Source organism: Jatropha curcas, chromosome 7, assembly GCF_041381405.1.
Source record: "Jatropha curcas cultivar XTBG-Jc1 chromosome 7, XTBG_Jcur_1.0, whole genome shotgun sequence".
NCBI lineage: Eukaryota > Viridiplantae > Streptophyta > Magnoliopsida > Malpighiales > Euphorbiaceae > Jatropha > Jatropha curcas.
The window spans coordinates 362,607-482,790 of record NC_143157.1 but is presented as its reverse complement, the minus strand read 5'-3'; the positions used below and the strand labels follow the sequence as shown (position 1 = coordinate 482,790).

The following is a 120,184-nucleotide window of genomic DNA, read 5'->3' as shown; positions in this document are numbered from 1 at the left end:
TTTAGAGGGTTGAGAGATTAGAGTATATGATGGTGCTAGCTATCCTACGCTCTATGTTTAGTTTTGTACTTATGAACAACTACTGCAGTCTTTAGAGTGTCTCTTAAACCTTATATATGAAAACTCTATCTTATAAATAAAATTATAATTATTTATTTAAACCTTTTAAATAAATAAGTTATAACTAAAATATATAGGTGCCTATTTATTTATTTAAACAATTTAAATAAATAAATCATAATACATATGGTAATAGGATTTTCAATTTAATCAATTTAATTTATTTATTTAACTATTTAAATAAATAAATCATAATTAAAATATTAGGCTTATTTAATCTTGATCAATTTTAGACATAAATCAATTAAGTCAATACTTAATAATTTAGATAAAATTGTAATTAAATATAAATTACAATTTTGCCCTTAAGATCCCAAAGCTTATTTGTAATCAAGTAATACTTGATTCGATTTCTCGTTTTCACTTTTTCATATCCATTCTTATGTGTGTGACTTTCAACATTCCAAATATGTTGGCAACAAATATGAATTAAACCAATTAATTAATATTTGAAGGTAGTACATTGTCTAGCAACATGTCATAACTACCCAAACATTTGGAAAGTCAAAGTGGTTTGACTTAATCTTTTAGTGCATGATTTGTCAATATAATTAATATCATTCATTAATGTTTTGATTTAGTAATTAGACATGAAGTGTATCTGCTTTACTAAATCATGTTAGTTCTCTTGATCTTAGTCATTGATCATTTTAATGAAATTCTAAATCTAATTTGCTAATTTCATTCTACCTTATGCAAGGATTTCTTAATTAATAATAATAGAAAACAATTAGAACATTTTTCCTAATTTACATAAGGTGATCAATCATCTCTTAATTACACTAAGTACCTCCATACAGTTCATACTATGTCCAATAAATCATTACTTATTTTTCATGAATGAATTATGTGAACGAAGAATCAAAACATAGTCATCCCCAAACAAGATAGCCTAGTAATTTCAAGCTAAAGGATCACTTACACAACCATGACTTGAGAATTCCATAGACACAGATAACTCTCCATACGAAATTCTCATGCAAGTCAAATCAGTAGACTTATTTAAATAACAAGCACCTACATAATAATTCTAGATATCACATATATCTGAGCTTATGAGAATAGCTACTTTCTTAAGGAAAGAACATAATATATATCAGTCTCAACACCTTTATCATTGTCTAATAATGAGGAAAACATTGACCAGGAATATTTAGAAACATTGCTTTAATACAAAATAAAACTCATAATTATAACCACATTGTAATTTACTTTGCAAAGCAGTATTGTCTTATGGTCTTTATCTTTTACCAAGATTCAATCAATAGAATATAAAAGATAAATAAATGCCCTTTTTATTAATAATAAAATATTTGTTGCATGAAATATTATATCTAAAATATAATCAATCAAATTAGCTATAGAGCATAAAACTAACAACATGAAGATTCAAAGCTTGGAAGGTTGAGAAAGTAATAAAATAAAATTGAAGGTGCTACTAAATTTTTCACGAAAAATATGGAGGTAACTTTATGCATTTGGTCAAAAAATTAGAAGACTTTTTTTAACAAAAGATGTTCAAGATTGAAAACTTTGAAAACCACATTTTGAATGTAATTGGAAACCAAGTATTCAGTCATCTTAAAAATATTTTAAAATGTTTCCTTTTTAAACAAATCTATAAAATCATCTCACATTAAGGAAGCTCGTAATATTATTAGACCAATGTCTAATTTAAGTTGGGTTAATGTGACATACTAACTGCCTCTTCTTTTCTATAGCTCGTGTGTTTCGTATATTTTTAGATTCATATGAGTAATGATTGTTACCCAAATCTCAAAGGATGAGATACTCCACTTAGCTAGAAGCCCACACAACAACCCTTGGTTGTATTTCGTGTATTTTATTGCTACTTTAGTGCTAGTTTGTTTTAAGTGGATTTAGTTCTTTTATGTGATAAGTTGTTAATTTAGCATGATATCTTTTTGGTTGTTAATTGAAGATATTTTTACTTTGTTTTCATATTTTTCTTAGGTTGTGCTAATTGGATAAGGAGTTTTTGGGGTCAATTTTTGAAGTTTTGGAGAAATATGTTAAGTTGGAGTTGAATTCAAAAGACTGCTAAGACCTTCTGAAAATCGACAATTTAGCATTGGACTACTCTAGAAAATCTTTTAAAGCAACTATACTACTAATTAGGAAATTAGAAAGATACTCGGATTCAAATACTTTAATTTTGTAATTAATTTTAGATTTATTTTCTTAGTTTAGGGATTTTTCTGCTCTCTCATAAATAGAACTTTAAGTCCATTAAAGGGGATCATCATTTTTTTGGAAACAATAGTCGTTTTCTTAGGTTTAATATTTTTCTTAGATTTTGTTCAAGGTCATGCATAGCTAAGCCCTTTCTTTTTCAGTCAAAGGTTGAATTCAAAGTAGAAATTCCTCAAGGATTGTGAGATCTTAATGCAATATTTTCTTCTTTAATTTCGATCGGTCTTTGTGTGTTTTCTGCATATAATGAGAAATTTCATCTCTATTGTTGTCTTATTATTTGTTCAACAGTGCCTATTGTTCAATATAATTGGATAGCATATAGCTAATCAACAAAATTAAGTCCGTAATTGCTTTTTTTTTTTTTTTTTGAAAATATAATTCATTAATAATAATATTAAGAATTATAAACTCATATACACCAGACATAAAACTCTACTATTGATAGCTAACTGAGTTCACTGATCTTTTAACAAACCAAAAGAATTTATATTCTTTTAAACAATGAAACTAAAATTTAAAAATATAATATTAAATTTTTTTGCTTAAAGTTGATCTTGATAAAAGATATAAATCTTCACTATAGCAATTAGTCCATTAATTGATTTGGACAATAAAATAATAAATCTTCTGGATCTTCTATACCTAGATTATTTTTTCAAGAATTTGAAACATATGAGAGACACAGATGAGTTTACACCACCATAAATCAATAGCATCAATGTAGGAACAGGCCGCACTATCAAGCTTCATTGTTCGAAGATCCACACCTGCAAAATCGAGATCTAAAGTCTCTACCCAAATAAAATCAAATATCATATTATTTTAATTAGTAATAGATACTCATAAAGAAGGGACCACCCTCACAAAGAAGGGACAAAAAACTCTGAAAATGGAGACAAAATAACAATAATAAAACTAAAAAAAGGACAGATTTGTTGTAGGAAAAACATATCTAATTTTATTAGAATGAATAAAAGATGAAAAGTAAAAGGAGGTGAAGCGAAAAAAAAAGTAGAATAATATAATCGAACCACAAACAGGTTTTTGGATTGTATTATGAGAATTTACGAACTGATTTAAATAAATCTTGTTTATAGAATTTATTAACTAGGATATGGTCTTTATAATTCTTAAAAGCAATTGGCGAATTAAATCTTATCCTTGTTTAGGGTTGTCTATTAATTAGGTATTATTTATAGGCCTTGTCTCATTTAATCTAATAATAAGGAAAGATTGATCGGCAATGCTTGTTCAAAGATTATATCCTATTTGCTTTTTGAGTTATTGAATTATCTCAGAGTTAATGATCGATCAAAAGAATTTCATACTGAGAATTGCCTTTGATTGAATCATTTTCCTATTGATTTAAATCTGTTACTTATGTTGCTCTCTTTATTTATTTTAATTACTTCGTGGTTAATTTATTCTCTTTCAATAACAACCCCTTTTATTTTTATTGTTTGATTTTCTGGTCTTCAAATTAAATTAATCGAAATTAGTGTCTAGGGTTCGACCCTTCTCACCCTTTCTATAAATTATTTAGATTAAGAATAGCAGAAATTATTTTTGGTGGATTCGACAGCCGTCACTATGATCTTGAGAGGTCTGGTATCGAGGATCTTTTCTTACATCAATTACTCTTCTCACCTTTTGCATTTTATCTATGTTTCTTGACTTTTAGTACAATGTTTCTTAGATTGGGCATTAGTATGGTTATTTTTGTATATTGCTTTTAATTGTGATGTTTTTTATCAGGTTTTTTGACCTAGTATATCTAGGTAGGTTTGATCGTATGCGGGTTCTATTGGCCTTTAATTTTCGGAAATATTAAGTTTTTCCTAAACTGAATTAATAAAATAAAAATTATCATTTCTGATAAAAAAATTTATATGATTAAGTATTTTGAGAGTTATAGAATTGAGTAAAAATTTATATGATTAAGTATTTTGAGAGTTATAGAATTGAGTTAGGGGTTATGAAGATGTACATAATTTATAAATCATATTTGATATGTGAATTTTAGGGTGTGATTGGCAACAGCGTTTAGAATAACTTTAAGTGTTTTGAACTTATCAAAATACTATCTGCCTATATTATAGTATTCGGTAATACAGTAGCTTTTAGAAGATTAGGGAATATTTGTTTATTGAAATTTTTTTACAGCCCTCCCTTAATTAATTTAAAATCCTTCCATTATCACATTATTTGTTGGACTGAATTCAAAGAGGATATGGATGCATATATTAGATCTTTTCCCTTTAATATTATTGATAAGTTGTTCAAGTCAATTATTATGGACAGCTCCAACTCATCGGTCCAAAAATAATTATTTTATATTTAAATTATATATAGTGTTCTTAATTTGGTCTCAAGTTTAAACAACTATAACTTCACAATTTTTATATTTCTTTATATTATTATTTTTTTAATGCTTGGCTTATTTATAATTGATAGAAGAAAGAAACAAAATGTTTGCTTATATATTTTTGCATTTGAACTCAAGCAAATATTAAAAATTAAAAATATTGATCCCTAAAATATTAAAAATTTTCAATTTTATTTATAAAATAATGAACTTTTCAATTTATACTCCCTTAAATTTTGAAAATTTAGGTTTAGTAAAATGATTTTTCTATAATGAGTTTAATTCTATGGCTACAAGTGAATATTCCAATATCTTTTTTTGTCATTTTAAATTGAATTGTCAATTAAACAATTATTATTATCTAACATATTAGCTTTCAACCACTACTTAAATAGCGAACAGTTAACATCTAACAATCAACAGTTACTAAAACAGCTAGTATTGTCAAACAAACCTTTAGTTGGTAAAAGGCTCAATAAGCCTACTACTCAATAAGCCTACACTACTAATTAATTTATAGTTTTTATACTTTTCTTTTCCTGTTATTTATTTGTTTTCCCTTTCTATAAATAAAACTAAAGTAAAAATGCATATGATATATGTGTCTCAGTAATGGAGTATATAATAAAACCATCAATTCATTGAGTATACATGGATTTAAGGATGCATTGATTATTTCAAAATATGAAACAATATTGATTTGATGATAATTAATATAGTTTTTAAAACGATAATTTTTATATTTTTTAACAATCTAATAGGTTTTTGATTGATCTAATTTTATAAGTTAAAGTGTTCAATAAAATTAATTTGCAAGTTGAAGTGCTTAATTAGATATAATTCTATAAATTTAAGTATTTAATTGGTATAATTTTATAAATTGAAATATTTAATGGGTCAAAATAAAAATTAAGAATACCACAAGATTAAAATAATAAAATTCAGAATTGAATTTTATGTATTCAAGCTACTAATTATATAATTTAAGTTGAATTGTTATGAGATACTAACTACCTCTTCTCTTCTATAGTTGGTGGTGTTTCTTATACTTTTAGATTCATATGAGTAATGATTGCTATCCAACCGCAAGAGATGAGATGCTCCGCTCGACTAGAAACCCATGCCATTGGGTTTGGCTGTGTTTACTATACTTTACTGCTATTTTAGTGCTAGTTTGTTTTAAGTGGATTTAGTTAAGATATAACTACAGTTCGATTTTAAATCGGAATCGAATCGAAATCGAACCAGTCAAAACCGACAATAAACCATAGTTTTTATTTTATTATAGTTTTTTAAACTTCTAAGAATTTTTATTAAATTGGTTTAGTTTTTTTAATAGTAATATTTATTATTATTATTATTATTATTATTATTATTCAAGCTACAAATTTTTAAAGAATATTTTTAAAAGTTTAAAAATATATTATTTAATTTTAGTTCAAAATTGAAATAAAACCAAAACCGAGACTATTAAAAATGGTTTTGTTCCAATTTCACCTTTTTATAATCGAAATGGGAGATTTTGAAACTAAAATCAGTGATTTTGGAACCGTGGTGATGCCTAATATAATTCTTTCCATTGAGCTTCTATGGTCTTGTACGGTGAATCTTTTCTTACCTCAATAACCCTTCTCACCTTTTGCGATTTTATCTATGTTTTTTAGTACTGTGTTTCTAAGATTGGGCATTAATGTGGTTATTTTTGTATATTGCTTTTAATTAATTTTGACGTTTTGACCAAATTTTTTTTACTTAATATATCTAGGATAGGTTTGAGTGTATGGCCTATTCACCTAAATTTAATCTCTTTATATATTAAACTTTTCTGGATTGAATTAATGAAATAAATATTCTTATCGTTGATTATTTATATGAATAAGTATTTTGAGAGTTTCATAATTCAATTAGGGATTATAAAGATGTACATAATTTATAGGATAAAAGTCACTTTGATCCCTGAATTTGTATAGCAGGATAAAAAACGTCAGATTTGACCTTTAGAAAAATTTAGCACTTGAACTTATATAAAATGACCAAAAAGATCCGATTTTACTTTTTAGGTCAATTTAACCCTTGAAATTGTTTTGATTTTTATAAATTAATGATTGATTTAATGTCATATGATTGACTTTTTATCTCATTTTGTCTTACACTAAGAACATTTAGATCAAACTTTTTCAACACTTTTAAATATAACTTTAAAATCCATACAAAAATCATTTCTTGTAATATAATAAATTTAAAAACATGCATTATAACTTTAATTTATTCAATATGAAAAATGCATTGATTTCATAAGCGATAACCTAGTAATAGAGGTTAATTTTCAAAACCATCAATCAAGGTAAAGAGATATAATATACTTCATATATCATTTTTATATATTTTATAATTAATTAATTTTTTAATAAATTAGTTAGCTCGATCCCAATTACAGTTTTAATAAATGTCTATATAATGCTTTTTACATTGTAAGTACAATAAAGAATTAGATATTAAATTAACTCAAAATGTTAAATATGATTTTTTTTTTTAATCATATTGATTTTCACATTATAAGTTCAATAAAAAATTGGAGGTTAAATTGACTCAAAATGTCAAATATGACTTTTTTTTAATCATTTTAAATAAAATCATGAGTTAAATTGGCCTAAAAAGTGAAATCAGATTTTTTTTAATCATTTTATATAAGTTCAAGGACTAAATTGACCCAAAAGGTCAAATCTAGCCTTTTTTATGTTGCTAAATAAGTTTAAGGACCAAATTGGCCTTTATTCCTAATTTATAACCATATTTGATTTTTGAATTTGAGTTGTTAAGAGGTTAAATGAGTCATGAACTAAACATTATATGAATTAACTCTCTATTGAAGGAATATTCAAAGTTTTCATTTATGATTTATCAATTCATTTTTTATAAAAAAAAATGAATTTTTTTGAATAATTTGTTGAGATGATTTATTAGTTTCCACTCTCCACGAATGAAACAAATAGTACTTCTTCTGTTATATTTTAATAGCAACATTTCATTTTTTTTTTCACAAGAATTAAAAAAATGATTAGAACATATCGATTTTCTCAAAATATATAGTAGAATGTCTAAATTGTTTTTCTTAAAATTAAAAACTCTCCATTTAATTTAGCTACAAAACCAATGCTAATTTTAACTCATATTAAAGTACCACTATCAAATTAGTATTTCCTTTTCATTTTCTCATGCCTTAATATAATGAAAAACTTTTAATTATGTGTATAGTCAAACTTTTAATTCAAATACGATTGAAGTAATGATAAAAAGGTGAAAAATAAATGTCAAATAAAAATAAATTACATATCCAAATATGGATAAATTGAAAAAGAATTTATTAATATACTCTCAAAATCGTAAATAACTACTGAAAACGAAACAAATTAAAATGTCTTTTTGTTACTATTAAAATGAAACTGAAAAAGGAATAAATGGTAATGTCTTTCTCCTACTTACACATGCAACCTCTCTAGCTAGAGTTGTTAATCACATGTAGTTTTTATACTTTTGTTTTCTTGTTATTTATTTGTTTTCCCTTTTTTTCTCCATATAAAATTAAAGTAAAAATGCATATGATATATGTGTCTCAATTTCTTTCTTCTTTTGATAACTATTTTTAAATCACAAACTTAATATTCAACTTATCTTTATTACTATTTTTTTTATAAAAAATTATTTTTTTATTTAAAAAATACAATTTTTTCCTTATTAACAAGTCTCCACAAGCGACCATACTTAACCTATTATGGTAGTTTCCTTTATAAATTAACATGTTGAATTGAAATACTTTTAAATTTGAAAAACTTGTGATTGCAAATCATTCCCACCTAATAATTTCCCTATTCGCAATATTAATAAAAAATAATAAAAAAAAAATCTTATGCTTGTGATATCATAGAAACTTTATTAGAAAAAGTCTCATTTCGTCTCCTCAATTTGGTTCAAATAAACAATTTACCCAAAAAGAAAAAAGTCAGCTTTTTAGTCAAATTAGTCCAAAACTTGTCTAAATATAGAGAATTCACCATTCTTTGGATTGAAATTAGTAATGTTTGGTTATGACGCGGTCAACAATATTTAAAAGTGATAGAGATTTTCGCAAGTGTACGAAATCGCTGCAAGTAATATAGAATAAGTAAAGTATTGTGTCCACATGGATTGTATACCAAGTACCAAAATTATATTAACCTACTATTATTTAAACAGCAATAAGGGAAATTATTTTTAGAAACTAAATTCAAATAAAAGAGAATAAGATGAAATCAAGCAACAATATTTGATTAAACAAAATCAAGGATTTAAAACTACTAAGGATTTTGACTTCACTTAATTCTATCCAATTTATTTTATTAGTTTGATAATCAATTTTAATTGTTCAAGTAGGGGAAACAACCCTAAAATCACTAACAAGCTCTCCCGATGTATTGTTAGCTATTTTAATTCTGTTTAACTATTTATCATCCAATATCACAATCAAACATGAATTAAATCATTAGGTTTTGTAGTTTGTTTATGAATCCATAAATTAAGGTTGTTAATTCATGAAACCCCCCCCCCATGAGTCACACCATACAGCTTCCGCATCAAGTTGTTATTCTCATGTGATTCATTAACTTTTTCATATGAAAAATCCTTCTTACGATAGTGATTAATAAAATAAATCAATCCAAGGGATAACCTCTGCCTGGAAGCATTAAGTTTATCAATGAATCATAACTTAAACAAAGAAAAACAAATCTAATATTATAAATTGGAAAAGAAGTTAAGTTACATCAAATCCCTAGTATGAGAATTTAGTTAGACATAATGCTTAAATAAAACTTAATAATGCTTAATAAATATTTCATAATCAATAAGAATAGTGAAAGAAATAACAAGATTAAGAGTTTAGGAAATAAATACTAGCTGAAAATCAACTCTGAATGGCTTCCTTGAATCTTTACACAACTCTTGAATATTTGAACTCTTAAAGAAATAAAACTATATACAAAAATAAGAGAAACATAGGATCTGGTGTGAGATAAAATGCAATGGGATTGTATTTTTCTTTTCCTTATATAGACTTATTGAGAGAGAAATCCACATGGTTTAATGATCAAAGTCCACATTTATTAGGTGATAAAGCTCTCTTTTAGTCCTTAAATTTCTTCAATCATGACTTACCCATGTGCATAGATTAGATCTTGATTTGCATATGAAGAAAATTGTCCGATATTAGCTCTTGAAATTGGTGAAAATTGGTTGGCAATTTTGACTCTATTTAGCTCTTGGTCTTTTAGCACGGGCGTGCTATGAAGCACGGTCTGGGCGTGCCAAGTTTTGGCTTTGTGGAAGACTCAGCACGGGTCGTACTGTGTAGCACGCTTGAATAGGGTCTTGTGGCACGGGCATGCGCCATAGCACAGTCAGGGTGTGCTCGGCTCTGGAAGTCCAGGGTATTTGTAGCACGGGCGTGCTGATTGGCACGGGCTGGGCGTGCTAAAATATTTTGCTTCATTTTGTCCTTTTCTGTGCCAAAACCCTACAAATTTTCTTAAGATCAAGTGAGTTGTGTTTCAAGGAAACTTTTAAATAAAAACATAACAAAATTAAATAAAAATAATTTAAATAAATTAAAAATATTAAAAATCTTAATAAAAATTATATTGAAAATACTATAAAAATAACACTATCAAAAAGAATTAAGAAATATTTATCATGCGTTTAGTATATCTCGTTTGGTTTAAAATGGCCCGTCACTTTGCAGAAAGTATACCTCCAAGAAAATTATTTTTTAGAAATTATAATTTGAATGTGTTTGATATGCAAATCAACTTCTTGGGAAGTAAATTGCTCTCAAACAAAAAATTACAATAATATCTATAATCTCTTAGTTACACATGCAACCTCTCTAGCTAAAGTTGTTAATCACATGTGGTTTTTATACTTTTGTTTTCTTGTTATTTATTTGTTTTCCCTTTTTTTCTCCAAATAAAATTAAAGTAAAATGCATATGATATTTGTGTCTCAATTTCTTTCTTCTTTCGATAACTATTTTTAAATCACAAACTTAATATTCAACTTATCTTTATTACTATTTTTTCAAAAAAAATTATTTTTATATTTAAAAAAAAAAATTTTTTCCTTATTAACAAGTCTCCACAAGCCACCATACTTAACCTATTATGGTAGTTTCCTTTATAAATTAACATGTTGAATTGAAATACTTTTAAATTTGACCAACTTGTGATTGCAAATCATTCCCACCTAATAATTTCCCTATTTGCAATCTTAATAAAAAAAAGAAATCTTATGCTTGTGATATCATAGAAACTTTATTAGAAAAAGTCTCATTTATTCTCCTCAATTTGGTTCAAATAAATAATTTACCCAAAAAAAAAAAGTCCGGTTTTTAGTCAAATTAGTCCAAAACTTGTCTAAATATAGAGAATTCACCATTCTTTGGATTGAAATTAGTGATGTGTGGTTATGACACGGTCAACAATATTTAAAAGAATTAAGAAATATTTATCATGCGTTTAGTATATCTCGTTTGGTTTAAAATGGCCTTTCACTGCGCAGAAAGTATACTTCCAAGAAAATTATTTTTCAGAAATTATAATTTGAACGTGTTTGGTATGCAAATCAACTTCTTGGATAGTAAATTACTCTTAAACAACAAATTACAATAATATCTATAATATAAATTTGAGTATATTTAAATAATATGGTAAAATAGTAAATTCATTACACTTAACTGGAGAAGTGCAATTTTCCTAGTCATTCTGAGGAACTTACTTCTCTTATGTGAGAGAAGTTAGATGATCTAATTTCTAGAAAGTAAAATTGATAATGCAAACCAAATACAAGTACTTTGTCAATAAGATTTTATTTTATTTTTGGGTCTTTACCTCCAAATTTCAATTGCTCGCTTCACCAATTATCTTATGTGCTTTTGATTTTTTTTTTCTTTTGTATTATGCACGCACCCTTACAAATCCAAAGAATTGGTAAATTGTAGTGACAGAGCCAAAATTTGTTCATAGGGAACAAAAATATACATGTTATTTCATAATATGGTTGAATAATTGGAATATACAAAAATATATTGAAAATATGCAAAAATATATTAAAATAATAACTAAGAATTAATGATGGTTATTGAAAATGAAACAAAATTTAATAAGGGTATAGTAGACAATTTAAAGATTAACTATAATAAAAAAAAAAAAAGAAAAGAAAGTGAACTATATTTTGAGACAAACAAAAAAGAAAAAATGAACTATCTTTTTGAGACAGAAGAAGTAATACTTAAACACTATATAGCTGACAGATGTTTCTTTAGTGCTGCCATGTAGGGGTGGCCACGGTTCCGGAACCGCCGATTTTAGTTCCGGAACCGAACCGAAAATTAAAGGTTTCGGCTACGGTTTGGAACCGAACAGTTCCGGTTCCTCAATGGTTCCAAAATCGACGGTTCTGGCCGGTTTCAGACCGATTCTAGCCGGTTTTGGACGGTTTCGATCGGTTTCAGATGGAATTAGAACCATCAATTTTGACTGGAGCTGGAACCGCCGGTTCACGGTTCCAAAACTGGTGGAACCGGAACCGAACCGATTTGGACGGTTCCGGTTTCGGTTCCGGTTCCCACTGGTTCGGAACCGATGGTTCTGGTTCCGTAAACCGGAATTCGGCCACCCCTACTGCCATGTAAGATTCAAAGAAATAACATATACTCCTTCCGTCCCATTTTGTTTGTATGATTTGACAAAACATGCATATTAAGAATTTAGTCAACCAAAATATTTTATCATTTTTACCTTAAATATTAATAAAAGTCTTTCATTTAATAAATAAACATAAATATTATTTGGGAAAAAATGATTGTCTAAATGTATAAATTTAGAAACCTTATAAAAATTTTGGGATATGACAAAAAGGAATTACAAGCAAATAAAATGAGATGGAGAGAGTATATGTTTAACTTCATGGTGCCTTAATTGTTTGCCTTTATATTTATTTGAGGTAAATTGAATTTATGATTGTCTAAACTTGAACAACAAAAACGTGCTCTTTTTTTTTTTTTTCATTCAAACGTGTGTGGGTCCCAGACGTTTGAATATCTTCTTTCCCTTTTTTTTTCAAATTTGTGTGGGTCCCACATGTTGGAGGGACCCCACAACATAAAACAATGATTAATATGTTAATTATAATAACTATCTTTCTATAATATATTATATTTATACCATAAGTTCATAATGTAATAAGTCAAGTCAAGCTAATTCTCACTTTGAGAAAATTTTTTATTTTTTTTATTAATTCATAAAGTATTATTTTTTCTATTTTGTGAATACTCGTGAATTTTTAATAATATAAACTGTTCAAATGATAAAAAATAAATCAAAAATAATATATATATATATAATTAATAGAAAATTTTATATATATATTAAATTATATTTATTTCCAATGAATAAAAGTCAATGACACGTTGGATAGAGCTAGTTTATATAAATATATAAATCGCAATTCATAACTTTACATGTATATTTACAAATAGGAAGAAGAAGAGAAGTTAAGATAAAAGAAAGATGGAAGGAAAGTTTTCCTTTGTGTGGGCTATGATCCTTTGTGTTATTATGATAGCAAATGCACAATTAAACTACTACTCCAAAACCATTCCTGCTGAGTACAATCAGGAGAAAAAGACGGATCTCCATTTCTTTTTCCATGAAACACTTAATGGAAAAAACCCAACTGGAGCACTAATAGCCCAAGCTAACAAGAGCATGCCATTTACATTTGGGTCACTTTATGCCATTAATGATATTTTGAGGGTAGGTGTCGAACCAACCTCAGAAGTCATTGGAAGAGCTAAAGGTCTATATGTGGTATCTGGCGAAGGAGATGATTTTGTTTTGCTTCTATATATGGATTTTGGTTTCACAACAGGTAAGTTCAATAGAAGTAACTTCCTTTTGGAACTTCAATTCATGGGCACTACCCAGGAAGTAGGTGAATTTGAATCAAACGAGGCCTTAACTTTACAATTAAAGCTTTGAATGCCCCATTTCATTAGGATAATAAAATTTCCAATTAATAAATTGAGAATTTAAAAGTTTGTGAACTTTAATGTCGATATAAATTTATATTCAGGCACAAATTCACTCAAGACAAATTATAGTTCAAGGGTATTTGATGTCGATCCTTTCAAGGAAAAAAATCCAAAAAGATGATGATAATAATATTGAAGATGCTCTTTTCTGATATACTATCATTGTTACAGTTATAATGAATTTACTATGAACTAATAATACGGTATCTGATTTTCCCTCTCTTATTTCATCTTTTTTGTGGATAGTTTTATTGAATCTTCTCATCTTTTTTAATATTTGACATTATAATATGAGCATTGACAATTTTGAATGATACTTGATTATTTGTGCACATTCCTCACTTTCTTTATAATTGGCTCATATTTGGATATTGATTCCTCACTTTCTTTATAATTGGCTCATATTTGGATATTGATTTATTCACTGATTGTAGTTCTCAATATCATATATTTTCTTGAAATTGATTAAGAATCTTAATATTATAGATATTTTATTATTCTAAGAAGTTCATAATTTATACCTTTTATATGTTTTTTGGTTTGTCGTTTATAAGAGGTGACTAAGTAAAATACTTTATAAGAATTTTCTAAAAATATTTCAATATAAGACATTAAAGAAAAATACAAATTTGCATAAACCACACATGGCGAGGTACTTGACTAGCTAACCATACATAATACAGCCATAAACTATTTTTGAGGTGTTTCATTAATTTTAAAGATGATTATTAATGGTTAATCACCTTGGGACTTCTAGATTGATTTGGACGGATGATCTTGAGATTGGTGAAGGTCAAGCTAGAAATGAAATCAAGATCATGTGGTTGAGAATGGAAATACTGGGTATAAAGCATCACTAAATATTAAGAGAAAAATGATGTGACTCACGATGAGTCAATAGCAGGAAGAATTGTTGCTCGTAGAGCATTTGGAATCTTCCCTTTCTTAAACTTAAAGATGAGTATGGACCATTCAGGTTAGTATTTTGGTTTTACTTTCTAAGATATGTAATTTGATAGTCTTTTATTTTTTTTTTATTTTTTTTATTTTTTAGAAAAAGGCCAAATACATAAATTTACCCTTGAATTTTGTTACTTTAACATTATAGTACCCTCAACTTTTATTTTGATCCATCAAACACTTCAACTTATAAAATTACTCCTATTAAACATTTCAACTTACAAAATTAGATCAATTGAACACCCCATAAGAATTTGAAATTTATGAAAATTATTATTCTAAAATTCACGCTAACTACATGTCATGTCGATATATTGCATATAAAAGCAAAAAAAAAAACTTAAAAATTATCGATATTAATATTGAAATGTGTGAAATATTATCAAAATTTATAAGTTTAAGTTCACCATAGATCATTTGCAAAGTTTAGAGTGCCACAAAGTTAAAATTACAAAGTTAAAAGGTGAATTTATGTATTCAGCCAAAAAATATATATTTTCATAATATTTTAGTAAAATTTTAATTTCTGATGATGGAGACAAGGTATTATGTAATTTCGGGTTGTTGTAGATGCATGAATTCACCTTTGAATTTTACTTTAACCTTATAACACTTTCAATTTTAAGAAAGGCTTATGGCACTCCTAAAATTATGGATTTTAATAACATTCCTGCACCTTTCCATAGTAACAATAACAATTTTCATGGTTTTCGATTTTTATATGTAAAATATTGATTCGATGTGTGATAGCACAACGTTTGTAATTATAATTCACTTTTCAAGTATCTAACATGTATTTAATTGATTAATTTTACAAGTTGAAGTATTTAATATATATATAGTAAAGTGTTTGATGGGTCAAAATAAAAATTGAGGGTGTCAAAAAGTTAAAATAAATAAGTTTAGGGATGAATTTATATATTCAGATATTTATTTGTATAATGAGAAGTTCTTTTACTGAAATGATATTGTTACATACTATTCGTCGAAGTCAAGAATATTAGCTTAACAAAAGCAAACAAAATGCATTTGATGAAGAATAAAACTATTGCAATATGTTGATTCCACTGCAAGATTTTAGAATGTCACACTAGTAATCATAGTATCGGGTAATAGAAACATATCTTAGAGAGAGCTTTAAATATGATTGCTCGTGACCTAAAAGAAATTAGTGTTTCATCCAATCGTTAAATATGAGTGGGGATACGTACCATTGGTAGTACCAAAAACTATTGACTTGGCTTGTGTGTGTGTGTGTGTGTGTGTATGAAGCTTCTCTTTTTTTATGTTGATCGTTCAAGTAGTTGATGCTCTATAATCAGGAGCACATCTACAACTGGGGCAATGGGGCACTTGCCCTCACTGGTTTTTTACGGTTTCATTTATGATTTTTTATATTTTAGTGTATATAATTATGTTAATTTATATTTATTTCAATAAATATTTACCTTTTGTCCATACTAAATTATTATTTTCATGTATTGCCTCCACTGATTAGATTTTTTGGACTTGACCCTGTCTATAACATCACTAACTGTATTAACATGTAGTACAAAGACAGTTTAGATGATGCAAGGCAATTAAAGAGTCATTGTTTGACTTTAATAATGGTTGTTTGATTTCAAAATTTTTGGCTAGCCATCTTCTATTTTGAATTTTTCACGTATATGGAAAGAACTTACTATTACCTGTATTGTTTGTATCAATATGCTTAGGTTATATTTGGTGATTGCTCTACCCATTGAAAGGAGTTACTTAATGGAAAGGAAAAACTATGGAAGGTCCTTTGGTAATGGATGTAGGCAAACCATATCTTACTATATATGAATAAGAATGAACCTAAATCATCGGTTCAAAATCTTCAACTTGGAATGATAATTCACGGACCGATTAAGGTTAAAAAATAAACTTAAACCGGCTCGGTTCCGGCAGTTCTAGTCCATTAGAACCAAATTCTATTTTTATTTTTGAAAAGTTTACAATCACTTAGTTTATTTTATACACCTATAAGGTGTATAGATTTGTTATTAAATGATACACTTAGCTCATAAAGTTAAGTGGCAGAAAAAGGTGAAATATATAGTCTAAAATTATATTATTTGATAGAAATGAGTTTAACAACGTTTTCTTTCCTTCTAGATTTTTTTACTTAGTTCTAAATTACATTGTCTGAAATATTTTTCAAAATTTTCTTATAATTCATTTAATTAATAATATTTAGATAAAATAAAATCATAATTTATTTGATTATTTTGTATTTATTTGTGACATCCTGACCCAGTAAAGCGATCCTAAAAGGGCGGGTAGAGCAAAGCTCCTGGCTAGCTTCTAGGATGGCTGGCTAGCTATGGATAGTAGAATGCGGGACATAAGAATGAATCAGATCATATATCAAAAAGGGGAAAATAATTATCAGAGACACCTTTTGGTGGAATTACTTGGAGAGTTGAAAGAACTCCAGGTTAAGCTTGCTCACTTAACGGAAATCCTACGATGGGAAGTTACCTATTTCACCGGTGGGACAAAACCGTGCGAGTCTTGCCAATCCAGTATGGAATGGAATTGGCTTGATTCAAAGCGGGCAATTTCTCTAGTAGTTGGAGTCGAGCGTGACCGTTAGTATCAGAGCCAGATCCCCTCCAGTAGATGTATGGTTCGAGGACGAACCATGCGGAACCTGGTAGGCCTGTGACATCCTGACCCGGCGAAGCGATCTTAAGAGGGCGAGTAGAGCAAAGCTCATGGCTAGCTTCTAGGATGACAGGGTAGCTATGGATAGTGAAATGCGGGACACAGGAATGAATCGGGTCATATATCGAAATGGGGAAACTAATCATCAGAAGTGCCTTTTGGTGGAATGACTTGGATAGTTAGAAGAACTCCAGGGTTAAGTGTATTGGCTTAACAGAAATCCTAGGATGGGTAACCCCCTAGAAAATTTCTCATTTCACCTGCAGGACAAAACCGTGCAGGTCATGTCAATTTAGTATGGGATGAAATTGGCTTGATCTAAAGTAGACAATTCCTCTGGTGGTTAGAATCGGGCGTGAAATTATTTTTAAAATTAATTAATTTTATTTTTTATATGAGTATGAGCATTATAAATGTTATATAAAACAAAATTTACTAATATCTTATCAAATTCACTTTAATTTTTTTTGGAAAAATGGCGCAACCCTAGAGCCAAATTTATATTTTTTATTTTGAAGTTTAGGTAATTATCTTGTATTATTGTCACGACTCATTTCCGTGGGCCGGACCGGCACTAGGGCCCAGGTAAGCTTAAGGCCCCCGAGGCCCGTAGTAAGCCTAAACCACTCAACTCAAGCATAGCACATCATTCAAATTCATAATATGGCATACTGGTCCACTGCACCTAATAACATAACAACCATACATAAACGATAACACATACGGCAGGCCCAACTGAAAATACACGACCCTACAACTGCGGAGTTCAACGATAATTGAAACTAGAGTAGTGTATATAATTAATAATACAATTCTCAAATTATAATAACAAAAATTATAAGTTTACTTTTGTAGCTCCGCGAGGAAAATGACAGAGCTTCAGTTGGATCAGTGACTTCCTACTACCTGAGAAGTTTGGAGAGAAGGGGGGTGAGTTTTGCAACTCAGTGAATAATAATAAATAATACACACCACACACATTCACGCAAAATGCACCCTAATATTCTAAAATGAGCATACTACAATCATTCATATGGCACAACACTAGCACCCACAAGTAATGTCACCTTCAAATAATCAAGTAAGTGGAAATTAGTCAGTGGCACCACCTAAAACCCCAACGAGCCGTCCTCACACATGGCTCGCCCTCTCATACATGTGCACCAGGGAGCCGATCCCCCATACGGCCAACTGGTCTAATCCTCACTGACCAGTCCTCTCATTGTTTTTCCGTTCTCTCTTTTCTTTCCATATCAACAGGAGGCAACCCGGTAGTCTCCATCTAATCTAGATCATCAAGTGCTCACAACAGGAGGCCACCCTGCGAGCTACAATCAAATCTAGATTATCAGGTGCGCAACTACAAGAAGCCATCCTGTGAATTTCCATAAAATGTATATCATCAGGTGCACAAGGGGGCGCCGATCTCCCATTTTCCCGGCCGACGGTCAAGTATCATATCATAACCGGATCCGTATCACAGACCGTCCTCACAAACCCATGGTGGTCCACTTCATCCCAATTCCACACAAACAAAGCACAACATATTCACAGCACAAATAATCAAACAATTCTTTCAATGTATTACACCAAATCCATCAAAAATATGCAATTATACAATATAAAATAAATATGAGCTTAATATAAAAATATATATATATAAGGTTCGTAAAAAAAAAAATAAATAAACGCTATGCAAATGCATGTTGATCTGCATTATTTATTATTACTCACAGTGATGGAGAGCGAAGTTCTAGCTTTGATTCTGTCCTGGAGGAGCACTAGATGGACCCGGGTGATCTAAGAGGTAAGAATGACACAAAAGAAATAATTCTATCAGATAAAACACCTCATTACCTTTCTAAGAATTTTATTTTATATTCTAAATTTTCTACGTAGTTAAATCTCGATATTTAAATTCTTTTCTGCACTAACACTTTATCTTTCTATCTAACTCTATTTTATTTGTTTTCGTTTGAATTATATTTTATTTCTTATTTTTTTTTATTTTATTATTTTTTTTTTTATTAAAATTTATTTTATTTTCTATCGAAATTTCGGCAGCATCTCCCCTAAAAATTGGACTATCTACCTGTTAGAATATCAACAATATATCTAATATTTCCAAACCACACAGCCCATCCATCGGGCAATCAATCAATCAAATTCCCATCCTCCATCAATCTCAACATCACCACACAATCCAAATCATACATTACAATAACATTATACTTAAATTATCTTAATTAAATCAACACTAAAATTATAAAACCATTAACTACTCACATTTATCAAATTAAATTAATTACACTAATTCACTACAAAATAATAGGTTTAATTTAATTAACTAATCATCACTAACATTAACTTAACTAAACTTAAGTAAACTCATTAATTACAAATAATAAAATTAAATTCATTAACTAATATTACTACATTAATTAACTACAATTAATAAACTTAATTTAATTAACTATTACTATTAACCTTAACTAAATCAACTAACATTATTAAATTTAAACTAACTAAATTTAATTAACTCTCATCATTAATACTAAATTAATTAACTAAAGTGTATATAATTGGCTAATATTATTAAATTAATTATCTACTTAATTATACCTAAGAGCTGCTGGAATTATTTGACCGGAATGGAGGCTGGTGGCCGGAGGTGCAATGGGGCAGCGGCAAAGCTGCTGTGGCGCCGGCGGAGGCGACTGGTTGGCGTGCTGGAGCGGCAGCAGTGGCAGTGGCGATGGGTGATGAGCTGGGTGAGACGCGACGCTTGCTCGATCGAAGGCAGAGGGAGCTGGCACTGCACGATCTGGCAGCGAGTGGAGCTGCTGGCAGTGGCGCGCGGAGGAGCAGCGAGGCGACGGAGGTGGTGCGACTGGCGGCGTGGAGTGGCAGCAAGGGCTGGGTGGCGCGATCAGTTGCTGTCTTGCCAGAAATGAAGACGCAGGCGCAGTGAAAGAAAGAAGAAAGAAAAGAAAGAAGAAAGGAAAGGAAGAAAGGAGGAGGAGGAAGGCGGTGGCAGGGTGGCTGAGGGTGTTGCTGGCAGTGAGCTGGGTGAAAATGGTGAGGGTGAGCGCTGAATATAGAGAGGAGAAGAGCTTTCTAGATGGTTTGAGTCGAACCGGTTCGATTCGGTTCGGTTCGGCCCAAATCTTCGATTTCTAACCGGTTTTTGGCTTTTTCAATCGGTTTTCTCACAGTATTCGCACTAAAATATTAATATTGATTTCCAGGCTGTCGGTACATTAAATTTAATTGGAAAATTTTTTGAAAATATAAATTCAGGTCGTTTCAGGAGTATAGTGGTGCGACATGTCTTTCATTAACACCTGGTACTTTAAACTCTTCTACGAGTTTCAGATGTAGCTAGTTTCTAAAACAGACAAAGTTTGGGACAATATTGAAGAAAGTTTCTTTTGTCATCCTATTCGTCAAAGGATCAAATCTTTTGTCATCCTATTTGTAAAAGGATCAATTTTTATCCACAAAATTAATTTTTTCTACCAATGTAATTTCTAAACATAAGATATTAATTCTTTTATATGTGTATTTCTTATTCTTATAGGAAAATCATTATATATTCACATTATATTCTTTATTAATGAATTGTCAGTTTTCTTAAAAAAACATTTAATTTTTATTTTGACCTATTCAAAACTTCAACTTATAAAATTATTGTTATTAGAATTGTAGTAACCACACAATAAAATGATTATTGCTAATATGGAAAGAGGTGCAATGTTACTAAATTCATAACTTTATAATAGGTTCAATGTTAAATTTGTGGGGAATAAGATTTTCTCTTTTTTTTTTTTTTTTTTTTTTGGATAATCACAATGTGAATTATTATGCAGTCTCTATATTAAGTTCTCGTCAAGAATTGAATTTATGTTCTCACTTTTATAAGAATTGAGGTTGCTAACCACCTCAATCAATATTTGTTAGTTAGGTTGCTAATTTTTTAACTATAAGGTTGAAAAAAAAAGGATGAAGTGCGTACTAACCAAAAAATAATTTTAAATAAAAAATGCATATTTATATTTATTAGAGGTAAAATGCATATTTAAGCCATGAATTTATCGAGTTTTATCGATTGAACTCTTAATTTTTTATCGATATTGAGCTTTTCAAATTTTAATTCAATAAAGATTAATTAAGACCTAATTAACTAAGAGAAAATGATATATCCAAGTCATTAAAAACAATAAATAGATTCAATAATAACGTGACATGTGAAAAATTATTGTTAAAAATAATGTTTTAATTGAAAAAAAATGAAGAACTCAATGTCAATTGTTTTGGGAGCTAACTTTCAACAAAAATTAGAGTAATATCAGTATATATCATTGTGCTAAAAATTGGAATGGACCAGCCGGTTAAACCGGTTTAACCGAAAATCGGACTATGATCTAATCTGAATTGGATAATAAAATTGATAGCTTCAAACACCGGTATAAACCGATGAAAACTGAATAAAAATCGGATAAAAACTGGTGAATTTAACTGATAATTGTTATAATTAGATTCAAATTCTAGAATTTTCTCAGAATTTGGGCCTCTTAAAAATTGTGCTACTGATTTTTTAGTTTTTTGGCTTTTTATTTCTAAGCATAAAGTCTTAATTTGTTAATCAAAAAAACTAAATTGCCCAACTTTAATGCCAAATGTAAAAAATAATAGTATATTTTATGAAAATAAATAATTTTTTATTTAGTATTAAATTTATTCATGTTTTATTCTTATTGTTTAAAATTATTTACTGATCTTTTTTATTCTTTTTTGTAAAAGCCAAATTTAAGACTGTTTTTTATTTAATGTCAAAGTTCTTGTGTAACCTACATTTTCAGTCGTATTTAATAAATATATTTAAAAATATTATATATAAAAATTTAGTTGAACCCTCTGATTCAGTCAACTTCTACCTTCACTGGTTTATTGTTTATACATTGTTTTCTCAAATGTATGTTGTACATCGTTTGTACTTGTTGATTTTTACACGTTGTAAGCAAATGTAATTTAACTTATATATCTAATTTTTATTATAAATAATAATATTATGAATAGTTTATATTACTAAAATTATTAAAGCACTCACAAAATACAAAAAAGAATGTTTTATGAAATAATAATAATAATAATAATAATAATAATAATAATAATAATAATAATAATAATAATAATAAATTTTTTGAACATAATAATAATTTGACAATCAAATTTTCACGAAAATAAAATTACTTATTAACCAATTTAAATTTTCTTATAATGATTTAAATTTAATTTTCTTAATTTCCTCATATACAATATAATATCATAAACCGTCTATTTTACTAAAATATGAAAACCTATATTAGCTATTATAATAAATAATATATCAATCATTCTTTTAGAGCATCATTTATAATTCCGGTATTTTTCTTTTTTTTTTTTCACTTTTTGCTAAAGTCTTGAGCATATAATTACTTTTATGGTTGCTTATTTTGTGAAAAATTATTTCAATATATTATATGATTTGCTAATAAAACGTACTATATCATAATTCTATATTTTATATATTTTCTAGTGAGTTTTATTTTCTATCTTTATCAAGCAATAGACCTTATAATATATTTCTTAATAAATAAAAATAAATTTATAGAATAAGTTATTTGTAAGAAATAATTATAACCAAATAAATTAAAATTTTTATTAAAAATAATAAATAAATATATTATACACTTATCGTATTTAATATGTACTTATTTATTAATTTAATGAGAAAACTCTATATCTGTATTTCTGTCTATATCTATCTATATCTGTATTTCTGTCTATATCTATCTATATCTATATAAATATATAAATTCTAAAGTATTAATGCTTATATGCAACATATTAAAATATGAAAGTGATTATGTAATATTTTAATTTTTATTATAATAAGTCTTTTTTGCATTTAATGAAAATTAAATTTTTTTTATTAAATAATGATTTTTTTTTTAAATGTAGGGGTGCGTTTACTTACAAAAAACAGTTTTTCTATTATTTTCTGTTTTCTAAGAAAATGAAAACTAGAAAATACAAAATGGAAAATAAGTCTACTTGATAACAATAAAAAATCATATTTTAATTTAACTTCACAAACATTATTCATAACTTTCGTAATATAAAATAAATTTAGAAAATTTTTATGTAAAAGTTTTTGAATTTTTATTATTGATTATTTATAATAATAATATCATTTTCTATCATTTTATAATTTTTTAAAAAATAAAGGATATAATCTATTTATAATAATAAAACTAATTATTTATGAAAGCATAACATAAATTTTTATTTTATTTAAAAATATTTATAGAAAAAATTATTTACAGATAGTATAATTTTAATTATAAAAATGTCATTCTTTAAAAGTGGAAAACAGTTGAAAAACATGTCTTTTATTATAAAGGAAAAATCTGAAAAACAACTTAAAGTTGTTTTTCAAATCTTAGTTAAATTTTGAAAAACTGTTTTCTAGTTTTCCACATAGAAAAATGACTAATTTGAACATAAAACTATGTTTTTCAGTTTTCTTGGAAAACTGTTATAGAAAACTACTCCAGTTTTCTATAACTGAATACACCCTAAAATAATGGAGTTACAATCTAATAAAGCTAATGAAATATTAATTACAATTAATATTGTTAACATTTAATAAATGTTAAATTTTAATAAATAGTTTTTTCTATAGAAATAAATAAAATCTAATAGAGTTATAGTTAATAAATTAATTAAATAATATAGTTATAGTACAAATAGAATTAAAATATAATTTCAATACACTAAAATATTATTTTATTAAAAATGAAATATTCTTATAATCTCGTTTAGTTATAGAAAATTTGAATATATGAGAATTCAAAGGGAAAAATAATTGATTCTTTAATTATATAATTTGAATTAAAATAATTTACTTGTGTTAATAAATATTTCAGTTTATTATTTAAAAATTTTAAAAAGAGTGTGATTTCACCTTTTATCATTTAATCAAAAATACATGAATAAATTATTTAAATTAAAACAACACAATGTAAATCACAATAGTTTTCTTTTAATTTACCCATTCAAATCAATTAAAAAATAGAAAATTACATAATTTGCACATGGCAATCACAATAGTTTTCTTTTAATTTACCCATTCAAATCAATTCAAAAATAGAAAATTACATAATTTGCACATGGCGCGAGTACATGATTAGTTAGTTTTTAAAAATAAAACATCTGGCCAGTGTATTATGTAATAACACAAACTAAAAACTAACTCGTCTACATTTAATGATATTATAATTTTTTTAAAACAAAGATAATTATAGAAGGGATTTAATATTTTGTGATCCTAAATTATACCCAAATTAACATTTATGTCTATTAACGTTTGAGTAATTATTTTGAAGAACCTGATAATGTTACTGTTACACTTTGAGGCCCTTCCATCTAAATTGCTGCCTTTCTCTCCGTTTCGGTGACTTAAAAAGCCGAATTTAATCTTAATTAAAATTTAGGGGTTCAAGAATTCAAAGGAGGGAAATGAAAGGTTTTTTTTAGTTGTTAACAACTCTTTTCTTTTGAAAGCCTTCCCTCTTAACGTCGACTTTTTCTCCGCAAACAGTCTCTGATCCTTCTTGTATTTGGTTACCAATCGCAAAATTTAGGGAAAGAATATGCATTGCTAGTTATATTGTTGCAAATACAAGTAAAGCTAGTTTAAAACCCGGATACCTATTCCTAGTGGCAACAAATAAACAGTGAATTGGTGGTTTACCGATCGATAATCATTCGCTTCCGAATACGGTTTCTATTACTAGGAATGGGGAAGAGCAAGTCGCCGGACCTATCCCAGCTTGCAAAAGTATGACTTTCCTTTGTATTCAGCTGTTTGGGTTCCATTCAACGAAGTCAGATCCAAGCTTTAATCTCAAGATTATCAACAATTCGACGATAGAGATATAGGTTCCAGTGAGGAATCCACTCCTCCTCCTGTTGTTCAGCAAGCGATTACCAATGAATATTATGTCTTTCTTATTGGAGGTGGCGGAGAAGGACGTAGTGGTATCCCCAACGCTATAGTTCTTGCTTGTTTTGATTTTGCCGTCAATACTTAGAGATAAAGGCAGCAATTTGCATGGAAGGGCCTCAAAGTGTAACAACGACATTATTTAGATCTTTTAAAATAATTAACTAAATATTAAGGGACTTAAATATTAATTTTGCCATAATTTAGAGACTCCGAAAATATTTAACCCTTATAAAAAATTAGTAACTTTTCAAAAATTGAAGATTATAGAAAAATATAAAATAGAATATCCAGTATTGTAACGCCCCATTTTTCTGTGTCTGAAATAGTAAGTTATCGGTCTGTGAATAGTATCATCGGTCCGGGGAAATGAAATATTACTATTATAAAAAAAAAAATTTACTCGTGAAACTGGTGACTACTCAGTTACTTCTAATTATAAATTTTAGTTTTATGATTTATATGTTAAGTTAAGACGGTGTCTCCGGCACCAAATGTGGCATCCGCCGTCGGGTCTCTCGGGACTGGGCGGCGGGTGTTACAAGTATGATATCTAGGCATGGCCATATTACTGTTCCGGGAACCGGAACCGTCGGTTCAAACCGGCCCGGAACCGTCGGTTCAAACCGGCCCGGAACCGTAACCGAAACCGGGACGAACCGGAACCGGAATAGAAAAATTTCAGTTCGGTTCCGATTCCAGAAAATTAGGAACCAGAACCGGCGGTTCTAGAGAACCGGTCGGAACCGGATTGGAACCGCCGGTTCTCCGGTTGGTTAGAACCGCCGGTTCGAACCGGCGGTTCTAGCCGTTGTAAACTGTCAGACCTGATTTTTTTTTTTTAATTTTGTTGTAAAATCTCTTAATTACCCCTCCCAACAGCCATAAACGGCTACATAACAGCTAGTTTCAAGGGTATTTTTGGAAAAATGAGTTTTTGGATTTATTATAAATACCTCATTTTTTTTACAAATTCATTACAAAAAAATCTCAACTCTCTTTACTTACTCTCTCTACAATATACTACACTCTCTACTTACTCTGTCTACAATATACTACACTCTACTCTATATTATTCATTTATTCTTCTCTACTCTACAATCTCTCTTATTAAGTAATTATTCTCTCTAATTTTTTTTATTCAATTTTCCAAATTATATCTTATTATCATATAATGGCAAGTGGAGGAAACTCAAATTCGGGTAAGGGCAAGGGAAAGATTGGAGAATCATCTATCCCTACAAACGACATCTATGATATGATTCCCGACCAATTTAATTTTGAGGGTTATCCAAATGAAAATTTGAAAATTCCAACTCAAGAATCTGAATTTAATGAGCAATTACAAGAAGATTAAGAGCAAGAGTAAGAGCAACGAGCACAAATTGTTGCAAGAGCAAGACAAAGTTGCAACATATTCGCCATTCATTTCACAAAAAAATTCAAAGGTGAGAAAATGTACGATGTAATTTGCAATTATTGTGGAAAATCTTATAAATTTAAACAAGCGGGCGGCTATGGATCATTTTGGAAGCATTTGGAGACAAAACATCCAACAAAAATAGGAGTTGATAGGTCTCAAACACAAATTTCCGGGTACGCTTCTAACCTTTCTTTATTTAAATATTCTGAAAAAGTACAAAAAGAAGAATTAGCAAAAATGATTTCTATGAAACATTTATCTTTTAGTTTTGGTGAAAAAGTAGGTTTTAATAATTATTGTCAAAAAGCTTTAAATCCTTCTGCTAAAAGAGTACCAAGAAATACTGTAAAACGAACTATTATTTCTTTATATAATAAAGGAAAAAAAGAGTTAGAGCTTTTATTTTCTCAAATGAAAATTCGTGTTTCAATTTGTTGTGATGTTTGGAGTGATCATTGGCAAATACATTCTTATATGGGTATTACATGTCATTGGATTGATGATGATTGGAAAATTCAAAAAAGAATTATTGGTTTTCGTGTTTTTGATGATAAACATACTGCAAATAATATTTATAAAGTAATTGTTTCAATTTTAGATGAATATAAGTTGACAAAAAATTTTTTTTCAATTTCATTTGATAATGCTTTAACAAATACTAGATCAATTATTAAACTTAAAAAAATTTGTGAACCAAATATTGGTGGAAAATTTTTTCATATAAGATGTGCATGCCATGTTTTAAATTTATGTGTACAAGATGGTTTAAAAATTCTTGAATCTTTTATTTCTCCAATTAAAAAGTTATTTCATTTTTATGGATACATCCCCAAGTGATGAAAAGTTGGGCTAAATTTTGTAAAGAAAATAATAAAGGACCAAAACGTTTTCCAAGGGATGTCCCAACTCGTTGGAATTCAACATATGAATTACTAAACGAGTCTTTTTCTTATAAAGAATTATTATGCTTTTTTTGTTACTAATAATATTGAGGATATTAATTTATATCCACAAAATTGGGAGATTTATGCAAAAATTTTACATATTTTAAAAATTTTTAATGATGTGAAACAACCCGAATTTTTACTTTCAAAAATTTTCCAATTAAATTTAATAAACCGACAGCCTGGAAATTTATTTCAATATTTTAATGCGAACACTGTGAGAAACCGAACCTAAAACCGATTGAAAAAGCCGAAAACCAATCGAAAATCAAAGATTTGGGTCGAATCGAATCGAATCGAACCGGTTCGACCCAAACCATCTAGAAAATTCCCTTTCTTTTTTTTTTTATCTCCAGCGCTGCACCTCTACCCCTCACCATCAAAGCAGCGCCTCCTCTCTTCTTCTTTGTCTTCTTCTTCTTCTTCCTTCTTTCTTTTCTTTTCTTTTCTTTTCTTTCTTTTTCTTTCTTTCTTTCCTGCACCTGCGTTTGCATCACTGCCCAAGAACTCCAGCCGCTCCAGCAAAGGTGATCGACCACCGAGAGCCACCGCACGCAGCTCGTCGCGCCATCGCCACCGCCTAGCCGCCGCTCCAGCACGCCTCCGACCACCAACAGCCACTGCTCTCCGATCCGACACGAGCAAATTTTCGATCTAGCAAAAATTCGACAAAAAAATATATTAGGGGTATAAATTAATTTAACTACATTTTCGTTAATTAATTTAATTTCATTAATGATTTTAGTTAGTTTAATTCTAATAATTTTAGTTGATCAATTTGATTTTAGTAATCTTGAGTAATTAATTTAATTTAGTAATTTTGATTAGTTAAATTACTTTACTTTGGCTAGATCTACTGACTAGTTTAATTACTTGAGTAATTAAATTAATTTAAATAGTATTAATTTATTGATAAATAAAATATTTAGTTAGTAAGTTTTAGTTATTTAGTTAGTTTAAAATGAATTCAAAATAGTTATTGATTCATTAATATGAAGTAATTATTGATTAATAAAAATAATAGTTAGTTAAAATTAAATTCAGTATTAAATAATTTATTAGGAAATTTTGGTAATAATAAAATTTATGGAATTTAAGTGTAGATTGAAGGTAGATTATATTGTATGTAATTTTAATTTATAAATTATGGATGTAGGGTGATGTTAAGATTGAATGTAATGTTGATATTGTTATTCGGATGGAGGATGGGAAAAATTGAATTGATTGATTGCCCGATGGATGGGCCGTGTGGTTTGGAATTATTGATATATTGTTGACATTTTAACAGGTAGATAGTCCAATTTTTAAGGGAGATGCTGCCGAAATTTCGGTAAACAATAAAATAAATTTCAGTAGAAAACAAAATAAATTTCGGTAGGAAATAAAATAGATTTCAGAAAAAAATAAATGAAATAAACTTAGATAGAGAAATAAAAATTTATTACAGAAAAGAAATTAAATATCAAGATTAAATTACGTAGAAAAATTTAGAATATAAAATAAAAATATTAGAAGGGTAAAGGAATATTTAGTTTGATAGAGTTATTTCTTTTTGTATCATTCTTACTTTGCTTAGATCGCCCGGGTCCATCTAGTGCGCCTCCAGGACAACATCAAAGCTAGAATTTCGCTCTCCATCACAGTGAGTAATAGTAAATAATGCATATCAACACTGCATTTGCATAACATTTATTTATAAACCTTATATTTTTATTTATATATTTACAATATATTATAAGTATTTTATCATATATATTATGATCACTATAATTATACTTATATATAATGGTGCATTTGGATGAAATTGGTGTATTATAATGAATGAATTGTCTGATTATTTGTGCTGTGGCTATGCTGTGATTTGTTTGTGTGGAATTGGGATGAAGTGGGTCACCATGGGTTTGTGAGAATGGTATATGTGATATGGATCCTGAATATGATATGAATTTGGCAGGGTAAATGGGAGATCGGCGCCCCCGTGTGCACCTACTGCTATGATCTGTGTGCTATGGAAAACCACAGGTTAGTTTCTTTATTGGGCACACCTGATAATCTAGATTTGATCGCAGCCCGCAGGGTGGCCTCCTGTTGTGAGCGCCTGATGATCTAGATTTGATGGAGACGACCGGGTTACCTCTTGTTGGTATGAAAAAGAAAAAAGAGAATGGAAAAACAATGAGAGGGCTGGTCAAGTGAGGATTAGACCGGTCGGCCAGTATAGGGGATCGGCTCCCTGGTGCACATGTGAGAGGATGAGCCATGTGGGAAGACGGCTCATCGGGGGTTCGGTGACTCCACTGACTAATCTCCACGTGATGTGATTATTTGAAGGTGATATTGCTTGTGGGTGCTGATGTAATGTCATATGATTGACTGTTGTGTGTTCATTCAGTATACTAGGGTGCATTTTGCTTGCCTGTATGTGGTGTGTATTATTTATTATTATTCACTGAGTTGCAAAACTCACCCCCTTCTCTCCAAACCTCCCAGGTACTAGGAAGCAGTTGATTCGACTGAAGCTCTGCAATCTTCTCCGCAGAGTTATAAATGTAAACTTTATATTTCTGTTATTTAATTTTGGATGTATAAGTTACTCTATTATCAGATTATTATTGAACTCCGCAGTTATAGGGTTGTGTATTGATATTGGGCCTTATTGTTAGCACTACGCTATAAATTAATTATTGTGTAATTAACTGTAGGTAAACTAGTAAGCCCTTATTGTGATTATGAGTTATTGTGAATAGGCCCTGGTTAAATTTTATGTATTATTTGATATTGGGCCAGATGTTTGAAAATTTTATAAAACTTATATCTTAAGTCATATGGGCTTACTATTTTGTTGAAATTAGGAGAATCATGTAGACAGATTGAATAATTTAGGCTTACTACGGGCCTCGGGGGCCTTAAGCTTACCTAGGCCCTAGTGCCGGTCCGGCCCACGGAAACGGGTCGTGACAGAGGTGGTATCAGAGCAAAAGTTCATAAGTCTAGATGTAACTGCGGAGTAATTCCTGTCATGTCTTGACATAGTCTTCCTTGCTTTCCTCTTCAGCTTTTTTCGCAGTCAGGTTAAAGTCAAGTTGTTTAATGATTAAAATTTGTATCCTTGTCCTTTAGAGATGAGATTTAGGTAATGATGCTAAGGGGATGGTTTAAACTTAAACTAGAATCCTTCTATGGAATAAATAATATTCATATATAATCTAAGTAGGTAAGAAGATAAGTTATATAGGATTAATAAGTTGAAGTTAGATGATGAAAGTGTGCTATTTTTATTTAATACGTGTTGAATATGGAATACATATATAAAAATGCAGGAATGTGTGTATATGTGTGCCTGCGGAATTGAGAATGAGTTGCTAATTATTTATTAAAAGAACTAAATGATTCGGATTCGAGGACATTAGAGTCTATTTAATTAGAGTATTGAATTAGTATATGTATTTGATGAAATTTACATAATGTTAGTTAGTGGAATTTCTTATAATTATTGAGATAAATATTTTTCTGGATGGAATGGATATACATGATTTTTATAAGGTTTGAATATTGAAGGATTTGGTGTGATTTGATATGATAATGGTGATGAGTATTTTTCATAAAGAATAATATTGGTGGAATTATTATATGAAGTAAGTTTTATTTATGAATAATCGCTGCTTGGTAGAGCAAAGTGTATTGTTGTATTCATCAACTATTTTTTTTAGGGTGTGAATATAGGGAATAATATAAATTATTGTGGTTAAAAGAAAAGTAAATCGCGATTTTTAGTAAGAGATAAATTACTCTAATCTTTATGTACTTAGTGGTGGATATTGTGTGGCTTGTGGAATCTTATGGTTTATCTAATGGTATTTAGTCTTTTGATGTTTAAAATTTGAGGTTTAAAATAATTATCACTGTCGGTGAGAATTCTAATAGAATATTAAATAAATAATGGATGATGTTATAACCAAACTTATGAGTTGAGTTAATCGGTCTTTGCGAGGTGAATTTTGAGAATTTAATGGATCATAAATAGTAAATTTAGAATCTAAAAAGAGATCAAATATAGGAAGCTATTGAATGTCTTGTGATAAACAAATAGATAACTGAGTCGAGGATTGTAATCCCGATGACGAAAGAACTTAGTACTTATATTCAGAAAGAAAGATAGATTTTCTGCTTGAGAGAAAGAGATAAGAAAATTTTGATTTCTGTAATTTGATAAGTGTATTATGTTTTATGAGTTATATTAATTGAACCCATATATTAAGCTTATAAATGTATCATGTACAAGTGATATGTGTTATTAATAGTAATAACTGGGAATAAGAGTTGATAAAAGGTCATGGGATATAGCTTGAGATGACAATGAATGTGAATAAATGTAACTTGTTGGTGGAACGTACATACATAAGGACTTTCTATTACTTAGTGCATATTTTGAAAGTTACTTATTTTATTGAATAGAGAAGAAAAGTTAACAATTATGACCCTAGTAGAACATAAAGGTATTTGGAATATTGGCATTTGGTAACAAACTAGCTGAGTTTTAATTTACTATTCATTTGGAACAGTGAAACTTGGTATAAGAAATAAATAGGTGAATTTGGGATAGTTTTAACAATTTTAGTGAAGAGACTACATGCTAATATTTGAAGACTGATAATATAAGTTGTAAGATTATTGGATGTGATAACTAGATAAGATTATATCTTAATTATCTTGGAGTGCCACTTCATGTGTGACAATCAGATCATTAATCAATGAAAATTTGCTCATGGAATGATTGAGATACCAATTAGGATGAGAATTAGTAAGACATGAAGTGGAGTCAGTGTAAACCTGTTTTGAATTCCTTAGTAATTGATGCAATTGCGGATAAATGAATAAAATTGTTATAAATGGCAGTTTGCGATATAACTTGTGGTTTAAAGGATTCAATGAGGTATTAACATTGTTTAGAGTACAGGATATAGAGAGAACATAATTAAGGTTGAGGATATTCCTAGATCGTATTAGGAATAAATTTTACAAAATTCGGAGGTGATAAACTTGGAGAAAAGGAATAACCCAATGATATTATTATCTGAATATTCATAGGTATTCATGGGATTAAGTATAAACATAAAACAAAGGACATAGGTAATTAGGAGTTGGATTATAGGTTTAACATCCTTAATCTCTTACTTAACTAGAGCAAAAAAGGGCACTACTTGTTTAGGATTCGTGATTTCTAGATACATAAACTTAGGTTTAAAACATTGATTAAAGACAGAAGAAATAAGCTTGTAGTAGTGGCAATAATTTGTTCCCTTTAATTGGAAATGATTCAAATAGCACTTAATGGCAAAATTTGATAATAATCGAAAACTTTCTTGAGTTGGCAGCAATCATCTTATTTAATTATGAACAACTTCAATGATTATGAGGGCAAATATATGGAATTGGAATTGATGGAAAATGGATTGAGTCGGCATGTAGGTTTTGAATTTTAAAATAAGGAGTCCAAATTGGGATAGTAGTAAATTTGATTGAATATGTGGATTCTTGTATCAGTAAGATTAAATACTTGATTTGTGTATGAGCTTCTTATGGAATGATGATCATTGCCTATAATAGCTAGTGAGAGATAAATGAGGCGATACATCGATGTAGGACACATGATATATAGCTAATGAGTTAATAACCCTTACTTGAGCAGAGGTTATGAAGAACTTAAATTCTTACGCGTAAAGGTGAATACTAGTGTCGAATCTGTGCCTTGGGTTATGAATAGTTTACTTGATTTGACGACTTGTAGATATAATACAACTCAAGTTTGAATTAACTTTGGTGATAAGGTAGATATCTAGACTTTGGGGATAGATTCATCTCATAATCATCCTACCCTCCCTATAAATTAGATTTTCTTCTCATTCGTTTGTCTTCATAAATTTAATAAAATTAGTTCCACCGGTCTGACTAACGAACTCAAAAATATTTATCTCATATTCTTGATTCATCCTTCTATCTGCTCAACAACATTATGTGAGAAGTACAGCCATCATTGTCGTAAACAATTGTTGCATCCTAGTTCTTGTTATTTTCAAAATTCGAGGACGAATTTTTTTTAAGGGGGGAAGACTGAAACAATCCGAATTTTTATTTTCAAAAACTTTCCAATTAAATTTAATAAACCGACAGCCTAGAAATTTATTTCAATATTTTAATGCGAACACTGTGAGAAACCGAACCTAAAACCGATTGAAAAAGCCGAAAACCAATCGAAAATCAAAGATTTGGGTCGAATCGAACCGAATCGAACCGGTTTGACCCAAACCATCTAGAAAATTCCCTTTCTTTTTTTTTTATCTCCAGCGCTGCACCTCTACTCCTCACCATCAAAGCAGCGCCTCCTCTCTTCTTCTTTGTCTTCTTCTTCTTCTTCCTTCTTTCTTTTCTTTTCTTTTCTTTTCTTTCTTTTTCTTTCTTTCTTTCCTGCACCTGCGTTTGCATCACTGCCCAGGAACTCCAGCCGCTCCAGCAAAGGTGATCGACCACCGAGAGCCACCGCACGCAGCTCGTCGCGCCATCGCCACCGCCTAGCCGCCGCTCCAGCACGCCTCCGACCACCAACAGCCACTGCTCTCCGATCCGACACGAGCAAATTTTCGATCTAGCAAAAATTCGACAAAAAAATATATTAGGGGTATAAATTAATTTAACTACATTTTCGTTAATTAATTTAATTTCATTAATGATTTTAGTTAGTTTAATTCTAATAATTTTAGTTGATCAATTTGATTTTAGTAATCTTGAGTAATTAATTTAATTTAGTAATTTTGATTAGTTAAATTACTTTACTTTGGCTAGATCTACTGACTAGTTTAATTACTTGAGTAATTAAATTAATTTAAATAGTATTAATTTATTGATAAATAAAATATTTAGTTAGTAAGTTTTAGTTATTTAGTTAGTTTAAAATGAATTCAAAATAGTTATTGATTCATTAATATGAAGTAATTATTGATTAATAAAAATAATAGTTAGTTAAAATTAAATTCAGTATTAAATAATTTATTAGGAAATTTTGGTAATAATAAAATTTATGGAATTTAAGTGTAGATTGAAGGTAGATTATATTGTATGTAATTTTAATTTATAAATTATGGATGTAGGGTGATGTTAAGATTGAATGTAATGTTGATATTGTTATTCGGATGGAGGATGGGAAAAATTGAATTGATTGATTGCCCGATGGATGGGCCGTGTGGTTTGGAATTATTGATATATTGTTGACATTTTAACAGGTAGATAGTCCAATTTTTAAGGGAGATGCTGCCGAAATTTCGGTAAACAATAAAATAAATTTCAGTAGAAAACAAAATAAATTTCGGTAGGAAATAAAATAGATTTCAGAAAAAAATAAATGAAATAAACTTAGATAGAGAAATAAAAATTTATTACAGAAAAGAAATTAAATATCAAGATTAAATTACGTAGAAAAATTTAGAATATAAAATAAAAATATTAGAAGGGTAAAGGAATATTTAGTCGGATAGAGTTATTTCTTTTTGTATCATTCTTACTTTGCTTAGATCGCCTGGGTCCATCTAGTGCGCCTCCAGGACAACATCAAAGCTAGAATTTCGCTCTCCATCACAGTGAGTAATAGTAAATAATGCATATCAACACTGCATTTGCATAACATTTATTTATAAATCTTATATTTTTATTTATATATTTACAATATATTATAAGTATTTTATCATATATATTATGATCACTATAATTATACTTATATATAATGGTGCATTTGGATGAAATTGGTGTATTATAATGAATGAATTGTCTGATTATTTGTGTTGTGGCTATACTGTGATTTGTTTGTGTGGAATTGGGATGAAGTGGGTCACCATGGGTTTGTGAGAATGGTATATGTGATATGGATCCTGAATATGATATGAATTTGGCCGGGTAAATGGGAGATCGGCGCCCCCGTGTGTACCTACTGCTATGATCTGTGTGATATGGAAAACCACAGGTTGGTTTCTTTATTGGGCGCACCTGATAATCTAGATTTGATCGCAGCCCGCAAGGTGGCTTCCTGTTGTGAGCGCCTGATGATCTAGATTTGATGGAGACGACCGGGTTACCTCCTGTTGGTATGAAAAAGAAAAGAGAGAATGGAAAAACAATGAGAGGGCTGGTCAAGTGAGGATTAGACCGGTCGGCCAGTATAGGGGATCGGCTCCCTGGTGCACATGTGAGAGGATGAGCCATGTGGGAAGACGACTCATCGGGGGTTCGGTGACTCCACTGACTAATCTCCACGTGATGTGATTATTTGAAGGTGATATTGCTTGTGGGTGCTGATGTAATGTCATATGATTGTATTTGATCCTAGATGTAGAATGGATATTTTATGTGATTATTTGACTATTTATTATGATGTATTAAATCTTGATGTAGAAGATAATGTTAATATAAATGTAGTAATGCATGAAGTTAAATAAAATATTATGCAATTATATAATGAATTTGTTCAAGTTTCTAGTTCATCTACTTCTACTTCTACTTTTTCTCAATCTAATATTCAACAATTTCCAACATAAAGGGTAAGTGGTTTTGATGTTGCTCAACAAGTTTTACTACAAAGACAAAAAAGAACAAGGGAATCCAGTTCTATTTCTGAATTTGATAATTATCTAACAACTTCTTTTGAGTTTGGTGATGATTATGCAGATACTGATTTTCCAATTTTAGATTGGTAGAGTCGTCACGCAAATACTTTTCCAATTCTTTCTTTACTTGCAAAACAAATTTTAGCAGCTGCGGTCTCCACTGTTGCGGTTGAACAAGCTTTTAGTCAAGGAGGAAACATACTTGATGAAACACGATCTCGTATGACACCCGATTCATTAGAAGCACAATCATGCGTGGATGATTGGACCAAGGCCGAACTAAGAGCCCAAGAAAATCCAAAAGAAAATGAAGATTTATATGATTTATACGATGGGTCCTCAATGGGAACATCAACCGGTGGTGCAAATAGCGATTAAGGTAAAAGGGGTGAAATTGGTATAAGGTAAGTAAGAACTACGTGGGCTTTGATTCCTCTAAACCGCAAGAGGATAAGTAGGCAACTTAATTTTTTTTTAAAACAAAAAAAAAATTAAGTTCAAGCTCATTTTTTTTTTTAAATTATGTTCAAACTTTAAAAAAAAAAAAAATTCAGTTGAAATTTTTTTAAAAAAAAATAATTATGTTCAAGTCTTTAAAAAAATAAATTTGTTGGCTCAAGGGTCAATTTTATCTTGAGATTTTGATGATTATACAAAACAAATAAATTTAATATTATTGTATGTGCTAATATTATTTTATGCAGAAATTATTGTTGAAAATTATTGAAGAAATGAAGTTCCTACATCCCAAGATTTTTATTTGAAGACCATGAAGATTAATGAAGATATTTTCTATTGGTTAGTATTATAATAAGTCTTAGGAAATTATTGTAGGATAGAGAGTAAATGATATTATAAGCACAAATCTATTTTATATCTCTCAAAAATGTTTTGAAATGTTTTTGAATAAATTTATTAAGAGGATATAGCCAAAATCTTTACTCTTCACGTTTTTCCATTCTAAAATATATTTGGAGTAAATATTTTTGGTAGCTATTAAATGATATTCTGCAAAAAGCATTTTCTGATCTAAAAAGCAGTTTCTGATTTAATACTGCTATCTGTTTCTGATACAGCTGGTTGTTTCTGATATAAATGTTACACTGTTTTCTAAACTGATTTAATACAGCTATCTGTTTCTGATATAAATGTTACACTGTTTTCTAAACTGAACCTTTCATCTTCAAACCTTGCATGTGTGAATATTAAATGTGGTCAAACAGCCCTTTTAATTGCAATCCATGCATTCCATCGTTAGTTTAAAAAACATCAGAAACTTTATTGCTCATTAAAGCAAAAATAATCTTAACGTTAACTTCAAAAGAGAATATCATCTTTTCATATAAAAACCATTTCCTCTTTTAAAAAGATTGGGTTTTGCAAAAGAGTATGAGTCTATTGTTCAAAGTTTAAATCTCTCAAAGCTCTCTCTTTAATCCCCCTATTTCTTTTCGTCTCTTTGCTTCAAGAAAAATTTTTAAGAGAAAAGAAAATTTATTAACAATATTTTCTGAAGAACAGTTCTAATCTTTAAATCTGTTTTCTAAATTCGTTTTCTGTTCTTCCTGTGCTTATATTTGCATTTCTCTCTGTCTATATAGATTTTGTAATCTGTTGTAGACAGGCTCTTTATTTGAAAAACTTTTGTGTAATAGCTTAGGTGAAAAGCTATGGTGTTATAGGTTATCAAGCGACCTTCTCCTTGTGTGAGATTCTAATGTCTTGATTTGAGTTTCTGATCTCTGCAAAATCAGAAAGGGGTTGAGGTTAACTAGAACCTTTGGAAAATCTAGTGGGATAAAGGTTAGATCTAGGTGTTGATCTATTTCCTTGTATTGTTGGTTTGTCTCTTACCCTTGAAAAGAGATAACATAGTGGAGGATCTCAAGATGCGTCTTGAGGAGTGGATGTAGGCGAGTTAGTGCCGAACCACTATAAATCTCTGTGTTTATCTTCTTTTACTTTCTGAAGTTTTGCTTGATTATATTCTATTTACGCAACTGTTAATCTGTTTAGAAATGCGATGTTGTTAATGAGTTTCTGATTCTAATCGTGAATAAGCTTTATCTCTGTGGAACATTAGAACTCTGGATTTCTATATTGTGATTTTACCAAGTTCTAATCTGTCCTTCTATATTCAGTGTAATTCACAATTTGAATTATAATCAGTTTTCTAATGTTGCTTAAATCTTTGTGAAGCTGTTCTAATCGCAATAGTTGTCTTCACAGAGTTATTCTAAAATTGCTTAAGCTTTGTGAGGAAGTTCTAAACTTGATAACTAACTCTCACAAATGCTTTCTAATTCCGTTGCAATAGAATTCTGATTTTTGTTTTTGAAAGCTAAATTTTTAGAAAACCCAATTCACCCTCCCTCTTGGGTTGTGCCATACATAAACGGGACCCACAATCCGGTATCAGAGCTCTTGGCTCTTGACTTACCGAAGCTTAACAGCTTGAGAGAAAAGATCCCATGGCAGCCCCACTTCCTCTTACATCTTTAGAAGGTCAATCTGTTTCTAGACCACCTCTGTTCAATGGTTCTAATTACTCTTACCGGAAAACCAGAATGGAAAACTTTATAAAATCAGTTGATATATATTGTTGGAGGAATGTTATAACTGGTCCTCGTATTCCTATGAAAACTGTTGATAATGAAAGAGTTCCAAAAACAGAAGAAGAACATAATGATGTTGATTGGAACGACATATCTATAAATGCAAAAGCCATTAATATTCTTCACTGTGCATTAGATCCAACAGAATATAACAAAGTTTCTGGATGTAAGTCTGCAACGGAAGTTTGGGAAAAACTTAGAGTTACCTATGAGGGTACTGACCGAGTGAAGGAATCCAGAATTAATATCCTTTGGAGAGAATATGAAATGTTTAGTATGAGAGAGGGAGAGACTATAGCTGAACTAAATTCTAGATTTACAAATATAGTTAATCCTTTGAGAACTCTTGGAAAGGAAATTTTAGAAGATGAGCTTGTTAAGAAAATCCTTAGAATTCTACCTAAAAAATGGGACTCTATAGGAACTGTAATGAACTATAAAGAAACTCCTGTAACGTATGATTATTTGATAGGAGCTCTTGTTTCAGAAGAGATGAAATCCTCTTTGACTGTAGAAGATAAGAAAAAGAAAGGATTGGCTTTGAAAGTAGTTTCTAGTGAAGAAAGTTCTTCTGATCTTGATAGTGATGATTTAGCACTTGTTGCTAAGAGATTCAAGAAGTTCTATAAAAAAGGTGGAAGGCCACAGAAAAAGTTTATCAAAAAGAACTTTTCACCTAAAAATAGCAACTTGCCTAAGAAAGAACTTTCTGAAGTGGTTTGTTATGAGTGCAACAAGCCCGGCCATATCAAGCCTAATTGTCCTAAGCTGAAAAAGAAATCAAAGAAAGAAAAGCTGAAGCAAGCATTTGTAGCTGCTTGGAGTGACTCAGACGATTCTAATTCTGAAATTCAAAGTGACCAGGAGGAAACTGCGAATATTTGTCTAATGGCCACTATCGATTCTGACTCCAAGGAAATCAGAACTTCGACTTCAACACAGAAAGCTGAAAGTAGTGAAGCAAATGCAATATGCCAAAAACGTGATGAAAGCAATGTAAGTATCTCTGAACTTGAATCAGAAAGTGATCTTCTAGATACTTATAATAACCTTTGCACTGAATTTGAAAAGCTTGTTAAAAAGCATAAAGTTCTAAAGAAAGACTTTAGAAAATTGAAAACTGAATGTAATCATTTGAAAGATGCTTTTTATCAAGAAGTTACATGCAAAGATCTTATCGTTGAAATCAAAGATCTTAAAGATTGCAATGACAAATTTTCTGAAAATCTGAAACACTTTGAAGAAAAATGCAAAAATTTGAATTCTGAAAATGAATCTTTGAAAACTGAGATTAGAATTCTAAAGTCAATTTCAGAATCGTTTTCTAAAGAAAAGACAAGTTCTAACTATGATAGCATTTCAAAACAGAATCGTGTTTCTAATATGAAAAATGTTATTTCTAATGTTGCGACTTTAAAACATCAGAAGCAATTTGAAAAATCTGTTAGTCTCAACAAAAAGAAAAATCATTGTAAGTTGAATACACCTGTTACCACTAACCCTCCAGGACCCAATACGAGTTGGGTACCTAAATCTGCGTGATTTTTTTTCAGGTGTGCCTAAGGAGTGAGCTGAAAACAGAAATGTGGTACATGGACAGCGCTTGCTCTAGGCATATGACTGGTGATAGAAAGAAATTCACCAGATTAGAAAAGAAAAAGGGAGGTACAGTGAGCTTTGGAGATAAAGCTAAAGGTAAAATCGTTGGTATTGGTGTGGTAGGTTCTAATCCTTCAATAGAAGATGTATGCTTAGTAGAAGGATTACATTATAACTTGTTAAGTGTAAGTCAGATTTGTGATAAAAATAGAAGCTTTGAACCCTCTTATTGTGAAGTTCAGAACATGCATGATAACAAAACTTTATTTGTTGGAAAAAGGTTTGGGAACATATACCTAGTTGATCTTTCTGATATGCATAACCTAGATATTTGCTTAGTTTCTGTTGACAATTCTAGTTGGTTATGGCATAGAAGACTTGGACATGCAAGCATGCACCTTATTTCTAAACTGTCTAAGAAAGACTTGGTTCGTGGTTTACCAAAGCTAAAGTTTGAAAAAGATCACATTTGTGATGCTTGTCAATTGGGCAAACAAATTAGAACATCTTTTAAATCTAAGGGCATGGTTTCTACTTCTAGACCTTTAGAATTGCTACACCTTGATTTATTTGGACCTGTTACTCCTTCTAGTCTTGGAGGTAAATCTTATGTATTTGTTATTATTGATGATTACTCTAGATTCACTTGGACACTCTTCCTTAGAAATAAGGATGAGTCGTATGACATGTTTGTTCATCTTTGCAAGAGAATACAGAATGAGAAAGGATACAACATCTCTGCGATTAGAAGTGACCATGGAAGAGAATTTGAAAATCAGAAATTCGATGCTTTTTGCAAAGAATCAGGAATCTTCCATAACTTCTCAGCACCTAGAACACCCCAGCAGAATGGAGTTGTAGAACGCAAGAATAGAACACTCCAGGAAATGGCCAGAACAATGCTGAGCGATTCTAATTTACCAAAGTATTTCTGGGCAGAAGCAGTTAACACTGCCTGTTATATTCTAAACAGGGCATTGGTAAGATCTAAACTGAAAAAGACTCCATATGAGCTATACAAAGGTAGAAAACCAAACATTGGTTACTTTCACATCTTTGGATGTAAATGTTTTATTCTAGATAATAAGAAAAATCATCTTGCTAAATTTGATGCTAAATCTTATGAAGGAATTTTTCTAGGATATTCTAGTAATAGTAAAGCATATAGGGTATTTAATAAGAAAACTCTAGTTGTAGAAGAATCTATCCATGTTGTGTTTGATGAATCTGATTCTACTTCTAGAATATTAGAAAATGATGATGATGTTGTAGATTTCAATCAAGAAAAGCAGAATGAACAATCAGAACAACTAGAACAGCCAGAAAATGAGCAGAATGTTGAAAATCAGGCTGAACCAAAAAATGAACATGAAGATCAGAACGCAACAGAAAGTCAAATGCCAGAAACAGAAAATGAGAATTCTGATTTACCAAAAGAGTGGCGATTCCACAAGTATCATCCTCAAGTGAATATCATTGACAACCCTTCAGAAAGGATGATGACTAGAGCTCAACTTAGAAGATATTTTGGTAATGTTGCTTTCGTTTCTCAATTAGAACCTAAAAATTTAGAAGATGCTCAAAATGATGAAAATTGGTTTATTGCCATGCAAGAAGAACTAAATCAGTTTGAAATAAACCAAGTTTGGAAACTTGTTTCTAGACCTAAAAATCATTCTGTTATTGGTACTAAATGGGTGTTTAGAAATAAGCTTGATGAACAAGGTAATGCTGTGAGAAACAAAGCAAGGTTAGTGGCTCAAGGGTACAACCAAGAAGAGGGCATTGATTTTGATGAGACTTTTGCTCCGGTTGCTAGACTTGAGGCCATTAGAATGCTTTGTGCATTTGCATGTTTTAAAAACTTCATGTTGTATCAAATGGATGTGAAAAGTGCTTTTCTAAATGGTGTTCTAAATGAAGAAGTGTATGTAGAACAACCACCCGGTTTTGAAGTTTATAATAAACCAAACCATGTTTATAAACTTACTAAAGCACTTTATGGTTTAAAACAAGCTCCTAGAGCTTGGTATGAAAGATTAAGTAAGTTCTTGTTAGAAAATGGTTTTTCTAGAGGAAAGGTTGATACTACACTATTTATTATGAATAAAGCACCTGATATTCTAGTTGTGCAAATCTATGTTGATGACATAATCTTTGGTTCTACTAATGACCTTTTTTGTAAGGAATTTTCTAAGATTATGCAGGGTGAGTTTGAAATGAGTATGATGGGAGAATTAAACTTCTTCCTTGGGCTTCAAATCAAACAATGCGACGATGGAATCTTTATAAACCAAGGCAAGTACACTCGAGAATTGTTAAAAAGGTTCAAAATGGAGAATGCCAAGGTATGTAGTACACCAATGAGTCCATCCTCAAAATTAGAAAAAGATGAAAATGGAAAGGATGTGGATATTAAGATGTTTAGAAGTATGATTGGTTCTTTACTATATCTAACTGCAAGCAGACCTGACATTTACTTTAGTGTTTGTTTATGTGCTAGATTTCAATCATGTCCCAAAGAATCTCATTTAATTGCTGTAAAAAGAATTCTACGATATCTTTGTGGGACTTCTAATTTGGGTCTGTGGTATTCTAAAGATGATACATTTGATCTTGTTGGGTATAGTGATTCTGATTTTGCAGGAAGCAGAATAGATAGAAAAAGCACGTCTGGAACTTGCCAGTTTCTAGGTAGCGCCCTTGTATCATGGTTTAGCAAGAAACAGACTTCTGTTGCTCTTTCCACTGCAGAAGCAGAATATATTGCTGCTGGAAGCTGTGTTGCACAAGTTCTGTGGATCAAACAACAATTGGCAGACTTTGGTCTGAAATTAGAAACTGTTCCAATCAAATGTGACAACATAAGCGCTATCAACTTATCTAAGAATCCAGTCCAGCACTCTAGAACCAAGCATATAGAACTCAGACATCACTTCATACATGATCATGTTCAAAAAGGAGATATAGTGATCGAGTTCATTCCTATAGAAAAGCAATTGGCAGATATTTTTACTAAGCCTTTAAATGAAAGCCAATTTTGCTTGATTAGAAGAGAACTGGGTATGTTAATTCTAAACTCTTAATTTTAGAACTCTGTGAGTATGTTCTAAAATGCTTTCTATATTTGATATTGAAAAACTTGTTCTGTGTTTTGTGTTCAGAAGAGCTATATAAGGTTCTGATGTGGATTTCTAATGTCACCGATTTCTAATATCTTCATCTACATCAAATTCTATTTTTTATAAAAAAAAATCAATTTTTTTAATTATGTTATTTTTATTTATTACATCTTAGTTTGTTTCTTCTTTTTTTTTGTGTTATTTCTTTTATTTTATTCTTTTTCTTAGTTTTCTTTTTAAATTGGTAATGAAATCAAGTTTAGAAAAATAAAAAGAAGATTCTTCAGAAAAAGAAAAAGCTGAGAAAGACAAAACAAAAAAAAAAGAAGAAGAAAACATTAAGTTTGGAAGAAGAAGAAGCTGATAGTAAGAAGAAGAAAGGGGGAAATAGCGTTCACAGAAGAAAACCTCCTCTGCTTCCCTTTTCTAAACAATCTGAGAATCCAACAGAAACTTCACCTGCTCAGAATATCAGGAATTCTAAAAGACTCAGAACTGATTCTAAACCTATTTGATTTCATTCTAATCTACTCTCTGATTGTGTTTCTATTTTGCTTTGTGAACAATTTTCTGTTATTTGCTCTAATTTTTATTTGTGTCTATTGTTTGCTTAAAATTTTTTTTATTTTTTTATTTTATTTCTATTTTGCTCTGATTTACTAACCCTTTTCTCTGATGACAAAAAGGGGGAGAACACAGTACACTTGATGCTTGAGTACTTGGAGGAGAACATAATATATTTATTTAAGTACTTAATCTCTTTGCTTATCATGTTCTAATCTGTGATATTTTTATTATAATGTGGGAGAACACAGTACACTTGATGCTTGAGTACTTGGAGGAGCATATAATATATTTATTTAAGTACTTAACCACTTTGCTTATAATGTTTTAATCTGTGATATTTTTGTTCTAATGTTTTGTTTCTATGTGAACAGAATATGCTTTACATGCTCTGATTGTTAGATCTTAAAACTTAATTTCAATTCTAATGTATGCTCTGATTAAAAGACTTAGAACTCTGTTTTAATTCTAATGTCAGTTTTTAAATCTGTATTCTGTTCTAATCCCCACAGATATTATATTGCACTTATTCAGGGGGAGTTTTATAGAAGTTCTAATCCTGCTTCATGATAAATCTGTTATGTTTAGAACTTGTATTTTGTTGACATGCATAAATTTAGGGGGAGCACATGATTTTATGTTTGATAAATTTATTGGTTTTGTCATCATCAAAAAGGGGGAGATTGTTGGCTCAAGGGTCAATTTTATCTTGAGATTTTGATGATTATACAAAACAAATAAATTTAATATTATTGTATGTGCTAATATTATTTTATGCAGAAATTATTGTTGAAAATTATTGAAGAAATGAAGTTTCTACATCCCAAGATTTTTATTTGAAGACCATGAAGATTAATGAAGATATTTTCTATTGGTTAGTATTATAATAAGTCTTAGGAAATTATTGTAGGATAGAGAGTAAATGATATTATAAGCACAAATCTATTTTATATCTCTCAAAAATGTTTTGAAATGTTTTTGAATAAATTTATTAAGAGGATATAGCCAAAATCTTTACTCTTCACGTTTTTCCATTCTAAAATATATTTGGAGTAAATATTTTTGGTAGCTATTAAATGATATTCTGCAAAAAGCATTTTCTGATCTAAAAAGCAGTTTCTGATTTAATATTGCTATCTGTTTCTGATACAGCTGACTGTTTCTGATATAAATGTTACACTGTTTTTTAAACTGATTTAATACAGCTATCTGTTAGTTTAAAAAACATCAGAAACTTTATTGCTCATTAAAGCAAAAATAATCTCAACGTTAACTTCAAAAGAGAATATCATCTTTTCATATAAAAACCATTTCCTCTTTTAAAAAGATTGGGTTTTGCAAAAGAGTATGAGTCTATTGTTCAAAGTTTAAATCTCTCGAAGCTCTCTCTTTAATCCCCCTATTTCTTTTCATCTCTTTGTTTCAAGAAAAATTTTTAAGAGAAAAGAAAATTTATTAACAACATTTTCTGAAGAACAGTTCTAATCTTTAAATCTGTTTTCTAAATTCATTTTCTGTTCTTCCTGTGCTTATATTTGCATTTCTCTCTGTCTATATAGATTTTGTAATCTGTTGTAGACAGGCTTTTTATTTGAAAAACTTTTGTGTAATAGCTTAGGTGAAAAGCTATGGTGTTATAGGTTATCAAGCGACCTTCTCCTTGTGTGAGATTCTAATGTCTTGATTTGAGTTTCTGATCTCTGCAAAATCAGAAAGGGGTTGAGGTTAACTAAAACCTTTGGAAAATCTAGTGGGATAAAGGTTAGATCTAGGTGTTGATCTATTTCCTTGTATTGTTGGTTTGTCTCTTACCCTTGAAAAGAGATAACATAGTGGAGGATCTCAAGATGCGTCTTGGGGAGTGGATGTAGGCGAGTTAGTGCCGAACCACTATAAATCTCTGTGTTTATCTTCTTTTACTTTCTGAAGTTTTGCTTGATTATATTCTATTTACGCAACTGTTAATCTGTTTAGAAATGCGATGTTGTTAATGAGTTTCTGATTCTAATCGTGAATAAGCTTTATCTCTGTGGAACATTAGAACTCTGGATTTCTGTATTGTGATTTTACCAAGTTCTAATCTGTCCTTCTATATTCAGTGTAATTCACAATTTGAATTATAATCAGTTTTCTAATCTTGCTTAAATTTTTGTGAAGCTGTTCTAATCGCAATAGCTGTTCTTCACAGAGTTATTCTAAAATTGCTTAAGCTTTGTGAGGAAGTTCTAAACTTGATAACTAACTCTCACAAATGCTTTCTAATTCCGCTGCAATAGAATTCTGATTTTTGTTTTTGAAAGCTAAATTTTTAGAAAATCCAATTCACCCCCTCTTGGGTTGTGCCATACATAAACGGGACCCACAAAATTTAATTGAAGTATTTTTTAATTTTTTAGGTGTATTTTTTAATTTTTTATGTTCAAATAATTTTTTTTAAACCGGTCTTCAAAATTTAAAATTTAAAATTATGCGATTCGCCGGAAAACCGATCGGAACCGTCGGTTTTGTAACCGGATCAGAACCGAAACAGAAACCGAAACCGAATGGTTTCAAACCGGAATCAAAACCAAACCTTTTCGGTTTGGTTCCGATTCCAATTTTTTTGAAACCGGAACCGTTGGTTCGGAACCGTGGCCATGCTATTATCCACAGTCGCCCCGCCCCGACTCGGGTCTAAAAAACTTGGTTTCCGCCCCGCCCCTCCCTTCTTGCTGCATGGCCATCGGTGACCAGCACTGGATAAAATAACAACAAAGCAAGTAATTAGCAAACACAGGCAAAGCAAATGGAGGTGCTCAAAGTCTGGAGCCTGTCGTCTAATCCACTTAGGCATTTTCTCCACTTAGCCACTTCTACTACCACCTCACGAACCTATTCAGCCTTAGTCCTCCGCTGCTCCGCCACCACTAGGCTCGCCGGCCGGAATCGTAGGTCCTCCTCTTCCTCTTCTTCCTCCACTTCAGACCGAGAAGCTGTTCGCGCCATTCGGCTTAAAAAGGTTGAAACAATCTGATTCTTTAATCAGTTCATTTGCAATTGCAATTCTTTTGTTCAAATTCGCATTATTAAATATAATTAATTGATAACAAAAATAAAAATAAAAATAAAATATAATTGATGAATTTCGAGGGATTATTATTATTATTTTTAATTTCTTAAATTATATTTGAGATTAAGTTACGAATGTAAAAGGAAGATTGAGTTCTGGATACTGATATTTTTCTTCTTTGAATTTTGGGTTAAAGACCTTAATTTTGTGTTGCTGGTTTTATTTGTGATTTTTGCCTTTTCCCCTTATTTTATAGGTTGAAGAACTGAGGAGCAAAGGCCTTGAGCCTTATGCCTATAAGTGGGATAGGACTCACACTGCTAATCAGTTACAAGAGATATACAGGCATTTAGCCAATGGTGAAGAGACGAATGATGCGAGTGATAATGTGTCAATAGCAGGAAGAATTGTTGCTCGTAGAGCATTTGGAAAGCTCGCCTTTCTTACACTAAGAGATGACTCTGGGACCATTCAGGTTGGCCTTTTATTTGCATTTGGTTGTGCTTTTTAACACATAGTGCTTCTTATCTTGATGCCTAGTTCACATTCACGTTTTGGATTTTTTTTTTTTTTTTTTTATTAAAATTTCAGCTTTATACTTGTGGTTCTTATATTTTCATTTTATTTTAGTAGAACAAAAATTTTGCTAAAATTTTATGAAAAAAATTATCTTCAATATTTGTGATGATGGAGATGAGGCATTATGTTATTGGACTCGTTGAAGATGCATAAATAAACATTTGCTTCAAGAATGAGAAGTTCTTTTACTGAAATGATATTGCTGCATTTTTAACTTGTCATGGTCAAGACAATCGGAAATGAAGAAAATGCTTTTGAAGAATAAAACTATTGACTCGGCAATTTTTTCTTTCCATGTGAAGCTTCTCTTTTATCTGTTGATCACTTAGTAGCTGATGCTCAGTAATCACTAAGTATATTAATATCCAGTACAAAGACAGTTTAGATGATGCTTAGCAGTTAAGACTATGTACAAGCAACCTTAAATTTGATGGTTACTGATTCTTTGTTGGCGTTACTAGTAATTGTCGTTGGATTTCATATTTTTTTGGCTAGCCATGTCCTAATCTGAAATTTTTATGACTATAGACAGAATTGATTATTACTTTATTGTCTGTATTAATATAAAACCCTTGTTTAGCATTTCAAGCTTTCTTTTGTTTAAAATACAAACATACACTCTTACACTTCCTGGTTTGCTAGAATGAGTGGTACTAGGGATCCTCATTTTCCATTCACTACCTTTAATATTCTTCTTTGTAATAAGTTTAGCTTTTCCTTTTTTATTTTTCCCTGTTATAGCTTTATTGCGAGAAGGAAAGGCTCTTAAATGATCAGTTTGAGCAGTTGAAGACTCTTGTTGATATTGGTGATATATTGGGTGCTAGTGGCTCAATGAAACGGACAGAGAAAGGTGAAACTTTTTAACATAGGATTAATTTGTTGAGCTATTGTTCCTTGAACATTATTGCCTATTTATTTATTTGGTGTGGGAGGATAGTGGCAATTATGGAATGTTATGCTTTCTTCATTTTTCCTGAACATAGAAACCATATTATTGATGTCTTCACATGATCCTTTGCAACTCCTAGTTGAATGTCATTTTTGTTCCTGGCTTTCCTATCAGGTGAGCTTTCAGTTTGTGTTAATTCTTTCTCCATTCTTACAAAGTCCCTACTTCCACTGCCGGACAAATATCATGGCCTGACTGATGTAGATAAGCGTTATCGCCAACGGTTAGTTCATTTTCTATTCTTAAGTTGTTTTGTTAAATGCTTTGTCTGTGTTGTATGATGACATAACAAGACAGTGAAATAATATTCTCTAGATTTGACTGGTGAATCATGTTCAAAAATCTTTTGGAGGATATATATAGTCACAAGATGTTAAAAATAAAACATGGAAGTGCTATATCTTAATTTTTTATGAGGCCATTAATCATTGAGGCGATTTTAAAGGATTTACGTCATGAATCATTGAGATGATTTTAAAGGATTTACACACTTTGTACTTGTCTCTGTTTACTATTTTGCAAACATCTATTTGTTAATTTTGTGATTGTTCCTTATCTCCTGCAGTGAATTTTGTTTCCAATTTTCAGGTATGTTGACATGATTGCGAATCCTGGAGTAGCTGATGTGTTTCGTAAAAGAGCTAAGGTGGATTATCTTCAGTCCCATTATTTATTGTTTTTGGTTTACAATTTTGTTGAAATTAGAATTATAAAACTGGAAGTTTCATGGTTTTTTTTTTTTGTACAATATGTACTTTTTCCTATTTTGTCTCTTCATCATCATTTTGAGCTGTAGATCTTTGTTAAGATTTTCACAAAGAATTAGGAGGAGTGGTCCACAAAGAAGAAGAAAAAGGGTTAATATCTGTAGAATTTTGCAAATGTAGAACTAAATTGTGTACATTTGGATCCATACGATTGAACTCAATTAAATTTTGATTGAGGATGAGTTGAACTAGGTTGATCATCATTTTGAGATTTCACAAGAATTATGCTATTTTTATTGATACGAGTGCAAGTAGTAACCAAAATGAATCAACTATTAAGGTTGAAGATATATAAAATTTCATTTATTGAGGCATCATTTGTTTATTATGGATAAAACCCAAACAATTTTGACCATTTGCCGAGCTGGAAGATATATAAAAAAGGTAACTTCGTGAATCCCTATTTGGCTGACTAGCCCTGGGATAGGATATGGGGCATTCGGCCTATTATCGAAGAATTCTTTATATGATCGATTAGCTGAATTATCATGAACAAGAAATTAGTTACTCTGGTTTTTGATTGGAAAATTTTGGTTGAGACAACTGATGGTTGCCATAAAATCTGTTTACTTCATTGTTTCTTATTGTTTAGCAATATAAGATTAATAATTATTGTACCTCTCTGTTGGCAGATTGTTTCAGAGATTCGCAAGACTGTGGAATCATTAGGTTTTGTGGAAGTTGAAACTCCAGTTCTACAGGTTTGTTGCCATCTTCAAAGTGCTCTTAGGTCTTGACATCTTATGTTACAGTAGTTACTATCATTTTATGGGGAAAAGATACTATATAAACTGTATATTCAAAGTTAATTTTGTATATCATTGGAATATTTAAGCAATGGCCGTCAAATAATTGAAACAACATTCATGGGATGGTCTTTTTCAAAATAAATTGTTAAAATCCTAGCCCTCATAACTTACATAGCAAAAGTGAGAATATGCAGATGAAGGTGGGTGTTAAAAGCTTAATCTAATAAACTTTGGGAATGGAAAAGTTGGGTTGCTGGAAGAATTCTTCACTTTTTTACAAAGCCTGCTTGAAGATTGCTAAATTTACCTTGAGCCTGCAATATACCAGTTGTGGAAGTGCTAGGCCTATAGATCATTAATGATAGGTCGCTGCTTGAATGTTTTCAGAGCAGGGGAAGTTTTTTAGTTCATTGATAATTTTTTGTTGTGAAATTTGGACCTCAACACATTTCAGGGTTGCACTTGGCATTGTATTATGCATGACATATATATGGAGGGGAAAGAGTCTCCTTGCGTAGAGAAAACTGCTATGTTCCAAATGCAAATTGTTACTTACTACTAACTAAGATATATAATAAAAAGATCATGTAATATTATGAGATTTTATCTGACTTTGTTTTATCACACTCTTGGTAGAATCTCAAATATGTTTGACGTCGGCAATCTCAATTGACTTGCAAGTGTGAATATTTTGTTATTTTCAGAAATAAGCAATTTTTCTTGTTAGCGTTTTTGGAGTGTTATTTTATAATCAGCATGTAAAAGGATTCTAATAAGTGTTGCTGAATCTGTTCCTACACAACTAATTTACAGAAAGTCAGTTTATCATTCTTATTTTTCTACATTGATATTTAGTGCAAGAAATGTTTTGTTTGTCCTTTTCTTATTTAAACACAGTTTTAGCTAATTTTCTCCAAAATTCTAAATTAATTTTATAAATTGCTTGACATATCTTAATTTCTTTCTTTTTACATTGCTAATGGTGTAATATGTATCTGTCAATACAGAAAAATGATTTGCAATTAGAACTTGGTTTTTAATCCATTTTTTCTACTAGGGAGCAGCTGGTGGAGCAGAAGCTAGGCCATTTATAACATATCATAATTCGCTTGGCAGGGATCTTTTTCTAAGAATTGCAACTGAGCTTCACTTAAAGAGAATGCTGGTGAGGATTTAAACTTAATTCTCTTTTTTAAGCTGTGAAATTCACTTCATTGGTAACCTTTTCTTCTCCTCTTTTCAATTACACCCTCCTTATTTCTGGGGGATGTTTAAGCATTAATTTTTCAAGTACATTATGTTGTGTTTTAGGTGCTTTTTACTGACCTCTCTTCCTTCATTTTTTTTAGTGTTCTTAGGTTATGGCTCTTACTTCGTTTATAGTTAGAAATTACTCAATTCAATGAAGCCATAATTGATTGGCATTGAATGAGGATCATTTTCCTATATTCAATTTAGTTTGCGTTATCTATTAAAATAGGTCCAGATTGCAAAACCTCAATTCACTTCCTACTTCCATGTGATCCCAGGTTTACCAGTTCTCCTGAAACTTCAATATGCTTAACCTTCCATAGTGGTGCAATTATTATTCTACAATGTGCATGTCCAAACTATCTCATTCTCACTTCTCTCAGCTTTTTCACAGCACATGCCAGTTTCACCTTCACATGAATGTTTCCATTTTTAATCTGATTTACTAATGCGTTTGTGGACATCCATGGTAACATAATCCTCTTTTGCAACACTAATTGTGCATGCGTATTGTTTTTTTGCTGTCTAACATCCATCATATATCACAGTTGGTTGAATATTACTCCTATATTTCCCTTTCGAGTTAGCTGATTCTTTTAGATCACCTACAGATCAGGTTGCAGTTCTATATTTCGCCCATCCTAATTTAATCCAATGGTTGACATCCTCCTCCTTTCCGTTATCGTTTCTTGGTTTGTTTTTTCTGTTCCTTGGGTGGTTGACATCCTCCTCCTTTCCGTTATCCTTTCTTGGTTTGTTTTTTCTGTTCCTCGGGTCCAACCCTCCAAGAACAGCATTCTTCGCTTTCTTGGTTCCTTAGGTCTATGAATTTGAAGGTGTTGAAATTAATGGACAGGTATGGTATACCCATGACCAGTGTATTAACCTGAGTCCACTAATAATAATTAATTTGTTTAATTAATTAATCAATTATAATATATAAATAAGTTTAAATATTATTTTAATTGGTTAAGGAATAAGAGTTAGAGTTTCAGTGGGATTACTGTTACTCCAACTAAAATCGGACTATAATAAAAAAGGTAGGAGAATACGTTCTCCCTACGCACTTTCAAAGAAATAGCAAGAAGAAAAAACAAAGAAAAAAACTCTCTCTCTCTTTCCTCTCGTTCGTATAGCTAAGCCAAAGGGTTTTAGCATGTAGACGCAGTTCGTTTTTCGTGATTGCTTCTGCAATTTGTAGACTGGTAATACAAGGCTAAAGGTTTATCTTTCGCTACGCTACAAGAGGTAGGTATTCAACTTGTCCACTTTTACTTTCATGTATGGGTACATGATTATTTTTTTTCTCATTGGTATCAGAACGTGAATGTCTTGTGTTCTGGTTGGTGTATCAATTGATTGAGTTGATATTAGAAATATCTAGGTGTAAATAGTTCATACTAATTGTAGAGTTTACAAATTTTTTTTTATATTCTGTTAATTTTGATGAAAAATTTAATATATATATTGTCCCAAAAATATTTTAGATCTGTTCTAAAATTTTTTTGGAATTTTTTTGTTGTATGTTATTTTTAATTGATTTGAAAGACTTTAAATTAATTAAAGTAAATATAAACTATAATAAAAAAAAAAGGAATACTATGGCGTTTTAGTTTGGATATGCATATATACATTGAAAGAGTGGAGATTATCTTTATTTACTCTCCTTTTATTAGGGTTTATATATCAAACTATAGATTAAATTAGTTGTCGGAATCAGTTTCTGAGGTGGTGTGTGGATTACACTGAGAGTGGGCTTTGTCTCCGCAGTGGTTCTGTCACTTGACAGGAACTGCTACGTGATAGCTCTTGATTGGTTATGGCTTATAAATTTTAATCAATACACTTTTCTATATCTTTTTCTCATGATTTTTCCACTGTCTACTTAAAATGATTTTCTAAATTTTTTAAATTTATTTTTCAAGATTCAGAAAATATTTTTCTTAATTTTAGTGCTTTTTTAATTAGTTAGAAATGCTGGAAAATTATAGAAAATTAAGGAAAAATAGTTTTTGGTCATGTAAAAATTTCAAAAATTATTTAAAATCTAAAATTTTCTTTTCTATTATATGGTAAATTTTTTAATTAGTTAAAGAATTCTGAATTTTTCCAAAATAAATTGAGAAAGATATTTTAGGCTATTAAAAATTTTATGAGAAAATCATAAAATTATTTTAGGTATGCCTGTTGCTTATATTGAGATTGTTATATAATGTTAAATCAATAATTATGCATGTGTATAATATATTTGATAATATTCTGTAATGTGTTATAGAAAATTATGGTGTGTGTATATAAGACTCCAATGGTAGCAAGGACTGATGAACTCAAAAACCATTGTATGAAACAATAACTAAAACGTATAAGCTCGAAAATTAATCCACATGACTTGGAGATTCTAATACCACATATGAAACAAGTTCATAAAGCCTATCAAGAGATAATATGAAAAGGTTGTTTAATGGAAGGGAGGTATTTAAATAGAGCTCTTATGCCTATCCCATTTCTAAATAGAGACTCCCCTCTTTCTTTAAGCTACCTTTCCATATTATTTCCTAACAGGTTTCATGGACACGTACCATGTGGTATTAGAATCTTTAGGTGATATGGATTATTTTCCAAGCTTAATTTTATTTTATAAGCTTTTCTTTTCATTTTATACAGTTGTCTTTTTTTTTTTTCAGCAGTCATTGCCGCCATTGGAGTCTTGCACCATAATTTTCTATAACATATTATTACATAAAATTATTAAATATATTATACACATATGCATAATTATTGATTTAATAATATATAATACTCCCAATATAAGTAATAGATATATCTAAAATAATTTTATAATTTTTTCAAAATTTTTTAATGGCCTAAAATATTTTTCTCAATTCATTTTGAAAAAATTAGAATTATTTTAACTTATTAAAAAATTCATCATATCATAGAAAATAGTATTCTAGATTTCAAAATAATTTTTATATGACCAAAAACTATTTTTTCTTAATTCTATATATTTTTTCAGCATTTTTAATTAATTAAAAATGGTCTAAAGTAAAAAAAAAATATATTTTTTAGACTTGGAAAACTAAATTTAAAAATTTCAGAAAATCTGAAAGATTATTTTAAGTAAACGGTGAAAAATTCACGACAAAAAGAAATAGGGAAGCTTATTGATTAAAATTCATAAACCACGGCCAATCAAGGGCTACCAAATAGCAATTCCTGCCAAGTGGCAGAACCACTAGCCTAGACAAAGCCCACTCTTAGTGCGTCAGAGAGTGTAATCCACACACCACCTTTGAGATTGATTCCGGTGGGGGGATTTAGGGGCACCTAATAATGTTTAAATGGTTAATTTTCACAGATCACATGTTATTGAAAAACAAATCTTTTAGCCTTAGAAACGTCATGACTTTATTGATTGTCCATTGACAATCCAAACTAGAACGCCATATTGTTCCTTTTTTTTATCATAGTTTATATTTACTTTAATTAATTTAAACTCTTTTAAATCAATTAAAAATAACGTATAATAAAAAAAAAATTTTAGAACAGATCTAAAATATTCTGGGACAATATACATGAAATCTTTCATAAAATTGACAATATATAAACTCTACAATTAATATGAGCATATTTACACCTAAAAATGTCTAATATCAATCCAACTTATTCAATTGATACACAACTAGAACACAAGGCATTTATGCTCTGATACCAATGGTAATAAAATATTCATGTACCCACACATGAAAATAAAAGCGGGTGGATCAAATACCTACCTCTTGTAGTGTAGCGAAAGATAAACCTCTAGCTAGGGGTGTAATTCGGACGGTATGAAATGGAATGATCCTCATCCCAATTCCGTTCTATAATATTTTAGAATTTGAAATTGCATTCCATTCTCTTCTAAATAATTCTTGGAATTTAAAATTTTGTTTTATACCATTCCATTGAAATTCGGTAGTTCCAAATTTCTTAGCCAATTACAAATCTAACATATTATGACATGTAAATTTTTAACTTTAATAAGGAATAATCACCATATTTTTATATATACAAACTAAAAAGACATAATTAAATTTTAAAAATAATAAATTAATATCACATATAACTAAAAATCAAAATATTTAGTCTTCATGTTTATAGATAGTAAATATAGTTTTCCCTTAACATTTAATAATTCAGTTCATATAACTAACAGCTTAATAATTAATAATAATATTATAAAATCAACAAAAGATAATACCATTCATATTAAGATGTATCAATATGTGTAGTTACCAAATCTGTTAAAAAGTGCTAAATCCACAACAAAAATATACATTATGAGTTTAAGTATACTAAAATATTTCAAACCATATAATCTAATAAAAAGTAAGACATTATAACTTATAATCGTTATTTTCAACTTAAAAAAGTATATATGAGCATTCAAGCACATAATATATATTAATTACTAGTTAGGGTTAGGGTTAAAAAAATTCTATTAAACTACATAGTTTTAGAATTAAATAGAGGTTTTCTTAAATAATATGAAGAATTAAAGATATTTTATTCTAATCTTTAATGTTTTATTTGAAAATATATAATTATAAATTAAATAGAAATAAAATAAAAATTCAGTATATGGATTGGAATATGGAATTTTATTTTTAGTTTCCATTCCATATTCCATATACCAATATTTTAAAAAATGCACTTCATTTTAAATTCCGTATTCCAAAATTCCATTCCAAATTAACATTTGGTTTGGAATTTCGATTTGGATTGGAATATTCCGATCCAAGTTATACCCCTACCTCTAGCCTTGTATCTCCAGTCTACTGATCGTAGAAGCAATCATGAATGACAAATTGCTCATTTTTCCACAGTCGAAAAGCCTTTGGCTTAGCTGTACGAATGAGAGAGTTAAACATAATTGGGAGAGCTTGTGCTTAAAAATAATCAAGTCGACTCGTTTTAAGAAACGAGGTAAAAATAACATGATGTTGTAGTTGCTACAATTATTTGTAATAACATGATGATGTTGTGGTTGCTACAATTATTTATAATTGTGCTGAAATCTGTAGTAAGTTGCAAAATGTGATTTCTTAAGAAATTGAGTGGACTAGTGAACTCAGGTTAGACATTTTATATGTCTAAACTATCATTTGCATAATGTTGTAAATTGAATTTTTGTTTTAGTATGCATGCGCTCCTTGTGAGAGGAGAAAGAACAACTCTATGATGTGGATCATACCATATGTGCGAAATGATGACCAAATGAGTTGCAAAAGAAAGTAATCTCAATTTTTGGTTATCTGAGACTCTTTGAGAATATTAGTTCTCTAAACTAGTACCCTTATGAATTTTGCTTTTATATTTGACATTAGCTGAATGTTACCTACTTGTGTATTTCTTTTCTGTAATATAGGTTGGGGGATTTGAGAAAGTATATGAAATTGGCAGAATATTCAGAAATGAGGGCATTTCAACTCGTCATAATCCAGAGTTTACCACTATAGAGGTAATTTTTTAGAGCTCTTATGCCTATCCCAGTTTTACATTATAGACTTTACGTATTCCATGCTCACTTTCATTTTTCTTGATGGCAATCTGACCAATGTTGTTACTAGTCTGGTCTTAGATGTATGAAGCATTTTCAGACTACCAAAGCATGATGAACATGGCAGAAGAAATTGTCACTCGCTGTGCTCTTGCTGTTCATGGGAAGCTTACTATTGATTATCAGGTAATGATACTGTGCCAGTAGCTATGCCATTTGATGTATCTAACATTTGTCTATATTTGCGATTCAATGATTTGAGAATACTATACTGTTTCACCTCTCCACAAGAGTGGCCAATCATTATATCTGTAAAAAGCTTGTGTAATGCGTCATTGCAGGGGGTTGAGATTTGTCTAGAGCGGCCTTGGAGAAGGGAAACCATGCACAATCTAGTAAAAGAGGCCACTGGAATTGATTTCAGTAAACTCAGTAATGATCTTAAAGTTGCTAGAGAAGCTACCTTGAGAACAGTTGGACATGGGCTTGAGAATAAAGATAAATCTGCCATAGAAGCGTGCCCTTCTATTGGCCACCTCCTCAATGAGGTAACTGCACTATCACTGATACTACATTCTTGCATGTACATTTCACAGCTAATTTCCCCTTGCAGGCTGTTGCTTTCACTTCAATGCTGATGTAAGATGTTTTCATTTGATACAGGCTTATTTTGCTTCCATTTTGTTACTGCTGGATAATCTATTTTACATATTTTAATTGTCCAGGTTTTTGAAATTGTTGTAGAGCCGAACCTCTTGCAACCCACTTTTGTTTTAGATTATCCAATTGAGATATCTCCTCTAGCCAAACCACATCGAAGGTATAAAAATTTTACCGGGAACAGAATGTCATTCATTTTATATGCATATCTTCCGAATCTTTCCTCTTAAATTTCTTGGTGTGCTTGCCAACACATGTTCTTGATGTGGAGAACAGTGGAAAATGGACATTTCTTTTGCATTTCGAATTTAAGTTGTCTACATGTGGGCTCTTTTTGCTCTGTTATTATCGTCGATGCTATGTGTAACTTCTATATTACCTTATCTAAATTCATGTGTTGTATTGTGTAAATATTGTCCAATGCATAAACAAAATCTTTTTCATGTTATATATTGAGGTGGTGTAAAAGAGGAATTGCAATACTTATGAAGTCTTTGAATGTGTTAGATCTGTCTTTTTTTATTTGTTATTTATTTTTTTATCATTTTTACCTTTTATTCCTTCACAATAGGCATGCAGGCTTGACTGAGAGATTTGAACTCTTCATCTGTGGTCGTGAACTGGCAAATGCATTTTCTGAATTGACTGATCCCGTTGATCAGGTAAGTATTAATAGAGTTTATTGATGTTTATTTTGCTTCTCTCTTGATGCTGTCTTGTATGCCTACACTATAGTGCTGGTACCAAAATTGAAGCAAGCATGTATTATTCATGCCCTATGCCTGATTCTCTCTTGCTTTTGTCTCCCTTTTAACTTCTTAAGTCCCTCATTCAAAAGGAAGTATTGATATGATCTGCATATGATGGCTTATGTGGACTAATACTAACAACTGAGACTCTTGAGCTATGCCTTCTGTCCTAACCCACCCTAGTTGTTTGACCAATAGTCCACATGGGCTTGAGTCGTGACACTATTTTTTGTCCTTTTCGTGCATCATGGAATTTGTAATTGGGTCTGAAAAAGGTTTGTCAATGTTTAATGGTGGCAGAGAGGACGCTTGGAAGAGCAAGTGAGACAACATAATCAGAAAAGAGCAGCGGCTATTTCAGAAGTAGATCATGTAGAAGAGAAAAAACATGAACATGATGATTCATATGAAGTGACACTTGATGATGACTTTTTAACGGCTCTGGAGTATGGAATGCCTCCTGCTTCAGGAATGGTAATCATCTCTTTAACAGTGCATTTTTGTTTTTTCCAAAAGATGTTTGGAACTGAAATGACTGCTTTCTAATAAAATAGATGTTATTATAGAGATAAAAAAAAAAAAATTCCTGCAGCATCAGTGCCTCTAGAAAAAAAGTGATACAAATTAACAACTAAGCCTTCGTTCCAAACTAGTTAGAATTGGCTATATGAATATTTTGTTTCCAATATCCGCTCTGATCAAGTTAATAGCAATGTAAAGCTAAGTATAAGTTGGAAAAAAATTTGAATTACTTTTTGAATGGGGAATTTTAAAATCATTTGATATATTAATAAATAGAACAAAGCATAAGATAGACAATAACAACTAACTAGGGTTTGTTATATGAATCTTTTATCTCCATTCTGTTTTATTCATATATTCTCACTAATATCTAAAGACTGCAGATCCTTCGCACAACTTTTCTCTAAGCAGTTCTAGGTTGACTTCTTCCTTTTTTAGCATCCTCCACTACCAACGTATCACATTTATGAACTGGTGCTTGTTGGGATACATTATCGTACCTTAAATGTCCTTTTCTCATTTTATCTCTAGCTTCTGCTGCTTGTACCTTTTGTCCGATTTGCTCATTCCTAATCTTGTCCAATCATATGTGATCACACATCCATCCTATCATTTGCATCTCTTCACTACAGCATTCATCTTGTGAACATGTTGGGCATTCGGTTGGGGCATTCGATGCCCCAACATTGACGCCCATATAGCATCGCTGGTCTCATCACCGTTCTATAGAAGTTACCTTTCACCTTGTTAGATATCTTCCTATCGCATATTACACATGTAGTATTCTTCCATTTTACCCATCCTACTCAAATTCTATGGAAAACATCTTTATCCATGAGACCCCCTTTTGGAACATAGCCTAGATATTTGAATCAATCATTTTTGAATACCATTATACCATCTAATCTAGTCTCACTTTCCTACTTCATTAAACCGAACTTGCTGTGCATGTATTCCGTCTTACTTCTGCTTAGCTTAAAACCCTTGTCCTCTAGTAAAAGTGATAAATATCGAAGTTTATTTTTTGTGACAGCAAGTTACTTTGGAGTATCAAGATGCAATGAATTTTTGAGGCGCCCACACTCATTGCTCATTTTACCATAATAAAGATGCCTGTGTTGCATTTTTCACAGTTATTATTTTTTTATGAAGCGTTTTTCACGGTTATTGTTTTTTCGTGAAGCATTTTTCACTTGTAATATCAAGCATAGAAGAGTCTCTTAGTCTGAATTTTTGTCCTGTTAGATTTAAATCAGGCATGACAAATAATAATTCTAAATTCTTCATTTATATAATCTATGTAGGAATTGTAAGCCTTGAATTGGTGGATAAAGCGATTGAAGGGAGTTGAGTCAATGTTTCACATAGAAAAGGAGAATGATGGTTTTGATAAGCTAAAATTTCTTATTTCCTGTATATGTGTTTTTTGAGTAAATTACAATGGTTTTTCTCTTTTCTTTTGCCTAGGGACTTGGAATTGACAGGCTGGTGATGCTATTGACAAACTCTCCTAGCATAAGAGATGTTATTGCTTTTCCTGTGCTCAAGGTTGAGCAGTAGGCTTGCAACAAAAGCTGGTGGATTTGCTTACATTCTGTGTTAGTAGTTATATACTGTCAATTGTCAAAGAAAATAATGTTCTCATTCTTTTTTTTCACCCCTTTTCTTTCTATTTGGGGTTGGGAAAGCACTGGTGGGATATAGCTTCCTTCTACATAAAATCGAAATTTTGATTCAGGTCTTTTGTTTTTCTTTAGATTTGAGAAAATACAGTAGGCCTGTTAAAGTTAGGTTGACCCTGGCATTTTTGGAGGTCTCAATTGTATGATTAGATCTGGAATCTGAGAGAATTTTTCCCCAATGGCCCGTTTTGTTGATGTTGGAACTTCTTGTAAAATCTCTCCATCAGAATTTCTGCTTATATCGAAAAGCAACTGAACTTTCCTTCAAGAGTTATGTTTTCTTGAAAATGTAGTCTCAGTGGTGCACAGAAACTCCTAACCGTGAGCGTTTCTGCGTTTCTGAAGCATTTCTGCCTATCATGTAAAATTATATTTTAAATGCAACATAGTGTAGTCTTCTTTTGCTTGAAGATGAGTTTGGATGATCACTTAATCAGATGGAGAGAGATTTTTTTATTTTGACTAGGATGGTTAAAGGTACATTTAGAAAGAAAAATCTTATTTTCTGTCGTTGGCTTGGTACAATTTAAAGGATCTAATGCTGTGTCTGGATTTATGGATTTGAACTTTGTATTAGGATCTGAATAAAATCCATTTGGATTAGTTAATTATTTATGGATTTGGATTTTAATAAGATATATAAAGATTGTGGAAATTTATAAGTGATGAATTTCCTACCTTCAATGTGTTCTAAATACACTAAATCTCAAAATTTTAAATTTCAAATCAAAATTCAAACACTATATTTCAAAACACAGAATTAGATTGAAACTCGGCCAGAAACAATAATATCCCTAATAACTACCGTCGTTTGAAAATTGATTTTGTATTAAAAATTGTTTTAATTTTTTTTTTTTTTTTTTTTGAAAATAATGAATATAAGTTTAGTATATCATGATATATTTGGTTACTTTTCTGAGTAAAAATGGGTCCATTTTTAAATATGACGACAAAAAAACCTTCTATATATTCTCCTGAACATTGTATTTTCAAAAATTTATTACAACTTACACCAGTAAAAAAATTTAATATACCAAACTTTAATGGAGGGACATGTCGCATTACTAGACTTTATTGGTAAAAAAAAAAAAACCTTACCGGAACTTGAAGATCTGAAGTCTCCAACCCCAAGCAATAACTAGATAAAACTCTTAAATAACGAGTAACAACCCAATGAAAGGAGATAAATTAATAACTTCATTAAGAGGGTACTAAAAACACTAAAAACTCACTAAGAGACTAACAAATTGTTTGGTAAGAGGTTATTTAATAGGTTTGGAGAGTAAAGCAAGGTATAAGGGGGGTTATTTAGTCGTTTAAGAAGAAAGTTTAAAAGAGAAAGAATGATTTTTTAAAAGTTATTTGAAGGATTGAAAACCCATTTAAACACCTCAATCTTGAACGTCCCAAATTAAGGTGTAAGCATGGTTAAAAATTTCAATTTTCAAAATTATCCGTAATTATATTTATAAATCTTTCATGGCAAGGGTATTTTCATAATATTTATATTTAACACTATCTTCCTCCACTATCAAACCAAACAAAATAATATTATTAAACTTTCGTTTACCATACCTTCCCCACAAACACAAAAAAGATATTTACTATATTTTCTCGTACCATACTTTACTATGATCCCTCTCTCCATTCATCCAAATAAAAGCGTAAGAGAGTATAAAAAATACTCAAGACTCGAGACTAAAAAAGCTAAACAAAATAAAGAAAAATGATAGAAGGAGGCGAAAAGAAACCACCGAGGACTCAAGAAGTCAGTCCACTGCAATAGTATAGAAAGAAAATCTAGAAGAACACAAGGAATAGAAAGCTGGAAAGGAATTTTACGACTAGTTTTTTTTTTTTTTTCTTTTCCCCAGCCTTAATATAGTAATACGGTAAATTAATATTTTAAAATTGTTTTAATTTTTATTCCTTTTGATTTACATGATAGAAATTGAACGGAAAACAATAATTACTACAAAAGAAGAACTATACCTTGAGAAAGTTGTAAATGAGTCAAAGGTTAATTCCCTAAAAGAAAATAATAATAATAATAACTCGTTAGAATTCGTTAAATACATTTAACCAGACAAACTTAAGCTTATAAAAAAGCTTGGAGACTGAACCTATAAATGAGTTGTAATCTCTTTTTTTTTTTTTTTCACTACAAACTATAAGTAAATTGAATTCTTAGTTATAGATTGGCAACTGTCTATACATTAAATGAGTAAAATTCGAGTTAAGTATGAGCTACACACTCTTTTAAAAACACACTCAAATTTTAAAACTTAAATGAAACTCGATCTAAGTTCAAACTTAAATATATAGCTAATAAGTAAGTTCAAGTCTGGTAGAAATCAATTTAGATAACAAATGATCTTAGAATTCATCTTGAACTTTCTAGAAAAGCTTCTTTTAATCTAAGATACTTGGGTTTTTGGTAATTCAACAAACAGAAATGAGCCACATGGTTATGGACATAAAACCATGGTAATTTATTTTACCTCCTTATATTTTGGAGAGTAAAACCATGGTAATTTACTTTCCTTATGCTTTGTTTGGATGGAGGGAGGATGTAAAATGAGAGAGTAAAATGTTACTATTCATTTTACCTCCTTATTTTTACTCTCTTAGTTTGGTTTCAAGGGAAAATAAAAGGATGGGAGTAAAATAAATTTATTTTACTTAGTTACACCTTTGTTGTTTTTATTTTCCTCTCATTTTGGAGAGTAAATTGGAGGATGTCCAAAATAAAGATATTTTACATCCACTCCTTATACCTCCTTGCCAAACAAGGTATTTTGCAAATTCCAAGAAACTTTCACTTATTATTTTACATCTGTCCTTATTTTACATCCAACCAAACAAGCTCTTAATTAAATCGGTATCGGGGCTCAGTTTAATAAGTATGGTAGCAAATATCTTAAATATTTAGACCAAAACAAGGGTAACATGAAAATTATTAACAATTGTATAGTGAAATTCAGAGTTAGTTGAACCAAGCATGGATTTGGTTTTGAAATTATTCATTTCAAATCTTAGGAAGGATGAAATCATGAAATCGTAGCAAAACCATTTTTAAGCAGTTTGAAAAATAATTTTAATTTCGGTAAAGAAATAAATTAAATAATAATGTGAATATATAATAATAAATTTCAGTAAGCATGAAAACATAAATTCAATCCTTGAAAAGTGTATTCGTTGAGAGATAAAAAAATCTTTATATTTTATAACCCGAAAAGAGATTATATTCCTTAGTTCTAAAAAAAAAACTAAACAGTTTAATAAAAGTCTTAAAATTTATAATTTACAATTCAAAAAATAAAAAATCAAAATCAAAATATATAATTTGAGTTATGATTTAAAATCGAGAATCATACCTTAAATCTAATTGGATAAGAACGATTTGATTTTATAATTCAAAAATAAGAATAAGCATTGAGAATGATCTTATAATTCAAAAACAAGAAAATATAAATTTTTGAACGATTTGAAATACTATTGATGAAGGTGGAAGGTGGCGACAAGACAAACAGACAACTTAGCTAAGTGTAGCAACAAAGAGTGTCAAAACGACTATTCGTTAGCTTGGTCAACCAATAAATGTGTTTTCATATTGTTTAATTGTTACGTGAAAGTTCCACATTCAAATCTTGAATAACAAAATGTATACATTATATGGAATTATCAAATTTTTTCATTTGATTGAGAAAAAATAGATGGAATTGATAGATTTTATTGTATAACCCTAATTCCGTCGTTTTATAAAATTATCTTATAAAATAAAATTCCATTAATTTGCAATTTATAAATTCCACATTCCGTGGATTTTGTAAAATTTATCGATTCAACATTCATCGATCTAAACGATCTCTAAAAAATAAAATTAATTTTTAAACTATTTAGTGAAGATTTTCTTTTATCAAGAATTTCAATCGACTGTTTCAAATTAAACTACAAAAAGGGTAAAAAAAAAAAAAAAAGTTAAAATAGTGAAATATTTTTTCTAAAACATCATTTCCCTATAAAATATTTCCTATAAGTAAATGACTTGTGATGAGAGCAAACACATCATTCAAAGAAAAAGCTTCTATTGAGCATAAAAAGAAAACAAGTTGAAGGATGGAATAACCCATTAAGGTTTGAGAAGAGAAAACATTATTCTTTTCATTTTTATATTAGAGGATTAAATGTAGAAAATTAGAATATTTCTTGCTATTCAATCTCAAGAAATTCTTTTATTCAGGTCAGGACCATCAAACAGATGTCTCTTACACTTTTCCCCTTCTCTATGTATTTTTTCTTTTTTCTAATTTCTAGTGACTCCATTATAATAAAAAAAATTTTGAGATTACTGATTAGGGTCTTAATTTTCAAAACATGTTAATTTTCCTTTTCTGTTTACTAGTTTTCTCGAACTTCCGTTACACATTGTTTGAACCAGTTGATTTTCACATTGCAAGTAAATGTATATATATAATTTTTTTATTATTTTTTATTATAAATTATAATATTATGAATAATTTATATAACTAAAAATCTAAAAACATTCATAAAATAGAAAAAAATAATATTTTATGAAATAATAAAATAAAAAAATTTTCTCAAAGTAAGTATTAGTTTGACTTAAACTAAAAAAAGTATTAGTTTGATTTGTTTTATTACATTTTAAATTTATATTGTATTATAAATTATGGATAGCTAGTTTAATAACTAGTATATTAATCATTTATTTATAATTTTGATTTCTTTTTTCTTTTTGCTAAATTCTATGAGCATATAAATTAATTTTATCCAATAATTACTTTTTGCTAAATTCTAGTATAATAATTACTTTTTACTCTATTATCCGTTGAGACAGTGAAATATAATTTTTCTTTTCGAAAGTTGAAACACAAAATTTATAATTAATCCTTTGATGAAACATTAATTAAACAACTGACACCTATTAAGACAGTTAAAAGCAACTAAACAAGTAAATTTTACGGAACAAGCCCCAACATCCTAATCATAGGCTTGTTTTCAAGCCTTGTTTTAATCTTCGCAATTAAAATTTCAAAATTTTGTTATTTTTCGCAATTTATAGTTTTCAATTGTTTTAGTTTGTATAATTTTTACCTCTCAATGAGGTTTTTTGAATTAAGGAAACAGCTAATTCTTATAAATTATAATAAAATCAAAGATAATCGGACAAAATTATCCTTATTTTAAAGTTAAGAATAACTTGTAAACATAGTTATTCTCTCTAATACAATAAGCCTAATATTGAAAAACCATCATAGTTTGGAAAATATTTTCACATACTTATATTTGGGAAATAACCTTACAATTCAAGCTCTCTTTTTCAATACATTTGATCTCCAAAACATTTAACATTTTTCACTTTATTTTGATTCTCTAGAATTTATAAATATAGTAAATTCATCAAAAATTCAAAGCATGAATGCATCAGAGCAAATTGTCCCCTTCACATATTGTTTGCATTGCAATCATTTATTCTCATAACAATTAAAGATTTGTTCTTGACATGTGTAATCTGAACAAGAAATAATCCTATTGGATCTTCTCTCTCTGTCTCTCTCTTCCTCTGTATAAGAAGCTGAAGTTTTTGCATTCTTTTTGTTGCTATTACCCATCTGATTAAATTCGGTTTTCTACTGTTCTAGTGGTGAATTGAAAATACTCACATTTGAAGTGAATTGGTATAAAAGGGTAGCATTGTCATTTTCATTAATCTACAGAAATTGTTTTCTTTCAAGGAAGATTACGAGGCTTTTGTCTTTTCCTGCCACCAGGGAAACAGGGGAGACAGAAACAGAGGTTGCCCATTTTCATTAATGGAGTTTTAATTCATTATCAAAACCCTCAAAAAACTCGAATTTCTACGTGGGTTTTCTTTTTTCCTTTAAAAGATTTTGATTTGCTAATTCAAAATTTGACTACATATGCAAAAACCAAAAAAGCTTAATTAGGCTCTGTTTTAGTTCAAATATTCTCAAAAATAAGAGATTTAACTTCAGAATTTAGATCCATGTGGAGTTATAAAATGGCTTAATATTTAGTTCATGCTCAAATCAAGAAATTTTCCCTTTTTGTTGATGAGGGTTTTGATTTGCAAGATCCATTGTTCTTTAATTTGCTTTTGCCAGCCTTCTACTACTTTATATAAAGCAGGGCCATTAAAATTGGAAAATAGCCCTCATGTATCTTCAAGTACAGTTATATCAGTTGGTACTGCTTCTTCTTATGATAATGTGTCTAATGACTCCATTGGAGTGAAAGAAGAGAGTGTAAATGTAGATGGAGAGGAATTGCAGCCTCAAAATTGCAACAAAGGTGGTCTTAAAAAATCTTCTTTGGGTTCAAAAGAAGTTCAGAAGAAAAGAGTACAATGGATGGATTTCTTAGGGAAAGAACTTGTTCAGATCAGAGAATTTGAATCCAGGTTTGTACTTTCTTTAGTTATTTTTCTTCTGTCTACTTTAATTCCTTTTTTTTTTTTTTTTTTTTTTTTGGGCTTGACATCTGCATTTATTTTTAGAACTTGAGATCGAGGAAAATCACATTAATTTTATGACTTACCTTCATTTATTGTTCTTGCCAAAAAATGGGGGAGAGAATGAACTTGAAATTTAAAAGAAAAGGTTATCAGATTAGATGAATCATTGTAAGTTCATTGAATCCAATTCCTAAAATAGGATTCCATTTTTTGTTTGGTTCTTAAGGAATTCAAATGTTCTTTGCCATTTTTGTATTTTAATTATTTGAATTTATATATTGAAATCATATTTGTTTTTAAGTTTCATAAAACCAATAAATCCTATTTGGTTATCTGCAGAAGAAATTTGGTACAGGTTTTTTTTTTTTTTTTTTTTTTTTTTTTACAGAATTGGTTATACAGAAGTTTATTGTCAATGTTTACTGGGAAAAAAAAAAAAAAAGCATATTAGCTATGGTGAATTGGTGATTACTAAAGCATCTTAGCTATTGTCAATGTTTACTGGGAAAAAAAAAAAAAGAAGCATATTAGCTATGGTGAATTGGTGATTACTAAAGCATCTTAGCTATTGTCAATGTTGGATTTAGCTTTTGATATATATTGCGAGTAAAACAGTATAGATTCTTTTGTTTTAGGGAAAATATTTTAATGAATTTGTTCCATAAAACACAATTTATATTAAATCATGAATATGAAAACTCAGCTTTGGAAGAAAATAGAGTTTCTGGGCAGGATAGGTTTATGTTTGGCTTTAATTCCTAGAGTTGAAGCTTTGATCTCAACAAGTCGTCGAATAAGTTCTTTCATCATTTGAATTTAATGATGTATTTTTCTAAAACATGGTGGAGATAAGAATTCTCCATGCCAATAATTTCTGTTTGTCCAATCTTATTGAAGAACAAGTTTGAAGGTATTGAGATACACATTAGAAATCATAAATTATTGATAAAGACATGCTATTCATATATTCTGATAATACACTTTGTTGATCTTTCTTTAGTGAAACCGAAACCGAAGATACTGGTAGTGAAACAAAGTACTGTAGTGGCTGTTCCTGCATAATTCTTTGACATTCAATTATCATCCCTCAAACAAGTTGCTGGATTGACAGCTGCAATCACACAAGAAAAAAGAAAAGAATTTGTCACCGCAGCAAAAGGATTATTACTACAAGAGACACATTCAGGTTTACATTTCATTTGGTTTTGAGACATCCTCTCTCCAATTCAAGATATTTCTAAGGGAAAGCAATATAGCTAATGTTTTTAACTTTTCTTTCCAAGATGTCATGAAATTGTTTGTTAATTAAATTTATTAAGCGATTATGAAATTCCATACAATTTCACAATCCAATTCTGCTAAGTTATTTTCTTTCATAAATGTTAAAGAATCCATTCTTATTATTCTTTATTACTGAGGCTAAGTTTAGGAAATAGATGAAGGTGCTGCATTTTTTTTATTTGGAACCGGAAAAGAAAAGAAATATATGCAGGTTCTGCAGATTCTCAACCAATTTATGCAGGAAGCGAGATAATTGCACATCCTTCACTTCTGACAAGAAAAGCATAAAGTTAAAAAAGAGTACATATAGTGCTAATGTCTTTATTAGTTGTTTTTCTCTACTACTATTCTATATTTCTTTACAAGTCTAATTCTACTTCTTAGGCTACTTTTTCACCATTTCTTTCTTGGCTTGCAAAGAGAATCATATACTCCTGCATACATGTGCAGAATTCATGCCAAACCTTAAACGCTTCGCCTTCTGTGTATGCGAGGGCGACCTCGAGGTGGTAGCCACCCGATAAATCCAGTAAAAAATATTATTGCTACTGATGCTAAAAGGCCAACTGAATATCCAATCCCTGCTGCTGCCCATGAAACCAATCCTTCCTCTTCTTGTGACTCTGCAAGTGGAGGTGGCTGTTCTGTTGGACATGGCACCTTAATTTGCATACCACACAATCCACTATTATTAGCATAATAGTCTGGAATGTCCATCAAGTCCATTTGACCTCCCACCGGAATCTGACCTTCAAGTTTATTGTTGCTGACATCCAGTGTAGAAAGTTGTTGCAACTTTGTTAGTGTTTGAGGAATGGAGCCTGATAGTCTGTTGTGTGACAAGTCCAAGCTTTCTACATTCTCTAAATCACCAAAACTTTCTGGTATCTTACCGGAGATTTGGTTATATGAAATGTTCAATATCTTTAGACCCTTTAAATGACCTAATGAAGTCGGAATCTCACCAGAAAGTTGATTGTTTGACAAGTCAAGGAAGGAGTAGATATCAAGGCTTCGGCTTGAGAGACCTTGTTTCGTCTTCTTCCAATTCACTACCAAGTCATTGAACTCAAATGGAATGGTGAATATATCTTCGATTGATATAAATGTATTTGGTGTTTCAATCATTCCAAGCAGATTTCCAAACTTGACCGAAATTTCACCATTGAGATTGTTGTTCGACAAATCAAGAATTCGGAGGCTAGTGAGATTGGTAATGGTGTTAGGAATAGAACCTTCAAGGGTGTTGTTGCGTAAGCTTAGGACTTGAAGAGAGGAGAATTGGGAAAGAAATAATGGTAATTCACCTGTAATGTTGTTGTCATGGAGATCAAGATGTTGAAGCTTGGTCAAGTTAGTGATGTTTTTTGGTAATTTTCCGGAGAACTTATTATTTCCTAGTGAAAGCATGATTGTTTCTTCAGAGAAGGTAACTGGAACTTCACCAGAGAACTCATTAGAAGAGAAATCAATATACGCTAACAATGCATTTCCCAAAACTGGGATTTTCCCAGAAAATCTGTTTCCTGATAAATCCAACAGCATAAGGCGATAAATCTTGGAAATGGACTCAGGAATCTGTCCAGAAAAGTTGTTTCCAGCCAACATAAGAACTGTAATTGCATTGGCATTGCCAATATTATCAGGCAGCTCTCCTGAGAAATTATTCCTTGACAAGGCAAGAATAGATAAACTCTGCGACTCAAACAGACCAGGAGGAAGAGAACCTGAGAGTTTATTATCAGACAAAACAATCGCGCTCAGTTTTATTTCAGCTAGCCATTGAGGGATAGTTCCTTGAAGCATATTTTCTCTCAAATCCAATATATTAAGAGTCTTCTGCGTTGAAATCCATTCTGGTATGCTTCCTGTAAGCCTGCAAGATTTTAAAGACAATTGAGATAACATACATTTTGGCACTAACTTTACATTGCTATCCCAAGTCAGATTATTCCCTCCAAGATAAAGTTCCTGGAGGCTCCTTATATCAAACAACCATGTTGGAATTTCTCCAACTAGCAAATTATCTTGCAGTCGAAGAACTTTCAACTTGCTTAGTTTCTTCATTGATAATGGAATTCCTCCAGTTATCCTGTTATTGCTCAAAGCTAAAGTAGTCAAGTTGGTTAAGTTGCCTATATTAGCAGGAATCTCCATTGATAAAGGATTGTCTCGCAAATCCAGTTCCTGCAATTCTTTCAGATGAAGAACAGAAGATGGAATACTACTCATGAAATTATTACTGGCTAGATTCAACTGCTGCAAATTTGTAAGATTTCCAATTTCTTGAGGAATATTTCCTCCAATAAGATTCTCTGCCAACTTTAGTACCCTCAAGTTCTTGAGAAAACCCACTTCCTTGCTTAGCATACCATTCAAGAAATTGCTGCTTAAATCAAGAAATTGGAGATATTTCAAGTTAAAAATACTTGAAGGAATTGATCCACTAAAATGATTGACCCGCATATCTAGATGAACTAATCTTGTAAGATTGGTGAACATATCAGTTGGAATCTCACCAACTATACCATTAGAAGAAATGTCAAGAAACATCAAGGATTTAATGCTAAAAAGGGGTGATAATACTGAAGAAGGCATTGGTATAGTTGGAACTTCAGAAACAACAAAAGAGTCAAGATTAAGAGCTGCTACTGATCTTGAACTTGATTGAGACTCGCAAGTCACTGATTCCCATTGGCAACAATCTGAGGTTGAATCCCATGAATCCAAGCCAAAAAGAGAATAATTATCAGAAGAAGAATTAATGTTTTTGATCACCAAAGATTTGAATTGAAGAAGGGCTTGTTTCTGATAATCTGGACAAGAAAGAGAAGCGGTAGTGAAGAAAATGAGAAGTAGGAATAGAAAGTGTAGATTAGCCATTTTTGGGTTCTTGTGAAGTGGGAGTTGGTAATGGCTGCTTTATAAATAAGTTCACATGACAATAGGCAATGGCTACTGGTGAAAGGTTGGAGATTAAGAGGTTTTGTTTTGGAGCATTTAAGTCCATCGGTCGGGGTAAACTAATAGTACAAGGTTATAGGAAAAAAAAAAAAGCACATTTGATTGTCCTTTTAGTGGAAAGAGGATGTTTATTCTTTAGTTGACGTTTTCTTTTATTATTATTCTTTTTTGGAAATATCAATTAGTTTGTGAAATATAACTAGTCAGGTCCTTTTTTTTTAAATATACAATTTTTTTTATATATTTTACATCCGTTACACTATTAGGTATTTTTGTCTAATTTTTCATCATTCCCGTTCCGTCAACAAGAAAGCACAGAGGCCAAAAAAGAGATATTAAAATATTATATCAAAAAAGGTCCCTGTAATTTGAAAAATATAACTAGTCCATCCTTGTATTTTTAAAAATAAAAAGAGTATTGTTATCATTTTATAAGGTACTTACCAGAAAAGATGCAAAAATTGAACAGAATGACCTTATAGTTGACGAAAGTAAATTATAGGATATTTTAGTCTATTTCAAAAAAGATAGGACGGACTAGTTGTATTTTGCAAATCGTACGAATTGTACTACAATTCTCCCTTCTTTTTTTAACTTGGAAAATCATACCTCAAAAAAAAAAAGGGGGGTTAAGGTTGGAGAGTCAAAATTCATATAAATTCCATATTAAAATCTCATATTTTCAACATGAAATTCACAATAAGTTTCATATTTTTTTCAATTAAATAAAATTTTTCAACCAGTAAAAAAAAATTGAATTTTCTCACTAATATGAGAAGTGAGAAGTATTAAGGGAGGTTTAAATAAAAAAATTATTTAATCCATCGTGTTTTCGGTCTATTAAACCTCCCTCTGATTTAAAAAAAAGTTAATAATATTTTCAGTAAAACCAAAAACAAATTCCTGTTAAACATAAGCATAATTCCGTATCAAAACAAAAGAGCAAAATCTTTTAAAATAATGTCTTCATCTCATTGCTGGTTGTGTGTCAAAAGTCTTTGGCCCTGCGATTTGGTTTAGAATAAAATCTTGGAAATACATATATTTTAAACCTATTTTTTTCAAATATTTAGACCAACAACTAATTTTTAAAACAATATATTAATAATAATAATAAAAGAATTGTATATGTTTACATATATAGTTACATATTTCTAACTAAATTTATTAGAGATTAGTTCAAAATTTAAGAAGAATTGAAAGACTGGAATGTTATTTTATATTCATTTGTATAAAATATTCAGTTTGATTTTGATTTTGATAGAAAAGAATCAATTTTTTTTTAATTTAATTGGATAAAAAAAATCGCACTAAATTAAAATTAAATCGAATCAAACTGAACTTTTAAAATTAAATCAAATCAAACTGAAGTTATTTAATTTGAATTGATTAATTTAGGTATGTGGAAAATTTTGATGGATTTGATTTTGATAAAATCAAAATACTTAGTTAGTCAATGGAAAGTTCGAATTTAGTCAAAAGAATAGCAATAAATTAGTAGTGGAAGTTTGAAAACAAAGTAAGTGGAAAAAGATTGGAAAGCTCATTTGTTTGATTGTTCCTTTAGTGGGACAAGGATGTCCTTCAGTTGACCTTTTTTTTCTTTTTCTTTTTCTTTTTTCTAATGGTATTTCTTTATTATTGTATTGTTAGTTTATTTAATGCATAAAAAAAAGAAAAATTAAATAAATATTTATGCCAATCTCATAATGTATAATATTATCAATGTTCAATTAAAGATTTATACCTAAATTTGCTTTATTCATTATTAATTAATATTCTATGGCTTGTAATTAAATTATAAAAAAAAGGAATATAATTTTCAGTTGTTAATAATTTATAAAATATTTTATGATAAATAGAATCATGTTGTATATGTATCTATCTTCATCTCCTTGTTTGACTTATTTGATTGTTTTGGGTCAAAAGTGTTCTGGAGAATATATTTTTTAATTCTTTCGGTCAAAAGTTTAAAATAAATAATAATAATAATATTATTATTATTATTATTAATTTTGAAAAGAAAATCTCCACTTTTGGGGGTCACTCCTAGACCCTTTAGCTCCATCAATTATGTTGAATTTTGAGAAAAAGTAGCTCCATCAATGATGTTGAATTTTGAAAAAAAAGTTTTCCCTAGTTCCGTCAACCACGTTAAATTTGAAAAAAAAAAAATTATTCTTAATAATATTTTTTTATTTTTTTATTATTAAATTAATTTATAACTACTATCCCTTTAATTTAGTAAGAGATGCAATAACTAGACGACTTCTTGATAATTAAATATTTTTAATTTTCTTGATATTTTTTCTCTTATATTCTAAATCAGTTTGACATGAAATAAAATAGTGTTTATGAAATTAGAAAAAAAAAAACTAGAATTATATATTTTTAATTTAAGTCACTTTTTAAAGTTTCAAAAATTTGTATGTATGCACATACATTTTTTTTTCTAATATACTAGATAAGTAATACTACCATTATAGCCAAAATGATTACCATTATCGATTCAGATGATCTCTTTTTTTTTTTTTCTTTTATCCAGCAATAAAAATAATTTATTATTATTTTTCATTACAGTTATACATAGATATTGATTTTGGGGTTAAGAGCAATGAGTTGAAGATTGAGTAATAACTTAATTTTCTTTTTGAGCACCTATTAAGATTTTAAGAATATTCATTTATAAATTAGGGACCGAAGGATTAACTCTAGGGATTCAGTTAAACTTTATTTGGAAACCACTTTATTATAAAAAAATAGAATTAAATACATAAGAAGTAATATTACAAATAGCTTGTACGACAAAATTTAATACACCAATTGTATTTATTTTAATTTGAATAAAAATTTATGCTTTAATATTATATAGATTAAAAAAATTAAAAGAATATATATATATATATAACGATTATAGTCAACGTGTAACGCACGTCATAAAAAAATATTATAAAAAATATATATACCAATAGAGGCAGTGAAAGCAGTGAATCCATAAATGTGATTTCACCCTTAGCAACCATTGAAGACCCATTTTGAGAGAGGCAAAGGAGAGATCGTTGTGCTGTTAAAGCAAAAGGAGAAAATCGACGCCAAGAATGAGAGGAATTTTGAGAGAGACAAAGTGAAAAAAACGTCAAGTTTTAAATCCCTCGGCGAGGCATAAAAAATCAGGTCTTGAAGAGCCTCATCTTTGAAGTGGGAATGGTCAAATAGAGAGAAAAAATCATAATATGTGAAAGGTTCCCCGATTGAATACAAAGTTTAACCCACCCACTCTATTTCCAAAATTTCCACAATTGCAATTGTTTGGAATGCAAGGGACGTCAGCAATGGCCCCACGCATAGACGTCTCGACGATCTTGCTCGGACCGGGCTTTAGTCTTTGGTTGTCATCCTGAAACCAATGGATCGGACTCTGTTACGTAAATAGATTCCTAACTTTTGTCTCATATTATGAGATAAGTAAGCAGTTCTTATTGTATCGGCCAAAAATCTCACAAAGGGGAAGTTTATAACAATAATTTTTTTAATTTAAAAATTTTGTTTTACCGCCTGATATGCACTGCCAAGACCTATGATTGATTTGATCCCTTTTGTGCAAGTGACTGAGATTTATTTATAGAGCAACAAATATTATTATTATTTGATAAAATTATCGTTGTTCACTTTACACGTTTCGGCTCCATTCATTTCCAAAAAATAAGTTCCTAGAAAACGTTTTTAATGAAAAATAACTTTCAGGAAAATACATTATTTTCAATCGACATAGGCTATCACATAAAAAATCACTTAGAAAAATATTTTTCAATATTTAATACAATATTAAAAAAATTTAATTTTTCACCATATAACTAATGTGTTTACATATGTTATATTTCATATAAATTTAATAAATATATGAAAATTGATAAGAAAATCAAATTAATAAAAGGTTGAACATCAGAAAAAAAATATTTCTAATACTTTGCTATAATTTCATCAGGTTCAAAACGAAATTCATAGTTCATGCATTGCTTAAATACATAGTTGGTTCAATTACAAAAAACAATAATAATAACATTAATCTAAGAAGCAATAATAAAAACATTAGTTCAAGAAAGAAAAAACCAACTACAATAAAATCAAGTTCCTTCCGTTTGAATTTGTTATTTTTTAGATTTGGGCTTGGATTTTATTTAATTTAATATTATTTTCAGTAATTAATTGATTAATTAATTTCAATTAATTAATTAATTAAAAGAAAGAGGTAATAGAATATGTGAGTTGCAGTTGAGAAAATGAGAGCACTCCTCGAGAAGTTATTCATCATGTACAAAAGATGGAAACCAAATGAGCCAATGTGAGTAACGTGAATCACTAGAGATTTTTTGGTGACTGCCTGTGGAGCCTATAAAAAGCCTTGTTTTTATTTTTCCTAAACACTGTTTATTTACGTTTTCTGATAATTACAAACACTCTTTTCAATACAAGTAATGAAATTCAATTTACTTTTCAAGCAATCAAACTCTCTTTACAATTTTCTCAACTCAAATTTACTTAAATTACACAATCGGTGAAGCGTTTACGTGGATCCAAACCCACAGCCTAAAAGTCAGATAAAATGCATTTTATTTTTCAGTTAATGTACTTCACACACCTGACACGCCGGCAATTAATTCACAAATCAAGCTATCAGTCAGCTGATCGTTGCCATTTCTACAGAAAGAACCAACACCTTCATACTTATTAAAAAAATTTTGAATCCAAAATTTTCAAAGATTACATTTTTAGCCATAAACACTTTTTCAAGCATTTCAGGACAAAACAGCAGAGCAAGAGGATTCCATTAGTGAATAATTGCATCATATTACTGAATAGTAAATAATACTAATAATAATTAAATAATTAACCGTAACAACAGGCAACCATAAAATGGCGTTAGCTCTTTTATATTCCAGGCGCATTTAGCTCTTTTTTTCCGTATTTATATTTCTATTAAATGTTAACCTAAGTTTTTAGCGCCTAGGCAAGGCCAAGTTAGTATACCAGGCGCCTATCTATCCTAGGCGAACACTGATTAATATGAAATTATTTCCTTAGAGATTAGGCTGATTGTAATTTCTTTTTCAGGTAAATGACAGAGGATATCACTTAACTTTAAGATTATTTATAATTTGATCACAAAATATCAATTTAATGCAGATGAATCACTAATTCCCCCCCCCCCCCCCCACAAAAAAAACTTAAACACATTTCAGATTTTCTGGCGAAAATCTGCCAGAAATGCTGAACTGAAGAACCATCTTACTCATAGTTGAGTTAGCAAATACATAGGGTTCATGCACAACAAGGAATACCCCTATGTGAACCTAAAGTCAATTTAAATAGGTGAGCTAACGATTTGATAATTATTCTAAGAAGAAATTTGCCAGAGTCTCAAATGTGATCAAATCAGGGATAAAAAAAAAAAAGGTTAGAAGTTAGTGACTCACCCAAAAGAAATTTATTTGTTGTGATCAATTAGAAACAAACTCCTTTTTCCAAATCCAGAAGATTTTGATGCTTCAAGGTTTGAAAGAGGAAGACCTGATCTTTATTCATATGTGATGTGCTGGGGACATGAGTCTGCTCACCTTGCATAATATTGTAAGATGATTGAAATGGGATTTACTGACTCCCAGTTAGACGTTTGGATATGATCCTATGCTGGCACCATCTAAAGGGCTTCCCATTCACCTTCAACTGCATCAATCCCAAGTCCAAGAAAAATTTAGAGTTGCAGCTTTTTCATATCTTTCTTCTTCCCCTTTTAAACTTAAACTCAAGCACAAGAGGTAATCTCATATATAGTACAGTTATTCATTCTTATTTTATTATTTTGTTATCTGTCTACATCTATATGCCACCAAGGTAGAAAATTCTACATTTATTAAGCAAGAGATACGAAGAAATAACTCTCGGTCTATCATCATCATTACCATCTTTGCTCACTATCATAGTTTTTAAACAGGCACACCTTGGGCACAAGGGTTAAGTGGCACATGGCCTAGCACCTCAAACCCTCCAAGCGGGCGACCTACATCAGATGCACGTCTTAACAGAAAGGAACATTCCTCAAGCAGCATAAGGCAATCACCCAAGCGTGCATTCACCATATTTGCTCTGTATGAGCTTTTTTTTTTTATTATTAAGTTATTTCATTTAGGTACTCCTTTGCATTATTTAAGGGATTGTAAATAAGATTAACACTCAGTAGAAAGAAACAAGCTTGAGATTTCTTATCAAAAGAGTGATAAGAAAGACTAAAAAGTAGTAGGTGTTTGCTCAAGGTGGACTGCTGGGAGTTATTTATGCAGTTGAGTGAAGCATTCTGCACACAGTCTATAACAAATTTCAGATAAAAGGACAGTTCTGGGATGATTATTAAGTGTTTTTAGTGTCTGAGGACAGAGGTTATACAATGAATCATGAAGAGGAGTCCGTGGTATTTGTTTTCTCTATGAGTTTTCCCTGCTACCCCATCTTCTTTCTCAAACCCATAAACTCTACCAGTAGGGGGTGGCCACGGTTCCGGAACTGCCGGATTCCGGGTCCAAAAAATGTGGAACCAGAAACGAACCGGAAACTAACGGTTCCAGGTTTGGAACCGAACAGTTACGTTTCTTGTTCTGGTTTTTGAACGGTTCTAAAACCGACGGTTTCGGCCGGTTTTTTGGCGAATCGCATAATTATAAAATAAAAAACTAAGGAACATTTTTTGTTGAAAATTTAAAACTTAAATATTTGTGAATAACTTAAAAAAAAACTTTAAGAAAAAATAAGAAAAAGGCTTGAACTTAATTTTTTTTGAAAGTGCTTGAACTTTTTTTTTGTTTACGATAATTTGGACAATAATTAGAGATTGGATTTTGGAGAAATTATTTAATAATAATTTGGACAACAATTACAAATGGGAGAACTTAGAGAAATTGGAGAGTAAAGAGTAGTAGAGAGAAATAATTTTGTGGGAGGATGAATGAAAATAATGGAGTATGCATAGTAAACCCAAAAAATCAATTTTCCACAAACACCTTAAAACTAGCTATTATATAGCCGTTTATAATTGTCAAGAGGGGTTGGGAAAGCACTGGTGGGATATAGCTTCCTTTTACATAAAATCAAAATTTTGATTCAGGTCTTTTGTTTTTCTTTGGATTTGAGAAAATACAGTAGGCCTGTTAAAGTTAGGTTGACCTTGGTATTTTGTTGTGGGGTCCATCCAACATGTGGGACCCACAGACATTTGAAAAGAAAAAAAAAAAAGAAAGAAGAGATTCAAACGTGTGGGGATCCCACACGTTTGAATGAAGAAAAAAAAATATAGGCACGTTTATTTTTCCTTTCAATGGACGATGCCAAAGAAAGGAAGAAAGGGGAAAAGTGGACGCGTGATTAACGCGTCCACTGCGTCCCCTTCTCCTATAAAAAGGAGGAGAAGGATTTTCACTTCAAAGCGTACAAAAACAAAAGAAAAAAATAAAGATTATAATTTTAGGAAAGGGTTCCTATAATTGGGAAAGAGAGAAAATAGTGAGGATTGTAATTTTTGGGGTGTTTTTGTTTAAACACTTAGAGTGCCACTATTTTTGTAATCTCTTTTGTACCTACTATTTTTTAGTGGAAGAATTATTCGGAGTGTTTGTCCCGTGGACGTAGTCCATAATAGTTGAAGGGTGAACCACGTAAATCTCCTTGTTCTTATTTTTCATCTGGCATTTACGGTAATTATTTAATTTTTACCGTGATTATTATTTCTGGTGGATTCGATCGTCAGTATCCAATACGTAATTATTGGAGTATTTTTTCGCGAGCCCCACTCGGGATCAGTTATAATCCCAACAACTGGTATCAGAGCCTTTGGTTGGTAAATTCTGTCAAAGTTACTATTCACGTGAATAGTGAATTTCGTGAATAGTGAAATTTTGTCAGATTCAGAATTCAACATGGCTAATGACGGGGCAATGATTAAATTGACAGATTCAAATTATTCAATGTGGAAATCCAGAATGGAGGACTACCTCAATTGCAAAGATCTGTATGATCCAATTGAAGGTGACAGTGCAAAGCCGGAAGAAATGAAAGAAAGGCAGTGGGAGAAATTAAAAAAGCAGACATTGGGTACAATACGCCAATGGATAGATGCTAGCCTGTACAACCATATGAGAAATGAAAAAGATCCCCAAGTTCTCTGGAAGAAATTGGAGAATATGTACGAGGCTACAAATGCTCAAGGAAAAGTCTTCATGATGCGTAAAGTCATGAACTTGAAGCTGTCAGAGGGACGATCAATTACACAACACCTGAACAATTTTGAAGGACTCATCACTGAGTTAGCAGTTAGCGGTATGTCCTTAGAAGACGAGATGCAAGCATGCCTACTGTTGGGATCTCTACCGGATAGCTGAGATACTCTTGTGGTATCATTGAGTAACTCAGCTCCAAATGGTGTGGTAACGATGTCTATGGTAAAGAATAGACTACTTAATGAAGAACTACGAAGAAGAGATATTGTCAGTACCAGTTCACAAGCCCTTGTCACAGAGAATAGGGGCCGGAGCAAGAGTAGAGGTCCAAAGCATGTAAAGTCAAGTGGTAGATCTAAGTCCAGAGAGATGAGAAAATGTTACCATTGTGATAAGGAGGGTCATCTCAAAAGAAATTGTCGTTTACTCAAACAAGATAATGCAGACCGAAGACAGGACAATGACAGAAATACATCTGCTACAGTCTCAGGAGAAGATGGTGAGGTGACTTTAGTCACTCATGATGCAGATTGTTGTCATGTTGGAGATGCAGATACCGAGTGGATAGTAGACTCCGGTGCTTCATACCACTGTGTTCCAAAAAGGGAATATTTTTTCACTTATAAAGCAGGAGACTTTGGCATCATTAAAATGGGAAATAATAGCGTCTCGCAAATGGTGGGAATCGGTGATATCTGCATAAAGACAAGTGTCGGGTGTACATTAACACTCAAAAATGAGAGACATATTTCCGATCTTCGGTTGAACCTATTGTCTGTGAGTGTACTGGACAAGGAAGGCTATCACCATTATACAGGTGGCGGTAATTGGAAACTCACCAAAGGGTCTTTGGTGGTGGCAAGAGGAAAATTATGTTGCTCGCTGTATAAGACGCACGCAATAATATGTGCAGGTCAACTAAATACAGTTGCAGATGATGCTTTACCAAATTTGTGGCATAGGCGGCTGGCACACGTTAGTGAGAAAGGGTTGAATATGTTGGCTAAGAAGTCCCTCATACCATTAGCCAAAGGTAAAATAAACCCTTCTGATTATTGTTTATTTGGGAAGCAACATCGGGTCTCATTTTTGAAAAGCTCTAGAAGGAGAGACAACAAGTTGGAGTTGGTACACTCTGATGTATGTGGTCCCATGGAAGTAGAATCACTTGGAGGAAGTAGGTACTTTCTTACCTTCATTGATGATTTCTCACGAAAAACATGGATATATTTGTTGTGCACAAAAGACCAAGTATTCAAGCACTTTCAGCAATTCCATGCTATGGTGGAAAGGGAGACTGGAGTGGCATTGAAGTGTTTGCGCACGGATAATTGTGGTGAGTATATCTCTAAGGAGTTTAGAGATTATTGTAGTCAGCACGGTATCAGGCATGAAAAGACAGTTCCTGGTACGCCTCAACACAACGGTGTTGCTGAATGGATGAATCGCACCATTGTTGAAAGAGTAAGATCCATGCTCAAAATGGCCAACTTACCTAAGCCATTTTGGGGAGAAGCTGTCAACACAGCTGTCTACCTAATCAACCGACTACCTTCAGCACCATTGGATTTTGATATCCCGGAGAAGGTCTGGACAGGTAGAAATATTTCATACCCTCACCTGAGGGTATTTGACTACAAGGCATTTATGCATGTTCCAAAGGAGCAGAGATCAAAGCTTGACGACAAGTCAGTTCCTTGCACTTTTGTTGGTTATGGAGATGAAGAGTTTGGCTATAGGTTGTGGAACCCAGTGAAAAAGAAAGTTGTCCGAAGCCGAGACGTAGTATTCCACGAGAATGAGATCGTGGCAGATACAACTTGTGAAGAATCCACAAGTGATGGTGTTGTTGACATTACACCAAGAAGCATTCCTATAGATGATGCCACAGGAGGAGGAATGCCAGAATCAGAACAAGAAGAAGAAGAAGAGCCAGTCGTAGGGGATCAAGAGACAATTGTAAATGATAACAGTGATGCAGAGGGTGTTGAGCAGGGGGAGCCAGAGAATCCCATTCCACCAGAAGGAGTTGAACCTCAGTTAAGAAGGTCAACCAAAGAACGCCAATCATCTACAAGGTACCCTAGTTCTGATTACATTTTGATTACTGATGAGGGGGAGCCAGAGAACTTCTAAGATGTGCAATCTTGTAAAGATAGAGATTGCTGGAGAAAGGCCATGCAAGAAGAGATGAATTCTTTGAAAAAGAATGACACATATGAGCTGGTGAAACTTCCAAAAGGGAAGAGAACACTCAAGAATAAATGGGTGTACAAACTGAAGAAAGATGATAGCAACCTAGTAAGATACAAAGCTCGATTGGTCGTCAAAGGCTTTACTCAAAAGAAAGGTATTGACTTTGATGAGATTTTTTCACCAGTTGTGAAAATGAGTTCTATTCGAGTTGTGCTAGGTCTAGTAGCCAATTTGAATCTTGAGTTAGAGCAGCTTGATGTAAAGACCGCATTCTTACATGGGGATCTAGAGGAAGAAATCTATATGGAACAACTAGAAGGTTTCAGGGTCAAGGGGAAAGAGGACATGGTTTGTCGCTTGAAGAAGAGCTTGTACAGGTTGAAACAAGCACCGCGACAGTGGTATAAAAAGTTTGATTCTTTCATGGTGAATCAAGGATACAAAAGGAAAAATGCAGATCCTTGTGTATATGTTCAGAAATTCCCTGATGGTAAATTTATCATCCTTCTCTTATATGTTGATGATATGCTAATCGTTGGACCAGATGCACACATGATTAGCAGGTTAAAGAGAGATTTGTCAAAAACATTTGACATGAAGGATTTGGGATCGGCAAGGCGAATTCTCGGAATGGAGATTATTCGAGACAGAAAGTCCTGCAGATTATGGTTATCGCAGGAAAAATATATTGAACGAGTTCTAGAGAGGTTCAATATGAAGAATGCTAAACCAGTTAGCACTCCTCTTGCCGCTCACTTCAAGTTGAGTAAGAAATCCTACCCATCAACAGAGAAAGAAAAAGGAGATATGTCAAATGTTCCATATTCTTCAGCGGTCGAAAGTTTAGTGTACGCAATGGTGTGTACGAGACCAGATATCGCTCATGCAGTTGGCGTTGTGAGCTGATTTTTGTCAAATTCCCAGAAGACACATTGGGAAGCAGTGAAGTGGATCTTCAAATACCTGAGAGGAACTTCAAAGTTATGTTATTAACTTTTGGAGGTGAAAAATCTGCACTTGTTGGTTATACAGATGCAGATATGGCCGGTGATCTTGATGAAAGAAAATCTACATCAGGATACCTATTTACATTCTCAGGGGGAGTTATTTCATGGCAGTCAAGATAACAAAAATGTGTTTCGTTGTCAACGACTGAAGCAGAGTACGTTGCAGCAACGGAAGCAGGAAAGGAAATGTTTGGTTAAAGAGATTCTTTCAAGAATTGGGTGTGCGACAGGAAGAATATATAGTTTATTATGATAGTCAAAGTGCGTTAGACTTAAGCAAAAACACTATGTATCATGCACGGACAAAGCACATTGATGTAAGATATCATTGGCTTAGACTTGCCATTGAAGAGAAGCAGTTTCAGTTGCGGAAAATCCACACAGACAGAAATGTTGCGGATATATTGATAAAGGTCGTTCCGAAGGAGAAGTTCGAGCTATGTGTCAAAGCAGCAGGGATGGACAGTCCCACCATGTAGTCGGGAGGGGGAGAATTGTTGTGGGGTCCCTCCAACATGTGGGACCCACAGACATTTGAAAAGAAAAAAAAAAGAAAGAAGAGATTCAAACGTGTGGGACCCACACACGTTTGAATGAAGAAAAAAAATATAGGCACGTTTATTTTTCCTTTCAATGGACGGTGCCAAAGAAAGGAAGAAAAGGGAAAAGTGGACGCGTGATTAACACGTCCACTGCGTCCCCTCTCCTATAAAAAGGAGAAGGATTTTCACTTCAAAGCGTACAAAAACAAAACAAAAAAATAAATATTATAATTTTAGGAAAGGGTTCCTAAAATTGGGAAAGAGAGAAAATAGTGAGTATTGTAATTTTTGGGGTGTTTTTGTTTAAACACTTAGAGTGCCACTATTTTTGTAATCTCTTTTGTACCTACTATTTTTTAGTGGAAGAACTATTCGGAGTTTTTGTCCCGTGGACGTAGCCCATAACAGTTGAAGGATGAACCACGTAAATCTCAGTGTTCTTATTTTTCATCTGACATTTACGGTAATTATTTAATTTTTACCGTGATTATTATTTCTGGTGAATTTGATCGTCAATATCCAATACGTAATTATTGGAGTATTTTTCCGCGGGCCCCACTCGGGATCAGTTATAATCCCAACACATTTTTGGAGGTCTCAATTGTATAATTAGATCTGGAATCTGAGAGAACTTTTCCCCAGTGGCCTGTTAAAGTTAGTGTATTCAGAATTTCTGCTTATATGGAAAAGCAACTGAACTTTCCTTCAGGAGTTATGTTTTCTTGAAAATGTAGTCTCAGTGGTGCACAGAAACTCCTGACCGTGAGCGTTTCTGCATTTCTGAAGCATTTCTGCATATCATGTAAAATTACAATTTAAATGCAACATAGTGTAGTCTTCTTTTGCTCGAAGATGAGTTTGGATGATCACTTAATCGGATGGAGAGAGATTTTTTTATTTTGACTAGGATGGTTAAAGGTACATTTAGAAAGAAAAATCTTATTTTCTGTCGTTGGCTTGGTACAATTTAAAGGATCTAATGCTGTGTCTGGATTTATGGATTTGAACTTTGTATTAGGATCTGAATAAAATCCATTTGGATTAGTTAATATTTATGGATTTGGATTTTAATAAGATATATAAAGATTGTGGAAATTTATAAGTGATGAATTTCCTACCTTCAATGTGTTCTAAATACACTAAATCTCAAAATTTTAAATTTCAAATCAAAATTCAAACACTATATTTCAAAACATAGAATTAGATTGAAACTCGGCCAGAAACAATAATATCCCTAATAACTACCGTCGTTTAAAAATTGATTTTGTATTAAAAATTGTTTTAATTTTTTTTTTTTTTTGAAAATAATGAATATAAGTTTAGTATATCATAATATGTTTGGTTACTTTTCCGAGTAAAAACGGGTCCATTTTTAAATATGACGACAAAAAAACCTTCTATATATTCTTCCGAATATTGTTTTTTTGAAAATTTATTACAACTTACACCCGTAAAATAGTTTAATATATCAAACTTTAATGGAGGAACATGTCGCATTACTAGATTTCATTGGTAAAAAGAAACTTATCTGAACTTGAAAATCTGAAGTCTCCAACCACAAGCGACAACTAGATAAAACTCTTCAATAACGAGGAACAACCCAATGAAAGGAGATAAATTAATAACCTCATAAAGAGGGTACTAAACACTAAAAACTGACTAAGAACTAATAGATTGTTTGGATAGAGGTTATTTAATAGGTTTAGACAGTAAAGTAAGGTATAAGGGGATTATTTAGTTGTTTGGAAAGAAAGTTTAAGAGAGAGAGTATGATTTTTTTAAAGTTATTTGAGGAGTTGAAAACTTATTTAAACACCCCAATCTTTAACGCCCCAAATTGGAGTGTAAGCATGGTTAAAAATTTTAATTTTCAGAATTATCCGTAATTATATTTATAAATCTTCCATGGCAAGGGTATTTTCATAATATTTATATTTAACACTACCTTCCTCCACCATCAAACCAAACAAAATAATGTTATTAAACTTTCGTTTACCATATCTTCTCCACAAACACAAAAAAGATATTTAATATATTTTCTCGTACCATACTTTATTATGATCCATCTCTCCCTACATCCAAATAAAAGCGCAAGATGATATCAAAAATACTCAAGACTCACTAAGAGACTAAAAAAATTAAATAAAATAAAGAAAAATGATAGAAAGAGACAAAAAGAAACCACCGAGAACCCAAAAAGTCAGTCGGCTATAATAGTTTAGAAAGAAAATCTAGAAGAATACAAGGAATAGAAAGCTAGAGAGGAATTTTACGATCAGTTTTTTTTTTTTTTTTTCAGCCTTAATATAGTAATACGGTAAAATCAATTTTAGGACCCATAATTTATTTTAAATTTATTATTTAATTGGTTTTAAATGAGTGAGGTAAAACAACTATTAAATAGATTTACCCATTTATTATAGGTTGGCAATATTATTGTAATTTTTTTAGGGTCTTAATTTTCAAAAAATATTAATTTTTCTTTTCTGTTTACTAGTTTTCTCGAACTTCCGTTGCACATTGTTTGAAACAGTTGATTTTCACATTGCAAGTAAATGTATATATATAATTTTCTATTATTTTTTATTATAAATTATAATATTATGAATAATTTATATAACTAAAAATCTAAAAAAATTCATAAAATAGAAAAAAAATAATATTTTATGAAATAATAAAATAAAAAAAAATTTCTCAAAGTAAGTATTAGTTTGACTTATACTAAAAAAAGTATTAGTTTGATTTGTTTTATTACATTTTAAATTTATATTGTATTATAAATTATAGATAGATAGCTAGTTTAATAACTAGTATATTAATCATTATTTATAATTTTGATTTTTTTTTTACTTTTTGCTAAATTCTATGAGCATATAAATTAATTTTATCCAATAATTACTTTTTGCTAAATTCTAGTATAATAATTACTTTTTACTCTATTATCCGTTGAGACAGTGAAATAGAATTTTTCTTTTCAAAAGTTAAACCACCAAATTTATAATTAATCCTTTGATGAAACATTAATTAAACAACCGATACCTACTAAGAATAACTTGTAAACATAGTTATTCTCTCTAATACAATAAGCGTAATATTGAAAAACCATCATAGTTTGGAAAATATTTTCACATACTTATATTTGGGAAATAACCTTACAATTGAAGCTCTCTTTTTCAATACAGTTGATCTCCAAAACATCAAACATCTTTCACTTTACTTTGATTCTCTAGAATTTATAAATATATTCATCAAAAATTCAAAGCATGCATGCATCAGAGCAAATTATCCCCTTCACATATTGTTTGCATTGCAATCATTTATTCTTATAACAATTTTTTTCATATTTAACAGGATTTTATTCTAATAGAATTAGAACATATCAAAGACCAAAGATTTGTTCTTGACACGTGTAATCTGAACAAGAAATAATCCTATTGGATCTTCTCTCTCTCTCCCTCTCTCTTCCTCTGTATAAGAAGCTGAAGTTTTTGCATTCTTTTTGTTGCTATTACCCATCTGATTAAATTCTGTTTTCTACTGTTCCAGTGGTGAATTGAAAATACTCGCATTTGAAGTGAATTGGTATAAAAGGGTAGCATTGTCATTTTCATTAATCTACAGAAATTGTTTTCTTTCAAGGAAGATTACGAGGCTTTTGTCTTTTCCTGCCACCAGGGAAACAGGGGAGACAGAAACAGAGGTTGCCCATTTTCATTAATGGAGTTTTAATTCATTATCAAAACCCTCAAAAAACTCGAATTTCTACCTGGGTTTTCTTTTTTCCTTTAAAAGATTTTGATTTGCTAATTCAAAATTTGACTCCATATGCAAAAACCAAAAAAAGCTTAATTAGGCTCTGTTTTAGTTCAAATATTCTAAAAAAATAAGAGATTTAACTTCAGAATTTAGATCCATGTGGAGTCATAAAATGGCCTAATATTTAGTTCATGCTCAAATCAAGAAATTTTCCCTTTTTGTTGATGAGGGTTTTGATTTGCAAGATCCATTGTTCTTTAATTTGCTTTTGCCAGCCTTCTACTACTTTATATAAAGCAGGGCCATTAAAATTGGAAAATAGCCCTCATGTATCTTCAAGTACAGTTATATCAGTTGGTACTGCTTCTTCTTATGATAATGTGTCTAATGACTCCATTGGAGTGAAAGAAGAGAGTGTAAATGTAGATGGAGAGGAATTGCAGCCTCAAAATTGCAACAAAGGTGGTCTTAAAAAATCTGCTTTGGGTTCAAAAGAAGTTCAGAAGAAAAGAGTACAATGGATGGATTTCTTAGGGAAAGAACTTGTTCAGATCAGAGAATTTGAATCCAGGTTCGTACTTTCTTTAGTTATTTTTCTTCTGTCTACTTTAATTCCTTTTTTTTTTTTTTGGGGCTTGACATCTGCATTTATTTTTAGAACTTGAGATTGAGGAAAATCACATTAATTTTATGACTTACCTTCATTTATTGTTCTTGCCAAAAAATGGGGGAGAGAATGAACTTGAAATTTAAAAGAAAAGGTTATCAGATTAGATGAATGATTGTAAGTTCATTGAATCCAATTCCTAAAATAGGATTCCATTTTTTGTTTGGTTCTTAAGGAATTCAAATGTTCTTTGCCATTTTTGTATTTTAATTATTTGAATTTATATATTGAAATCATATTTGTTTTTAAGTTTCATAAAACCAATAAATCCTATTTGGTTATCTGCAGAAGAAATTTGGTACAGGAATTTCTTTTTTTTTTTTTTTTTTTTTTATTTATACAGAATTGGTTATACAGAAGTTTATTGTCAATGTTTACTGGGAAAAAAAAAAGCATATTAGCTATGGTGAATTGGTGATTACTAAAGCATATTAGCTATTGTCAATGTTGAATTTAGCTTTTGATATATATTGCGAGTAAAACAGTATAGATTCTTTTGTTATAGTCAAAATATTTTAATGAATTTGTTCCATAAAACACAATTTATATTAAATCATGAATATGAAAACTCAGCTTTGGAAGAAAATAGAGTTTCTGGGTAGGATAGGTTTATGTTTGGCTTTAATTTCTAGAGTTGAAGCTTTGATCTCAACAACTCGTCGAATAAGTTCTTTCATCATTTGAATTTAATGATGTATTTTTCTAAAACATGGTGGAGATAAGAATTCTCCACGCCAATAATTTCTGTTTGTCCAATCTTATTGAAGAACAAGTTTGATGGTATTGAGGTACACATTAGAAATCATAATTTATTGATAAAGACATGCTATTCATATATTCTGATAATACACTTTGTTGATCTTTCTTTAGTGAAACCGAAACCGAAGATACTGGTAGTGAAACAAAGTACAGTAGTGGCTGTTCCTGCATAATTCTTTGACATTCAATTATCATCCCTCAAACAAGTTGCTGTATTGACAGCTGCAATCACACAAGAAAAAAGAAAAGAATTTGTCACCCCAGCAAAAGGATTATTACTACAAGAGACACATTCAGGTTTACATTTCATTTGGTTTTGAGACATCCTCTCTCCAATTCAAGATATTTCTAAGGGAAAGCAATATAGCTAATGTTTTTAACTTTTCTTTCCAAGATGTCATGAAATTGTTTGTTAATTAAATTTATTAAGCGATTATGAAATTCCATACAACTTCACAATCCAATTCTGCTAAGTTATTTTCTTTCATAAATGTTAAAGAATCCATTCTTATTATTCTTTATTACTGAGGCTAAGTTTAGGAAATAGATGAAGGTGCTGCATTTTTTTTATTTGGAACCGGAAAGGAAAAGAAATATATGCAGGTTCTGCAGATTCTCAACCAATTTATGCAGGAAGCGAGATAATTGCACATCCTTCACTTCTGATAAGAAAAGCATAAAGTTAAAAAAGAGTACATATATTGCTAATGTCTTTATTAGTTGTTTTTCTCTACTACTATTCTATATTTCTTTACAAGTCTAATTCTACTTCTTAGGCTACTTTTTCACCATTTCTTTCTTGGCTTGCAAAGAGAATCATATACTCCAGCATACATGTGCAGAATTCATGCCAAACCTTAAACGCTTCGCCTTCTGTGTATGCGAGGGTGACCTCGAGGTGGTAGCCACCCGATAAATCCAGTAAAAAATATTATTGCTACTGATGCTAAAATGCCAACTGAATATCCAATCCCTGCTGCTGCCCATGAAAACAATCCTTCCTCTTCTTGTGACTCTGCAAGTGGAGGTGGCTGTTCTGTTGGACATGGCACCTTAATTTGCATACCACACAATCCACTATTATTAGCATAATAGTCTGGAATGTCCATCAAGTCCATTTGACCTCCCACCGGAATCTGACCTTCAAGTTTATTGTTGCTGACATCCAGTGTAGAAAGTTGTTGCAACTTTGTTAGTGTTTGAGGAATGGAGCCTGATAGTCTGTTGTGTGACAAGTCCAAGCTTTCTACATTCTCTAAATCACCAAAACTTTCTGGTATCTTACCGGAGATTTGGTTATATGAAATGTTCAATATCTTTAGACCCTTTAAATGACCTAATGAAGTAGGAATCTCACCAGAAAGTTGATTGTTTGACAAGTCAAGGAAGGAGTAGATATCAAGGCTTCGGCTTGAGAGACCTTGTTTCGTCTTCTTCCAATTCACTACCAAGTCATTGAACTCAAATGGAATGGTGAATATATCTTCCATTGATATAAATGTATTTGGTGTTTCAACCATTCCAAGCAGATTTCCAAACTTGACCGGAATTTCACCATTGAGATTGTTGTTCGACAAATCAAGAATTCGGAGGCTAGTGAGATTGGTAATGGTGTTAGGAATAGAACCTTCAAGGGTGTTGTTGTGTAAGCTTAGGACTTGAAGAGAGGAGCATTGGGAAAGAAATAATGGTAATTCACCTGTAATGTTGTTGTCATGGAGATCAAGATGTTGAAGCTTGGTCAAGCTAGTGATGTTTTTTGGTAATTTTCCGGAGAACTTATTATTTCCTAGTGAAAGTATCATTGTTTCTTCAGAGAAGGTAACTGGAACTTCACCAGAGAACTCATTAGAAGAGAAATCAATATAAGCTAACAATGCATTTCCCAAAACTGGGATTTTCCCAGAAAATCTATTTCCTGATAAATCCAACAGCATAAGGCGATAAATCTTGGAAATGGACTCAGGAATCTGTCCAGAAAAGTTGTTTCCAGCCAACATAAGAACTATAATTGCATTGGCATTGCCAATATTATCAGGCAGCTCTCCTGAGAAATTATTCCTTGACAAGGCAAGAATAGATAAACTCTGCGACTCAAACAGACCAGGAGGAAGAGAACCTGAGAGTTTATTATCAGACAAAACAATCGCGCTCAGTTTTATTTCAGCTAGCCATTGAGGGATAGTTCCTTGAAGCATATTTTCTCTCAAATCCAATATATTAAGAGTCTTCTGCGTTGAAATCCATTCTGGTATGCTTCCTGTAAGCCTGCAAGATTTTAAAGACAATTGAGATAACATACATTTTGGCACTAACTTTACATTGCTATCCCAAGTCAGATTATTCCCTCCAAGATAAAGTTCCTGGAGGCTCCTTATATCAAACAACCATGTTGGAATTTCTCCAACTAGCAAATTATCTTGCAGTCGAAGAACTTTCAACTTGCTTAGTTTCTTCATTGATAGTGGAATTCCTCCAGTTATCCTGTTATTGCTCAAAGCTAAAGTAGTCAAGTTGGTTAAGTTGCCTATATTAGCAGGAATCTCCATTGATAAAGCATTGTCTCGCAAATCCAGTTCCTGCAATTCTTTCAGATGAAGAACAGAAGATGGAATACTACTCATGAAATTATTACTGGCAAGATTCAACTGCTGCAAATTTGTAAGATTTCCAATTTCTTGAGGAATATTTCCTCCAATAAGATTCGCTGCCAACTTTAGTACCCTCAAGTTCTTGAGAAAACCCACTTCCTTGCTTAGCATACCAGTCAAGAAATTGCTGCTTAAATCAAGAAATTGGAGATATTTCAAGTTAAAAATACTTGAAGGAATTGATCCACTAAAATTATTGACCCGCATATCAAGATGAACTAATCTTGTAAGATTGGTGAACATATGAGTTGGAATCTCACCAACTATTTCATTAGAAGAAATGTCAAGAAACATTAAGGATTTAATGCTAAAAAGGGGTGATAATACTGAAGAAGGCATTGGTATAGTTGGACCTTCAGAAACAACAAAAGAGTCAAGATTAAGAGCTGCTACTGATCTTGAACTTGATTGAGACTCGCAAGTCACTGATTCCCATTGGCAACAATCTGAGGTTGAATCCCATGAATCCAAGCCAAAAAGAGAATAATTATCAGAAGAAGAATTAATGTTTTTGATCACCAAAGATTTGAATTGAAGAAGGGCTTGTTTCTGATAATCTGGACAAGAAAGAGAAGCGGTAGTGAAGAAAATGAGAAGTAGGAATAGAAAGTGTAGATTAGCCATTTTTGGGTTCTTGTGAAGTGGGAGTTGGTAATGGCTGCTTTATAAATAAGTTCACATGACAATAGGCAATGGCTACTGGTGAAAGGTTGGAGATTAAGAGGTTTTGTTTTGGAGCATTTAAGTCCATCGGTCGGGGTAAACTAATAGTACAAGGTTATAGGAAAAAAAAAAAAGCACATTTGATTGTCCTTTTAGTGGAAAGAGGATGTTTATTCTTTAGTTGACGTTTTCTTTTATTATTATTCTTTTTTGGAAATATCAATTAGTTTGTGAAATATAACTAGTCAGGTCCCTTTTTTTTTTAAATATACAATTTTTTTTATATATTTTACATCCGTTACACTATTAGGTATTTCTGTCTAATTTTTCATCATTCCCGTTCCGTCAACAAGAAAGCACAGAGGCCAAAAAAGAGATATTAAAATATTATATAAAAAAAGGTCCCTGTAATTTGAAAAATACAACTAGTCCATCCTTGTATTTTTAAAAATAAAAAGAGTATTGTTATCATTTTATAAGGTACTTACCAGAAAAGATGCAAAAATTGAACAGAATGACCTTATAGTTGACGAAAGTAAATTATAGGATATTTTAGTCTATTTCAAAAAAGATAGGACGGACTAGTTGTATTTTGCAAATCGTACGAATTGTACTACAATTCTCCCTTCTTTTTTTAACTTGGAAAATCATACCTCAAAAAAAAAAAAGGGGGTTAAGGTTGGAGAGTCAAAATTCATATAAATTCCATATTAAAATCTCATATTTTCAACATGAAATTCACAATAAGTTTCATATTTTTTTCAATTAAATAAAATTTTTCAACCAGTAAAAAAAAATTGAATTTTCTCACTAATATGAGAAGTGAGAAGTCTTAAGGGAGGTTTAAATAAAAAAATTATTTAATCCATCGTGTTTTCGGTCTATTAAACCTCCCTCTGATTTAAAAAAAAGTTAATAATATTTTCAGTAAAACCAAAAACAAATTCCTGTTAAACATAAGCATAATTCCGTATCAAAACAAAAGAGCAAAATCTTTTAAAATAATGTCTTCATCTCATTGCTGGTTGTGTGTCAAAAGTCTTTGGCCCTGCGATTTGGTTTAGAATAAAATCTTGGAAATACATATATTTTAAACCTATTTTTTTCAAATATTTAGACCAACAACTAATTTTTAAAACAATATATTAATAATAATAATAAAAGAATTGTATATGTTTACATATATAGTTACATATTTCTAACTAAATTTATTAGAGATTAGTTCAAAATTTAAGAAGAATTGAAAGACTGGAATGTTATTTTATATTCATTTGTATAAAATATTCAGTTTGATTTTGATTTTGATAGAAAAGAATCAATTTTTTTTTAAAATTTAATTGGATAAAAAAAATCGCACTAAATTAAACTTAAAAATAAATTTAAAATATAAAAAAAAATAAATCGAATCAAACCGAACTTATTTAATTTGAATCGATTAATTTAGGTATGTAGAAAATTTTGATGGATTTGAAATAATAATAATAATAATAATAATAACAGCAACTATAATAATTAATAATAATAATAATAATATTATTATTATTATTATTAATTTTGAAAAGAAAATCTCCATTTTTGAGACCCTTAGCTCCATCAACGATGTTGAATTTTGAAAAGAGTTTTCCCTAAATCCAACGATGTTGAATTTTGAAAAGAGTTTTCCCTAGATCCATCGACGATATTGAATTCTGAAAAGAATTTTATTCTTAATAATAATTTTATTATTTTTTTCATTATTAAATTAATTTATAACTACTATCACTTTAATTTAATAAGAGATTTTATATCTTGCTTGCAATAACTAGACGACTTCTTGATAATTAAACATTTTTAATTTTCTTAATATTTTTTTCTTATATTCTAAATTGGTTTGACATGAAATAAAATAGTGTTTATTCAATTGGAAAAAAAAAAAAACTAGAATTATATATTTCTAGTTTAAATCACTTTTTAAAGTTTCAAGAATTTATGTGTGTGCACAACATTCTTTTGTCCAATATACTAGATAAGTAATACTACCATTATAGTCAAAATGATTACCATTATCAATTCAGATAATCTTCCCATTTTTCCTTTCTTTACTCAACAGTAAAAATAATTTATTATTATTTTTCATTATAGTTATAGATAGATATTAATTTTGGGGATAAGAGAAGTAGGTTGGAGATTGAGTGATAACTTGATTTTCTTTTTTGTGCACCTATTAGGGTATTAAGAATATGCATTTATAAATTAGAGACTGAAGAATTAACTCTAAAGATTAAATTAAACTTTATTTTGAAACCAATTTATTATATAAAATAGAATTTAATACATAAAAACTAATATTACAAGTAACCCAGCCACTCTATTTCCAAAATTTCCACAATTGCAATTGTTTGGAATGCAAGGGACGTCAACAATGGCCCCACGCAAAGACGTCTCGATTATCTTGCTCGGACCGGGCTTTAGTCTTTGGTTGTCGTCCTGAAACCAATGGATCTAGTCTTTGGTTGTCATCCTAAAACCAATGGATCGTACTCTGATACATAAGTAGATTCCTAACTTTTGTCTCATATTATGACATAAGTAAACAGTTCTTATTGTATCGGCCAAAAATATCGCAAAGGGAAAGTTTATAACAACAATTTTTTTTAATTCAAAAATTTTGTTTGGCCGCCTGATATGCACTGCCAAGACCTATGATTGATTTGATCCCTTTTGTGCAAGTGACAGAGATTTATTTATAGAGCAACAAATATTATTATTACTTGATAAAATTATCCCGGTTCACTTTACACATTTCGGCTCCATTCATTTCCAAAAAATAAGTTCCTAGAAAACGTTTTTAATGATAAATAACTTTCAGGAAAATACATTATTTTCAATCAACATAGGCTATCACATAAAAAATCACTTAGAAAAATATTTTTCAATATTTAATACAATATTAAAAAAATTTAATTTTTCACCATATAACTAATGTATTTACATATGTTATATTTCATATAAATTTAATAAATATATGAAAATTGATAAGAAAATCAAATTAATAAAAGGTTGAACATCAGAAAAAAAATATTTCTAATACTTTGCTATAATTTCATCAGGTTCAAAACAAAATTCATAGTTCATGCATTGCTTACATACATAGGTGGTTCAATAACAAAAAGCAATAATAATAACATTAATCTAAGAAGCAATAATAAAACATTAGTTCAAGAAAGAAAAAACCAACTACAATAAAATCAAGTTCCTTCCGTTTGAATTTGTTATTTTTTAGATTTGGGCTTGGATTTTATTTAATTTAATATTATTTTCAGTAATTAATTGATTAATTAATTTCAATTAATTAATTAATTAAAAGAAAGAGGTAATAGAATATGTGAGTTGCAGTTGAGAAAATGAGAGCACTCCTCGAGAAGTTATTCATCATGTACAAAAGATGGAAACCAAATGAGCCAATGTGAGTAACGTGAATCACTAGAGATTTTTTGGTGACTGCCTGTGGAGCCTATAAAAAGCCTTGTTTTTATTTTTCCTAAACACTGTTTATTTACGTTTTCTGATAATTACAAACACTCTTTTCAATACAAGTAATCAAATTCAATTTACTTTTCAAGCAATCAAACTCTCTTTATAATTTTCTCTACTCAAATTTACTTAAATTGCACAACCGGTGAAGCATTTACTGTGGATCCAAACCCACATCCTAAAAGTCAGATAAAACGCATTTTATTTTTCAATTAATGTATTTCATACACCTGACACGCCCGTAATTAATTCATAAATCAAGCTATCAGTCATCGGATCGTTGCTATTTCTACAGAAAGAACCAACACCTTCATACTTATTGATAAAATTTTGAATCCAAAATTTTCAAAGATTACATTTTTAGTCATAAACACTTTTTCAAGCATTTCAGGACAAAACAGCAGAGCAAGAGGATTCCATTAGTGAATAATTGTATCATATTACTGAATAGTAAATAATACTAATAATAATTAAATAATTAACCGTAACAACAGGCAACCATAAAATGGCGTTAGCTCTTTTATATTCCAGGCGCTCTTTTTTTTCTATTTCTATTAAACGTTAACCTAAGTTTTTAGCGCCCAGGCAACGCCAAGTTAATATACCAGGCGCCTATCTATCCTAGGCGAACAGTGATTAATATGAAATTATTTCCTTAGAGATTAGGCTGATTGTAATTTCTTTTTCAGGTAAAAGACAGAGGATATCACTTAACTTTAAGATTATTTCTAATCTGATCACAAAATATCAATTTAATGCAGATGAGTCACTAATCCCCCGCCCGCCCCCCCCCCCCCCCCCCCCAACTTAAACACATTTCAGATTTTCTGGCGAAAATCTGCCAGAAATGCTGAACTGAAGAACCATCTTACTCATAGTTGAGTTAGCAAATACATAGGGTTCATGCACAATAAGGAATACCCCTATGTGAACCTAAAGTCTATTTAAATAGGTGAGTTAACAATTTGATAATTATTCTAAGGAGAAATTTGCCAGAGTCCCAAATGTGATCAAATCAGGGAAAAAAAAAAGGTTAGAAGTTAGTGACTCACCCAAAAGAAATTTATTTTTTGTGATCAATTAGAAACAAACTCCATTTTCCAAATCCAGAAGATTTGATGCTTCAAGGTTTGAAAGAGGAAGACCTGATCTTTATTCATATGTGATATGCTGGGGACACGAGTCTGCTCACCTTGCATAATATTGTAAGATGATTGAAATGGGATTTACTGATTCCCAGTTAGAAGTTTGGATATGATCCTATGCTGGCACCATCTCAAAGGCTTCCCATTCATCTTCAACTGCATCTATCCTAAGTCCAAGAAAAATTTAGAGTTTGCAGCTTTTTCATATCTTTCTTCTTCCCCTTTTAAACTTAAACTCAGGCACAAGAGGTAATCTCATATAGGTAATCTCATATCTTTCTTCTTTACAAACAGTTACGGTTTTTGTTCCGATTCCTTAACGGTTCCAAAACCAATAGTTTCAACCGGTTTTCTGGCGGATGCATAATTATAAAATAAAAAACTAATGAACATTTTTTGTTGAAAATTTAAAATTTAAATATTTATGAATAACTTTTTAAAAAAATAAGAAAAAGGCTTGAACTTAATTTTTTTAAAATGCTTGAACCTTTTTTTTTTTTACGATAATTTGGACAATAATTAAAGATTGAATTTTAGAGAAATTATTTGATAATAATTTGGACAACAATTACAAATGGGAAAGCTTAGAGAAATTGGAGAATAGAGAGTAGGAGAGAGAAATAATTTTGTGGGAGGATAAATGAAAATAATGGAGTATTTATAGTAAATCCAAAAAATTAATTTTCCACAAATACCTTAAAACTAGCTATTATATAGCCATTTATAGTTATCAGGGGGGCTAATTTGGAGATTTCATAAAAATTTTCGAAAAAGTAAAAACAATTTTGCTGGAACCGCCGGTTCTAACCAGTTTGAAAAACCACCGGTTCTTAGAAACGACGGTTCATGGTTCCTCAAAATTTGGAACCAGAACCGGACCGCAAACCCACAATTCCGGTTCCGCACAGTTCCGGTTCTGAAAACTGGAAAATGGCTATGCCTATCTACCAATTTATTGACAATACAGAAGCTTGTCTGTTACTATTAAAAAACTGTAATTTCAAAACCACATCAAATAAGCTCCATACACATTTATAAAAATAAATCAATTGAAGAATGTGCAAATTTTCTTTCACATAATTTGAACTACTATCATATCTAAATCCCTTATTTTAAAAACTTCCATCCAAACATACATTATGAGATTTGCTAAACAATAACTGTGAGACCCAAAGAAGTGGATCCATGCGAATCCAAAGTTTATATTCCATTCAAATGGCAAGCACTTAGCAACCTTGGAGATGAAATTCAACTGAGAGATTTCACTAGTCAGAGACCAATAATCCATTTCTTGTAGTAAAGAGACTTCAAAATCCAACTCTATCCTATCTGAATTGTAACTACAACTAAATCAACAAATTATAATAGAAACCGAGGCAGCAAAGAAAAAAGAAAGAATAATAATCAAATTCTTGGGCAAGAAAAAGGAATCAGTCAGCAGCAAGTAATTTGTTTAATCATACAGACACATTATATACATATCATTGCGTATATAAAACTTAAAACTGGATCATGTTATGTACATGAACTTAACAGGTAACCCTAAAAATAGAAGAGGAAGAAGAAGCATACCTTGAATAGCCATTAGCTATCTTGAGAAATCAAAATTAGAGCAGTGAAAGACTCAGATGAGTAAGGCAAAAATCAAATCCAGCCATGGAACCGCCAGCAGCAATTAGCCGGGCAGTAATCAAGCGGAGGATCAGCCACATAAGTTTCCTCATCGTCTTCTATGCATCCAAAACCAACCTACCCCTGATTTTTTTTGAGTCAAAAACAGTCTCACTCTCTTTCCTCACTCGGTCTTACCTCTCTTCACTGTAGAATGAAGAGTTAATTACTATTTGATCCTTGAACTTGGAAATAATGTATAATTTGCCCAAAAATAAACTTTTTATACAATTAATTTGCATCAAAAGAACAAAAGCCCATCTTTTTTTTAAAAAAAAAGATAATTTTTTTATATTTTTAATTAATAAAAATTATTTTAAATTTTAAATTTAGAAAATATAAAATTATTTAGAAATTCAACAGTTACAAAAAATTACAGCGTAATTAAACAAAATATTTCATTTAAAAAATTATAAAATTATGTGATTATATTGAATATTTAGTTTTGAAAGATATTTATTATTTTTTGTTTAATTATTTTTTGTTATATTTGATTTAAATAAAATATTACATTATTTTTTCATTATATTTTATTTAAATTAAAACTTTTATTTTGATACAAAATGTGTTTTTAAAAAAATGACTTTTTATTTTTTTTAATATAAATTCAAGGGGTAAATTGCGCAAAAAGTTAATTTTTGAGAAAATTATACATTGTTTCCAAGCTTAAGAAAAGCAAATCTGAGTCTTATTCCATTACTAAACATATTATATCTTAATAACAAACTGCAGTTGCTTGTTGTTTCAGACCTATAAAACATTAAATATGTATTGTGAAGATCATTTGGGTAACAGCCAAATGGGTTCCCTTGTATTTTCATAAATTCATTTTTTTTCCCAGTTTTATCTCTGTAAAAGCACAAGATTATCCTGTTTGAATAAAAAAATTTTATTCTGCACTTAAAAAAATGGACAAAAATTTTATTCTGCACAAGATTATCCTGTTTGCCTTTCTGCTCTTCATTCTTCTGTCAAGAGGACTACAGATTATAGACGATGTTTCAAGAAAGAATGGTAAATAAGATACCATTCAACAAATCATGCAGAATTTCTTCAAACTCACCTGAAGCTAATGCTATAAACAAAATTATACAACAGAAACTTATTGTCTGAAGCAACAGATCAATTGCTAGCTTCTTGTAAGTTGGTGTGTATTACCCCCACTGTGATTCCTGTACTTTGTGGGAATCAATTCATGGCTCTATTTCTTGTTGAATCCAAATAGAGATTTGATGGCATTGATTGCATTCTCGTTGATAAATGATTCATCAAACCTTTTCAGAAGAGGCTCAAATTCTTCAGATGTTCTTAAATTGGCAAGGTCAGGATCTGTCCGGATTCTCTGTTAACATTACCGACAATATTTAGGTAGCTTGAACTAGCATAAAAGAATTCCATAAAACTTTATGGAATTCATTTATTGCATCGCATTTTCATGAAATGATTATTTCATTCTCGTGAATTCAATTTTATGAAATTCGACATTGACTAAACCAAATTCTATTATTTGCAAATGAATCTAGTACTTCAAAAAAATTCTTTTATATCAATCAAGGGATATACTAGTCCATGATATTAATACATAGTATTGTTTTCATTACCTTAAAGTCTTCAAATCCTGCTTGCATGGCATCTTCAAGTGCAGACAGGCCAGCTTTTAGCTGTTAAAGGATACTTGTGGTTCAGAATAAGGTACTTCATTGCAGAAAACTGCTTATTCAAATACATGTGCATCAAAGAACAAAAATGTTGGCAAGAACAGTACCTGATTAAGCTTTGAATAACAACAGGCAACATTATAACTTGCCACTGCAGCTTCCATTGGTTCTGGTTTTGATCCCAATACAGATTCAAATTTCTCCAGTGCTTCCTCGTATTTGGCAGCTCTTTATCGATTAGCCAAACAACAAACACAAACAAAAAGAACAGGAAAAATTAGCTGGATACATGCACAATTGCAGAATGTCGAATAGAACACATTTTCCCTTTTTGTCTGATTCGGCTTCACCTAGAGTTCAAACTCAGAACCTCACAACTATATATTACCACTGAAACAAAGCTCATTGACAGCGTAGATCGTGATCTGTGACCATCCTTATAGACATCCTATTCAGATAAATAGAGAAAAGGAAAAAGAAAGAAAATTTTGTAATATGGCCTTACTTGTAAAGTTGTAGACCTTCTCGAAGATCGTTCTCTCTTTGTGCTTTCTGTTCTTTTTTCCTCAGGTAATTTTGCATCTGAAACCAATCAGGAATTTTGAACACATAAATTGATCATAACTGAATTAGACCTTACAAATAAAAGAAAATTCAGCATTACTTACTTGAATTTCCCTCACTCTATTACTAACTACACCAGAGTTCCTCTCAGCTCTAATAATTTCCTTCTCTGTTAATTCGCCAGCGTAATCCAATTTCCCTAGAGAGCACAGCAAAAAAAGATTTTAAAAAAAAATAACATTATTAGATCTAAGTGACATTATTCTATGGATCAATAAGTCCTGAATTGCAAATTTTGACTAAATATGAACTAACCATATCTCTTCTGCATTCTCATCAGCAATGGACCGATTCTTTGACGAATAGTATACATAGTCCTTCCATATTCAGCAGCTGGCCATATCTCTGTCCCAAACACAGCACTGCACAAGGTTTAGAATTCTAAGTCACATTCTCACCCTAAATTTTCTCGTCAGTTCTTCCAAAATGGCCTGTTCTTAAAAACTTAGTAAAAGAAAATTAAAAATTCAATTCAATTGAATTCTATTTTTCCCTCTGTACTGTTTGGAAAGGATATAACTGATACAATTCAATTCTTTAAGTCTAAAAACCAAGTATTTGAAAGAAATAAAATCATGCCAAACAAGAATTCAATTTTCATAAATTTACTATTAATATGGATAAATATAATTAAGTACATTCACTTTTGTTTTGCAGTTATTCTAACTAAACAATAAAACATTAATGAATTCCTATTGCTTGAAATATTATCAAAATGCATGAATTTTTATCAATTAGATTGAATTCTATTACCAGAATTGAATCATTTCAACATAATTCGTTTCATGAAACAGAAGCAATAACTGGTTGCTGATAGTATGCTAATCCTCCGAATTAAATTTCCACCAACTAGGAAAACCAATTAATTTTGCTTAATCAATTAGAATCGCTAATCTAACGAATTATATAAAAATTGTCTAATACAAGCAAACTCAAACCTTGTGGCAATAACTCTATCACCAACAGAGAACAATCCAGTCTTATCAGCAGATCCACCAGGTGCAATAGCATCAATATAAGTCCCACCATCTCTGCCTTTTGCAAATTTAAGCCCATAAGGCTGTTCTATTTCTACTTCATATTCTTCATATTTTTCTTCTCCTTCTCCTTCTTCTTCTCCTCCTTCACTTCCACTCCCCGATTTTGGTGTCTTGGACTCTGTTTCCGATGCATTAACGGTCAAATTGGAGTTCTTTAGCAAATGGGTATTGGAAAGAGACGTTGAATAGGTGAAAAATGAGAAATTTTTGGATAAGAAGTGATTGGTCTGGTAAAAGACAAGTGGGTTTTGCTTATTTGTGGAAGTATTGGTTCTTGGAAATGGAGGTGAAGAGTAGAGAGATGGATAGCTACTTGAAGCTATAGACATGGCTGTCAGGTTAAGCACCAGCTTCTTCTTCTTCTTCTACTCTTCTACTGTTCCTGAATTCAGGAATGTAAAGATGTTATTAGTTAGTTAAAACTGGTACAAGTTAGAGAGAGAGAGAGAGAGAGAGAGACAGAGACACAGAGAGACAGAGAGGGTAATTGGCTTTGGATTACAAGTAGAATGACTAGTGGCTGTAATGGGGTGTATGTGATTTGATTCAATGGAATTATGACACGTGTCCTTTTTGTGGAACACATGTATCAATATGTGAAGTGTGACTGGAGGAGGGAACACATGGCTAAGATTCTTAATTTTCTTTTTTTTTTTTCCATTTTATTCATTTTTTATAAAGTATATACCTTTGTCTTGAAAAAAAAAAAAAAAGAAAAATCTTATGGTCATTTCCAGCTTTTACTTTTATCATTAAGCCTTTGTTTGCAAATAAAATGAAACAAAATAATGAAAAAAGAAAAGTAATAAAATTTATTTCTCATTAAGCAATGTATTTTTTCAAATTCATTCATTTCTTTTTTTCCAATTTGAAAAATATTCTAATTTGATATTTTCTTCATCATTTCCAAATAAAGGAAAATTCTTTAGATATATTCCTCACATATTTCTTTTCTCCAAAAAACATCCTCCTTTTTAAAAAAAAAAAAAAGTTTTTCAATGGGCATATGTATTTATATTAATAATTTTATAATTAATTTTATTTCTATTCAAAAGATCTAACTCACAACCTCAATTAACAAATACTTAAGGATGGGCATAATATGGTAAAACAGACAGAATGGAACTAATTGAATCCCTTCAATTTCATTTTTAAAAAAATTCCATTTAATTTTGATTTTAATAGAAAAATGAAAATTCTTTTACTAGATTTGACTTTTATTCCATGGAACAAAAATCTAAAAAATCCTACAAACCAAATTAATTTAACCTGAAAATTAAATTAAAAACCCAATTTAATTTTGTAAACAGGTGAATTTAGTTTGATTTTTCTTATAAAAATTCAGTTTATACTAATTCAGTTAATTTAAAACTATTTGGTTGAATTTTTTCCTCTATAACTTCATTATTGAAGCTTGTTTGTCAGCAAGAATGAGTGCTCTAACTAAACATTAGGGTTAGGTCATAACTACCCTAAATTAGGGTAAATGTGTGACATTTATGAGTTCAGTTAGCACTAATTTTGTCGGCCTTCTATTCCAGAAGAGTATCTATACAAACAGGTTGAATGTTGCCAGGCATGGCCGGTACGGAACTGACAAGATTTTTAAAATGTTTAACTTCTTGTTCCGATCAGGTTTCAATTCCGATGAACCAACTGTTCCAATCAGTCTCCAGGGATGAACATTATGTTGCTCAAACCTGGATATTTATTATTCTTGAATAGGAAGGAGGAACTACAGCATGACTATTTTACTTCCTATCAACTACTCTAAGCTAGATTAGTAACATGTTAATCAAGCAAGAGAATAAGTAATCCATTCGAGTTGACCTCGAACGTGAAAAGTACAACTTAATTAAACCCAAATCGAGTTCCAGCCTCAAATTTCAGCACCCTTATTAACCCCGATTATGCGTAAGTGAAGGGATAAATTTTTCCATATACCAAACTTGGAAAAAAAAAATTGCATATCAAACTTGGAAAAAGAAGCATAATTATGTATAGGATAAATAGATATCCAAAGTTTGGCAACATATGAACATGAAATGTACATCACAAGAGTGAATGCCAAACATGCAAAACCAGGTAGCCTATAAAGCCCTTACAACCTGTAGCTGCCCACCAAGCATTGAGCTTGGATCAAAAAAACCCATATTACAAATATGCCATAAGCCTCAATGAACTCTACATCTTCACCTTTCTTTATTTCTATGCAAAAAGAGAGGAGAAACAAAAATGCCGATCTACAAACATATGGATCCCACTGGCGAGCGGAATTCGCTCTTAAATTGCCTAAGGAGAGATGAATTAAATAGAAGCAAAAAAAACCTCCAAAATTTCCCCTTTTCATCGGTTCAGATAAGTTGTCAAAAGAGGCATCTTCTCATAATTTTCTTTCCAGGTCTAAAGCTTCAAAAGACCAAAGCGATAGAGCTGAGTTCAGAGCTTTTCTTTACCTGCTTATTACAGAATTTACAGCAACTTCTTGAGGAACTCAAGTGTAAAGCCTACAATTGGCCCGACAAGAAGGGAAATTAAAAATGACCGAGCAGAATGTCAAGGATGTCAAGAAAAAAAGTTACACGATCATACCTATAGATTACTTCTTCAAACTATTATTAGAGAGGACTTTCTTTCCATATGGACTGGTTCGAAGCGCAGGAATATGGGGTCTTATGGCCTCCACCAATGCAACGTGAAGCGTTCCCTGCTCATATAAAGAATTGATTAGATGAAATGACCAGAAAATAAAAGGCACATTTTCCTTTTCGCTTAATCATCTCGAGCAGTACTCACACAACTATTTCAACAAAATTATCTTATAGAGAAAGAAAATGCTAAGAAACTACTAGTCAACTACATTTTTTTTTTCTTTTTGAATTGTTTCAGAAAGTAATTGAACCAAAAATCTCAGTAGTAATATATACTTTTTTTTTTTCCAAATATAAGATAACAGTAATTGCTTATTCTTTTTTTCTGGTACAAAAGAAATGAGAAAACGATAAAATGAAATAATTAACCTTTGTTTGATGCAGTGCTGCTTGAATAACATAATTGCCATAAGGATCTTGCATGACTTGATCCAAGTGAGCATTATTTATCAGTTCCCGGATAACATGAGCACGGCGATCCTCACTTGCATATTTTAGACATTTCTCTACCACATTACTGCTATATTTCTGCATAGACAAGTCCCCATAGTTACCATCCAGCTGATCAAGAATATCAGCTGTTGCCCAAGGAAGCCGAAGCTCAAACACAAATTGGACAACGTAGTTCCTGCAAGATTGAAATTTAGATTTCAAAGCTCGATATCACAGGCTAATTATAATAATTCATTATTCAAACCAAGGTTCATAATGGAATGTAATAAATGCTGTTAGTCTAGCATTTAAGATTTTGGAACATTTCTATAAAAAGAGCTGGTTAGCTTTTCAAACCTAATCTCTGAATCCAAAATGCTGATTTTTATTGCATAGTAGCCTTGCATTCCAAAACAGGCAAGTGTGAGAACCCCACAAAAGTTGAAAATGTCTCAGGATGTTCATAGCAACTTTATCGCAACAACAATCAATGAAAGATGATACAAAAGCCAAGTTTACAGAACGGGTCCATTTATAAACCAAGGCCCACTTAGTGATGATCTACAATATTCATCTTCGAGAAAAAAGAAAAAATAATAGAGAAGTATGCATATAAAAAAAAATGAAGAAGAAAAAGAAAAGAAAAGATAAGGACAAACACAGTTTATCAAGGCAACAAAATGTTAATTTCCAATGTAAGCTAGCTTAAAAAATTTCGTCTAATTGGTATTTTTTTTGCTTTTCATTCTTATGGTGTCATATGAGCCTTAACATCATGTTTGATCATGTCAATGCCACATTCAAACATATTCCATTAAATGGTGAAATGCATGAAAAACCATGCAGATTCTCTTGTATCAAGGACTCACAGGAATGCACAGAAAAAGAAAAAGTTAAAGGGAAGAGAGGTTTAGTACCCAAATGGATCTTGGGAAAGAATTAGAGCATTTGACGTGATCTCACAGATTAAACGGCGTCTTTGCTCGCCCTCAGAATGACTGAGGCATTTTTGAAGTACACAACAACCATGGCGATCGGTAGCAAGTTCAACACAGTTAGCAGTTGCAGCTTCAAAAAGGAACTGCATAACAGATTATTAAAAGCGTTTCGTTAGGTGCCACAAACTAGGTTTCCATATATAATAATATTTTTATTTCTAAAAGAAATATTATTGGCAGCATCTACATCAAAGAGTTTAGCACTTGGTGGAATTTTGGTGAAGCAGCATCCTAGAGCTAGTATAACTGAAAGTGCTCCACTTTACTTCATTGCACTTGAGGGAGAAAACATGATACAAGAAATAAGAGAGAATGCACTTTCTTTACTCTATATGCAACAACAATTATGCTACATTAGTTTGCGTGGTTTTTTTTCGTTTTATGGGAACTTCATTATCAAACATAAAGCATAATACTAATACTTTTTGGACTATCAAAAGTAAAACTTCACTACTGACCAATTGTGCTGAGTGGATTATATTATAATTCTCTCCTGGTTTTAACATAATGTGGGATATAACCAAGGGTAGATGTTCATCAATAAGGACTCCTACTTTATTTTTAAAAGATAATCAAATGAGAATAATTGATCTTTAAAGTTCAACAAAATACTGGAGGAGACAATACAACATAAAAATAAGATGGCGTATGAAATAGGTCAGCCTTTCCTTTTGTGAAAGAATGCAAGAAAGAAACAACTTGAACCAAAACACACAAAAACAAGAAGTTTTGTCAGGTGCATAAAAACTTATCAGATGTCATCTAACTACGTGATCTTTCTTAATGGAGGAACATAAACCCATCATTCTTTTACCTCGCACCACTCTTCCCCATCTTACACTGTTACTATTTCACCCCAGCTAAACAAGATTGAAATGAGGACATAATCCAACTTTGCTCCTTTATTTTAATAGTTTTAGGGTGTTAAGTCCAAATGGCTAAGAATGCACAAGTAAAATGAATGAGAATAAATCAATAGTTATTCTCAAGCATCCAAATGCACAAGTAATTCAAATATGCAGATTCATATCTCTTACCTCGCTGTATTCAGGTGTTAGATACTGCAAGCAACGTTGTGCAACGTGGTTACCGTTCATATTTTTTATCAAAGTCACAATACCAGACTTGAGTGAGGAGACTACCATGGAAAACTGCTCTGGAGCCGTAAGTGTTTCAATTACCTTCTGAACAGCCCGAGTCCTGTGTTGAGGAAGTTGATAAGATAATTTAAGATAGGAACATTCGAAGTTTGAGTCTTGAAGACACAAGTAGATGTACACACACACACACAAAGAGAGATAGGGAGAGAAAGACAAACCCATGCATGTCACATGAAATCCTAACAAGTTCCCCAGGTTTTCTAGTGATGGCACAAAGTATTTTCATTCTCTGATCCTCATTGCACACTTCAAGCAACTTCTGGACAAGGTAATTCCCAAAAGGGTCTGTCATCAGCTCAACAATATGATCAATGACCTCAAGAAAAATCTTTTCAACATCTTGTGGAGTTCCTTCAGAGAATTTTCTTTGCAAGAAGCGACAACCATGTTGGTCCTTTGCCATAAGATATACCCTACCAGTGACTTCATCCACGGAATTATATTTCTGAGGCTGAGGCCTAAGGTTATCACTTTTAAGATCAGTAATATCAGGAGACATATTCCACAGATTCAGATTATCTAATTGAAAGCACCCAGCACTTGGGGTGGATAAGCTGTGACGCAGGTTACCATTTGTTATAACTTTCCCATTCTGATTGACATTGGCAAGTGCTTCATTTCCTCCCACTGAGCCAAACTTCACAGCTTTAAGTGTGTTCAGTCCTTGTGATCTTGTTAAAATCTTTTCAGGAAAACTCTGTTTTCCTAATTTATCCAAAACATTTATACCATTTCGCGACTGGTTCAGACCCCTTGTTGCGGCATAATTATTCCAAAATGGTTCTTGATTAGATTGTTGAAGTTGACGAGAGATTGGCATCTCAAAATACGGTTGTCTAACATTCCGATTCATCAACTTTGGTACCACATTTCCATTTGTTTGAATAGGATGCTGTGCTTCCAGCCGTTGATTGCGCAATTGCTGCAGATACAGGTATTGTTGATGCATCCTATAAAATTGCTCCTCCTCAATATTCCTCCAGCTGATGTGAGGCTGATTTAACTGTTGTGAATGTATGCAAGGAAGCACAGGTTGAACATCCGTAAAGTACTGCCGCTGATCGGACATTAACGGAAACTCAACACCAGGCACAGCCACATTAGAAAGGAGCTGAAAACCTTGCACCCCATGAGCAACTGGCAAGGCAGTGGAGAAATTTTCAATTGTTTGAGGCTGACAATAACCAATTGGCATCTGTTTTGGTTCTTGAGCATTAAGGTTTAACAAATTTGAACTTTCCTGGCCAACTTTTGTTACATTGTATCCATCAAAATCACAAGATATAGTAGTATTTGGAGATTGGAAAGATGGAGCACCAGCCACTGATGAATTTATATTGGGAACCAAATTCTTCATGCTGTTAGCGAGTTTGCAATCTAATGAAACAATGTGATTCGGTGAGGACTTAAAATTGGCTGAGATGCTGCCACTATTGAAGCTCAAATCAGAAAATGCAGATGTCAAGGATTGATCATCAGGCAGGTTTGCTTCCTCTGATTGGACTCTCTTGATGGGAGGTCCTTGAGTTTTGTTGATTAACCGTTTTCTTTCATCCAGACTTACATTGCTTTGGAGTTTTTCAGTCAAAGGCCCTTTATAGGAATTCACACAAATGGGTCCCAAGCTGCCATTTAGAGACGCACTTTTAGGTGCAGATTCCTCCGAATGTGGGTTCCCAGAAGTAGCATTTGGTATCTCTCCAAGTAGCTTCTCAAATTCATCGAAGTCTATTTCAGTTCTTCCAACTTCCATTTTTTCTATATTGTAAAGTTATTGAGAATTCCTCTCCTGTCCAACAAAGCAATGTCTACAAGGCAAATGTAGATCCAAACACAAGCCCTTCAATGCAAAAAAAAACTATGTCATACAAAACCATCTCATAAGCAAAGTTATGCATTTATTTGTCAGAACTCCCTAAAAAAGTTGTCAGCTTCAGCATTCAACAAACAAAATGATAAGTTCAATACAAAGAAAACCTCACATTTTCAAAGTACATCGTCCATTAACCTAAATCCACCAAGCAGCTAACGTCCAACTTTCCCTAAATTCTGGCAACAAGCTTTTTATCTTTTCCCAAAAAAAAAAAAATAAAAAAATAAAAAACTCCATTTGTTCTTCTGCTATTGCAGTTGTCACAACAATCTCCACCCAAAAAAAGTGACTTCTACAATCCAAAATATAATAAATGAAATACGAATAAAATATTGAAGAGGAATATTGATCAAAGAATTAGCACACACCATCAGATTCTATACTAGAATATCAATCAATACCAAAACCCCAGTTCAAAAAAGGAGTACACAGATCACTCTAACGCCATGATCACCATTGTTAGGATGATCAGACCATTTCAAACAACATTTTCCTCGATTACTACGTCTAAGGATTAAAAGGAAAAAAAAAAAAAAACTCGTAGGCTATACAAATTGCACTTAAAAAGAGAACCCCAAATTCAATCAACTCTTTCTAAAGAGCCAAACACCCAGGAACCAGAATCCTGACCATCAAAAACCAAAATTCAAAAATCAGAAAAAACAAAAAGAAAGAAAAATCCAATCTTTATAACCCATATCAATCAAACAACCAAAACAAGGGAAATCCAAATCAGATGAAGGGATTAGACAACAATGTAGGAGGAAAAAAAGGACTGACAGTGATTAAAAAAAATAAATAAATAACATATATACATACATACCAGTGACAGAGGAGTCAGCATGAGAGACACAACAAAGCCATGGCTGAAGTGAACAAAGACATAAAAGAACAAAGAACAGAATCCTTAAAAGGATGATCGGTGTTTATTTTTCTTTGATTTTCAAAGAAAATGCAAAGAGAGTGCAAGTGTTGTTGGTGATAAGGTCAGGAAGAGAGGCGGCGTGAAGAAGAAGAAGAGGTTCTCAAGAGAATTGAGAAAAGAGGGAGAGGTGTGAAGAGAGAGAAAGAAAGAGAGAAATGGCATTTGCAAAATTGGCACAGAATTTACAAAAGCACCAAACGGACACACCAACTACACACAAATACTACACCATAACCCATCTCATGAATCATCCATGCATGGACTGAATTACATGTTAATGTAATGTAATGGGAATGGTTTCTTTTTCTTTTCTTTTCTTCCGTCCTTTCTTTCTTTCTTTCTTTCTTTCTTGCTTTTATTTTGTTTTGGTACGTTTCGGTTTTGGGTCATCACCTTTATTTTATGTGCTTCAAATAATAAAACATTTTATTATTATTATTATATTATTTGTGCTATTACCACACAATTTCAATGTAATTGAATATTGTTTTCTTGAGGTTTATTATTATTTTACACCTTCTACTTGAACCTCTTTTGCTGCTTCCAAGTAAACTGAACTAAACTTTTTGCTTGGTTCTTGTTGGTTGTTGAGAAATGCCAAGGAAAGAGTTCTTCATTGTTAACTAAACCATACTAGGCTCCCTTTTCATTAATGGCCAATCACAATGAAAGAGACTCCCATCTTCTCAATTTTTTTGGTCTTTTCTTTTAAATCATTTACAATATTATTTATCAAATTCAAATATTCTGGTAATAATATTAAAATTCCATTAGATAGAGATTTGCAAATAAAGAGACAAATGTCATAGTTTTATATATTTTCACATTTAATTAGCATTTCATTTTCTTATGATATAACATCTAGTAATATATGTATTATTAAATTAATATTATATTAAGAAATTTTATTTTTCAAATATATTTTTTAATTCTTATTATTTTATTATTTTTATTATATACATATATCTATACTATCTATCTATACTATATATAAAAGTGGGAATAAGGGAGAATAATGGAATTATCTATAATGCCTTTACTGAAATTTTAAATCTTCTAAAATAATTTTGTTAATAATCAATAATTTTGTTAATAATCAATCAAAATTTATTTTAAATATCATGCTTAATAGATAATTAATGTTAAGTTAATACCCTTAATGAAATTTAAAATGTTCTAAAATAACCTTATTGATGTCCAATTAAATTTTATTTTAAATATTATGCTTAATAGATAATTAACGTTAACTATATATCAATTCAATTTTATTTTAAATATGATGCTTAATAGATAATTAATGTCAACTTTATATTAATGAATATATTATATTTTTAATTATTTTAATGTTATATAATAAGGCTATACATGAAAATTAAATATTTTTATTTACTATATATGTTTTCAATTTATACAATTTAAGATTCAAATTAAATGTTAAAGATAAATACATATTACATATTTTCTGTATTTATTATATACATTATTTTGTTCCATTTAACTTAATAAATAATAAAATAAATTTATAATCTATAATCTATCTATCTATACTATATATAAAAGTGGGAATGATAGAGGAATAATGAGATTTTCTATATTGTTCTTGTGAAATTTAAGATACTCTAAAATAACTTTAGTCATAGCCAATTAAAAAATTTTAACATAAAAATATATATAGCTCTATAATTTGATTGAATGTTTTTTTTAACTTTTTTTAATAGATAAATACATATAAATAATTAAGAATCTAAAAATTTAAAATTTTACTATATGTAAATATGAGGCATTTGAAATTTTTTATTTTTTGTGAATTTATGTTAAATCAATATATCTAGATAATTAAGATTTTAATTTAAAAATGGTATGGTTAAATTTCTTTAATTACAAATTGTGCTCTAATTTGGTTGGCCAAAAAATAAGATAAAAAATTATTATTTTTAAACATCTCTGATTTGATTAATTATATTGATATCTTATTTAATTCAAATCCTACTCTTTCTATTAAGGAATATAATTTTTTAACAATAAAATTTTTAAATCACTTCGTGATTTTGATTGGCTAAAAAAATAAAAATTATTATTATTTATAGATATTTAATTTAGTTTATTAGATTAGTATTGTTAAAGTATATTTATTTATTAAAAGAGATTATAGTGAAATTTATTAACTAAATATGTAAATTAATTATAAAACGTAAAATAAAAGTTATATGATGATTTTTCATAAATCAATTTACTACTTAAATAAAAAATAAAAGCAACTAGTGTATATTAAAATTATATAAATTAGTATATTGAAGAGAATATAAATGATATACTTTATATTTAAATTACTATTTTAAAGAGAGAAACAAATATATCAATTTTTTTCAATAAGATATTAGAGTACAAGATATATAATTAAAAAAAAAATATTTTACTGTATATATAAAAACTACTATATTTCTTTCAATCTAAATAAGAATTTATACTTTAATTATATAAATAAAAAACTAAACGAGTATAAAAAATGAGTATATCATGAGTATAGTCAACATGCCTCGCACATCATAAAAAGAAATAATATATTTAAATGTGGGAATAGAAAAATAATTACACTTTCAATAGTGTCCTTATTACAATTTAAAATATTCTAAAATAACCTTAATGATGGGCAATTAAATTTTATTTAAAAAATTATCCTTAATAGATAATTAACCATTTAAAACTTTAAATTTTGTACTTTTTGAATTTTATTTTTTAAAATAACAAACGTAAGATAATGAGTATATTTAGAAATTTTCATACCGTTATTTTTCATAATTATTTTTTAAATATTTAATTTAAATTTAAAAGATTTTACTTAGGAAAGAGATATAAGGAAAAAGGGAAGTATATATAGATATATATAATATCCATATTTCAGGAATTTAGGAATTTTTGAAGGAGAGATTGGTTTTTTATTTTCTATTTTCATTATATATTTTTTCAAGAATTATTTCATTAAATCATGACTTTTCCAATTGAAGGAGTTGATTTTTAAGATCAAATTAGCAATTTGTTTAATGTAATTTATTTCTTATTATATATTGAGTTCTGGAGAGTTTTATTCTTAATAATAATTATTATCTATTATTTATTATTTATTTTGTTTTTCGTTACTGAATTAATTTGGAATTACTATCACTTTCATTCATTTAGTAAGAAGTATGTATTTCCTTTGCAATAAATAGATGGCATCTTGATGATTAAATAATTTTTATTTTCTTGATATTTTTTCTCTTATATGCTAAATTTGTTTGATTTGAACAAAAAAAATAGTGTTTGAAAATTTGGAAAGAAAAACTATATATTTCTGTTTTGTATCAATATTTGAGGTTTCAAGGATATGTATATTTGCATATATTTTTCTTTTTTCTAATGTAATAAAGTATCAATATAGCCAAAATAATTTCCACCATCATTGTGACTCAAGATATTTTTAAACAATTCAAATCACTTTTCATTTGTTCTTTAACTAGAAGTAAGAAATGATTTTTTTTTTTTTTTTTACTTTTTCATTTTATATGTATATGATTTGGGGTTGAGGTTGGGGTTGCAGATAGGAGGTTGGTGATTGAGTGATGCTTGATTTTCTTTTTTAGACATCTATTAGAGTTTCAATAATCTGAGTATAAATTAACGACTGAAAATAGGTTTAGAAGTTGAATTCAACTTTATTTTGAAACCACTTCACTATATAAAAATAGAATTAAGTATATAAAAGTAGCATTACAAAATCTAATCCTATCTTTTGTTTGGGGCTAGCTATGTTAATCAATTGTAGCCCCTTACTTTTCTTTTTTTTTTTTTTCTCGCTCCTAATCTTGTATTCATTTTTAATAAACTCATATCTATTTTCTTTTAATATATCTATTTTTTATTTATTTTTTTATTATTGTTGCTTTGTCTCCATATTTAGAGTTCTTTTGTCCCTTCTTCCATAAGGGTTTAGTTCATTCTTTGTGAAGGTTTATTTTTAAAAGGTATGATATTTGATTTTATTTGGTTGGAGAATTTAGATCTTATTTTATTGATTTATATCTTCGATCAATGAAGCCTAGTAGTACTGCATGTTACTCCATTGATTCTATTAACGCATAGTGGCTTGAACTCATCTGTATACGTCATACGCAACAAGTTTTTGGAAAAGCAATCCAAGCGTAGAAGATTCAGAGAAGTTATTTTGTCGTCCAAATCAATTAAAGGACCAGTTGCTACTATGAAAATTTATATCAGTCAAGGTTATCTTCAAGCGGAAAAGTCCAATATTGTTTTTTTTTTAATTTTAGTTTTATTATTCAAAAGAATATAGATAATTATTTTATTGTTGAAGAATCATCGAACTTTCTATTAATTATGATAGTAAGTTCTATGTCTGGTCTAATTGAGTATTTGTAATACTTGATTTTATTATTAATGAATTATATTTCTCAAGAAAAAAAAGTAGCATTACAAGTAGTGTTTAAGACAAAGTGTGATATAAATTAACCATCGTATTTATTTCAATGTAAATAAAAATTTATGCTTTAGTATTATATAAATAAAAAATTAAACGAGTATAAAGAATGAATATAGTCAATACATGTGTGTCATTAAAAAGACTAGTATGTATATAAGTGGGAATGCAGAGGGAATATTGAGGTAAGCGAAATACCCCTGTTAAATCTATGGATTGATAAAAATATTTTAAGGCTTTTAATTTTATTGGCTAGGAAAATAAAGTGATTTAATTTGATAGGTTATATTGGTTTTTTATTTAACTCTAAATCCTATTGGCTAATGAGTAAAATAATATGCACAAAATAAAAAAGATTAATATGAATATGAAAGATAATTTGAGACATTGTATTAAATAATGTCAATTTGCATTACTAAATCAAAATAGCATAAGACCTTTGTCTTACAAAATCAAAAGAGCATAAGTCATTTAGTTTTACAAAATCAAAATAGCATCCTTATTGCATAAAATATAATAACAACGTTGGTGCAAATTACAAAAACAACAAAATTTTTCCTACATCAAGTCTCAACACCTCACAAACTCTAATCTCACTTTCTCATAAACAATTGCAAAATCTCAATTATATTAATGCCTCCTTAGTTTGATGTTGGTGTTAGATTCCTGAGTTGGCAACTTACTTCCATTTGTTATTGAGGCTTTTGTTATTTTTTTTTCTTTTATTGCTGGTTGTAGTTGCTCCCTTGTTTGCTTTTCTCTTAGTAGTAGTCATTTTACTTTGCCAATTTATTAGCTTAATGCATGCAATAATCAAACTAAAACATAGCAAATATGATAATTAGCAAACTCAAATCAACTCACAAACAAGTAGCAAAATATAGTGTATGTGTGTGTAAACCTCCAAGTGAGACCTTGTGATGCAATGATTGCCCCTTTTGTTGAATCCTTAAACTTTTCTATCATGAAAAAGGTTCAGGCTCATTACCTTGACGTCTTCATCCCATAAGATTCGTTAGATTAAAATATCTTTCCCTGCTAGTACCATGCTGCAAACGTCAAATATCCCAATATAACTACAAGTATCATATATTAAGTTCATAATCTCATAAAAAACAATCTTAACTTATGTTAATTGTGATTTTCCCTGTGACAGGATGTGTACACACCATGTCCAACTGTTTTCTTCTTTCTAAATAGGAATACCCTTGCCTTATTAAACATTAATCTTGTTTCATTAGTTATACTTGATTCTATGCAAGGAATGAGGATTTGAACTTCTAATTGCATCTTACCTCCTCCTTTTCCACCTTTTCCACTCTTGGGTTGAATAAGAAAAATATATCATTATTTATGCCCCTCATAAAAAGGACTAACCATATATGTTAGATTTATATACCTATAATTTAATTGGTCTTGGATTACTTGGACATTTAAAGGTTGAGGTCGCCTTTAGTTTGTGACATGTTTTTTTGCTATGTTTAATTGCAAAGCAAACTGGCATGTCATAATCCCATCACTTCTTGACAGTTTATGGCTACTTTTAAACTGTCCTTCTTTTTTCCTAGTCCTTGGAGATCTTCCCAACTTTCTAACATTTGGTGGGGGGTAAAGGGCCTTTAGTACCAATCTTAACCCAAAACTTCTCTCCATTCATAGATTCCAACATAAATGAATAAGCAGCCAAATACTTAGGCTTCTTATACCAAGAACTAATGTAGTCATGTGGATTGGCACCAATGTGACGATGTTTATAAATAAGCATGGCCAAAATCCAATTTTCGGAGCCAGAACTGTCAGTTCGGAATCAATTGGAATCGAAATCGACTCGAACTAGAATCGAAGCCAGAGGTTTGTAGTTCAGTTCTGGTTTCAAGTTTTGTGGAATCGTGAACCGACGATTCCAAGAGCCGGACGGAATCGATGGTTTTTCTAACTAGTTAGAACCAATGATTCCAACGATTCAAACCGATGGTTCAATCTAGTGATTCCGAAAAATTTGAATTTCTATTCATAAGGCCAGAACCGGCGGTTCGAATAGGTTCCATCAAAACTTTTCACCAAATCCCCAAATTAACCCTCCTAACAACTATAAATGGCTATATAACAGTTAGTTTTAAGGGTATTTGTGGAAAGTTGATTTTTTAGATTTACTATAAATACCCATTATAGTAAGTAGAGGAAATTCAAGTTCTACAAAGGGCAAAAAAAAGGTTGGAGAAACACAAAATCTAATCTCGTCTATGCATATGAAAGGCATGTTTAATATCACTCTCGACCAATTTGATATTGAGAGAATTCAAATGAAAATTTGGATGTTCCAACTCAAGAATACAAATTTAATGATGAAGACAACTACAACAAGAGAAAGATCAAGGTACACAAGTGGTTTGATGACTAAGACAATTCCAACATATTCACAATTTATTTCACGAAGAAATTCAAAAGCCTCAAATTTTATTGTATAAATTGCAATTATTATGGAGCATCTTATAAATACAAACAATCGGTTGGTTCTAGATCATTTTGAAAGCATTTGGAGGCAAAATATAAAAAAAATATAGGAATTGATCGAGCTCAAACACAAATTTCCTAGTACATATCTTTTAACTTTTTCTTATTTCAATATTCTTAAAAAAAAAGAATTAGTTAAAATGATTTCTGTGAAACATTTATCTTTTAGTTTTTATGAAAAAGTGGATTTTAAGCAACATTGTCAAAATACTTTAAATCCTTCCACTAAAAGAGTGTCAAGAAATACTTTAAACAAACTATTATTTCTTTATATAAAAAAGAAAAAAAGAGTTAGAACTTCTATTTTCAAGAATAAAAATTTGTGTTTCAATTTGTTGTGATATTTAGAGTGATCATTGGTAAATGCATTCTTTTATATGTATTACATGTTATTGGATTGCTGTTGATTAGAAAATTCAAAAAAGAGTTATTGCATTTCGTGTTTTTGATGATAAACAAACTACAAATAATATATATATATATATATATATATATATATATATATATATATATATATATATATATATATATATATATATATATATATATATAATGATTATTTCAATTTTAGATAAATATAAATTGACAAAAAATTTTTTTTCAAATTTATTTGATAATGCCTCCACCAACACTAAATCAATGATTGAACTTAAAACAATTTGTCAACCTAATGTTGGTGGAAAAGTTTTTTCATATTACATGTGCATGCCATATTTTAAATTTATATGCATAAGATGGTGTAGAATTCTTGAATAATTTATTTTTTCATTAAAAAAGCTATTTTATATATATGGGGACATCTCCAAATAATGAAAAGTTAGGCTAAATTTTGTAAGAAAAATAAGAGAAAACCAAAAAGTTATTCAAAGGATGTCCTTACTCGTTGGAATTCAATGTATGAATCATTAAACGAGTCTTTTACATATAGAGAGTTCTTTTCAATAATTTTTACTATAATGTAGAAGAAATTAATTGAAGAAATTAAAGGAAAGAATATGTGGTATTTCTTTCTATTGTGTTATGTTTTTCAACCTCAACTTCACTATATATATACAAAAGATTGTTCCAATATAGAAAGTAATCTAAATAGGAATAAACCTAAATTAAGAAGGAAAATATTTACTCTAATTAGGAATAAACCTAAACTAGGAAACACAATATTTACTTTAATTATAAAGATTCCAACACTCCCCCTCAAGTTGGTGCATAGATATTACTCATGCCCAACTTGCAAACTAAAGGATGAAACAACTTGTTGTGTAAACCCTTTGTGAAAACATCAGCCAGATGCTCTTTTGAAGCTATATAGGAGACACTTATAAAATCTTCAACTATCTTCTCTTTATAAAGTACCTATCAATCTCAATGTGCTTAGTTCGATCATGTTGGACTGGATTATTCATAATACTGATGGCTGCATTACTGTCACAAAACAAGGATATATTTGTTGTTTCAACCAATTTTAACTCTTCCATTAATCTACGCAACCATAGGCTTTCACAAATTCCCTGTGTCATAGATCTATATTCAGCTTCTGTACTGGACCTTGCAACAACAACCTACTTCTTGCTTCTCCATGTGACTAGGTTTCCTCCAACAAAAACACAATAACCTGAGGTTGATCTCCTATCATTAAGGGAACCAGCCCAATCTGCATCTGTATAGCCTGCTATTGTTAAATGACCATGTTTAGAGAATAAAAGTCCTCTACTAGGAGCTGATTTTAAATATCTTAGAATCCGATGCACAGCTTCTAAGTGAGACTCCCGAGGGTCATGCATGTACTGACTCACTAAACTTATAGCATATACAATATCTGGTCTAGTATGGGCAAGGTAAATCAACCTCCCGACCAATCTCTAATACCTACCAACATCAACTGAACTTCCTACTCCAGCTTGAAGCTTATGATTGGCTTCAATAGGTGATTCTGTAGGTTTACATCCCAACATACCAGTTTCTTTAAGGAGATCAAGGATGTACTTTCTTTGAGAAATAAAAATCCCTTTTTCTGAGTTGGCAACTTCTATCCTAAGGAAATATCTCAACTTTCCCAAATCCTTAATCTCAAACTCCCTAGCTAACAAATTTCTCAAGTGAGTCATTTCTTCTTCATTATTTCCAATCATCACTATATCATTAACATAATCAATAAGCAATGTGATCTTACCTTCATGATGTTTAATGAACAAAGTATGATCAACATTGCTCTAAATATACTCGAAAAAAAGCATAGCTTTACCAAACCTTTCAAACCATGCTCTCGGTGATTGTTTCAGCCCATATAATGACTTCTTCAGGTTGCAAACTTTTTCTCTGGTTTTGTCATCATCAAATCCAGGAGGAATCTTGTAACATCCTACTGAATCGAATCGTTGCATAGAGTCGAGTCGAGTTGGGCCGAACAAGAACCCAGTTCGAGCCATTTAAATCCAGAGTGGGGTAGAATGGGATGTAACTTAAATAAGTAAAAGAAGTGGACTTACTTGAATGAAACAAAAAGATCAAAGTATAAGGAGTAGGACTTACTTGCACTAAAATATAAAGTTTAGGTATTAAAATGTAACATATGGAAAATATAGGTACTATTTGGTAATTTTTAACACACAATCAAAGATAAATTTGGACTACACGAGACTTCCATTTCAGTTTGCCTTCTTCATTTTCTTCATCTTCATCTTCATCGTCTTCTTCATCTTCATCTTCCTCTTCATCTCCTTTCATCTTTCTCTTCATCTCCTTCCTTTCTCCATCCATTTTCATGTGATTTAAACACTAAATTCAACCTAGAACTCTATCCAAGTAAGTAGCCCTTCTTGATTTTCATACTTTTGTGATATTTTAGATGATTTCTAAGAGTTATTATGTATAGGAGAGGGGAACTCAAAGTTGGAAGAAAAGGAAGCTAAGAAGAGGATTTAAAGCTCTTTTGGTTGAAGGTTTGATATCTCTTTTAGTTTTTCACATTTTCTTGCATGAAAACTTGTGTAGTGTGTTGATAATGAAAACATATATTGCTGAATGTTGAATTAGAGGTCTGTAAATGGTGATAAAGCATGGGATGAATTGAATGAATGAAGTAGATATTGATTTCATGCTGAACCCAGTTTGTTGGACCATTGACCAGTAACTTCACCCTGATTTTGACTCTGTTTAACGATGGAATTAGGAAGTGGTATAGAAGAGTTATTTGTTCCTCTATGTTTTATCTGTCCATGAGTTCTTGAATCACCTAATTTGGAGTTATAAATTGAGAGATATGACCAAAATAGTACAGACTGTGCAGGCTGGAAATCAACAGTCTGGACGGACTGGA

The 120,184-nt window shown here is 30.6% G+C and overlaps 8 protein-coding genes and 3 long non-coding RNA genes across 14 annotated transcripts in view; 5 read left to right on the top strand and 6 right to left on the bottom strand.

The window, feature by feature from the left end:
• The first annotated feature begins 13,299 nt into the window (after window positions 1-13,299).
• Window positions 13,300-13,944, top strand: LOC149494504 (dirigent protein 4-like). Its single transcript, XM_089723992.1, has 2 exons — window positions 13,300-13,660; window positions 13,865-13,944. The coding sequence occupies exons 1-2, from the start codon at window positions 13,300-13,302 to the stop codon at window positions 13,942-13,944; spliced, it is 441 nt and encodes a 146-aa protein (XP_089580118.1).
• A 4,157-nt stretch (window positions 13,945-18,101) lies between these two features.
• LOC149494503 (uncharacterized) lies at window positions 18,102-19,281 on the bottom strand. Its single transcript, XR_016321636.1, has 2 exons — window positions 19,209-19,281; window positions 18,102-18,380 (listed from the first exon to the last, which is right to left on the bottom strand). It is a non-coding gene; the product is annotated as an uncharacterized LOC149494503 (long non-coding RNA).
• Window positions 19,282-47,122: 27,841 nt separating this feature from the next.
• Window positions 47,123-61,212, top strand: OVA5 (Lysyl-tRNA synthetase, class II). 3 transcript variants are annotated; one of them, XR_001047216.3, is made up of 15 exons: window positions 47,123-47,440; window positions 47,748-47,966; window positions 48,812-48,923; window positions 49,137-49,245; window positions 49,611-49,668; window positions 50,422-50,490; window positions 51,596-51,703; window positions 57,200-57,292; window positions 57,413-57,517; window positions 57,673-57,879; window positions 58,057-58,151; window positions 58,563-58,653; window positions 59,041-59,214; window positions 60,567-60,645; window positions 60,730-61,212. XR_001047216.3 is itself a non-coding variant. In XM_020682046.3 (15 exons), exons 1-14 carry the CDS (start codon window positions 47,228-47,230, stop codon window positions 60,820-60,822), a joined length of 1,746 nt encoding a protein of 581 aa, XP_020537705.1. In that variant the 5' UTR covers window positions 47,123-47,227; the 3' UTR covers window positions 60,823-60,860; window positions 61,020-61,212. The 3 variants fall into 3 exon arrangements, 2 of the variants coding, with proteins under 2 accessions (XP_020537705.1, XP_037495155.1); XM_020682046.3 differs by lacking the exon at window positions 60,567-60,645 and having other exon boundaries at window positions 60,730-60,860; window positions 61,020-61,212; XM_037639227.2 differs by having other exon boundaries at window positions 60,567-60,608.
• A 5,095-nt stretch (window positions 61,213-66,307) lies between these two features.
• Window positions 66,308-68,793, top strand: LOC105640990 (uncharacterized). Its single transcript, XM_012225424.4, has 2 exons — window positions 66,308-67,386; window positions 68,441-68,793. Exons 1-2 carry the CDS (start codon window positions 67,007-67,009, stop codon window positions 68,508-68,510), a joined length of 450 nt encoding a protein of 149 aa, XP_012080814.4. The 5' UTR covers window positions 66,308-67,006; the 3' UTR covers window positions 68,511-68,793.
• A 122-nt stretch (window positions 68,794-68,915) lies between these two features.
• Window positions 68,916-71,771, bottom strand: LOC105640993 (uncharacterized). Its single transcript, XM_089723980.1, has one exon. The coding sequence runs from the start codon at window positions 71,602-71,604 to the stop codon at window positions 69,187-69,189; it is 2,418 nt and encodes an 805-aa protein (XP_089580106.1). The 5' UTR covers window positions 71,605-71,771; the 3' UTR covers window positions 68,916-69,186.
• A 15,465-nt stretch (window positions 71,772-87,236) lies between these two features.
• LOC105640992 (uncharacterized) lies at window positions 87,237-89,357 on the top strand. Its single transcript, XM_089723979.1, has 2 exons — window positions 87,237-88,021; window positions 88,988-89,357. The coding sequence occupies exons 1-2, from the start codon at window positions 87,642-87,644 to the stop codon at window positions 89,055-89,057; spliced, it is 450 nt and encodes a 149-aa protein (XP_089580105.1). The 5' UTR covers window positions 87,237-87,641; the 3' UTR covers window positions 89,058-89,357.
• A 143-nt stretch (window positions 89,358-89,500) lies between these two features.
• On the bottom strand, window positions 89,501-92,335 carry LOC149494502 (uncharacterized). The gene has a single exon (XM_089723978.1). The coding sequence runs from the start codon at window positions 92,149-92,151 to the stop codon at window positions 89,734-89,736; it is 2,418 nt and encodes an 805-aa protein (XP_089580104.1). The 5' UTR covers window positions 92,152-92,335; the 3' UTR covers window positions 89,501-89,733.
• Window positions 92,336-97,859: 5,524 nt separating this feature from the next.
• On the bottom strand, window positions 97,860-98,689 carry LOC110010242 (uncharacterized). Its single transcript, XR_002285223.3, has 2 exons — window positions 98,421-98,689; window positions 97,860-98,177 (listed from the first exon to the last, which is right to left on the bottom strand). It is a non-coding gene; the product is annotated as an uncharacterized LOC110010242 (long non-coding RNA).
• Window positions 98,690-99,419: 730 nt separating this feature from the next.
• ZKT (protein containing PDZ domain, a K-box domain, and a TPR region) lies at window positions 99,420-102,338 on the bottom strand. Its single transcript, XM_012225428.3, has 7 exons — window positions 101,740-102,338; window positions 101,057-101,163; window positions 100,846-100,940; window positions 100,683-100,759; window positions 100,285-100,405; window positions 100,121-100,180; window positions 99,420-99,861 (listed from the first exon to the last, which is right to left on the bottom strand). Exons 1-7 carry the CDS (start codon window positions 102,168-102,170, stop codon window positions 99,721-99,723), a joined length of 1,032 nt encoding a protein of 343 aa, XP_012080818.1. The 5' UTR covers window positions 102,171-102,338; the 3' UTR covers window positions 99,420-99,720.
• A 1,479-nt stretch (window positions 102,339-103,817) lies between these two features.
• PUM12 (pumilio 12) lies at window positions 103,818-110,246 on the bottom strand. Of its 2 annotated transcripts, none has more exons than XM_012225429.4 (7): window positions 109,779-110,246; window positions 107,241-108,922; window positions 106,960-107,122; window positions 105,842-106,005; window positions 104,862-105,120; window positions 104,434-104,548; window positions 103,818-104,348 (listed from the first exon to the last, which is right to left on the bottom strand). In XM_012225429.4, exons 2-6 carry the CDS (start codon window positions 108,833-108,835, stop codon window positions 104,441-104,443), a joined length of 2,289 nt encoding a protein of 762 aa, XP_012080819.1. In that variant the 5' UTR covers window positions 108,836-108,922; window positions 109,779-110,246; the 3' UTR covers window positions 103,818-104,348; window positions 104,434-104,440. The 2 variants fall into 2 exon arrangements, with proteins under 2 accessions (XP_012080819.1, XP_020537714.1); XM_020682055.3 differs by having other exon boundaries at window positions 103,818-104,297.
• Window positions 110,247-119,551: 9,305 nt separating this feature from the next.
• Window positions 119,552-120,184, top strand: part of LOC149494501 (uncharacterized) — a 2,135-nt gene continuing 1,502 nt past the window's right edge. Inside the window, exons 1-2 of the long non-coding RNA XR_016321826.1 lie at window positions 119,552-119,670; window positions 119,741-119,807. This is a non-coding gene — a long non-coding RNA (uncharacterized LOC149494501). The remainder of the gene's footprint in view (window positions 119,671-119,740; window positions 119,808-120,184) is intronic.

Bases quoted from the DNA above. Each gene is read 5' to 3' on its own strand.
- LOC149494504 (XM_089723992.1), top strand. From the start codon at position 13,300: ATGGAAGGAAAGTTTTCCTTTGTGTGGGCTATGATCCTTTGTGTTATT. The intron at 13,661-13,864 runs GTAAGTTCAATA...ATTTATATTCAG, and splicing joins GGATTTTGGTTTCACAACAG to GCACAAATTCACTCAAGACA.
- OVA5 (XM_020682046.3), top strand. From the start codon at position 47,228: ATGGAGGTGCTCAAAGTCTGGAGCCTGTCGTCTAATCCACTTAGGCAT. The intron at 49,669-50,421 runs GTGGATTATCTT...CTCTGTTGGCAG, and splicing joins TGTTTCGTAAAAGAGCTAAG to ATTGTTTCAGAGATTCGCAA. The intron at 57,880-58,056 runs GTAACTGCACTA...TTAATTGTCCAG, and splicing joins TTGGCCACCTCCTCAATGAG to GTTTTTGAAATTGTTGTAGA.
- LOC105640990 (XM_012225424.4), top strand. From the start codon at position 67,007: ATGCTCAAATCAAGAAATTTTCCCTTTTTGTTGATGAGGGTTTTGATT. The intron at 67,387-68,440 runs GTTTGTACTTTC...ATCTTTCTTTAG, and splicing joins ATCAGAGAATTTGAATCCAG to TGAAACCGAAACCGAAGATA.
- LOC105640993 (XM_089723980.1), bottom strand. From the start codon at position 71,604: ATGGCTAATCTACACTTTCTATTCCTACTTCTCATTTTCTTCACTACC.
- LOC105640992 (XM_089723979.1), top strand. From the start codon at position 87,642: ATGCTCAAATCAAGAAATTTTCCCTTTTTGTTGATGAGGGTTTTGATT. The intron at 88,022-88,987 runs GTTCGTACTTTC...ATCTTTCTTTAG, and splicing joins ATCAGAGAATTTGAATCCAG to TGAAACCGAAACCGAAGATA.
- LOC149494502 (XM_089723978.1), bottom strand. From the start codon at position 92,151: ATGGCTAATCTACACTTTCTATTCCTACTTCTCATTTTCTTCACTACC.
- ZKT (XM_012225428.3), bottom strand. From the start codon at position 102,170: ATGTCTATAGCTTCAAGTAGCTATCCATCTCTCTACTCTTCACCTCCA. The intron at 100,406-100,682 runs GTAAGGCCATAT...TAATCGATAAAG, and splicing joins GAAGGTCTACAACTTTACAA to AGCTGCCAAATACGAGGAAG. The intron at 99,862-100,120 runs GTAATGAAAACA...TAATGTTAACAG, and splicing joins CAGGATTTGAAGACTTTAAG to AGAATCCGGACAGATCCTGA.
- PUM12 (XM_012225429.4), bottom strand. From the start codon at position 108,835: ATGGAAGTTGGAAGAACTGAAATAGACTTCGATGAATTTGAGAAGCTA. The intron at 107,123-107,240 runs GTTTGTCTTTCT...TCCTCAACACAG, and splicing joins ATTTCATGTGACATGCATGG to GACTCGGGCTGTTCAGAAGG. The intron at 104,549-104,861 runs GTTAATTATTTC...TTATATGAGCAG, and splicing joins CAGCACTGCATCAAACAAAG to GGAACGCTTCACGTTGCATT.